Source organism: Mus musculus, chromosome 3, assembly GCF_000001635.26.
Source record: "Mus musculus strain C57BL/6J chromosome 3, GRCm38.p6 C57BL/6J".
NCBI lineage: Eukaryota > Metazoa > Chordata > Mammalia > Rodentia > Muridae > Mus > Mus musculus.
The window spans coordinates 102,025,378-102,147,273 of NC_000069.6; the positions used below are offsets into that span (position 1 = coordinate 102,025,378).

The following is a 121,896-nucleotide window of genomic DNA, read 5'->3' on the forward strand; positions in this document are numbered from 1 at the left end:
GTCCCAGGCTGTCTGTTATCTATGAAATGCAAATCAGGAGGGGAGTGACATCATGTCGGATTATGGCCACAGGGAGTAATTATTTAGACATTAAAGGCTATTGAAGGGAGTGGTTGACAATATTAATGATGTCCAGATGGACAGAGTGTGATGCTAAAATTATTTCCTAGTACAAAGAACAGGGAATTTTTTTTTAAATCAGGTTTATTCTTCTGTTGGACAGCCTATCTCTCAAAGTTTTGCCCCTCAAGAGCTGGTGACAAGGATAATATGATCCCGGGAATCAAGCAGAGAGAGATTTGTAGAAGAGGTTGCATTCTCCAGTTCTAGGGAAGAAAGGCAATTAAAAACTCAAAACATTTACATGTAATTATAGCCATAAAAATAAGAAATTAGCTTAAGAAGACAGTAAGTGACAGGCTGCCACTGGAAACCCTCTGTCCCCATAGTCCCCACCCACTCTGTCTTCACCACCTCACTGCCAGAACAGTGGTAACCTGTCGCCTACACAGCACTTTCCCTTAGCAACGCTGCCTCACACGCCTTCCTTACCCTTCTTACAAAACCAAAACCTGTCTCTGATGTACGTGTACATCCCAAACAAATAAAAAGGACCAGGGCGCAGGTGATGTTTTTGCTTGTAAAACAAAAGAAAGTCATGAAATTGGCAAAAAATGAGGGTCAATTCTAAAAGTGAATAGATGTTTCTAAAGTTGGTTTCAACCCCCGCCCCCTCCTTCCATATTAGTTCTCTTGAGGTTGTGTCTCAGTACAGAGATGCAGCGGTGTGGTTTTCCTAAGCTAGGAGCCTCGTATATGCCCTCATAACCCCTCACACCAGCTTTTAGGGTAATACGGATACGGCCATACACAGTGGTGTATTTATTGCTTTGACTTTTCTTCTATGTTATGAGCTTGATGGAGGCAGGAAATCTGACTTATTAGTGCCTGTGGTGGGCCTGGTAGATGACAAAGCCTCTGTCAATATTTAAATAACGAACTGGAAGAACACAGAGGCAAACTCTACAAACCGTTCAAGATGTTGACCAGGAGGAAGAAAAACGTTGATGATGTCATTAAGCCTGCTGTTACAGGGAATGACAGCTGTGACCTGTGAAGAACAACCACCGTGGGAAAGGCACTTGGTAACACTCGAGAGAAAGTCTTTGTGAAGAGCCTCAAGAATGAAATGTGTTGACTCGCCCATGCACCAACTGAATTCAGTTGAGTTCAGCAGATACGTAGTGACCACCTGTGCCAGTGTGCCTGTATCATAAGTCCCAGGAGTTGTGAAAAAAACGCACATTTTAAGGCATGGCAATACATATTTTATAGAAAGTACTTCAAACCTGTTTGTTTAGAAACCTGAAGAGGAAAATGTCGATAGTTCACATAGAAAACATTGTGCCAGGCGTGGTGGCGCATGCCTTTAATCCCAGCACTCAGGAGGCAGAGGCAGGTGGATTTCTGAGTTTGAGGCCAGCCTGGTCTACAAAGTGAATTCCAGGACAGCCAGGGCTATTCAGAGAAACCCTGTCTCAAAAAACCAAAAAAAAAAAAAAAAAAAAAAAAAAGAACCAAAAGAACCAAAAGAAAAAAAACAAAAAAACAAAAAACCATTGTACACCATGCTGAAGATTAAGGGATATCAATATTCACAATTTGAATTATGTAATGTTCACATTTCAGCAAAGCAAAACCTTGGTGGAGTATAGCCATACCCACCTGGTATGTGTCTTTATTTGTGATTGTCCTTGAACTACAGTGGTGGAGTTCAGAAGTGGCAGCAAAGACTTTATGACTCTCAAAACTTAAAAATCGTTACTCCCTGGCTCCTTGAAGAAAGTACACCAAACCGTAATGCAGAGAATGAACCTCAGCATCAGTGTCTGCTCTCAGACTCCAGGACCACAGCGACCTGCCAGCCCTGAGACCAAAAGGAAGTCACTAACCATGCTTACCTCGATGTCTTCTATTCAAAGGGAGGCAGCAACAGTGCCTTCTTTCGGGGACTTGTGGAAGAAATGAAAGGTTTCTGGATCGTAATTTAGAAAGGACCCAGCATATACTGAATTCCCAGGACCCAGAATATAGAGTTCTCAAAACTCAAGACAACACAAACACAAAGAAAAGCCAGGCAGAAGACTTAAAACATTCATGTCACTAAAGAAGATGAAAACCAAGCCTGGGATGAGATATTCCTGTATAACCATTAGAATTACTAAAGATCCAAAAATTTTTAAATTTGTTATTGATTCTTTGTTTCACACCCCGCACCCCAATCTCAATCATCTCCCTGCCCCTTCGTATCTGCCCTCTGCCCTCGTAACCTGTCCACCAAAAGAGAATAAAACACAGAAATCTAAAAATAAATAAAACAAATCATAAAAATGTCATTGTGAAAGCAGTTGTAGTCTGTCACAGTGTGTCCCACAGTACACCTGCTGTTGTCCATACTTTTTGGCTTCTGCTACACTTGTCAACACTGGATCCTCACCAGGTCTCCTCTCAGTTATCCTGTCGTTGCCCTGTGTCATTGAGGTTCTGTAGCTTTGGATCTGCAGTTCATAGATGAGGCAAATTTGGGGGTGGGCCAATCCAAAGTCCTGGATCTGGGCCTGGGTGGTATCTGAGTTGGTTAGCCCACCAGCATTTCTGTACCTACACCACCAGGGGGAGCTCTCCAGCACTGCCTTGGCTAGCCTTGCAAGGGGCAAGGTCAGCTCTCTCACTACCACGCTCACTCTCATGCCCTCAACCACACCCACACCACCAGCACCAACCCTACCTTGCTGCCCAGGAGAGGCGCAGGGCCCACTCTCCTGAGTGCTAAAGCTGTCGAGGAGCTGTGCCAGCTCTCCCGCTCTTATACCTCTGGCTGGCTCACCTGTGCCCTTGACGCCATGGTCAGCTCTACTGTGCTGCCTATGATAGGCACAGGGCCCCCTCTCCGGAATGCTGCAGTGGGTGAGAAGTGAGGCCAGCTCTGCACAGCCATTGGATGTCAACATGGTCCCTGGAGGCCGCCCAGGCCAGGGATGTCTCCATGGGCTTTCGTGGCAATATGAGCCATGGACACAGGCACAGATTCCTGCTGCTACATGGTTATAGACCCAGACATGGCCCTTAGCAGCAGCATAGGTTATGGCCTCACCGTGGCTTCAGGTGGCAGAGCAGGCTACTCACATCAGGCTATTCCTCCCCACCCCTCACATCTCTAGCTTCATCTCTCTTCACATGCTCAAACCATTCTGCTTTTCTTCCTCTCCCATCTGTCTAACACATACTTGTCCATTGTAGTGCTCCTGCTGCAGGGTCCTTCCCACCATCTTCAATGTGTCTTTCCTTCTGTGATCTTCATGGTGCTGCAATCACTCACCTGGACTCTTCAGGTCACATGAAGGTATTTTAACATGTTGGTAAATATTCAGATTGATATTTTGTGATGAAATGAATGTTTTGGAAAGTCATAGTCTGCCACCTTAATGATGTCACCCTCAAGTAACTCTGACATTAGAGTTAAGAAAGATGGTTGGGTGTGGTGGTGTATGGCTTTAGTCCCAGAGGTGAGAGGTAGAGGCAGGTAGATCTCTAGTTTGTGACCAGCCTGGTCTACAAAGTAAAGTTCCAGGACAACCAGGGCTACACAGAGGAATCCTGTGTTATAAAACTAAAAGAATTAAGAAAGGTAATACAAAAAAAGATTTGTTTATTAGCTTTAAGTAGAATCCTTAAGAGATTTATTATATTAATAAAGACACCTATTAAAAAAATAAAGGAAAAATAGGAAAGAGAAAGGTCAGTGACCAATATAATGGTTTGGAATAAGCACCACACTTAAAAACTAAATGTGGATTGTATGATATTTCTAAAGATATGAAAAATATAAGAGAAAAGAGAAATCATGCATATTGATGTCAGGAGAACAAAACCAATATTTCCAGAAAGATAAAGTATGTGGAAGGGAGAAAATTATAAAGAAATAATTAAAAACTTTTTCATAGGTAAGAAGATTTTATCCATTTTATCTATTATTATTTATTTTATCTATCATTATTCAAAGTGAGAGAATACTGAATAAAAATTCTTTCTACTTCAGTTTTTCCATCTGTAAAATGGGAGAAATAATATTGCAAAATTGTTGTATATTATAATATGTCTCAAGTACTTTGAACAATGCCTGAAAAATAACAAGTGCTTAATAAACTTTGTCTCATATTTGTATTTGAATTATTTAGAAGCAGGATGAATACATACACATTCATACATAAGTCCTATTTTAGGAAAACTTAGATTTTCAAAACTAAAGACAAAATGTAGGAGTTTTCACTATTTGTAGTAACATGGGCAAAATATACCAACATGCAAGAGTAGAATGCTCAAAAGCTTGGTGAAAACTAGTTTTTACCTCATAGTTTCAATACCCAGCCAAACTATCTTTCAAGTTTAAAGATAAAAGGGAATCTTTCTTTAAACATAAAAAGCCTTAGGAAGTTTGCATTTCACTTACCCTTTCTTAGTAAATTATCTGATTATATTCTGAAGGAAAAATGAGGGCTTAAATGAAATACCAGGATAATATGAAAGTAAAAAAAAAAAATCATTCTAGATAGGAAAGGAAAACAAACAAACAAACAAACCCTAAGTCTAGGGTGACAATGTTATAACCAACCAAGTCCAGTGCCTTACCTGCACTACAGGGTGAGTTTAAGGACAGAGTAGGAAACTCAGAGAGAGCCTGTCTCAAAATATGAAAATGAAAACCAGATCCAGAGAGACAGCTCAACATAGTGGAAGAGAGCTTACCTGACATCATGTTCATGCCCAGACACACACACACACACACACACACACACACACACACACACACGGAGACACACACACACACATACATACACATACAGACACAGACACACATACACACACACACATACACATACAGACACACACATACACACACATACATACACACACACATATAGACACACACATACACATACAGACACAGACACACACACACACATACACATACACAGAGAGACACACATATACATATACACATACACACACATACATATACAGACACACACATACACACACATATACACACACACACACACAAATACACACACAGACACACACACAAATACACATACACAGAGAGACACACAATACACATACACATACAGACACACACACATACAGACACACATACACATACAGACACAGACACACACACAAATACACATACACAGAGAGACACACATATACATATACACATACAGACACACATACACATATACACACAGAGACACATACATACACATACATACACAGACACACTCACATATATATATATGGAAACACAGAGAGAGAGACACACATATACACATACAGACACAGACATACACACACACACATACACATACAGACACACACACACATATATATATACACACACTCACACACCAAGTCATCAAAAAATTACAAAGCTTCACCAAAATGTCAAAGTTAAGATATGAAACAGCCAGTACCAATACAAACATGAAATTACAAGAAATTATAGGACTTGAAGAAAATCAAACTTAGAAAAAAACCTCAACTAAAAAAAATAAAACCAAGGACAAACCAAAACAAAATGCCCAAAAGAAATAAAGAAATAAAGCAGTAGTGGTAATAATAATAATAATAATAATAATAATAATAAAATATTTTCTTTAAGAGATCCAGACTAGAACAAATAAATATGTTACTTAACTTTGCTATGAGTAATATTTCCATAGCCATAAAATATTAGTGCTGTTTGTGGTTTGTTTTTCACTTTTATAAAAAACAAAATAAACAAACAAAAAAACCCTTGGGACACGTACAGAAGCATCACACATTACAGTGAACTATCTGCTTGTGTCCTGTCCTCTGGGCTCCATCTCACAATGAGTTGTTCTTTCCACTTCCTGTGGCATTTGGAAATACATCACATTTTTCTATCACTATGCATCCTTAAATAAATTGTCATGAATAATAGTCTCTCAAATAAACTCTACATGTGAGTTGGTACATACTGTAGCTTAGATCGTATGTGTTCCTCAAAGAACCTGTATGAGAGGCAGGGCTCCCCAGCTGTGGCAGTGTAGAGAGACAGTGGGACTCTTAGGGGACTGGGCTGGTGGTGGATTTTAGGTTGTTGGAGGCTTCACTTTCCAGGAGCATCGGAATCCTCCTCTCCCCAATAACAGGGTCAAGAGACTGAAGAGACCTTTAAAAGTTCATAAAACTCAAGATTCAAAGCCACTGATAGTTTCCACTCATTGCTGTTATTATTTCCCTGGTGCTCAATGTTTCCTGTCCTTCACAGGTTGGCTTCAGGGTCCCTTTGACATGACTCTCTAATGTTTCCAACTATTCTTGCTTCTGTTTTGATAAGCTGTTCTCAGACCATCTTGAACAGTCTCTTCCCTGGTTCTAAAATTAGCCATTTCTCCAATTGCTCTAGTTCCTGCCAGTACAGTGGTGTCCGAGGACCATAGCACAGGTAAGGATACACTCTGCTGTTACTGCGTTGGCCATTGCTGCCAAGCAAGTCTCCTGATTCCTGGCTTGGCCCCATAAATACCCACTTTGGATGTGAAGAACTAGGAGACACTTTTGTTTGCTTTTTTGACTCCAGGAAAAGCCATTCCTTCTGATTCAAATTCCAGACTCTGGGCTACTAATCCCTTTTTTATAACTTTATATTTTTGCTCTTTTCTCCCTTGTTAATATTCATTTGCATTCTCCTACACAGAAGCACAATGCAATCTTAAGAATAACAGAACCGAAGTTACTATGAAAATCTGTGATTGCTTCCCCAGAAGCCTGTGTGTCTCAGAGCATGTGACGGTGGGGACACACAGCCATATTTTTTTTTGTTTTGTTTTGTTTTTTTTTTTGTTTTTTTCAAGACAGGGTCTCTCTGTGTAGCCCTGGCTATCCTGGAATTCACTCTGTAGACTAGGCTGGCCTCAAACTCAGAAATCCACCTGCCTCTGCCTCCCAAGTGCTGGGATTAAAGGCGTGGGCCACCATGCCCGGCTATTTATTGCATTTTAAAACTTACTTAAAACAGTTTCTCCCTGCGTAGCAACGCCACCAACTGGATTTATAGTTATAATAATTTCTTTCATTTTGCTTGCAATTTTTCATAATTGCTTTTGTAAATTTGATCTTGCTTTGGAATTATAGAGGTTATTTGCACACTTCAAACACTTTATGCACACAAGAAAAGACTCTGCTTTATGCATTCCCACCCCTCTTTCACCCTATTTCCTGACTTTCCCTAAAGAAATCTGTCAAGACGTTTTCTTCTGTGTGTGTATAAACAAGTCTATAGGAGTATATGTGACCATGCAGAGATACCGTTTTCCTTATTCCATTTCACATGTCTGGAGTTTCCAGGTTAAAGAGTTGTAGGGGCTCTGTGTTGAGCAAGTTTATCTTTGCCATTCCCCACCAGCACCATTGTGCATCAGCAACTATTAGCAATTACAGAAGTGTGAGGGAAGGGTGCACCCTTGTGTGACATTATATACGCACGGCATGCATGCAGATGCCCACAGAGGCCAAAAGAGAATCTCAGACACCTTGGCATTGGAGTAACAGGTGTCTGCAAACCGCCCAATATGGGTGCCTAAATCTGAACTCAGGTCTTCTTCAGGAGCCTTCTCTTCAGCCCTTTAATCAGCTTTCTAAGGTAATAATAATAATTCCTCATTTAGACACAATACCATTGCATGTTGGTAGATGACAGCATAATGTAAACATAATGATTTTTGAGACAGGGTCATACGTAGGAGTCCAGGCAGGCCTGGAACTCATTCTGTAATTTAGGCTGGCTTTAAATCCTCCTGCCTCTACCACTCAAACCCAGGAATTGCATGTGTGAGCCACCACCAGCTTTGTCATTTCTGGTAGGCAGATTCCTAGAAGTCAAGTTTTTTCATACAGGTGTCCTAAAAGATGAGCCGTTGAGGTGGGGCTTGCCAGTGAGCAGCATCCTCCAGGGCAGAGCTGTGTTAGTCAGTTTCATGTTACTACAGTGCAATGTCTAGGATAGGCTACTTATGAAGACAAGAAGGTGTATTGAAAGTTTTGGAGTTTAACACTGGGCAGGCCTCAGTGAGATTTGGCTGGTCCCCTGAGAAGGGTGACATATCACCACAGTGTGTGTGGGGGTGGGTGGGTGTATGGCTTCTGATAAGTTTCAGCTTTCACCCAGTTCTCCTGTTTCTCTTCAGTTTTTCTATTTATACTCTCTCTCTCTCCATATGTATGTATATATATATAGAGAGAGGGGGGGTTGCCTACATACATGCCAGAAGAGGGTCCTGCATGCCTGAGTACTAGTAGCTGTGAGCCACTATGTAAGTGCTTAGAATTGAACCTTGGTCCTCTGGAAGAGCAGCCAGTGCTTTTAACGACTTAGCCATCTTTCCAACCCCATCATTTTTCCCTATCAAATGGAATCCATGGCTAACTTGTCTATATTAGGGATGGGGTATGGTAGAAATCCTGTTATGACTGAAGAGATAATCCTCTATGGCTTCCTTGAGCATCACGCATGCACAAGTCACACAGACATATATGCAGGATAATACTTATACACATAAGCTAAAATAAGATAATTAAAATAAAAATAATTAAAATTCTTGTTGCTATATTTATTATACTATATTAAGTTTATAAAATTGGGAAAAAAGATGTATCTTTCTCGTCACGATTATGTATATTTTTCATTTATCCATGTCTATATTGTTTGTCAAATCTATTTTTAGCTCTTGGCTTATAATCTATAGCCAAATAAAATTATTACTAACAGTTACAAAACATTTTTTTTCAAATTTTGGTAATATAGAAGGAAAACACAGTTAATTATAGGTGAGGGAGGACGGAAGCCTGGAGGTAGGGAGAAGGTTGGGGATTTGATATCCTCACATTAGAGAGGAGTTGACAAATCAAGAAAGGATGGTTTATATGTAAACATTGGTGAAAGTGGGGCTGGAGAGATGGCTCAGCAGCTAAGACTTCCTGCAGAGAATCCAGGTACCGTCCCTTGCACCCACACGATAGCTTACAACCAAGCGTACCTTCAGTACCAAGGGACCCGGTACATACACGATCATATGCTCATATGCTGATCATAATGCTGTGATTTAAAGATGTGCAAGAAAGCTCTGCCAGAACAAAAAGAATAAGGACAGAAAGAATAAAACGTGGTCACCTTTTAGACCGCAGATACATATAAAGAGCTCGTGTATCTCACAAATACCTGTTCAGTTGGATGTCTTAATTACATATTTCACCAACATAGGAACAATTCTAATATATCATAAATTATAAAAACTAGTCTTATTGTATTAGGTGTAGCTCTCTAGAAGAAATCATATACACACATGTAGGACTGTAATGACCCAGGGTTACAAACGAAGGGTCGGGGGAGCTTCAACCCCACTCAAACATGAGGATAGCAGGAGTTGGCTACCTCCCTGCTCCCATCCCAGTACCATAAAGTCAGACCCCCACCATCAACCCTAGTGGGAATTTATTACCCTGACATTAATCAGGATTCACTCATTGTTTGACCTTATCAGGTTTTTTTCCCCAGGACCCTACAGTCCCTTCCTATGTAGATGAATTATCTTCTAACACCCCTGCCCTGGCCAATGTACACAACCACACAAACTTTGCCCCAGAGACCCTGGCTATCTCACCAGAGGCATGAATACCCCTCCCCTCCAGTAAATCGAATCAGTTCTCCAAAGCTATCCCGGGTGAGGTCATTGTCTGTGCACTCATGGCAGACAGAGATCCCGAATTGCACTTACCCACGCCTGGCTAAGTAGCCCTCCCCGTAGTCCAGCTTAGTGTGTAACATGCCTGGCTACCCTGAGGGGGAAGTGGATAAGGAACAGCACACATAGACAGACATAAACATAGACATATGCATACACACCATAGATACCACATTCATCATATACATATGCATCATTACATATACATCATATATATTTGTATGTGTGTATGTCATAAACACATACATATACAGCTTGTTAGATTGGCTCAAACAATAGTGTACTGGCTAGTTTTGTGTCAACTTGACACAGCTGGAGTTACCACAGAGAAAGGAGCTTCAGTTGAGGAAATGTCTCCATGAGATCCAACTGTAAGGCATTTTCTCAATTAGTGATCAAGGGGGAAAGGCCCCTTGTGGATAGGACCATCTCTGGGCTGGTAGTCTTGGGTTCTATAAGAGAGCAGGCTGAGCAAGCCAGTGGAAGCAAGTCAGTAAAGAACATCCCTCCATGACTTCTGTATCAGCTCCTGCTTTCTGACCTGCTTGAGTTCCAGTCCTGACTTCCTTGGTGATGAACAGCAGTATGGAAGTGTAAGCCGAATAAACCCTTTCCTCCCCAACTTGCTTCTTGGTCATGATGTTTGTGCAGGAATAGAATAGGGTAGTCCAATGGTCTTCTGCAATCTGGAGAGGCTGAGGACCTGGATCTGCTCAGTCCGTGAAGCTGGATACCCAGCAATCCCACGCCAGCAATGAAACCCTGAAGGGTCCCTAGAGAACCACTAATGTTGAATCCACCCAGAGAAGCCCCAGAAACTACAGCATGGCCTAAACTGACCTCACATGTGCTTGCTCAGAAGAGACAAGGGCAGACAGATGCACACACATGGCTGTCTCCTTAGGCCCTTTTCATCCGGGCAGCCTGAAGGAAGGCAAAGCTCACACTGAGAGTGGGTCCTTCCTGTTTCGATTAAAGCTCTGGAAAAGCCCCTTACAGACCTGTCAAGAAAGTGTATCTTCTGGGTGATTCTAAATCCAGTCACACTGATAATCAAGACCAATCACTTGGATTGTGTTGTGACTTGGTTAATTTATGGTTTGAGTGTGTGCCCAGCTTGCCCTCTGTGCAGGGATGCAAGAAGCAGTAGAAGAGTTATGGGGTAGAGTCTAGTGAGAGTTGATTGGGCTGCTGGGGGTGTTGCCTCAGAAGGAGTCAAGACAGTCCCCATGAGACCTGGATTTAGTGCTATAGAAAGAACTCTGTCCTCTTCTCTAGCTTCCTGCCCTGCCATGTGATCTTTTCTCTTGCTGTGTGGTACCATGCCTTTGAACCTCCAGAAATGCTAGTTAGATGTGCCTCTTTATAGTCACCTAGCCAGCCTCAGGTATTTCTTTGTAGTGATAGAAAACAGACCAGATAGAAAGTGTATTGCCTTATGAAAGGGAAAGTCATCCAGTCAATCAATAGTCATCAGGACTTGGGGCATAGGTGGTGAGTAGAGAACGTGTCTCATAAAACCAGACATGGTGACACATACCTGAAATTCCAGGAGGACCAACAGTTTGAAGCCATTTTCTGCTACAATGTTATTTTGTGGCCAGCTTGGGCTACATGAAATCCTGTCTCAGAAAGAAAGAAAAAAAAAATTAGGCGTTAGGCCAAGACTTTCCTAATCAAACCTGTTTTGGAGATATTTCTCCTAAACAACAAAGATGGGCAGTTGTAAACCAATTTGTACGGCATGGCTCCTGCCTGGAGGACTATGTGACAGTTGGGAACGATTTTCTCAATTAGATATTGGGAGAGATTTTCTCAATTAGATGTTGGGAGTGATTTACTCAATTAGATGTTGTGTTTCTTTTCCATTTTGTTCTTGAGGCTCAAGAGGAATGTTTAAAACAATTATGGGGACTGGAGAGACAGCCCAGACATTAAGAGCACATACTGCTCTTGGAGTGGACTTGAATTCCCAACCACTTGTAACTCTAGCTCCAGGAGATCTGTCACCTCAGGCTTTTGTGGGTTCCTGTACTCATGTGTGCACGCATGAAAACTGTAAAGTAACATTTTAAAACTATATTCTAAGAATTCATTTGATTACTCATGCATACTAAGAAAAAGAAAGTAAGCCATAAGCTCCCGACTTGAGTTTACAGAATTCAGTCTACAATCCAGTGTTATGGGGAGTGAAAGACAATGCAAGAGGGCCAAGCTACTTGGGTCAGCTTGGGCCTTTTCTTGCTATTTGACAGTGGGGGTGACCACATGCTTTTTTCCAGGAAAATGAATTATGTTTAGAAACATTAGCTTGGAAGAAGGGAGCAATTGATCTGGGTATGAGACACTTATGGAAGATGAGAAGAACTAAGGTGACTCACACATGGGAAGGAAGGGGGAGACAGAGGCGAGGAGGAAAAACATAAATGAGAAAAATTGAGAGAAAGCCCCGGGAGGAGTAAAGGGCAAGCTGCTAGACTTGTGTTAGAGGAGGAGCTGTGTGCTGGCTGGTTTTATGTCAGCTTGACACAAGCTAGAGTTATCTGAAAGTGGGGAACCTTGACTGGGAAAATGCCTCCGCAAGCTCCAGCTGCAGGGCATTTTTTAAAATTAATGATCGATGGGAGACGGCCCAGCCCATCCTGGATGGTGCATCCCTGGGCTGGTGGTCCTGGGTGCTCTGAGAAAGCAGGATGAGCAAGCCATGAGGAACAAGCCAGTAGGCAGCACCCCTCCATGGCCTCAGCATCAGCTCCTGCCTCCCAGTTCCTGCCGTGCTTGAGTTCCTGTCCTGACTTCCTTTGGTGATGAACAGTGCCACGAGAGTGTAAACCAAATGACCTTTCCTCCCCACTTGCTTTTGGTCATGGTGTTTCATTCCAGCAGTAGTGACCGTGACCAAGACAAGCTGTGATTGATGTGAGCTTACTTCTGCCCAAGTCACCATCTCCAGGCTTTCACAGGCATGGGTTAGACTCAGAGCTTCTCATACCAGGAAGATGGTGGGAGTCCAAGGTCCCTGCCTCTAGGCTTTCCTCTCACTGGATTTAGGACTAGTAAGAGATGTGGAGCCTGAGCTACAAGTGAGAACAGGAGGGAGGCACATGCTAAAAAGATTTTCACCTTCGTGTGGTGGTGCCTAAAGCCGCAGAACCAGGGAATCTTGGCTCATCCGCCACTCTATGTAAAGTCTGAAGATCAGCGCCTTTAGAAGTTTCTAAAATCAACTGTGATGAATCTCTGGACTTTAGAAGCCTGACTTGGTCTTGACTCTGGTAACTTTCCTTGCAGCTCCGTCTTACAGTCTTGGTCCAACCCCACCCACAGATGTCTTCCTTTGCTGCTGCCGCCACCTCTCTCCATTTGGCAATCCACTCAGTGTTTGCACTGTGGGGTTGTTTTCTAGTTAGAAGGAGGTGAGATGTCTCTGACAATACCAGTCGCTAACACAAGCATAGGACAGAAGGAGGTAGAATGGATGAATACATTAAACCTCAGGGAAGTGCAAGAGAAAGGTGAATAATTACTGCTAAATGACTCAGGAAATAGTTCATGGGAATTTTGTCTGTGCTGGGCCCCTGTGGACAGGTTTCAACAGGCAAAGGGAGAAAAAGTCACTCTCACTGAAAGGCATGATGTAAGACAGGATTGAACCTGGCAAAGCTCAGGGCAGCTGAAGTCCTGAGCATCCGACCCCTCCACTGCTGCATCTAGGATTCCGACGGCACTCTGTAACAGTGGCAGACTAGCAATAGCCTCCAAGAAGGGAACTGACAGCGTTGACCACGTGATGATGATCCAGGCCTTCACGCTGACCCCCTGAGGATAATGAACAGGCTTGGGAACAAGCCAGAGTACCATGGCCAGGGAAGAGGCAGCGGGGAAGGCAGTGGATGCCAGGGTTTAGGCTCCTGTCCCTACGGCTTGACATCCACTAGAAGTGAGAAGTGAGAAGTGTAGAGGGAATTCTGGGAGATTGACTCAGTAGACATGGTGGCCATTAGTTCCCAGAACCTGGCTTCCATAGTTCCCCACCAGAGCCTCGTCTCACAAGAAGGTGCTTGGCTCTCAGTTGAATATGAAAGTTGGAAGCTCGGGAAGATTATGGCAATGAGGGCGTTTCTGGTTGGGCCAGATGGGAGGCCAGCCAGGATGGATGGCAAAGCTGGTTTGGTGTAACAAAAGCTCTTCACATGTGGCTGCCACTGGGCTGAGCAGTAGTAGGTCTCCCCTCACTTCACGCAGACAAGAGCCCTCTGCTTGGGGTCCCCACTTTACTCTGAGGAATCCAGGGGGGACCAGGAAACTGGCCTGAGCTCATGGTCTCACATACCAGGCCCAAGAAGCACCCTGGAGTCTGTGCCTCTGACTGACTGAATGTGTAAGAAGACAAATTGTCAAGAAGCTGGCAAGACAAGTCCAGTCAAGTCTGGCTCATTCCCGCATCGTGCCACAGGTTTGTTAATTTACATTCTTTTATTCATGGGCTAAGCACATATTAGGTGCCAATTACACGGCAGAAACTGTGCTAGGTATTTGGGAAAGGAAAAGATAACACTTCTTCTGTTATCATCAAGATCATTCTAAAAGTAAAGCCAATAAGAAAGCAGACAGCTAGAATGGGTAAAGAAGGGCCCCAAGCTACCGTTAGGGGTAGGAATGGGGGCTGGAGACCTTTTGAGGTTATGGGCAGACTTTCTGGAAGGAGAAGAGGGTGACTAGGCTAAGGCAAGGAGGGAAGAGGTTGATGTTCTAGACAGGAGAGCCAGGGCAAAGGCAGGGAGGAGACTGAGGAGCAGGGGGAGCTTCAGAAGCAATGCTGGCTGTCAAGTGCAGGAACAGGGCAGGAGAAGGACCCACTACCAGTCAAGCAAGCAACCTGGACTTCATCTTCTAGGCTACCAGGAGCCTTCCAGAGCCACGGCTCAGTCCTTAGGCTGGGAACAGGGGTCTGACTGGACACCTATGGTTATAAAGACACCACTGAGACAAGAACTTTATTGCTAGGACCTCTGACCAGGAAGGGCATCTTTACATTATTCTCCTCCTGAGGAGTTGAGTTTAGGAATACCCAGGGGAGATGAGCTTGGAGCCTCCAGAATATTCTTTTGGTCTGTAGCTTTCCACATACTGGGGTGCTGGGTCTACAAGGTATCTATGCTATCAGGTAGTCAGAATGTTCTTGGGTAGACACGGGCTTTGGCACTTTGGGACTAGACTCTGAATAGCTGAAGCCAGTCACATAACTGTAGTGTTCCTGGTCACCAAGGGCTGTGATTCTCCTTAGGATGTGATTCCATACACCAACACTGAGAGAACCAAATGCACTCCGAGCTCTATTGGGAGGAACACTTGAAGGTCACCTGGTCTCTGGACTTTGTCCCACGTGTCTTTTCCACTTGCCAATGTGCAGTAACCTGGAACCAGACTCTTCTGAGTCTCAGCTAACGAGTCAGAAAGCCTGAGGCAGGTCTCGGATCTCTGAAATAAACCACACTCTACCAGGCAGGAGGAATGGAAGGCTAGGAAAACACGCAGAACCTGGCATTTCATCCCGGGAATAGTTAGGATTTCTACTGCTGTGATGAAACACCGTGGCTAAAAGCAACTTACAGAGGAAAGGGTTTATTTTGTGTTACAGCTTATAGTACAACATCCAGGGAAGTCAGGGCAGGAACTCAGTGCAGGAACTGAGGCAGAGGCTGTGGAGCACCTGCATATTGGGTTGGTTTCCACAGGTGACTCAATTTGTTCCCTCCCTCCCTCCCTCCCTCCCTCCCTCCCTCCCTCTCTCCCTCTCTTCCTTCCTTCCTTCCTTCCTACAGGGTCTCCTCACGTAAATCTGGCAGGCCTAGAACTTGCTGCATAGACTAGGCTGGCCTTGAATTCATAGGTGTCCACTTGCCTCTGCCTCCCACGGGCTGTAATCAAAGGCATGAACCACCCTGCCCATCAGCCTGCTTTCTTATACATCCTGGCTCTGCCTGGCCAGGGATGGCACCACTCACAATGGGCTGGACCCTCCCACATCACTCACTAATTAAGAAAATGCCCCAGACGGTTGTATAAAGGTCAGTCTTTTTCTCTCTGCTGTGGTTCTCAAATGACTCTAGCCTGTGTCACATTGACAAAATCATAGTCAGGTCAAGTAGGTTCGACAGAGCAGGCTGCGATGATCAGTCCTGGAGAGTGCTGACAGATGTCTCCAGGTCATCCAAGGCCACTGTGCCCTTCTCCTAGTGGCCTGGGGCTGGGGGACTCTTGCGTGGTTCTCGCCCTAGAGTCCAACGGAATATTACACTTTCTCACTTTCAGCTTTTCCGTGAACTTTAACTGCCCCCTTTCCATCCCTCCAATTTGTTTCTTTTGCCAGATTGTTATGACAACAGTGTATAATATTTAGGTACTATGAAGCAAAATTTACCCTGAACAACAGATGTGAGCTTTCAGTTGTTTGCTGTCTGTTACTGTGATAAACACTATGACAAAACCAACTTGGAAGAGAAAGAGCTTATTTGGCTCACATATCCCAGCCGCAGGTATCCCATTATCCAGGCATGTCAGAACAGGAACTCCAGCAGGAGCAGAGGCAGCAAGCATTGCTGGTTTATTCCTTAGCTTTCTCTCAGCTACCTTTCGCATACAGCCCAGGGTCCACCTGCCTAGGGAAAGTACTAACCACAGCCTCCCACATCAATTAGCACGCCCACAGGTCAGTCTGATGGAGGCCTTTCTCCAATGTGGCTCTCTCTTCCCAGATGTGTCAAGGTGACAGCCATGGTTAGTTATTGCACCATCAGGCTACGGAAACAAAATATGCTGCATAATAGTTACTCAAATAACTCGCTGTGATACAGTGGGGGAAATTAGCCTTCTCAGCATGGATGTCATCCCTGACAGAAAGCCCAAGAGTCAATTTTGTGTGACTCCAAACTTCTGCACAGCCCTAGCCTTTCTTTCCATCCGTTCCCCTTCTCATTTACAGAATGAGGTAGACACTTAGTAAATGATGCTTACTTCCTGTATCAGGTGCTTTTCTCCTTGCTGTGACAAAGTATCTGACAAAAGAAACTTATGGAAGGCAGGAAGGGGTTGTCTTGGCTCACAGTCTGAAGGTACAGTCAGTCCATGATTCCAGAAAAGGCGTGGCAGACAGCTTGAGGCAGCCAGTCCCACTGCATCTTCAATTGGGAGCAGAGAGAGAGAGATGCATGCTTGCCTTCTCCTTCTAAGGCATGTAAGGACCACAGCCCATGGAATGAGTCCTCCCATGATTAGGGTGGGGTTTTCCCACTTCAATTACCTCATTCCAAACAAACAAACAAACAAACAAAAAACAATTACCTCATTCTAAAAGCTCCTGTAACAAACATGCCCAGAGGTTTGTCTCCTAGGTGATCCTGGATCCTGTCACGTTAATATATTAACAATCACCCTTTCTCATCATATCTATCTAGTAGTCTGAACCCACCCTTGTTTTCAATTCCAATAGTAAGAACTAGGAATTTCTACATTTCATTTCAATATATATATATACTTTAAAGAACACAATCTTATCTTCATAAAGCCTTTCTGAGTTCTCCCCATAATTCAGTCTTAACAGACACCCCTCCCCTGGTCTTGGCACATCTTCTACTTTATCTCTCATCTCTAGTACCATTAGGCTCTCAGGTTCTGCATCTAGATTCAGATAAGGTAGGGTTTCCTCATTGCTTATGACATCATATAAGTCAGGGCTCAATGCATAAAGTGAGTTATTTTAAGAAGACGAGAACTCAATACAGGAGACGAGTTAGCATTTTGTCATTGGAAGATCTCTAGACTGTACCTCCAGACAGACAAAACAGGAACTACTGGGTTCAGGCACACACTGCCATGCCAGCTAAGCAAGGGTCTGCATCTTCAGCTGCCTTTCCCTCTGCTGCCTCCAGGAACCAAGGGACAATACAGCTGCAGGACACACTCTGAGCTCCTGGCTCAGCAACAACAGCCAATAGAGCAAGAAGACAGCCCCTTACCTCACTGCTGACACTAAAATCTTGCTCGTGCATGTAAGTGGCAGAGCCTGAACTGCATGCAAGATCCTAATTGTAAGCAAAGCTTGGGAAATCAAGCAAACTTTATCTTCCCAGTATGGCACTTGCTTTCTAGCATGCTAAGGGGCTATGGTGGTTTGAAGGAGAATGGCCCCCAATGGGAGCAAATGTTTGAATATCCTAGTTGGTGACACTGTTTGGGTAAGCTTAAGAGGTGTGGTTTTGAGAGGGGAAGTGTGTCACTGAGCTTTGAAAATTTAAAGCCACACACCATTCCCAGTTCTCTCTCTCTGCTTCATGCTTGTAGTTTGCAACATGAACTTGCAGCTGGCTGCTGCAGCTACTACATCTGCTTGCTGCTTCCCCACAGTAATAGTGATGAGCACCGACCCCTCTGGAACTATAAGACCTGAGACTTCCTTCCTTCTCAAGTTGCCTTGGTCAGGGTGGGGTTTTTTTTTTAATTTCACAATTTAGTTTAATCAGGTAATTCCAGGGGAGGAGAAATCACTGAAACAAGTAGTCTACCATCTGATACGTCCAATTACATCATATGACAGAACAAAAGCAGTTACAAACTCATATATGCGTATTTACATTTGGTCAGGGTGTTTTATCAGAGCAACAGGAGAGTAACTAATACAAAAGCCTAGATAGAACCTGAGTCTGAAATTCTGCTGAATTCATTGCAGGCTGCCAAGGTTCCTTCAAAATTTGACAGGCCACATTGATCAGGATCCTGAATAGGATCAAGCCTGACATTCCAAGGGACAAACATAGAAGAGGGAAGCATGCCTTCTGCTATCATCTCCTTAGGAAGAAGTCATTTCCAGGTCATGTGCTGAAGTGAAAATCTCAAAGAAACTTGAATCCTGAGTTCAGATTCAAGTTCTGTTCTATTATTCTGGAGGCCGTTAAAACAATTTCCAGGTTGTAAGAAACTCTGTGCCTAAGAAATGAGGAAGGAATACAAACATAAACATAAATAAAAATTATTCTTGGAAATGTCCTAGAATGGATATATAGATTTAAAGAAGGAGGAGGGGGGAGGGGGAAGGAGAGGAGGAAGAGGAGGAGGAAGAAGAGAAAAAGGAGAAAGAGGAGAAGGAGGAGGAGGAGGAGGAGGAGGAGGAGAAGAAGAAGAAGAAGGAGGAGGAGGAGGAGGAGGAGGAGGAGGAAGAGGAGGAGGAGGAAGAGGAAAAGGAGAAAGAGGAGGAAAAGAAGGAAAAGAAGAAGAAGGAGGAGGAGGAGGAGAAGGAGGAGGAGGAAGAGGAGGAGGAGGAAGAGGAGGAGGAAGAGGAAAAGGAGAAAGAGGAGGAGGAGGAAGAGGAAAAGGAGAAAGAGGAGACGGAGGAGGAGGAGGAGGAGGAGGAGGAGAAGAAGAAGAAGAAGGAGGAGGAGGAGGAGGAGGAGGAGGAAGAGGAAAAGGAGAAAGAGGAGGAAAAGAAGGAAAAGAAGAAGAAGGAGGAGGAGGAGGAGAAGGAGGAGGAGGAAGAGGAGGAGGAGGAAGAGGAGGAGGAAGAGGAAAAGGAGAAAGAGGAGGAGGAGGAAGAGGAAAAGGAGAAAGAGAAGGAGGAGAAGGAAAAGAAGAAGAAGAAGAAGAAGAAGAAGAAGAAGAAGAAGAAGAAGAAGAAGGAAGAGGAGGAGGAGGAGGAGGAAGAAGAGGAAGAGGAGCAAAACCTGTCACTTGGAAGTGAGATGCTCAGATAGTTTAACCAAAAGAAGAGAAATGTGAAGAATAGAAAAATGTCATCTGTGTTCGGGATAGCGTTGCACATCTGTTATGTGCACATAAGCATCACTTATGTTAGAAAAATTAAACGCTGTCTTTCCAAAAGAGAGATTTGAACTCTGCAATTATTTGTTTATGTCAGTCTTTCTTTGTGTCTCTAAAGGCAACGCTTTCAAGAGCCACAGAGGTGAGGAAAGATGTCCCTGCTTTGCTGTCAAACTCAGCACAAACTTTAAGGCTACACAGAGCTGAGAGCATTGAGAGATGGCTTTTGGCTGCCTGGAAGCAGGAAGGGGGCGCCATCTACAGTAGCATCACTGCCTCTTCCTGAAGGCTCTGAGACTAACACAGGTAGGCTAGAGGGGAGGAAAAGAAGTGTCAGCAGATGCTATGTGGTGACCAAGAGGGCAGACAGGTTTTTGGACATGTAGAAGATACCTCTGTGGTGACAATCCTGAACAGGAGTGGGGAAAACAAGAACGTGAGAGGGCTAGGAAAGTGGATGGAGACAGGGCTAAAAATGGAAATGTTGGTAAACAAAATAGAGAAGTATTATCCACCAATGGAAGAAGCAGGAGATTTGGACTGCATGTATTTCTAAGCTGTAACATTAATGAGACAGGAAGGTCGGGAATCTACTACGTGTCTGCTGCTATGAGAATTATCTGGCATGGAGGCTGAAGTTGTCATCCCTCTGTAGGTAATGACTTGTCTGTCTCCTCGGACATTCCAGGGCCTAGATTAGCTTTGGTCATTGCAAAGTTCTTGTCTTCCAACATTATTCCCATCCTGGACCCCCTTCCAAGTTCCATACACATGTGCCCATGTCTCTTTTGTTTGACCTTGAAGAAGTTATTTAAATTCTATAGTGATTCAGAAATTACTTCAAAGACTGGGGATGGGGACACTGTGATGCCAACTGCCTATAAGTGATGGTGTAAGAGGTTGTTAAGCCTCAAGGCGAAGGCAGAAAGGGATGCAGCAATTCTTCTGAGTTATCTTCCAATTTGCAACTCAACTGGTCCCCGCAACTATATCCCTGCTAACGTCAACCGCTTCTTCTTCATCTCCTGGTTCCTATCCAGGAGTTGGTGCTGAGTCTGGAGCCACTTCTTTAGTGCCACGCCTTCAGTTTTCAGGAAATAAGCTGTACTTTGAGAAGCCCCATGACTCTCCAGCTCAACCTTGGGCATTGTCCGTGACCATCATCAAAACACTTAAGGGAGTTCAACCAGGCATGGATGCTTAATTTCCCATTTTCAAAATCAGCAAAGATAACTTGTATCCCCATCTCAGCCTCATCTGTCAAGGGTCGGTCTTATAGTTTTGAATTTAAACGGCTCTGGGAGTATCCTGTTTCAGTGGACCTTGGGTAAATGCACCTTGTGTGAACTGCAGGGCATACTGACAGAGAATTCTAACCCATAGGTGTCTCTGCATTTGCTTTATTGGTTGGCCTGCTTCCTTCCTTTTCTCTTCTCATCGTTTGAGACAGGACAGGGTCTCATTCTGTAGTTCAGGCTAGACTCCAACTTGTGACTACTCTCCTGCCTCAGCTTCCTGAGTGCTGGGACTATAGTCATGCTTCACCACTCTCTATGGTCTGAGTCTTTCTGTTCTGCAAAACAAACAACATGGGGTGTGGAGAAAAATCAATTCAGAAAGAACTTGAAGGGGGGAAGAAGGGAGGGGTGGAGGTAAGGAGGGAGGAGTTTGGATTGGAAATAGGATGGGAACTTATTTAGTAAAAGAGCAATGCATTAGAGACATTTGATTCTGGAGGCTATTCCAGAACTATTTCTAGGATAATTCTGAAGGAAGAAGTTGAAGATAGCCAAGAGTGAGCATTTAGGAATTCAGATGAACTTATAAGAAGGGCAGAAGCCTGAAAGCCTGGGAATTTGCACGTTGCAATGTGACCAGAACTGGAAAGGACAGACTGATGTAAGGCATGTTACTTCAAAAGAGCTGCAGACATTTTGCAGCAGATGGTGATGGTGGTGGTGGTGGTGGTTTGGATGTTGCGGCCATTCTATGTGCTGTAAAATATTTGGCTTGTAGCTCTTCCATCCCAGTCTTGATCACCCAAATAAGTCCCCAGGCATCTCTAAGTGTCCCCAACAAACCCAATCATTCCCAGTTGACAATCATTCTTTAAGGATAAGCTTGGGATTCTGTGGGTAGACTCACAATGGCAGGCATGAGTCATGGATGGGGAAGGAAGGGAAATGGGGCTGCTGCCTCTGGACCTGAAAAGTTGTTCATTCCCTTTGGATCTTACATGGTCCTTCTAAGGTGCCCTCAGAAGTACAAAACATCTCTCAGCATCTTCTCTGGTTGCTACATACCACTGTCCTTAATGGCTGTTCCGTTATTAACCCTTCAGCCTTCAAGAGTGTAGCCTTTCCCTTGAGCTGAGCTGTTTGAGCAGTCCTTCATCTCCCTCCATCACCTGTCTTCCCTGTCTGTCCTTAATGCCTTCATGATATTCAGTGGTCACCTACTTACTCCATGAGTGGAACAGCGCCACATGAGGTCTTTCCCAGTCCGCCTAAAAGACGGAAGGAGACCTTCTGTGTAGGCATGGGTGATTCCTTCTGCTCTGAAAATGGCACTTCAGCTTTCTCTTGGCTAACAACCATAGGAAACATTGTTGTTTAGAATGTCTCCTTGCAGGTGGTCCAGAACCTCACAGAGTTGCTGTCTCATAATGCCATGTAACTTGCTGAGTCAAAGATTCTGAGTAGGCCTACAATGGCAGTCCACAGTGCTTATCAATTCCAGCCAGGGCTAAAATATCTTCTCTTTGATGCCTATATGAAGACGAATAGGGGCATATTTCCTAGAAGGATTTTGGTGTTAATTTCCTTCTCATAGCTAGATAAGAGTGTAAAGATACAGGCAAGCAATGGTCTCAGAAGATGTGGGTGGGGGCAGAATTCATCCACTAGGTAACCATTGGCTTCCAACTGGAAGCTCCACTGAGTGGTCAGGTAGAGAGAGAACGATCTTACTGAAGGGAGAGCTTATAGCCAAGCAAAACAAACAAGCAAACATCTGGGGAAAGCATGGTAATGAGAGCACAGTTGTAGTTGAACCCAGGGGCAAGGGAAGCAAGGTTCACAGTGGCCGCTGAAGCCAGTAAGCAAGATGTCGATGAAAAACTGTCTAAGAGATGTTTCGGTTCTGGTCATTTGAACCCAACTCTCAATCCCAACATCTCAAAAAGTCAAACAACCAGGGGTCGTGTGTCTCTGTTCTACTCATGGAGTAAGTCTTCCCTCATGTGATGGGGGCAGAAACCAGAACATTCAGAAAAGCATTACTTCCCAAAGCAAAAAGGATTGGATCTAATTGCATCATAGGAAGGAGGAGACGAAGGAACACGTTAAACGACATCACAAGGAAACAAAGTCAAAAAGAGGGAAATTCTATAGAGCAAAGAACCTGCTTTCAAGAGATGGGACAAAGCACTAAGCTGTACAGTAACTACCGATGATAAGAAGAAGATAGGGGATGTTAAACATTAGTGGGTTTAACTGCCAAGCCAGTTAAGGGTACTGTGTAGATACAGTTTAGATTTGTCTTCAAACAAACCTACTATGAGAAAGATGAATAGGGACAATTACCACACTTCCACACAGACAGAATAGTAAATGTATTATCAACTTTTTGTGAATTAATAATGACTTATTTTAGATAGGAGTAAAAGGTACCATACAGAAAGTGGCACAATGTTTGTTTTACGTAAATTATTCTAGATATATGACTTGTACAATTCAGAACGAAGTGGAAAGGAAAAAAATAGCTACGGGAGGCAGATCTTTCTTATTTATTATTAAATAAATTGGCATGCAGAGAGGTTCCATTTACTCTGAGGGTCTGGCATAGAGGGATGTCTGTAGAAACGTGCTGTGGATAATGTAGATCGTTGCAGATGAGGAGTTCTAGAGGGGAAAAGAAGAACCACATAGCGTCTAAGATCGCGTGTCACAGTGCTCTACAGGCCTGCGACATTGTAATCGCCTGGATTTTATTTTCTTTTTCTTTCTGCATTTTAATAAGTGCAAAATCTTAGCCCCACATCAGACCCACTAAGTCTCAAATGACGTGTTAACAAAATTCCTTGGTAACTCCTGTGCTTGTGAAAGTTTAAGAAACACGATTCTGAGTCACGATGTATGTCTGTTAATAAAGCTGCTTCAATTTCCAGCTCTGAAACCTCCCAGTGATCAAATGTAAGATTTCATGCAGAGTCTCCTGAGAGCAGAGATCCACGCATTAATCTGCCGCAACACCTACACCACTTCCCTTACTAATGGCCGCTCTACCATCCATTCCTGGACCCCAGCCACACAACATCCTCCCTGCCACGCTTCCTAATTGGTAATCTGCCACCCATGACCTTGGCCAGATGGTGTGCTGCCTTGGGACCTCTGGCCTCATCAGCTGATTCCACACTCAGGCAGAACCATATTACAAAGAGAGGCTAGTAGTGCCTGGAGCGTCCATAGAGATGGATGGGCCCCCGAAGATTGTGGCATGCAATTAAAGGGAAAGAACTCTATTAAGAATTTTCACGAGAGGCCAAGGCCCTGTATAGACAGGGGTCACTAGTCCTACCATTAATCTAGTCTTGCTTTGTCTTCCAAATAGAAAATATTTTACATATGAAGACCTACGTGGGGGCCCAGGGGCGGCTGCCGGGCGCTTTAGGTCCATTCAGATGAGTGGAAGTTTCTGCTTTGCTCCATCTTCCTATGGCAGAAAGGAAGGAAGGTGTGTCTCCATGAATGCCATCCTCCCTTTTGAGCAGAACCAATTTGGGAGCAGCCTCTGGGCCCTCCTCATGATTAACTTTTGTTCATGCATGCGGCTGTAATGAATATTGATTTTGGTGATGGCACTGAGCGAGTCTGAGGAATTTCACACTTAATGTCTCAGTCTAGATGAGACAGGTGGTATCCCTTCCATTCTCAGGGAACTGGCAGCCACACCACAGGCTCTTGGGTGGATCGTCCCAGGAGAAAGCCTTTCCATATTCCTCAGTATTTGCCACCAGCTGCTTGAGGATCCAAAGTGGAGGACAAGATGGGGGTGTGGTTTCCAGGATGTGCCCTGGGGTCAAATTGCTTGAGTTCACAATTTTTCTGTTGTGTAGCACTGAAATTTTCCACTGTGTGCCTCAGTTTCTTATACATAGAATGGGCAGTAGTTGTGGCAGTACATCTAGTGCACTCAGTATAGTGGTTGACACAGAGCGGGTGCTCTACTATCATTGACTGTGGCCTGTGCAAAGGTATAATGTGTTCTAGCATTAGTCCTTCAGACAATTGAGAGCCCTGTAATTCAACCCTGAGGTCACACAGGGTAAGGGCAGAGTTCTCTGAGTCTGAGTCTACTCAAAGTGAGCAGTGAAAGCCCACAGCCATAACCCCTAACCATCCTTACTTCCAACACTCTGGTGTTCCCAGGATTTCTGTACTTAAAATCCAGAAGACATTTTGGTCCCATCTTTACCAGAAAAATTCACCGAAAACACTAGGCTAATAAAGTCTTGTGCTAAATAAAAATTAGAGCCAGCCATTGTTTTAGAATAAGTCTCTGCACTAGGCCACCCACAGAGCAGACTAAAAAATCACGATGGAGTCACTCATAATAAAGTTTAACGTTGTTACCATGCTGAAGTTAACCTGTTTAACTGGTCATCAGGGGATAGTAGGGGAAGGTGGCAAACAACCAGTTTTAACTGGTATGATAATGAAGCTCCCCTTGCCTTAGTCCTTAGTACAAAATGTAACCTAGCCAGACCTGGTGATGCTGGCAAGTAATACTAGCACTTACAAGTCAGTCAGGAGGGCTGTGAATACAAGATCACCCTAGGTTGTGTACTAAGAATATATATTCACACACACACACACACACACACACACGTGCACAAGCTTGACATTTCTGCCTCAGTTCCCTTGCTTGTGTGGGAAGTAACTAACAGCTGATGGTTTTCCTAGACTCTCTTTCCCACAGCCCTTCTTTGTGTGTGAAACCAACCTTTTTAATTTGGCCTGGCAAAGTGTTGTTTGGTTCTAGAATTAAAGGTAAAGTCCATTAGATTTCTAAATTGTTGCATGTTGGTCCTTTGACAATGACAAAGAGCTTCAATTCCCAAACAGCCAAATGGAAGAACTCAGCTCCAGAGGACTCATGGTCCCTCTCTCTTCTGGGTGGCGGGGCTGTCAATCTCCCTGCACTCCAATTGTGCCATCCCGAGTTCTTACCCAGGCTTCCATTACAGAGCTGTGATTGACTACATCATTGGCTGTGAGGTTGAACTCCATCTCTGGCACTCCTCAGAGGTGAGGATGCAGGGCTGAGAAGTTTGGTGCCTCTGGCCTGACTCTTCCCTCCCTTGAAGTCATCTAAGATCCTGTCTTGAGCCATCTCATCAGTATAAACTTAGGGGTGATCTTATGATCATGGGCTTCGATGGAGACAAAAAGCGTTCTTAACCACTTAGAAAAGTCCACGGGGTTTTACAGTCTGTGTTGGTGTGGGGATGGGGTACTGGAGAGAGAGTTTAGCAGTTACAGAGGTTCAGAGTTCAGTTCTCAGCACCCACGTGGCACAACTCACAACCCTCTGTGACCTCTGCAGGCACTGCACTCATATGCACAAAGCCACCCCCCCACACACACACATGCTACATCTACAACACATACATACAAAGAGAGATCACACTCCCACAGGCAATACCCCCCCACACACATCTAACACCACCCCCCCCCCCACACACACACACATGTCACATACACTTACAGAGTCTCAGTCAGGGTTTCTATTGCTGTGATAAAACACCATGACCGAAAACAACATGGTATGGAAACAGTTTATTTTGCTTACACTTTCACATAACAGTCTATCATCAAAGAGAGTCAGGGCAGGAACTTAAAGCAGGAATTGAGAGGCAGAGACTGAAGCAGAAACCATGGAGGAATGCTGCTTACTGGCTTGCTCTCCGTGGCTCACTCAGTCTGCTTTTTAATGTACCTCTGGGCCAGGAGCCGGGAGATGGCCCCACTCACAATGGGCTGGGTTGTCCCACATCAATCATTTTAATTAAGAAAATGCCCCCACAGGCCAATCTAGATGGACATTTTCTCAATTGAGGTTCCTTTACTTAAATGACTCTAGCTTGTGTTAAATTGACAGAAAGCTAACACACACACACACACACACACACAGGGGGGCGGGGGGAGTGAGTCATAAAACAAAACAGCCTCTGCCAAGTACCAGGGGCAAAGACGTGTAGCATTATGCCTTTATCCTGAGTCGTCCTGGGTCCTGTCTTAGGCAGCAGAGATGGAAGAGATGAGTGATCTTTTCAGTGGTTTTTTTTAAACTCATTTCAGGAGGAACCCAGCTTTGCTCCCTGGAGAACTGCCACCAGGCATCTCCCACTGGGCTATACCCAATCACAGGTCCCCATGGTTGCCTATTTTTTATAGATCCTAAGATAAAAATAGAGTTTTCCTTGGTCTGTTAGTCTTCAGTTTGAAGTCTCCTCTGTCATGTAAAACTGTGAGCCAACACATTTGCTACACTTTTTGTTGCGCGCGCCCAACAGGCCAGGAAGAACGACGCTGCTACAGGATCCTTCTGCACACGTTTATTCAGTCCTGTTTCTTCTTTCTCTATATTTCCCTTGTTTATATATCTCCCTTGTTTATATCTCCCCTGTTTATATCTCCCTTGTTTATATCTCCCCTGTTTATATCTCCCCTGTTTATATCTCCCTTGTTTTTATATCTCCCTTGTTTATATCCCCCTTGTTTATATCTTCCCTGTTTATATATCTCCCTTGTTTTTATATCTCCCCCCTAATAGTAATCCTCTCTCGAATAATAATCCTCCCTCTAACCCGGGCCTCTCACTCTTATATACTCTCAGTTCCCATCCACGCACAGCAGGCCACGCCACCTCACCAGGCACGCAGCTTCAGCTAATCAGGGCAGCAGGGGCAAATCTCCACCAAATTGGATTCACCTGTATCCTGGTACACCTGCGCAGCACTCAAGATGTTTGTGTCTTGTGTGAGGAAGTCAGGTGCAAGTCATATGACTTAGCTGCAGTCCCTGGCGCCTTTGGGACTGCCGCCACACCCGCTCCCCACAACCTGCCTCTGTGACAGGTGTGTTGGCCCTTCTGGCCTCTTAAGGAGGAGGCATGGAGCCCCTCTGTGTGCCCAATGCTATCTTTAGAGTTCCAGTGTTCTTAAAAGTCTGACTGCCGTCCCCACTTCACCCTCAGCGAGGCAGCCCACGACGTGTGACACTCTTGTTTACCGATAAGGGTTCATGAGAAAGTAGCTCTGTTCGTGCACAAATTTCTTTTGTAGCCAAGAATTCAAGAACGCATCTCTTCTGAAAAACCAGTGAATTCCAATTCTTACTTTGCTTAGGGACAAAAGAGAGACTCGGAGTGGGCAAATGAATTCAGCTCTATTATTATGCTGGGGATCAAACCCCTGTGGACCAGCAGGGCGTGGCTTTCATTCTGGGCCTACACCGACCTGGGTACCTGGGGAATAAGAGCGCATTTTAAAATTAGCCCATGCAAAAATAAATAACGAGGAAAGAAAATGCTGTGTTCAAAATCAAAAGCAACTGGCAATGTCATTTAGTGGTAAAGCTTAACCTGCTCAAGGCCCTGGGCTTGCTTCTCAACACACACACACACACACACACACACATACACAAACACACACACACACACACAAATACACACACACACACAAATACACAAGAGGGAGGCGAGATGAGAGACAGAGAGAGACAAAGACAGAGAGGCAGAAACAGAGACAGACACAGAGAGACAAAGATACGAGATACAGAGACAGAGGCAGAGAGAGAGAGAGACAGAGGGAGAGAGAGACAGAGGGAGAGAGAGACAGAGGCAGAGATAGAGAGACAGAGAGACACAGAGACAGAGGCAGAGAGAGATAGAGACTGAGAGACAGAGAGAGATACACAGAGAGAGAGACAGAGAGAAAGATAAAGACTGAGAGACAGAGAGACAGGGGCAGAGAGAGACAGAGACACAGAGAGAGTGACAGAGAGACAGAGAGACATGATAAAGATTGAGAGACAGAGATGGGGCAGAGAGAGACAGAGACAGAGATAGAGAGACAATGACAGAGAGACAGAGATGGAGAGACACAGAAACAGAGAATGTGGAAGCTGATGAGGATGGCCTTTTGTTAGTCCCCTCTGTGACTGTCCCCTCTGCTTTCCCTTCTGCTTGCATGCATAATTGATTGCTGACAATACAATGAACTTGGCCATTTCTGAAAAAACATTCTACCAAGATGGACAAGCTGTGCTTTCCTGAGCTTCCAAAGTTCCCTCATCAGTTCTGAGTCATCTCCCCTTTTCAGAAACCACACATTCCCAGTTTCCTGAGGTGGCTTGCTGTATTAGCTCCTGATGGCCCTTCTCCCAGTGTCGCCAACGTGTTTCCTTACAAAACTTTGCTGAGTGATGCCAGTTCCTAGGAGATGCTGTAAAAATCTTCCTTAAAAAAAAGTATTTCTTCTAGGTGTCAGAGTGCTTTCCTGCACATATATGTCTGTGTACCACATTTGGGCCTGGTGGCTGCAGAGGGAGAAGAGCAGATCCTCAAGAGTGATAGTCACAGATGTTTGTAAACTGCCACATGGGAGCAGCCAGGGCTCTTAACCTTTGAGTCATCTCTCCAGCCTCATGGTGACATTTCTTCACTCTTTAAAGGCTATCTAGGGGCTGGAGAGATGGCTCAGTGGGTAAGAGCACCCGACTGCTCTTCCGAAGGTCCAGAGTTCAAATCCCAGCAACCACATGGTGGCTCACAACCATCCGTAACAAGATCTGACTCCCTCTTCTGGTGTGTCTGAAGACAGCTACAATGTACTCACATATAATAAATAAATAAATCTTTTAAAAAAAAAAAAAAAAAAAAAAAAAAAAAAAAGGCTATCTAAAACTCTTCCCCAAAATGGGTTCTTCCCTTTCTTAAATATGGAGAAACCCAAACATCTTAACTTCGTAACAGTCTACATTCGTGAGTCTCTCCTCATAAGAGTGCAACCATCAGTGTTAACTCTAGACAGAACAGAATCGGTTAGACACTTTCCAAGAAAGAGAAAAAGACAAGCCTGCAGGCATATGACTACGGCACAGCCGTGGGGACAACCAACTTGAAATGTAAGTTTTGTCAGACAAAAAAACCACCAAGTTACTTTTCCATCTTGGTGAGAGGACCTAATGGCTGTTGCTTAAACGGGATAATCTCAAATCATCAAATCGTTTCCTCTCCTATTTTGATGGAGAGCAGTGTGTAGCAGAGCATTAGCCAGCTCTGTGCCATCATCCCACAAGGCTAGCCTTGGATAGGCTAGGAGCCAGGGAACCTCAGTGAGCTGCTTCAGGAAGTCGGTCTGGCCACCCAGGGTTCCAGTGGCTCTTGTGTGGCACTGACTGGAAGAAGCCCTTTCTTGTCCACTGGACACTGCCGTTCTCCTGGACTCCTCTTGGGAAGTAAAGGGAAGTAAATATGCCTTCTCTCCTCCCTGTTGTGGCAGCATGAACCGGCTCTATTTGAATTTTAGGCAAAGTAAGTGAGAACACTTGTCTTTTAGTAATTTCTTTTAATGAAAGTCTTGCACAGCAGCCCACACAGATGGGTAACTCTGTACATTTCACTAGAATCAAAATGCTTCTTTTTTTCATCCTATTTATATTTTCTATTTTCCAATTTAGACTTATAAATGTAGTCATTGGAGGAAAAAAAAAAAGATAACCTAAGCCTTTGGGCCTAATGTAGGTTTTTTTTTTTCTTAATTTGGTTTTTGAAAAAAAAAATAAAAAATGACATTGGTCTGACTTCTTTTGTCTGAATAAAAGCTTAAGCTCAGTGTAAAAGGGTTGCATGTGCTGAAATGTTGCCCAAGGATATATGTTATTATTCCTCCCCCCTTGACCAGCAGGGTCTCCTTCTCTTTCCCTTTCAGCCTTTTGTTTGAACAGATGGGGTTGGGGAAGCTGGGGGAAGAAAGGCATTCTGTTCTCATTAACTCTCCCCATACACAAACACAACCTGGGCTTCAGGGACTCAGGACAGAGACAGCTCCCACTCCATTGCCATTGAGACCCCAAGTAGGAGATACAAAGGAAGCCGCGCTGAGGACAGACATCACCATATCAATGCGACTGACTGCTAACCAGAGAGATGGCGTTTATGGATGGTTTCAGAAATAGACTCAAGCCAAACTAAAACAAACAAGCAAACAAAAACCCACCCGTGTCTCTGCCTAACATAGGACACAGACAATCACTATTTGAAAAAATTACCCAAATCTGAAACATATACTTTATCTCAATGTATTCCTTTCAGACATTCTTTCATTGCATATAATGATATCTTAAGAGTATGATAATAAATTGTGGAGACTGACAAAGTTATTCTATGAACTATTTGGTTATTTTACTTTATATGTGGTAGAGTTAAAAGCTCAAAGATGAAGACCTAGAGTAGTGAGAGCTCTTTAATTTCAATGTAATGTAATAAAAATTATGATTAAGGTTCTCTGTGTGAGTGATTGTGCCTATTGGAGTATTCCTGACCAAGAAAAGAGTTGCAAAAATTAAAAATATGGTCTGAATGCTGAAATCACCCCCTTTACAATCCTTCTGAAAGTCTAAGAATCCATGGTATTTTGAAGAAAAGAGTAAGGTTTCAGAGAATGAAGTGAGATTGTCTGTCCTGGTGAGTTAATTCATGGGTAAGACTCTCTTCCCTCTGGGTTACAGAGCTGTTGGTCCTCTTATTTTCTGTCTCTGCCTATCCTCACTGCTGGGATAAGGACACTGGGGCGGGCATGTGTGTGTGTGTGTGTGTGTGTGTGTGAGAGAGAGAGAGAGAGAGAGAGAGAGAGAGAGAGGGAGAGGGAGAGAGAGAGAGAGAGAGAGGAGTGTATATGTCTGTGTGCCTGTGTGTCTGTGTGTGTCCGAGCATGTGTGCATGTGCGTGTGCGTGTGTGTGTGAGTGTGCCTGTGTACATATGTGTGTGAGTGTGTGTGTGTGAATTTGCACCCAAGCTCACAGGTTGACATCAGAGCCCAGCTTTCTGGAACAGCGTCTTTCTTTCCTCTAGGGGTTCCAGAGACAGCTCTGCCTGTCAGGCTTGTACAGCAGTCATTTTACCCACTGAGACATCTCTCTGGCCTTGCCTGGCCTCTTTATTGTTGGGTCTCCAAACAGGATTGGGATATTTGTCTCGAATGACAAAGCTTTTCCAGAGGATAATCAATCCTTCAGAGTTGCATCAAGCACATCTTGGCGTTTGTTGTTGGTATTTAGGTCGGGTTACTTTACTGACGTAAGTCCCCAGTTTGAGTCTGTGATCAAAACGAGACAGAGGACAATTGTTATCCTTTATCAGCAATTGTGAAACCATGAACTCAAAGCTCCAAGTGACCTGTTAGAAATGAAACGGTCAGCTTCCCAGATAGCCTCAAGTGGTGTGGATGCTCAGTATGAGCTGCTCAGGCTTCCTGCTGAATGGAAAAACACATAGATTCAGACTTTTGCTAGGCAAGCTGGGAGTAGCTCACAACACTTTCCGATTAGCCAGCGGAGGGCAGACTATAAATTGGACAAACAACTGCACGGAAGAAAGGCTAGAGATGAAGAGGCAGCTCATCTCAAGGGGAGGCGTCAGGCAGAGTACAGCAGGGTCAGAGTGGGACTTGGTCCTGTTGAATACTTTTGTCACATTTCTGAAGGGGGAAGGGAAGATGACTCTGCAGATGGCAACCCACCATAGACGAGCTGCAGATGAGGGGGTGATCAGAAAGGGAATTACAAGGTTCCACAGCTAGGAAGGGTGGTTAGAAAAACGAGAAAGCCCAGGGGTGGAGACTCCCATGGAGATGGATTCCTTCATAGTAGTAGGGTGTAGTTGCTGCAGGGATTTGAAACCAGGACTGTGAAACTGTTTGTGTTGGTTGGGTTTTGTCAACTTGACCAACCCTAGACATCTCTGAGAAGAGGGAATCTTAATTTAGGAAGATGCCTCCATCAGATTGGCCTGTAGGCAAGTCTGTGGAAGCATTTTCTTGATTTGATGGATGTTGGAGTATGCAGTCCATGTGGAAATGCTACTCCTGGGTAGGTGGTCCCGGATGGTGTAAGAAAGCAGTCTGAGCAAGCCAAGGTAAGCACGTCAGCAAGAACTCCTCCAGAGCCTTCACTTTATTCAGTTCCTGCTTCTCGGTTCATTGCCCCTGGAGTCCCTTTCTTGACTCCTCTCAATGGTGGAGTGCGAGCTGAGAGTTGTAAGTTGAAAGAAACCCTCTCCTTCCCAAGTTTCTTTTGGCTTTAACACAGTTATGGAAACCCTAAGACACTGTCATCATTAGACCACTGAATATTGTTGTAAAAATATGGGGGTGGGGTAGGAGGGGAGCTGGAAAGATGATTCAGCAGTTAGAAGCACCTGCTGCTTGTGTAGAGGACCCTAGATCAGTTCCAAGCACCAATGCTATAGTTCACAATCATCTGTAACTCTAGCTCCAGGGCATCTGATGCCATCTTCTGACCTCCTTGTCTACCAGGAGTGAATTTGGGACACATGTATCCATGTAGGCAAAACACTCACACACATAAAAATTTAACTTAAAAAAATAATTTAAAGACAAAGAGAATTCAAGTTATAATCTCTGAGTGAATGGTGGTTGGGATATTAGTGAATATTAGGGTTCAGTGGGCCCCTCTGGGGGATTCCAGGCTCTTATGTCCCCGAAGAACTGGATAGGGACACACGGACATTAGCAGGAGCAGGGGCTGCTTATTAATAGATGGCACACTTGAGTCCAAGGAGGAAGATGTGGACCAGAACAAGGAGGTTAGTAGCACAAATGCAACGCTGTCCAAAGAATGGATCTCATATGTCACACATCTATCTGTCTTTTGAGTTTGTCTGCCAAACATGGGATTTCTTGATCATGCTTTGTCTTCTACATGTAGTTCTACATACAGTTTCATGCATCACGTGTCTCATTAGCACCTTAAATTTTCACCCGGGGGAATGTGCTTTGTTTGTTATGAGTCACAGGTCATCTTCAGACACAGGCATGGCTGCACTGGGCCAACCAGTTCTACTTAGCCTGAGCAAGGAGGGACGGTGAGGCATAGAGACATGGAGGGGCAGGATGGGAGGAAAGTTCCAGCCTTCCTCTTTTCCAACCAGCTTCTTCTCCTCTGTCAGTTCCATGGCCTTTGTGTGATGTCCTCTAGAGCTCACCTGGACCTCTTCTACAGTATTCTCTTGCCTCAGTTGAAAGCCCAAGGAAGACTGGAAGGCCTTGACTCTGGGCCACAGGGACCTCGTGTTGCTTTAGGGGTTAGCTGAAGTGGGCACATCCAAGTGGCATTCAGGATGGCTTGGTTCCTTCCATGTGTAGTTTGCTCAAATTCTCTCCACAGGAATTGTGACTCGCCAACTTGGTCTTTCTAGAACTCCAGATTCCCAATGTCCTATATCTGACTACTACAGCCCTGCTCTCAAAGAGTCTCTCCTTTATCTTTCACCTAAGAGAGGTTTTCAGTAACACGTTAGATGCCCCCTGTGCTCATTGCCCCGTGCAGCTCCCCACTCCTAACTCAGAATCCTGACTCCCAAACAACAGACAGTTCCTTAAACAGTTTGATCTGCTGTAAAGCAGACTACTCACCAAGATCCAGCCATTCACTGTAGACGGTCTCTTTAGTTACCATATGACAATGATAAAAGTCACAGCTGTCACTCATGTTGCTTTAGGGGTTAGATGAAGTTGACACATCCAAGTGGCCATAGCAGGAGACAGCCCAGAACTGCCAGCAGTAACCTAAAGAGGCCCCCTTCATCTTTTAGGGACCTTGGCTTAGGTGAAGCCAGGTTGTTGACTTTGCCAGAGAAGAGTTTTGAGATTAGGAAGCATGAAGAAGGGTCAGACTTATTGAAAGACATTTTACCATGGCTCTGAGCACAGGGGTTAGGAGAAGTGCACAGGGAGGAGAGTAAGTATGAGAATGGCCTTTGGCGTGGCCTTTGCTTGTCACAGTGGTGACTGGATGCAGAGTTTTGGTAGCTTTGGGGGTTTCATTGTCCCGTGGGTTTCTAAAGGACTCTCCTTGCTTCTACCTCCACTGCCATTTGATTGTTGAGATTAAATGGTGGCTCCAAAGGTGCCTTAGATGCCATTGTAACCAGATAATATAAAACCAGGAACCACTAGGGGGCGAGGACATGTGCTGTTACTGTAAATAGGGTTTCCGGTGAGTCTTAGACAATTAAGGTTTACAGACTGAAGGAGAAAAAGAAGCCTGGAGTAGCCTTTAGTTGTGTGTGTTGGAGTTCTTGGTTCTTAACAGGACGTAGGCTTCAGGCAGACTTTGGGGTCCCTATGACTTTCGCTGCCTTCCCACCAGCACTACAAACCCTTCCCCAGTGTCTGGGCACACAGCAAGAGCTTCGTGAGTGTCTGCAGAGCTTTCCTGTTGATACAGGCTCACAGCCACACCCTGATAGCCTTTTCTGAAAGTATTCTCCTTCGGTTTGTTCACAATGTGACCTAAGCTCCAGGAACCATATCTGCCACACAGAAGGGATATTTTCCTATAAAAGCCCCATGACCCTTTACTTTCAGACAGGTGCTGCTGACACATGCAGCCCCATAGCCTCACTGTGAACTGGCTTGTTCCAGAACATTCTTGGCCCTTCAATCTCAACCCAGCCTGTCCTTCCACTGTGCTTACCACAGTCCTTCACAGAGAGCCTTCTGGGTACTAGGATCACCTGCCACTGTCCCAGCATCCAGAGAGGGTTACCTGTCCTTCCCACCTTGAGGCATTGGGCTTTCTGCCTCTTTGGGTTGTCCCTCTGTGCATAATAAAGGCCAGCCATTCTTGGTAAGACAGTGACAGGTAGTTCTTCTGTGAAGCCTTTCAGAGTTACCCCTTCCCACTCCTGGGTCCCCACTGTGAGAACACCTGTTTGTCTGTCTCTATTTTGAGAGCTCCTGATGTGGTACTGTTCTCAGTCTGGTTTGAAGATTTTTATTTATGTGCATTTGTGTGCACCTATGTGTGGGTATGCACAGGAGCATGCACACACACACACACACACACACACACACACACACTCGACGATGCTTTCAAAGGCAGAAGGTTATGGGGCCTCCTGGAGCTAGCGTTACAGGCAGTTGTGAGCTGCCAAATGTGGGTGCTGGGAATCCAACTCAGGTCCTCTGTAGTAGCAGTGGGAGCAGACTGAGTCTGCTCAGTGATGACTCCAGCACCACCTGCTTTTGCATTCTGTTCTGTTTGCTTTCTTTCTTTCTTTCTTTCTTTCTTTCTTTCTTTCTTTCTTTCTTTCTTTCTTTCTTCACAATGTCTCCTGTAACCCAGGTAAACTTCAAGTTCACTATTCAGCTGAGAATGGCCTTGAACTTCTGATCTTCCTGTTTCTGCTTTCCGAATGCTAAGATTACAGGCAATCACCACTATGCCCAGCTTGTTACCAAAAATTGTAATCCAAAAGCTTGGATTCCAGCAACCACCACGGGCTACCGTTGCCTGCCTATCCCTGACTTGTCAATTAAAGAGACTGGTAACAGAAAGAATTAGTGGGGATTTGTTCAATATGGCCACTTAGGAAATATGAATAAATAATAGGATCCAATGTGCCCAAGACTATCTGTCAGGGACAGGGGTTTAGGTTTAAATAGAGGACAAGAGGTATATCTGAGCAGTCCTGGTCAAGGGGTGGCCCCGCCCATCACTGACCCTCATAGCTCAGCTCCGGTATTTTAGGTATTTCAAGGTGGTAGGAAGTTGATTGACAGCTAAGCTATTAATTGCTGGGGCAGCAGACTTGTCTTCATGAAAACTTGGCCACATTTGGTGAAGTGAGAGGTATCCTGAGCAGTTTCACTCTTCAAGGTGACTCAAGAGGAAAGGTGACAAGGTTTGGGGAGTTAGTTCACTGGCGCAGAGTTAGCACAGGAACACACGGAGTCAGCTCTGAAAATAAGTGAGTTCTTGGAAGCCAACAGGAAAGGACAACAGCTTATCTCTGTGACGACAGTCTAAGTACAGGCATGAAAGGAAGGCAGAGATACCAGGTCTGTAGGTCTGAATGGAGCCAGCGCTCTCCCCCCCCCCCCCCCCCCAAAAATAACCAGCATCTTCAGGTGTCTGTTTCAAGACGTCTGGTTTGCCCGAAGTTCCAAACCTAAAGTTTCTCTCATGGAAGCCCCCTCAGAAGTGTTCGCAGAGAGTTCTAGCTAGATTTGTTAAACTCCTGAACAGAGGAGGAGACAGCCTGAGGAAATCCAAGGATCCCCTTAAGGAAAGGGTAGACCTGAGGTCTGGAGACAGGATCGGGTCAGTGCACCCCGCCCCCTGTTGGAGAGAGGAAGAACTGCAAGCGGCTTTGGGCTGGAATCTGGAGGCCTAAGTGAATTAATTGAATGGCAGCTAGCCCAGCCCTGGAGAGGTGCTGGAAGGAGTGGAGTTCGCCCTGGACCTCTCCTCTGCCTCCCGCGCAGCAGTCCACATCTGTCCTGGGACAGGCACACAGACTGTGTAATCAGGCTCAGCTGGTAATCAGGGAAGTGCCGAACAGACGCTAGACGAAATTATCTCCCTGTCCCAGACAAAGTGGCCTTGCAGATGAGGGTTAAAACCAGACATGGTAGAAAAAACAAAGGAAGGAGAGTGGCAGCTGCTAAGGAACACCTGGCCGGTGGCCGGCTCCCAACTGTCTGCATTCACCCACAGAGCCTCCGAAGCCAGGGTGGGTTACCAAGGGAAGGGGGACTTCAGACCAGTGGCGTTTGGTGCCAGAATCATTGTTACAGGAGGAATAGCCTAGACCCACAGTTGCAAGAGAGGAGAGCAGAATCAGTTTCCGGCAAATGGCCAGCTGTGTAAATGAGCATGGAAACGTGCTCCCATTTCACTGAGGGGACTGTGCTCCCACTTTCAACGTGCAGATGGTATTAGCTTTCCCCCACCCTCTTCCCAGGATAAGAGTCCATTTCTATTCCTGTACTTGTGACATTGGGGTCTTCAGAAGGGACTTTGCAAGTGTTACTTGAAGCTTCCGAGTTCACAGGCTGTGGCAGAGGGGGTTTAGGGGGAAATAATCTTAGGAACTATAGAGATTGTGTGGAAGACGGAGAGCTCTAATACTTCGAGGGAGACATGCCTGGCCCATTCCGTAAGGGCTCTGTGTCAGGCACAGTGCTGGGCACATGGTGTTGAGCCAAAGTGAGCTGAGCAAGTTTTTGTCCTCACAAAGCTTCCTGTCATTGGGTACTGGGCGTGGCGGGAGCAAATGCTCACACAATGTAAAACTGCACCTGTTCAGTATTAGGAAGAAGGGATGGGAGTGTCTCTGGAGTAGACTTGATCCTGCTAGGGAAGGCCACAGAGAAGGTGGCAAGTGTGCTGAAGGGGAAGACAGGTGAATTAGCCAGTCCTGGAGAGAGAGGACCAGGAGTGTCCCAGCCGCTGGGCGGGCGGGGTGGGGGTGCAGGGCAGGGGCAGGCACAGCAGCTGCAGGTGGGTGGGGCTTGTTCTCAGGTGTGTGTTAATGTGCGGTTCAGCCTTAGCTGCACTATCTACCCTAGTTTATAACACTCCGGCTTGAGGCCACTGAATACAGGATTGAAAAATTTTTTAAAAAAATAAAATAAAAAAATAAAAATAAAAAAAGCCAGCAGTAAAAGGTTTCAGAACACACAGTGACCAAAAGCAGACTCAAAAGCAGGCACATAGTGAGTCTGAGCTGGGTCTGGTGCTGCTTGCCTCTGTTGCACTGCAACCTTGCTGCAGTTTTGGTTCTAAAGCAGACTTTGCACTGTGCCTGCCATGAAGCCACGTGAGGCTGTGAGTCTGCCTGAACCACCTCTGCTGAGGCTCCAGGCGCCTGTGTGTTACAGACTAAGAACGCTCTGCTTTAAGGGCAATGTTTTCTACCCTTCAGGAAACAACATGATCTAGTTATGCAAGCAGACTTTGGGTATTTTCTTACTGTAGTTCTCCAGCTTGCATAGAATATACAATAAGGTTGTGTTTGGGATGTATTGTGTTCAAGTATTTAATTAAAGAAAACTGTTTCAGTCACTGAGTTTTGGCTTTGGACTAGGACAGAAATTCCAGCACCTTCAGAAATGACCCTAAACATCCTTCTGCCGTTTCGTACTTTGCACTGTGCAAAGCGTTAGCCTTATCATTGAATATTATAAAACAAAAGCACAGGTCAATTCTGACCAACGGTGAAGATGCTCTGTGTCCAGCAGTGTCGAATATTCGTCTAAGATTTACTTCTTTAATTAAAAAAGGCACGCCTCATCAGTATGCAGATATGTGTTTATCTTTATACAGGACAAAATTATATGTATGCCAATTGTTTAAAAGTATGTTTCTTTATAATTTGTTATCAGTAAATGTTTGATTTATACTCTTCTTTTATATATTTGTATATCTTGAGTCATGGAAAATTTTTTCTGAGGCAAAAAAGGATTGAAAGTGGAAAAGCTTAAGGAGCCTGATTGCACCATAATAGTGTTTACAGCACGAAGGTGGGGGCCAGAGGCAGGTAACATCAGTGGAACTGCAGGAAACCACCACAGCCGTGGAGCAAAACTAGCTACAGTGGCTACTGAGTACTGGGCCACTTCTTAGAATTGTGATAGCAGGCGCTGACAGATTCAGTTGGCACGATGGCATGGGACAAGTCCTGCCCACACTGCTCTGGTGCTGATCCAGGCCACGTCTACCTGGTTCTTACTGGCCAGATAGTTCAGCGAAACCCTCTGCTGAAGGAGAAGTTTGCCACCCTACTCAGGAATTAAAAAAAAAACAAAACAAAAAACCCAGAACCCTTGCCATAACAACAAGAGAGCATGGGGCACTCAGGGTTTTAAGCTTTTCCCCACTTGCTATCCCTTTTTCCAACTTTTACTGATAACAGATTGCAAAGACATCTATTTTAAACAATTGATTGCTGACCATGCAATTTTACCCTTTATTAAGGCCACAAGCAAATTTGCATGGTGATGAAACGGGTGAGCTTATTTTCACATAAAAAATTAAGCCGTAGTTAATAGTCTGGAGGACATTGCAGAGGGTGTGCCAGCGGCTGGTGATCCTGGCTCAGCTTAGCCAGGTCTTTTCCATGTATCATACTGAGGTCTGACTGCAGGCAACTGTGACCAAGGCTAGCTAGTTCTTCTCAGGACAGGTCACTGGACACAAAGCCAAGCCTGTTTACATTATGTCCACTAACATTCCATGGTGTGAAAAAAAAGTCACCAATGGGTCAGGAAGTGAAGGTTCCACCCACAGTGGGAAGGGACAGGAGATGAGTGTTTGCTGTACAATAATCCCTGAGACCACACCAGTCACAGGAGCAGCGCAGTCTGGAACAGGCATTTCAACCGCCCACCCTTTCCTTCTTGTTCTCCCTAAACATTAAATTCTTCCTGAGAACATTAGGTTGCCTCAGTTGTGCTGTGAAGGATGAAAGGGAACAAGTCTGTCCACCATTGAACCTGAGCATTAAGTGGAAGTGAACGTGCTTGAGTCCCAAGTGGGAGATGGAACTCAGGGGACCATTTTCTAAGAAATCCTGTCGGAGAGCCACAGTCCTCAGGGCTTTCCTTCCCAGCACTCCTCCCGTTGGGCTCTGGGGTTGCATACAGAGTTCAGTTTCAGAAGAAGTCAGTTTCCTTGAAGTGCGTGCAATGAGTCAGATGACAGTATATGTCAATATAATGTGCAATCTATTCAATGACTCTGGGTGCCTAGCAGCAGCTATGTGAGCATCATCAAAGCAGGGAGCATGGGACATCCCTGCCCACTCTTCACCACTCCTGAGGGACATGTCTGCCAAAGCCAACAGCTCCAAAAACTCAACTTGTGAATCCCAAGGAACCTCTGGCCCAGATGATCTCCCAGATCTCTGTTGTGAGAACCAGCCATCACCTCACCCGAAACCATGTCACCCTCAGAAGAAAGACTGGGGCTGTACTTTCCCCAAAGCAGGACACCTGCATGCAGAAAGCTTGGGTCCATCTCTCTTTGCTAGCTCTTTTTACCCACAAATCCAGATTTGTAGGAGGGGTGGGGGCAGTACAGGTAATATCTGAATATATCTTAAATTCTTGAACATTGAATTTGGTCACAAATCTTTGGTGGCATGGGATAAGAAAAAAATGATCTTGCTTGAGAAGGAAGGAAGGAAGCAAGGAAAGAAGGAAGGAAGGAAGGAAGGAAGGAAGGAAGGAAGGAAGGAAGGGAAAAGAAGAGAGGGGAGGGGGAATGTAAGAACTTATTGGTTCACATATTCAACTTTAGGAAGGAAGGACAGGGCTTGCTGATCTAGAGATGGTTGCAACAAGACTGCAAATTTCCCTTCCTCTCGGTTTCTACTGAGTGTGGGTCCCACAGAGTTCCCTGATGTGGCTAGTGTCACGTGGCTCTGGACTACTTGTCTTTAAGAAGCCGAGGAGAGTTTCCTCTGACCTACCACATCTACTTAAAACATCAAAAAGTTAAATAGTGAGAAAACCATCTTTTATTCTATAAATATCGTTAAGAGCCAAAAACCTTCCTCTCATATCCATTCATCTGCTCATTCATTCATTCATTTTTCAGTTCTGAGCATCAAACCCAAGCCTTCTTCCATGGTGGGCAAGCAGCTTGCCATCAAATTATACCTGCCGAAGTCAATTATTCAAATATTTGTGTGACTCAGCCCTCCAGTTTGTTCCATTGATGGATGTTTCTAGGTGCATGTGAATATAATTCTGTCTTCACAAATAAAACTTTTTATAGTATCTTGAGATCAAGGTGGATAGATAACTCCTTAAGAAAGAATAATTTAAAGTTATTCTTAGCCCTTTATACTCCATACAAATTTTAAAATCAACTTGACAGTTTGTATCAAAATGACTCCTGAAATTTTCATTAGCATTAAATTGAATCTACAGCTCAATTGATCATTTATTCTTTTATATTTTTTTTTCTGCAAGTATGTGTGGGTGGAGTGAGTGAGGTGGGTTCCAATGGAGGTCAGAGAACAACTTGATGAAAGTCAGATCTCTCCTTCTACCATGAGGAAAGGGTGTTTGGGAGCAGAAAGAAAACAGAAACAACCTAAAGTCAATCATGGGTACAAGTGGACAGCCTACGTTCTGCTGAGACAGCTCTTTCTGACAATCTCCAAACAGTTCATTCATATCACTTAGCTCTCTCAGACCAAAGCCCAGGCTTTTATTTACAAATCAATTACTCCAGGTTCCCTTTTGATTATCTCATGAATCAGCATTCCTTGACCCCAGCCCCTTGACTCTTAAAAAGAGATAGCAACCTCATCTTTTTTTTTAACATTTGCAAATGAATTCAGAGATTTGTCTGCCTTTGTAAGCACAGACAATAAGCTAGTTGGGTGGGACATGGCTCTAAGATCACCGTTCCCACCACACCTGGGTCTAAACTAGCTCTGCCCCAGCTGATCTTGAACTCAGGAATCTGTCTTTGTAAGCACCAACAAAAAACTTAGCCAGGTGGGATCTTGCTATCACCACTCCTCAGATCTCTTTATCTCCTTCCTTAATATCTTTCAGACAAGCTGGCTCTTAGGTCATTGCAATACTTTATAGCTTTTAGTAAATGGTACAGCATAATTAGAGTTTCTGGCAAGTAACCTCTGAGGTTCCTTTTTTTCCCTCTATAGTCAATAATGTCATCTACAAATATGGACAATTTTATTGTACCTTTTAAATTCATATATGTTATATTTCTTTTTCTTGCCATATCACACTGGAGAGACCTCCAGTATGATGTTCAATAACAGTAGTGAATGCATCAGATTCCCTTACACTGACTGCCTAAGAATCGCACTGTAAGAAGCAGCAAGTTCTCTTTCTTCTCACCTCTGCCATTGGCTCCAAACCACCACCATGTGGTGCACCATGTTTGTGCATCTGGGAGCTTCTGCCTGGAACATGGCACCTAGCCTGGTGACAAGATGCCAAGTGCCAAAACCATCAGAGGAAGAGATGACTCTTTCGATACCTTTTTCAGTTAGATGAGTGCTGGCTACATGTGCCCAGGGCAGTGTTCACAGGTCAGAAACTCACAGTCATTGGTGAAGTTCACACTGGTACCTGTTTCCAGCTCTCCCACCCTGAACACCTCAGCACAGGCAAGGAAGATGTTGCCAATAATTACCCGTTGGCTCCTACACCATTGGCTTGCAAAGTTTCTAGCTAGAAGCACTCTTAACACATCATCTTCTCTGGCTGTCTTTGCTATTTCTTGTTCTTCCCTCTTTCCAGATGCTTATCATTGGCCTTACCTATTTCCCTCTTCCCCTTTCCCCGGTGAGGTTTGTTAAACTGCTTGGGTCTGTGGATTCATTGTCTCAATCAAACCTGGGAATTGTTTAGCCATTTATTTCCTTAAACATTGTATCTGAGCTTCCTCTTTCTCTACTCCTTCAGAGACTGATTATAATGTCCCAGGCTACTTGGTAAGTGTCTCACAGACTAACAGCTAGATCTATCTGTCTGTCCTTTCCTTCACCTCTCTCCCTCCCTCCCTCCCTCCCTCCCTCCCTCCCTCCCTCCCTCCCTTCTTCTCTCCGTCCCCTTTCTTTCTCCTCCCTTCTTTCTTCCTTTATTCTTTCCTTCTTTCTTCTGTCTTCCTTCCTCCCTTCTTTCCCTCTCCCCCTCCCTCCCTCCCTTCCCTTTTTATCTCCCCCTCCTTTCTCCTTATTCCCTTTCTCCTCCCACCCGTCCTTTCTTTCCTATTTTAGACCTGCTTTTCATTGTTCCTTCTTGTGTTTTGCTGTTCTCCAGCAATGTCAATCTGCCTTTATTTCCAGGTATTTTATTTGTTGTGTTTAGAAGTCCATTTTGCCTTGCTAGTGAGGACACATTACTCGCCACGTCGACACTTAATTTGAGCCACTCCAATAGCACCTCCGCCAACCCCCCTTCTTAGTTAAGACGATCATCAGTGTTTACAGACATTGCCGTGCGTAACAAGGTCAATGCATTTCTTGAAATGAATTCAGCCAAGACTGGGATATTTTCAATGTGTAGACACGGGTCACCCAGCTTAGTTCTGTCACCTTAGGAAAATCATTTAACTTCTGAGTTTATAGACTCCCATCTAGAAATGGTTGTGTAAGAATAAGATTAGCTAGCTGGGTAGGAATTTGCTGAATTCACAAACAGGTGGAGGAGGTATGTGGGATCTACTGTCTCTTCTCCAATCTCTCCAACCTCACCGCTGTGGAAGCTGGCTTTAGTTGTGAGTCAGAGGGAAGATTAGCAGTCCCTTTGCCCTCAGAAGGAGGGCTGAGGAATGTTTCTGGATACCGTGAACACTGGCCACACATTGCAAGATACAGTGGCTATTCTTGGAACCTTGCTGAGATGATGAAGTGGGGATATTAAGAGCCCACAGGTGTCAGAGGCCATGTCCCATGTCCCAGAACACCAGAAAGGCTTGCCTCACGCCTCACTGGATTATGTGCCCACACGTCCCTATGTAGATGGAAACTAAATCTCAGAACAACCTCTCCAAGAAGCTTGATCACCTTCGCTCCATCAGCCTGGTTGTCTTCCCTAACTCTGAGACAGTGTTGAGGGTTTGCTAGCACGGGAAAGCAGAAATAGGAGTCAAGGACCACGTTAGAATATAACTCAGGAAAGATGAATGGAGTAGGCATACCCCCAGATACTTCTCTGGGAACAACTAAGGACAGTGTTCTCCCCAGTCTATACTTAACCCACAGTCTGTCAGACAAGAAGACAGAGCTATAAAGAGCAACTGACTACACAACTGGGGTAGAGATGCAGGTTCTTGCACAAGAGTGAAGTGTGCCGCTTATCCAGGCAGTGTTGTGAGCAGCAGTGAGAGTCCTGCTACTCAAGTATTTACCAGAACCCAGAGTAGTGTCCACAGAGAGCGAACCTCAGTGGGCAGGCCGTGAGCTGCTTCTGTCTTGCCTGGGATGTCTCCAGTGACACTTTCGGACTGGATGATTTCTTCCTGTGTCCTATAAAACATTTACGGCACCCCCTAGATTGACCCACTCCAGTAGCACCTCCACCAACTTCCCTCCAGAGTTAAGACAATCAACCCTGTTTACAGACATTGCCAAAGGCCTCCAAGGGAAGCACGGGCAAAATTGTTCTTGAATGAGAGGCACCGATGGAGCCTTCTGGTTTTAAATCCAAAAGTGGTAACATTTGTAATGATTCCCAGGGCTGGAGCTTGGTGTGAAATGCAGAGATATCTCCAGTAAAATAACAAATTAATAATAGTAGTAGTAGTAATAACATGTATAGCTAACACGTACACTAATTTGTTTATGTCTGTGAAGCCACAAGGCATTATTTATATGTGCCCACCCCACACACTTAGCAGAGGCATACGGTGTGGCTCATCACACATGCTTGAGTCAGAGTCCCAGCTGCTGAGGTCCCAGCTCCATCTGTTACTGTGCGTGATGTCGGACAAAGAAATCCTGTCTCTGCACCTCACAGTCTTGGTCCATAATGTAGATGATGGCAGTGGCCACCTCACTGTGCATCTGTCACGCAGGCATCCCATTCATACATGGATATAGAGGGCTCAGCACCACCCTGGATGACGTCTCCGAAATATCTCATTAGAGTTAAGAAATAGTACCATCATCATATGAAGTTGGCTTTTGTGTTTTAGGAGTGAAGAGACAGTTCATATCTGTGTGTCGCTACTTTTCTGAAGTGTTTACAACTAGCGTAAAGCTTACCAAATCCAGCATTGAGACTGCTGAGCATGACGGGATTCAGAATCAACCAGAAGACATAGCGGTAGATGTGTCTATAAAGGACTTTCCAAGGAAGTTTAACTGAGGAGGAAAGGCCTACCCTGAAGTTGGGGGTAGCTATCTTATGAGCTTAGCATAGTTCTAAGCTTTTGGAACTATGAAAAACAAATCTCTGCGGCTTATGAGAATCTCAGGGAGTCAATAAAGAGGAGAAAGTGAGTAGAGAGCCCAGCATCTATCTCTCTCTCTGGTTCCTGACTGAAGATGACATGTTAGCTGTTGCCCAAGCTTCTGCCTCCATGTCTTCTTCCCTGCCATAAGGCACCCTCACACTGTTAGCGAAAATACCGCACCAGCTGGGAAACCCCATCTGCTCAAGCTTATGGAGAAAACTTCTGGCTGACACATCACACACACAGAGAGAGAGAGAGAGAGTGAGACAGACAGACAGACAGAGACAGCAACAGAGAGACAGACAGACAGACAGACAGACAGAGACAGAGACAGCAACAGAGAGACAGACAGAGACAGACAGACAGACAGACAGACAGACAGAGACAGAGACAGCAACAGAGAGACAGACAGAGACAGACAGACGGACAGACAGACAGAGAGAGAGACTATACACACCTTTCCTCCGCGAGTTGTTTCCCGTCAAGCATGTCGAGGTAGCAGTGAGACCAGTAACTGATACACTTTCCTATGATCTTTTAGCAATGATGAGTAGTTCAAGCTTTGGGAGGATTCACCCCACCCGTATCTGAAGGATTCAGGATGAGTCTATTGCCTGGGCTGGAGCTTTTAGAGATGACTGGAGAAGATGTTGCTGTAGTCTCTAGGAAGAAAATCACTACAGTTTCTTTTTTTTTTTCTTTTTCTTTTTTTTTTTGGTTTTTCGAGACAGGGTTTCTTTGTATAGCCCTGGCTGTCCTGGAACTCACTTTGTAGACCAGGCTGGCCTCAAACTCAGAAATCTGCCTGCCTCTGCCTCCCAAGTGCTGGGATTAAAGGCGTGTGCCACCACGCCCGGCTAATTGAGTGAAGAGCCCAGAAATTATGCAATCGCTATTCAACAACCAGATAGTCAATATTATGAGTTTAAGACAGGAGAAGGTAGAGCAGAGGGGACAAGGTTGTTGTTGGTGGTGAGAAGATTCATAGCATAGTGATTTGCGTGAGCAATGCCCCCATAGGCTCAGATGTTAGAACAGGTTGGTGGCACTGTTTGGTGAGGCTTAGGAGGGGCAGCCTTGCTGTAGGAAGTGTATCAGTTTTGATGGGCTTTGAATGCTGTCTTTTTCTTCTTGTTCACTTCTTCTGCTTCCTGCTCACCATTGTGGTTGAGAAGTGACCTCTCTTTGCTTCCTGTTCCTGCCGTCATGCCCGCTGCTTGCTGCCTCCGCTCTGTCATGATGGACTCTTATCCTGCTAGAACCATAGCCAAAGAAGCCCTTCCTCCTGTAAGGTGCCTTGGTCTTGGTGTTTAACATAGCAACAGAAAAGTAACCAAGACACAGCAACTCACAGCTGCTATCTCCAGGTTTTGCTGTCACATAATCTTATTTAAATATCTCTAGTTTTTCCCATTGCTTAAGAGTAGCCCAAAATACAAACAAACAAATAACACTCCTAAACTAAACTACTTGAAATAACTTTGACCAGCCAGAACGACAGTATGCTACTACACTCCTGACCCTCAGTGCTGTGGGGTTAGTGGTAAGGTTTTGAGGAATCAATTAGGTCTTGAAGGTATCAAGGTATTAATTACGTGTAGCCTTCATGAATTAGATTATTGTTCTTATAAAAGAGGCTGCAGGAAGCTCCTTCGGCCTTTCTATCATGTGCATGCAGTTAGAAGCCATCTTCTATGAAGCATGATGTAGGACCTCAGCGGCTGGCACCTTGATCTGGGACCTCTAAGCTTTTGGAACTATGAAAAATAAATTTCTGCTGCTTATAAACCATATTTTTTATAGTACTCTGTTATCGTAGTCACACTGACTGAGACTGAATTCCTATTTTCTAACACTCCTGCTTTTAGCCCAAAGAGAACAACAGGAACAAATGTATCTTTCTATTCTTCCCACCCCCACCAAGAAACACAAACAAAGCAAATACCTGCTACAACAATGCTTAAAGCACCATCCATCTAGGACCAGGAGGTGACCTCGAGGGAAAGGGTGTAACTGGGGGGCGTTCCACCTGTGACAAAGTTCCGGAAATAAGGACTCTGAGACTTAATATTTCATGAATAAATGCCTAGACCAAAAGCTCTGGCGTGTTTCCCGACAGACTCATAACTTAATTACTGTTTATCCTAAGTCCTGCCGTGTGGTTAGTAGCCTCTCTTCAGGTTCATGCATCTGTCTCCATCAGTGTTTGGGTGAATCTCTCATGCCTGACTATTTCCCAGAATCCTCTCTCTCTCTCTGCTGGATGTCCCAGCTTCTAATCTTGCCTCAGCTCATTGGCCATGTGGTTTTGTTTTTTTTTGGTTTTGTTTTTTTTGGTGGTTGTTGTTGTTTGTTTGTTTGTTTGATTGATGGGCATTGCTTCCATTCAGTACAAGAGATTCTACATGACGGCACTTGCTGCTAAACCCAAGGACATGAGTTCTACCCCCAGGATCCACATGTGGAAGGAGAGAACCAACTCCATTAAGTTGGTCTCTGACCTCCACATTTTCCTGAAGAGAGCGTCTGGGAATCAGATGACAGGGTAGAGTCTCTATATTATGATAGATCAGAGGGTCCAAGAAGATGAGAAGGCTTAAGTTCCTAAGTACAGAGTATCACAAAGACTGCTACCAGGGCTGGAGAGATGGCTCCGCAGTGAAGAGCACTTGATGCTCTTGCAGAGGACCTGGATTCGGTTCCTAGCGCTTGTACATCTCACAAGCATCTGTAACTCCAGTTCCAGGGGATCCAAGGCCTTTAGACTTCTGCAGGGAATCCAGCAGGCATATGGTAGCATAGACACACATGTAGGCAAAATACTCACACAAATAAAATAAAATAAGTCTAAAAATAATAACCCCCCCATAAGATTGCTACCTGAGACATTCTTGAAGACATGCTGAGGCTCACCCTCAAACATGGAGCCAAGCCCTTGAGCCCCGTGCTTATTTTAAAGGAGATTACTTGAGATGAAGAAAGAATGATCTGAAGGGCTAGACAGGCCATCATACAGAGCTCACACAGAACCAGCCAGGGGCTTAGACTTTAGAGATGACAGCCAAATGCCCAGGGTGAAAAACTGCACTAGCCGGTGATAACAACAGATTCGGTGAAGGGAAAAGATTAGTAAGCAACTTCGAGACTCAGAAAGAACACAGCAGTACAGCGAAAACGTCAGCTTCACCATTCCCTGGCTCACCCAGGGGAAAAAATGTTTTTCAGAGACAACAGCAAAATAAAAGCACCATTAATCGATAATAATGGGCATAGTGGAGTGCTCAGTGGTTAAGAGTACACTCTGCTCTTGTGGTGGTCTAGAGTCTAGTTTCCGGCACTCATGCTGGTTGGCTCCCAAGCACCACCTCGAACTCAGCTCTAAAGGATCCGATGCTTCTGGCATTGCCAGACACCCGCACTCCCACACACGTTCCCCACCACATAATTAAAATACTGAGAGTAATAAAAAAAGTAATAAATGACACCCGGACAAAAAATTCTAAAAGTAAAGAAGCAGCAGAGTGGACATTCGAACATGTAGCTGGGGCATACCAGATGTTTGTCATCTGATGCTAGAAAGTGGGACATCTGTGACAAACACAGCAAAGAAGGATTAAATGGCAGTGGAGGAGGAGGAGGTGGAAGTCACTTTGACAGTCCGTCTGAGGTTGGCTTCACATTCCAGAGCCCAGATGATGTCTTCAGGGAAATTTTGGGTGGAAGGGACCCATTTTCATTTGAGTACTTTGAAGATCCACTCACTTTTTTTGGAAACCGCAGAGGTCCCCGAGGAAGTAGAAGCCGAGGTGCCGCTCCCTCGTTTGGAGGTGAGTTTCCTGCTTTTGATACAGGCTTCACTCCATTCAGGTCTCTAGGTCTTGGGGCTCTCACTTCCTTCTCTTCAGCATCATTTGGCAACAGTGGAATGGGCAACTTCAAATCAATATCAACTTCAACTAAGATAGTTAGCAAAAAATCACGATGAAGAGAATTGTGGAGAACCGTTAAGAAAGAGTAGAAGTTGAAGACAGACTGTTAAAGTCCTTGGCGATAAATGGTAAGGAGCACCTGCTACGCTTGGATAACAAGCAATTCAACGCACACATTTAACAGAAATGGTAAACCTTAGCAAGCACCATTTGAGGAACAAGAACTTTTTTTCTTTTGAAGATTTCAAACGAACTCGACTTTCTGTATAACTGTACCAAATCCAAAGGATTTACAAAACAGCTCATGAGAGCCCCTATTTGTCATAGACGTTTGAGTTTGTTGTTGGGACCACAAAATAGGACTTTTTTTTTCTTTAAAATCGTTGTAATGTCTGTATGCACCTTGCTTTAAGCCACACATAACTGAGGTGAGCCCTGTGACTCTGGAGTAGTGCCAGGGCGACACTGTCTTTAACCCCAGTGTGGATTTGCTTCCATTGTGGTGAAGTGTGGGTGAGTAGTGTCAGCCTGCGGTGACATTAATACTGCCAGATGAATCTTCTTCAGAAATATTTCAATTTTATTTTCAGCATTTAGTGATGAAAGCCATTACTCCATGAATGGTTTAGTGTATAGTAAGCATGCTTTCTAGCTGTGCATGAATGATGGCAACTTCGTCAGTCTGACTGTTGTTTAAAATGTAATGGTAAATTTGGATTTTAAAAAGCTGGTAATTTGGGCTTTTGTCATTTGCTTTTTAAAAAAAAAAAGAAAGAAAATACACTTAAGTGTGTTTGGCACAACCAGGTGTGGTGGCACATGCCTTTAATCCCAGCACTCGGGAGGCAGAGGCAGAGGCAGGCAGATTTCTGAGTTTGAGGCCAGCCTGGTCTCCAAAGTGAGTTCCAGAACAGCCAGGGCTACACAGAGAAACCCTGTCTCAGAAAAAGAAAAAAAAAAGTGTGTTTGGTGCATTCTTTCATGGAAAAAAGGTAAAAGAATTGTCACCAATGAGCCCGTACTACACGAATGCGAAGGTCACGATCCTGCTGCGGGAGGATACTGATACCCACGGCCACTCAAAATGTTACAGACCCGTGTTCTTCAAGGACAAATGGGAAAAAGTTTAGTGAATGGGAAAAAAATCTATAGAGATGGAGAGACCCAAGGTTTATCTACCTTCTAAAAATCAATCAGTTTGGTAACCAAGCAAATCAACAAGGTAGAGAAAAAAATATCTGGAATACCTCAGTAGATAAAAAAAAATTATCATTTAGTTAATTTTGAAGTTCACATGGAAATACAAAACAACAAACAAAGAAAAAACGGAAAACAAACACAAAACAAAATACCCTGACACAAAAGTCAGGGGCAATTGTATCTGCACTGAAGGCTTTCAAAGCTACAGATTTTGAAGCCTCACTATTAACATTTAAAGAGACATATTGATCCAAGCAACAAATAGAGAACCAGGCTTGCACACGCAGAGAAAACTGACTTTTGACAAAGGAGCAAACCATTGCAGTGGAGATAAACTGTCATGCCCAGAGGTGGTACAAACCTGATAGAATATCCATAAGCAAGTAATAGTAAAACTGTGTTGCCACCATTCTGCACCGACTTTAACAGGGACTGCAGATGTGAGTGGAATCCTCTTAGTAGCTCTGTGTAAGAAAAAAAAAAACCCTCAAATATCTACTTCAGGCACCAGATTAAAAAAAAAAAAAGATTATGTTGACATCACTCAACTTTAGTTAGCAATAGAAAAAATGAATAATTAAGGTATGCAGCCACCTAACTGAATCTCAACATAATTACAGTGAGAGAAAAAAATACCAACCAGAAAAATAAAGAAGACCAAAGTATGTCCTCATTTACAGGAAACTGTACCAATGTGCGCTAACTTATAGTCACATCAACAAAAAGACAAGGAGAGGGAAATGGTGGTGGAGTAGAGACTAGAAGACCCAGTCTGTGGGTGGACACCCATAGCCACTGTCTTGACTGTGATGGTGGCTTTGTGGATGTACACAGGTCACCATGCCTCAAATTCCTTATTTCATTACATTTATTTACTTATGTGTGTGTTTATGTGTGTGGGTTCATGTGCACCACAGCACCAATGTGGAGGTCAGAGGTCAGCTTATGGAAGTCAGTTCTCTTTTTAAACCAAATAGGCTACAAAGATTGAACTCTGGTCATCAGCCTTGGTGGCAGGTGCTTTCATCTGCTGAGCCATCTCCCTTGCCTGTCAAATTTTAGACTTTAGTTACTTGCAATTTTCTGTGGTGTCTTAGTTACTGTTCTGTTGCTGTGAGGAGGCATCATGATCAAAGCAACTTATAAAAGAAAGAATTTTATTTGGGGCTTGCTTACAGGTTCAGAGGGTGAGTCCATGACCATCATGGGGAGAGAGTGGCAGTGGGTAGGCAGGTAGGCAGGCAGGCAGGCATGCTGCTGGAGTAGTAGCTAAGAGCTCAAGGCTTCTCCATGAGCACCAGGTTGGGGGGCGGGGGGAGACAGAGACAGACAGACAGACAGACAGACAGACAGACAGAGATGGAAATCAGAGAGAGAGAGAGATACAGACACAGAGAGGGAGACAAAGATGGGCAGACAGAGACAGAAATTGGAGAGAGAGAGAGAGACTGAGACTGAGACTGATGTAGGCTTTTGAAACCTCAAAACCCACCCCCAGGGATACTCCTCCTCCAACAAGGCCACACCTCCTAATCCTTCTTAAAACAGTTCCACCAACAAGGGACCAAGCATTCAAACAGTGAGGGTCATTCTAATCCAAAAGCCACATACAGGATATTTTTAAAAAAAAAAAACAATCTTTATATCTAATGTGTGTTTGTGTGTTTGCTTAGCCAATGTGCTATGTAAGCATTTGTTGACAGAGTCACCTTTCTCTTGCATAATTATTTTAATAAATACAAACAGAATTAATGATTTGTAAACCAGCAAATTGAAACTCATCTGTAATCTGTTTGCAGTGATTATGAATGATGTGAAAATAAACATTTAATAGGGCTGGACTGGTGAGCACTCAGTGGAAAGGCTCTTGCCGCCAAGCCTGTGACCTTATTTCAACCCAGAGTGCTCATGGTAGAAGGAGGAAACCTGACTCTCAAGGGTTCCCTTGACTTCCACATGTGTGCTGTGGCACACACATCCACTCAAAAGTATACACACACTGACAGAATACATAAAAACTAAAACAACAACAACAACAACAACATAACAGAGTCGGAATAATGAATTCATCCAAAACAATTTGAGACTCCTTCTTTTTAAATGTGTTATGCAAGAAGAGAAGCTTGCTAGACATGGTGGCTCAAACCTTTACTCCCAGCACTCAGGAGGCAGAGGCTGGAGGATCCCTTTGAGTCCCAGGCTGTGGAGCAGTGGACTAGACAGAAAACTTGGTAAGGTCGAAGAGATTCAGGAACCCTGGCAATTCTTATAATTGAGAATGGTAGGCATTTTAATCTGCTCCTGACCAGGTTCCTGTCCTGGAACTATGACACCCAATTGAGAGGAGTGTGACAATCGGTCACGCAGGGACAGCACCTGAAGTCCTTCCACGTGCAGATGAGGCATCCCTAACATCTCAGACCAAGCCAATAGAAACCATCTGCCTCTAGATTCCAGCCTACCTCCAAATGTTTATAAGGCCCTACCCACAAGGAATAGAGGAATAAAGAACATGAGTTATTTCACCAAAGATCACCTACCTGAGAGTGCCTGTCTTTTTTTTTTTTTTTTGGTTTTTTGAGACAGGGTTTCTCTGTACAGCCCTGGCTGTCCTGGAACTCACTCTGTAGACCAGGCTGGCCTCGAACTCAGAAATCCTCCTGCCTCTGCCTGTCTTATCAAGCTGTAACACTCCAGAGGAAAGCTTTCTCTTCCGAAATGTAGCTGGACCTCAACTCAGCCCAACCAGCCAGGTCAGGTGTGTGAGCTTGACCGCAGCTACTTCCTGCTTGGTGGCCCTGACCTTGGTCCCTAGCTGTCCAGGACATTTAGGGGCCTGCCACTGACTCTGGGGCAGAGGCGGCTGTGGAAGAGGCCCAGCAGCCCTCCTTGTTCCTGCTTCCTCTTGGAGAACTGTAACACTTTGGTCATTCTGGCCATGTCTGAAATCCCGGGGAGACCTTTCACTCCTGCCACGCAAAGGATTCCCCCACTGGCTGCGCCCTGGCACGCAGACCTATGTAGATCAGACCAGGTCAACCTGATCTAAATATCCAGGACAGCTAGGACTACATAGAGAGATGTAGCCTCAAAAAGAAGAAAGAGAGCAACTTTTCTCTTCCATTCCTGAGGGGAGACGTAGAGAGTGTGTATTACTATACATAAGAAAAGTCTTAAAGTCAAGCTGATGAGGCAATAAGGTGGGAAGTATCTAGCCCAGAGAAACATGTATCTTACCTCCATCAGGAATGGAGAAAAGGATGATCATGAATGAACAAGAGCCTGCTCAGCTACTCTGTGCTTGATTAAACTGGCCTCTTGTGCTTGGAGCAGGCAGTGGGGCTGGGTAAAGATCCCTTTTTTCTTACAAACAGCTGAGCCTTGGATATGCCACCCCTCCTCACTGGAGGAGCAGGGCTTCACTGTCCTGCCCTCTGCATCTGTTCCCCATGACAACTGCAACACATGCCCACATACGTAATGATTAAGACAGCACACATACATAATCTTACAGTTACATTACTAAAAGTCCAAAATGGCTCGCCAGGGTGGCATTCCTCCTGGAGACTGGAAGAGCCTTAGAGAGGTCTCAGTCCTGTGGTCCTTCACCATCCCAACTCTGGCCCTGTCCCTCACATCTCTCTGTCATAAAAACCCCTCCTGGGGACATGGGCCACCAGGGATCTCCAGGCTGGGTTTGATCTCCTTATCTCAACACTAACTGGACCATACCTGCAAAGTCTCTTTGGCCCTGGAAGAAACAGTTCTCGGGTCTGAGTACTGAAACCTTGGTGTCTCGTGGGAGGGAGCCCCACTGAACTCCCTAGATCTGGACATGTCCACATCACCTCTGACACCGTTTTGTCCTCTCTGCTGCCCCTCTGACTCCATGACAAACTAACACTAATCTTTCCACTCCTTGTCTACAGCTTCTTCTTCTTCTTCTTTTTTTTTTTTTTTTTTTTTTTTTTTTTGAGATAGGGTTTCTCTGTATAGCCCTGGCTATCCTGGAACTCACTCTGTAGACCAGGCTGGCCTCGAACTCAGAAATCCGCCTGCCTGCCTCTGCCTCCCGAGTGCTGGGATTAAAGGCGTGAGCCACCACGCCCGGCTTGTCTACAGCTTCTTAAGAACTAAGTTTGTTCCTTCTGTTCTTCTGACCTCCCTCTCTCTGTCCCTCCTTCCGCTCTCCTTCCTCCTTTGCTTTGCTTCTTATTTTTCCTATTAAAGCCCCTGTTTTCTCTTTTTCTCCTGCCTTGTAAATTCTATGTTGTTTGAACTACTCCCTCTTTAGGAGACCAGGCAGGCTGCTCTCCTTATGCAGACCATTCAGAAGCCATCACAAGCCAGATAGAGACAGTAGAGCCTGCTCCTAGTGTCTGAGCCTCACAGCTGCATGGCAACAGGTGATTAACTGAACTTACTCAGCCTCAGTTTCTTCACCTGTGAAATGGAAGACTTGATACTCAGTTCAATGTATTTGAAATAAAACAGTGTAGAAATGTAATGAGCCCAGTGGCTGCCCCACAGCAAGCACTGAAAGCATTATCCTCGTGGCTGGATTGGTTTATATCAACTTGGCAGAAGCTATACTCATCTGAGAAGAGGGAACCTCAGTTGAGAAAATGCCTACAGAATATCAGGCTGTAAGCAAATATTTAGGGCATTTTCTTAGTTCCTTATGTGGGATCCCCCATCCGACCTGCAACCTATTGTGGGTGGTGCCATTTCTGGCCTGTTAGTCCAGGGTTCTATAAGAAGCCTGGCTGAGCAAGCCGTGAGGAGCAAGCAAGTAAGCAGCACCCCTCCATGGCCTCTGCATCAGCTCCCCCTCTCGGTTCCTGTCCTGTTTGAGTTTCTGCCCTGACTGACATCAGTGATGAACTACACTAAGGAAGAATAACTGATATAAACACTTTCCTCTCTAAACTGCTTTTGGTCTTGATGTTTCATCAGAGCCATAACTCTAAGTGTAACAGCGTCTTCCTCCTTCCTGAACTCTCAACGAAGAGAGTTTATTTGGTTGAGTATAAAAAGCCAGAGTCATGGATCAATCTCCATGTGGGCAGCCAGTTGTAGCTTTGTAGCAATTCTAGGCTTGTGTGAGGGACACAAGACCTCAGAGAAAGATGGTGGAGGACAGGGATAAGAGTTCCTCAGCTGGGTTCAAATCTGGGCTCTGCCAGTACTAGCTACACGGCCTCAAAAATATACTAAATCTCTCTGTCCCTCAGCTTGCCCATCTGTTAACTGGGAGGAGTAAAATGACCAGCTTCATAGAGATGCTAAAAGGAATACATTTGCAGTGCTTTTGAACAGGCCAGGCACAAAGTAACTCCACAATGCTACTTAATATATTGTTACCGAGCTCTGCTCTGGAACCATGCTCATGAATGCTGGTAACAGATGGTTCCCTGATCCAGTAACCTCAGGCCTATCTAAGAGGCTAGGAACCCCGGTGGGAGGGATGTTTCCAAGGAGAAGTGCCGCGTATCAGGAAGCGAATGGGAGGCCCAGTCTAGACCAACACCCTCCCCAAGGAAGTAACATTTGTTAAAAGCTGCATTGGGATCATGCTAGTGGAGCCTTAGGGCTTGTTGTCAGACTAACGTGGCTCTCTCTGTATTTGATTCCATTCGGAAGTTTCCAGATGCTGGGGAGGTCGAAAGGCTGCTAAGGGGCACCTGACATTCAGCGCTCTGAGGAAACATAGCCTCCGGGCAGCTACCACACCTGTGCTGGGTAAGCCATGCTGTGTGGGGATCTGCAGCTCTCCCCTAGGACAGCAGCTACCACAGCAAAGCCAGGGCAGGACAGGGGGTTCAAAGGCTTACACAGAGAAAGATGCCATATTCGGCTTGTCCACTGGGTGGAGTATTTTAGTCAAAGAAGAGTGCTGTGGAGGCAGTCAGTGTAGGAGAGAGGCAGGCTTGGGCCTGTCCTGAGTCTGGCCCCCTCAAAGAACCTCCTCTGAAGGGAATGCAGGCCTCTCTTCCTAAAGCCCAGTCCAGCCCAGGAGAGGCCCCAGGCCTGTCATCCTGGTGGAACTCAGAACCAAGGAGAAAATTTGAAAACCAGGAAAGGGCTCAAATCTGACTCTGTTTGTCACATGGAAATCTGAGTGCTAAGGACGAGTAAAAAGAGAGGGGACCTTCGCCTTTGCATGTAGGTATGACCTTTAAAAGTAGATGAGAATGTGTGTGTGTACAGGACAAATGTCTGTTCTCAGTATGTAACTGTCCTTGCAGGAAGGAAGTCTAGGGAGACACCCATGTCCCTTCCATCGTTTGGCTACCAAGAAACTGGAATTTCCACGGCAATCGAGTGCTGGGGGTTGGAGGGACAAGGTTAAGGTTGTCTGAGGGGAGACTTATCTCTCAGGAGTTCACACCATTCTGAGACTGGAGACAGACCATGGTGGTTCAGTGTCAGCCGGGACCTCTCTACCTTGACTAGGACTGCTTAGTCACACACAGCTCTTGGCCTCCCTTTAAACCTACATCTCAGGCCAGAGCCCCAGGGATGCACGAGACAGTGCCTGGACCCACTTACTAGCTTCTCTTCTGGTGTGGCCATATAGAGTAAATCTCCTTTCTCCGCTTTTCACTATTGTCTCCTTAATTGGCCTGTTGAGGACAAGTGACCATAGGCCTCTTCTTCTTCCTCTTCTCCTCCTCCTTCTTCTTTTGAGAACAGGTCTCACGTCTCGATCAATGGCATAGAGTTCATCATATAGACCAGGTTGCTCTTGAAGCTGCGATGATCCCCCTGCCTCTCCTCCCTCAACTTCTTTCTTGCATCAACTAGCCCATGGCCATCATGATTCTTCTGTCTTTCTTGACTGTTCTTGGGGGCATATTTCCTTGTGACATAGTGTATGATGTGAGTGCTCTCCTCATCAAGATATAAATTCATGAATCCAGGTCTACAGTGTGTCTATTCCCTATACCCAAAAGGAGGCCGATAGAAGATGTTTCAGAAAAATCTGTGTAATTGACCAGTAAAGAAAACACCCTGGCTTTGAGTCCCAGTTTACCCGTGAGGTGGATTATAGGGAAGATCAACCAGAATCATGTTCCTGGAATCATCTAGCCACCTTTCAAGACAGAACAAGTGGGAAGGGATGAGGTTGGGGGACTCTAGGTGTCCCATTCACAGAGGTAAGAAATAGAGGCTGTTAGAGAGCCACAGGCTTGTATTACAGTGTGACGGCGAACATTCTCTCTGTATTTGCTTGTTTATTTATCTATTCTTTCTTGCTCAAAATCAAAGGCAACAAAACTGAAAGCGCCTGTCATTCCTTGCACACATAACCAACCTCACAGGCTTCAGCAGACTTACACAGACCTATAGTGTGCTACATACCAGTTTGGGCAGCGTTGATGGGGACTGAAAGCTGATGTGAGGCATGAAGGTTGCTCTAGACGTGGCTGCAACATCCATGTTTATAAACCCCGTAAGGCTGGTGAATGGAACAAGAAGAGACACCAGGAAAACACGGAGGGAAGGCCGCTACCGTGTAGTGTCAGCCAGAAAAATGTGCTGCTCCCTACAGGGTGGACACGGGTTCATCCTCCCCACTTCCACCCACTCGAGGGTACCCACAGACCCTCCACTCTGCAGGGGTGTCAGAGACTGTGCATCCACCCTCCAGTGCGCCTGCAGGCCCCTCCCAGAGTTCCCCACCTACAGGCACTTCTCACTGGAGCTGTCAATCGAAGCCAGACCTGAAAGACAATTAAAAACAAACAGCTCTCCCTCAAACCTTTCCAGTCGGTAGTAAGCCTGGCAGAAGTGAAAGCATTCCAGAGACTCCTTTATCTCTTAGTCTGTGAAACAATGGGCTCCAAAGACATGGAAATTTCACCGGAAATCTCAGACTAGAAGAAAGGAAGGACAACAGCCAGAGAGGGAACTTATCTCCCAAGAAGTCGCCACAGGATTCTAACAACTTGTTAGACCACCCTACAGGACGAGCTGGGAGCCCAGACAACAAAGTGCCAGTGATGGGTGGGATCACACAGGTAGGGCTTCAGTACCCATCCCCACATGACTTTTCTCATTCTTTTTATCTTTTCAAATATGCACTGTCACCTACATTTAAAGGGTACCCAGAGAATACTTAGGTGGCATATCCCTGGGCCCCTATTTAAGTTTCAGTCTCACTTCAAACCCTGAACGTGGACTTGAAGAGGTCACTGTATCTCTTTGTCCCTCTTCCCAGTGTGCACACATCGACTAAGCTCCCCACTATCAATTTGACTCTTTTAATTGGTTTACTGAGAACAGATGCTGGATCCAACTTGGGGCACAGATTATGATGCCCAAGTTTGATAGCAGGTGAATAAGAAATGCAAAGACCCTGGCGTTAAAGGTTTCAAAGAGGTAGGGTGGTGGGGGTGGGGAGAAATGAAGCAGCAAGGGAAAAGGAGACAGTTACATATTGAGGAAAGTAGAGCGACTTCTAAATAAAGGTAACCCCGTGAGACAACGGGGGACAGTTTGCAAAGCTGACCTCAAAAAGACAAAACATCCATGCCCACCCCACCCACCTCACCCCCTCCGCACTCCACCTCACCTATCCCACCCACCCCACCACACCCACACCCACCTCCACCTCACACCGATATTTTCTAAAGAGGAATCTTGCAGGCTTGGCAAAGACTATCACTCAAGACTCTCCATTTAGACAGCCCAGAGACTGCATTCCTGGGAGAACGGTGACCCTGGGAGGACAAGAGAGCAGTCAGGGTCATCAATGCTGGACTCGCCAGGGCCCTGCTTACCTGCACATGGCAAGTTTACAGAGCTTTCATGGCAGCAGAGGGCCTCAAGTCAGACAGGACACTGGGATTAGCTTTTCCTTCTGGCCCCTGGGAAAGGTGCTGGTGGGATTTCTAGCACAAAGAAGATAAACCTTGGCCAGGCTCCCAAGCACCACTATCTCCTCTGAAGAGCACGCAGACAGAACCATCATCTGACCAGAAGAAAGTACCAAAGAGTCACCCGAGGGGTACTGGCAGGGGATCTGCTGAACAAGAAGCCACACAGCGCAGAACCCTAGCTTCTGCAGTGTGGCGGCTTTGAGAACGATGATTCCCAGACACACCCATGGTACAGGGTCCGCCTAAGTCAACTCATCTGCACACTGCACGGGAATCAGGTCTACACAGTTGGCTGGCTGAGCTCGTGGAGAGAGTGGGCAGGCCAAGCTTCACACATGATATTAGAAATGGACGAATTATTATAACGCCCGTTCCATCCTCTCTAGTGAGAGGGAGCCACATAGAATGGCTACTGTTTTCAAGGGCTTGCTAAGTGCTAGGCTCTTCTCTCTGTGTGGTCTAAACACCAGGGTTACAATCTCCCCCACTCTAAATAATGGGGATCTGGGGCTCAGAGAAGCTGCAAGGTCCTCCAGAGTCAGCCAGCCACCAAAAAGGCAGAGTGGAGATTGCAGCTCTGGTCTGTCCCAGCTTGGATAAACTGCCTATCTCTCTCTGTTGCTAATGAAGAAAGGAACAAAACAGTGTCTTGTCTTAAGAGCTAATGAGGGTGGGGGTGGGGTGGGGACAGGACCTTGGCAGAGACCCCAAGGATGTTCCTGCGGTGACCGGTAAACTTCTCTAAAAATTGACTTTAAAATAGATCACCGGCTTCCCTGCCTCCCACAGCTGCTGGAAAAGGAAGTGGGCTGGATCCGCTACCCGTCCTCTGTATGCTGGGTCAGTAGGAAAGCATGTCTCTGTGTCCCTGGCCGGCAAGGACATGTGGACGTGGTGCTGCCAGCACCGGGCTTCCAAGAAGACCTAGAAAGGCATGTGGAGAGTGTGCCTGTCCTCGGGGGGAACAGAGCAGCCGGGGAAAGGCTGCAAGGCTGTCCTGGAACCGACCAACACAATGTCTAAGTGGGATTTTTGATGCTCTAAGCGTTCGTGTTCTTACTGGCACCATCACCCCTTCTTGCTTTCCGTTCTCATCCATCCCCACGAGTTTCCTTCTTTTCTTTGACTTTTGGTGCCCCTTTATTTCACTTGCATACGGTCCCTCCAGTCTCCTCCTGTCTGCTGTCCTTCTGCCGCTGACACGCTGCATGGACAAATCCCTCAACAGTGTCATATCTGACTTTTTTTTTAAAAAAAATTATTATTCATTGCATGATTTATTTTTAGCTCGAAACAACTGCATCCTAAAAATGGAGTTCTTAATGAGACAGAGGCTGGGAGAGCTATGTAAGGTATCTAGGGCTTGGCCTCCCAGCCCGTGCCTGGCTCTTGCTCTGTGCGCATGTGTGCATTTGAGCCTCCACAGTTTGTTCTGAGCCCACGACTACACAGCTGCAGGACCAAGGAGGTGAAAGCAGCCTCTTTGTTCCCTCACCAACATCTCTAAGAACCTTCCATCCTGTCTTCCATGATCTCTATTCTGGAGACTGAGAAGCAAGACTTTTCCCAAATGAAGAGGATTTACCTGCTCATGGTGGGGGTTTATCTGCTGTCCCTGAGCGGGGCAGAAGAGGGGCTGAACTTCCCCACGTACGATGGGAAAGACCGAGTGGTCAGCCTTTCTGAGAAGAACCTCAAGCAGATGTTGAAGAGATATGATTTGCTCTGTCTCTATTACCACGAACCTGTGTCTTCAGACAAGGTCTCACAAAAACAGTTCCAGCTGAAGGAGATTGTACTGGAGGTAAGTTGGGGGGGGGGGCAGCAGCCTCCTGTATGAGAGAGCATTAGTGACAGTATGGCATTTAACAGGAATATGGGAACAAGGGCATGGAGAATTTGTGCAGAGCTCTCCTGTGTTACTGTAGTCTCACATCAATGGAACTTTTTTTTTCTGCAGAAGTGGACTCTGTGGGCAAACTCTTAAGGTGGAAGGGAGTGAGGGGGTTGCACACTGACCCTTCTTTATCCAGGGAGCAGGGCAATCATTGCTCAGGACAAACAGCTGATGCTCACCCATGCAGAAGCAGTGCAGGGCAGAATGAGAGGCCTGGCAGCCAGGCTCCAGACAATCTATCTAAAGCTCTTCCCTTAGAGGTCCTGATTCGTCAGGGGTTCTTTTCCCACCTGCCCCTTTTCTAGAACTTTCCAGCTATTGTTAAAAGCCACTGGTTTAAAGGAAACCGAGGGATTTCCTATGAGTCCCTTCAGGGCCGATTCCCCATGCTCTTCTCAATCCTCTCCCTTGGATCTGGAAAAGCCAGGGTCCTTTGACCTTGCCTCTGCTCTTGGTCACAGGGAGAGCGACCATGTCATTTTCCCAGGCAACTTTAGAGTGTGGGTGTGTGCTCTTCTGGACTGTGTATTCATTAACAGACAGGTGTGGTTTTTTTTTTTTTCCTCAGAAAGTTCTTGATGTGAGTTTTGAGCCTACACTGAAGTAATTTCTTATTTTATCTGTATTACATGACCTGTTGGTCATCTGGCACTGGGGGTGGGGATATTTCTAATCCTTTGCAAGTGCCACAGAAAGACTCTGCATCTCCTCCTGGACAGCTAAAGGCCACTGACACTTCAAGAATACCCATGCTGCCAAGATTCCTTCCCAGTCCCCATGGCTGGCTCAGCACACAACTACAGGGCTGTGCGAGAATTAACCAGACAGTACTTCCAGGATATTCAGGCTAATCAAATAACACAATTAGCAAACTCACCATACAAAGACCAGGGAGATTTAGAGTCTCAAAAAACGACTATAATAAAATCCAGCAAACCACCTGAATATATCAAAGTCACATTGAAAGAGGGAAAAGAGCATTTCATAATTCAAAATGTCCCCTAATCAGCCGGGTGCTAGTGTTTAAAAATATCTCCAGAGCCATCCTGTTCTTCGCAGGCTCTATCTGCCCTGGGGCGAGGGCAGTGATTTTGCCCCTTCTGTGGGAGGCAGATGGAGGGGAAGTGGGCCCTAAGGCTGTAGAGGCAAGAAAAGCAACAGGCTGGGAGAAGAACAGAGCTGGAGCACACTGGCTGCACAGCTCATGAAATGGACACATCATCACTGTGGCAACTGCCATTCTCAGGCACTGAGATCCTGTCTTATGAAACATGTCGCTGAAAGCATAGAAATTCTATTTGGTAATTTCATCACTGACTCGTTAAGCTAGACTCAAAGGAACTCCTCCATGGCCAGGGCACGGTGACAGCCATGCCTTATTAAAGCGCACATGCACACACATCACTGCAAGTATGTCCCTTGTGAATACTTAGTTCTGGGACCCCAAACAAAACCATAAAAAGGGACCACCTTGGGCTCTACGTCCTTCCAGGCACCCTCCTGTGAGAGTTCTGGGCTAGCAGAGATTGGTGAATGGAAGTTGAACATCTACTCTGATGTCCCTCTGGGAAAATGTAAGGGAAAGGGAATCTAGGAATGGTTACCAGGAACTCCGAATGTAAGTTCTGGCTTTGCCCTACTACACCACACATGTGCCAGAGCTGGCAACTGTTTCTTGGAGCTGCAGTTTCTTATCCATACATATGTGAAGGTAAGGAAAACCCTACAGGTTCTGAGTTAATAAGGTTGATGGTTTATGGAACGCTCGCTGGGCAGAGACTGTCGAAAGTACTTTGTGTGTCTCTGTCAATCACGGTGTGAAGTGAGTAAGTGGACTCTCTCCACGTTACAGACTGGGGGAAAGACAGGTTTGGGGTCCAGTGTTTTAATTATCTGACAGTCAAAGGGAAGAACATCGCAGGATCTTTTCAGGGTCTTTTCAGGGTCTTCTCTCCCACGAGAATGGTTAGATGTCCTTCACTTAAATAGTTAGATGATAAGCTCGTTTCTGGGCTGGGTCTCTTATTAACCATGTAGCACAAGCTTCTTCAGAAATTTGAAAAAGAAATTGAAGAAAATTCTTCAGAAATTATATATATATATATATTAATATATATATATTTCTTTATATATATAAAGAATGTCATAAAACCCCTCATGGCCAAGTGGGCATGGTCAGTATTCTGACAGCTGTTCCCATTGCTTTTGCTGTGCCTTAACGTGCAACTCTGGTCAGAATTACAGCCTCTACACAGCTTTGTTTCCTGCCTTATTCTATATCACTAAAAAGTTTCATGTTTGTAAACATAATGTCAGCACCAGCATAGTATTCTGTTGTATGGCTGTGCACATTTCAAAAGATCATTTTCCTATTTTTTTATAGAGTCTGGTACAATTTTCAAAGCCTTTTAAAAATTAGTCTGTTTAAACTTCCAAAGTTTTAATGAGCATTTTGGGGTTTTGTTGTTCGTTTTTTTTTTGTTTTGTTTTGTTTTTGTTTTTGTTTTTATTTGAGACAGGGTCTCACTTTACTGCTCTGGCTGACCTGGAACTAACTATGTAGACCAGGCTGGCCCTGAAACTAACAGAGATCTGCCTGCCTCTGCCTCCTTCGTTCTGGCATTAAAGGCATGTGCCGCCACACCTGGCTTGGAAATTGTTTGCAATTCACGTATTTTTTTCCATAAATGATTTATCTATGCCATTTCCCTATTTTTCTATTGACATAATTAAGGAGAGAGTTGCAGCTTTGTGTGTTGTGTCCTGTTGAGGGAGGACTGGAAGGTAAGAAGAAACAATAGACCAATCTACAACTCAGTTGCTAGGTGATGGTCTCAGACATTTCATGGGCAAATTGATGCTTTAGACGATGAAAGTGAGCATTGTGGATCCCTGGTTAGATATATTCATCCATCCATCCTTAGTGCTCTCAGAAGACACAGTAATCTTAGTGTATCAAAGTGAACATGGGGGTGGAGGATGGGTGATGAAGGGCCAATGTTTTCCTTATCACGAACAGCTAGAACCGGTCCATTTGTTTGGGGTGAACAGGGCTCGTTGGGCTGACAAGCAACCTTGGGTTTTGGCACGGAGTTGCTTTGTAGCTTCTTAACAGGCTATATCTGGGTCCAGAGATTTGGGACTGCTCTTCAGTGTCCCTTCTGAGAGCACACCTGTACTTACTGCTTATGATGGTCACCCTGTAAGAAGCTGTGTTTGCCATCAGATAGCATCTGCATAGCATCTCTCCTAACAGTAAATGGACATTAAATGGTTTACAACCTATATTTTTGGGAAATGGCCTATTGTAGAGCACGAAAAACTATTCCGATGACCAATTTTCCAGCACTACAACAGGTAATGCCTGTCTACTATAGTTTTTATGTGGTGACTCTAGCACAACTTCCCACAAGACCTCATGGGGAAGTGGGAGTCTGGTTCTATGATTCATGGGTAAAACGGAATGGCTATGTTAAACGGTGCATCCCAGGGTTCTGCAGCTCTTAGATGAGTCTCCAAGGCCATTTTGCTTTGTCTTCAGTATCCCTTACAGTTGAGGTCCCCCCTCATAGGTATGTGTGTCAGTCCCTGTGGTGGTTTGAATATGCTTAGCTCAGGGAGTGGCACTATTTGCAGATGTGGCCTTGTTGGAGTAGGTGTGGCCTTGTTGGAGGAAGTGTGTCATTGTGGGCATGGCTTTTAAGACCCTCATCCTAGCTGCTTAGAAGCCAGTCTTCTCCTAGCTGCCTTTGCAACAAGAAGTGGGACTCCCAACTCCTCCACTCCCATCTCTGCCAGGATGCTGCCATGCTCCTGCCTTGATGATAATGGGCTGAACCTCTGAACCTATAAGACAGCAGAAATTAAATGTTGTCTAAGAGCTGCCTTCATCATGGCGTCTGTTCACAGCAATAAAACCCCAACAAACAGTCCCCATTTGATCTGTGTGCCAGTGGAAAGTCTCTAGCTTAGTGTTATCATAGCCTCCTCAGACAGCAATGCGTCTAACATCATTGATAGCTCTCACATGGTTTTGGTGGCTTGAATAACGATACTCTCCTCCCTCCTCTCCCATGTCTCCTATGTTAGAATGGTTGGCTCCCAGTGGGTGGAACTGTTTGGGAGGATTAGAAGTGTGACCTTTTTGGAGGAGGTCCAATGTCACTGGGAGTGAGCTTTGAGGTTCAAAAGCCTGTGCCGTTCTAGTTGTCTCTTTCTGCGTCATGGTTGTTGTCTAGGTATGTAAGCTCCCAATTACTGCTCCAGCACCATGTCTGCCTGTCTGCTGCCATGCTCACCAAGTGATGGCCATATACTTTACTCCTCTGGAGCCACAAGCCTTAAGTTAAATGCTTTCCTTTGTAAGTTTCTTTGGCCCTGTGTTTTGTCACAGCAATAGAAATGCATCCAAAACATATGAATGTGTTCAAAGAACACCATCACACTTATATGCCCATCCTTGTATGCAACAAGGAAGCCAAAGAGCTTGAATTCTCTGTCATGTACTCATTACTTGATCAGAGCAAACCACAAAGATTCATCCCCTCACACCACATCTGCAAGATCAACCATATAGCTTTAAACACATTGAATTAAAAGTACCAAGTGAAAGCAAATGAGTAAGAATTCTGTGTACTATAGATGCTATACAAAAAATGATGTCTTATTTTGTTATGCCATTTGCAGAGGGGGGAATTCATCCCTGAGGAATACAGACAGCTGTTTGCACCCAAAATGGACACTTCATCTTCCTCTGGAATTTTCCAACATCGTCTTAGCCTGTTTCAGTAGTTCTCAGCTAACACCTAAGGAGCTTTTATTAAAATGGCACAGTTCATGCCCTAGGTTCTGTTTTAATTGGAATAGGTAAGGGAGGATGTCTAGACACTACATATTTTTCACGTGTATTTATTTACCTGTGTCTGCGCACACCATGATGTGTTTGAAGAAGTCAGAACACAACATCTGGTAGTCAGTTCTCTCCTTGGTGGTGGGTGCCTTTACATGTTGAGCCATCTCGGCAGCTTCCTGAGTTTATTTTTTATATTTAAAATTTCTCACTCTGAACAAAGTACATTCTTTCAAATATTGTTTTTTAAGTTTAGAGGTTTATTATATTTATGTGTGTGTGTGTGTGTGCCCAGAGGCCAAAAGACAGTTTCTGTTCTCTAAGAGCTAGAGTTGTAGTTGATTTTGAACCACACAACATGGGTACCGGGAGCTTAACTTTGTTTCTCTGGAAGAATAGCAAGATCCCTTAAATGCTCAGTCATTCTCAATTCCCAATTCCCTTAGTATTTGTTTGTTTGTTTGCTTGCTTGCTTTCTTGCTTATTTATTGTGTGGGCATGACCCATGTTAGACAGTGAGCATGTGGAAGTCATTGGACAAAGTGTGTGAGTTCGCTCTTATTATTATATGGATTCCAGGGATGGAACTCAGGTCCTCAGGCTTGGTAGTAAAGGTTTAACACTGTGCTAGCTATCTGCCCAGACAGACCCTGCAATTTTTGAGCATGGTTATTCTTATATGTCCAACTGCAAGTGAGGTAGAGCATTCTCTGGGTGATGCTAATGTACAGCCAAGTTTAAGGACCACCTAAGCCTTGATACTAAACACACAAACCCCATGGCACTGAACTCCTTAAGAGTCTGTTGGAAATAGAGGCTTTCAGGGCCCATTCTAGAATCAGAATGTACATTTAAATGGGATTCCAGAATATTTGTAGGCACACTAAGGTTTGCAAAGCACTGAGTGGGTCTGTTGGACTCCAGAAATTATCTATATAACCACACATCATGCTGCGTCTGTTTGACTTCTGCTCTTTGACTACTTTGGATGATGTTGATCTGCTGGCATACCTCTGGTTTTGTATGTTAAGCTAGGTCTTGGGGGAACAGTAATTTAACACTGCTGTGGAACTCAGCCAAGTCTCTCAGATTTCTCCCATTGATCCCTACCTCATGATTGGGAGAGTTTTCTCAGAAGAGAATAATATGGGTATTTATGGAGTCTTGCCCTCTTTGAAATGTTTTTTATTTAATTGCTTCTATTTCTGGGACCAAATCAGAAGGTGACCATCAAAGTACCCTTAGGGAGGACTCAGAAGTTAGCTGAAAGAGAACAGAACATGTCTGTTTGGCTACTGTACCTTCATTTTCCTTTCCCAAGAGAGCTGAAGCATCTGAGGACAGTGGGAGCATGTGCATGTAGGACATGAAGATGCCATGATGACCAATGGTGGGCACATGAAGATGCCATGATGACTGATGATGGGGACATGAAGATGCCATGATGACCAATGATGGGCATATGAAGATGCCATGATGACCAATGGTGGGCACATGAAGATGCCATGATGACCGATGATGGGCACATGAAGATGCCATGATGACCAATGTTGGGGACATGAAGATGTCATGATGACTGATGTTGGGGACATGAAGATGCCATGATGACCAATGATGGGCATATGAAGATGCCATGATGACCAATGATGCGGACATGAAGATGCCATGATGAACAATGATGGGGACATGAAGATGCCATGATGACCAATGATGGGCACATGAAGATGCCATGATGACTGATGGGGACATGAAGATGCCATGATGACTGATGGAGACATGAAGATGCCATGATGACTGATGGGGATCATGGGGAGTGGCTCGGGCAGACTAGAAAGTGTTCTGTAGTGTGAAGCTAAGTTGTCCTTTCATCTCTGCATCAAGTACTCATCTTACTTGCAGAGGCAGGTGACATGGCCTCTGATGTCTATGAAGTTCCTCTTTTGCAAATGATAAAAAGCAGTGTCCCTTAGATCTATGTTTAAGTGTCACTGTCTTAGTCAGTGTTTCTTTGCTGTGAAGAGACACCATGGCCACGGCAATGCTTATAAATGACAACATTTAGTTGGGGTTGGCTTACAGAGGTTTAGTCCATGATCATCATGGCAGGGAGCACAAGAGCGTGTAGGCAGACACGGTGCTGGAGCAGTAGCTGAGAGTTCTACATCCATATCTGCAGGCAGCAGGAAGAGAGAGACTGGGCTTGGAATAGGCTTTTTGGAACTCAAAGGCCACTCCAGTGACACACTTCCTCCAACAAGGCCAAACTCCCTAATCCCTCTCAAGTAATGCCACTCCCTGAAGCATTCAAATATATGAACCTATGGGGGCCATTCTTATTCAAACCACCTACAGTACCTTAATCAAAGATGTCACCTCCTATGTTCATGTACATAAACCACTCTTCAAGATGCTCCCTCCTCCTCCTCCTTCCTCCTTCTCCTCTTCCTCCTCCAGTTCTTCATCCTTTTCTTCCTCTTTCTCCTCCTCTTCCTCCTTTTCCTCTTATTCCTTCTCCTCCCCTTCATCTTCCTCCTCTTCATCTTCCTCCTCCTCCTCCCCTTTCTCCTCCTCTACTCTTCTTATTTTTTTCCTAGTACTTGGGTGACACATTGTGCTCAGTGTGATACTTTCTATAGAAAGTGAAATCTACAAAGTTCAGGACTTTTTCCTAGTCACCAGTCCCAGCATCTGGATCATGGACTGATACAGTGAGTATTCTGCAATATTTTAAAAACAAATATTGAAGGAAAGGAGGAGAAGAGAAATAGACAATATTGAATGTGGTTTTGAGTCAGGCCCATGGCAGAGGTCTTTGCATATAGTAGCTTATATAATTCTTGTATTGTCACATTACAGAGAAATCAGAAAGTAAAGGGAAAAAAATGCCCAAATCACAAAACTATGAAATGGCAATATAGCATGAAGCAGGATTTAAACCCAGACCTATTTGGTTCCAATGGCATGGAACAAACAAACAAAAGACTCAGGCTGGAGAGACAGCTCAGTTTGTAAAGAGATTTGCCACTAAACCTGATGACCTGAGTTTGATCCCCATGACACACATGACGGAAAGGAAAGCAGCCCTCCAAAAGTTGCCCAAATGTGAAGGCGTGTTCCTTCCACTACCCCACAGAACAGCTGAATGGGATAGTTTCAGGTTTGTAAGTAGTACCAAGTTATGAAAATGCATGTCCAATACTTTGGACTTTCACCCACACTTAGCAATACTGAATTGAACCCTGGACTCTGTGTGACTCTTAAGTGGTTACTTAGTGTAAATGGGCAAAAGCTTAACCCACAGCTAGACTTTAATGAATGAATGACCATGGATGAATGGATGGATATGTGGAGGAGAGATTGGGAAAAGAAGTATTTATACACATGTGTGTACATCGGAAATACATTTTTTCTCTTGACTTCTTTTAAAAATTAAATTATTGGTCTGGTGAGTGTATACCATGGTGCACAGGTCAGAGGACAACTTTACAATCTGAGCTGTCTCTCCAGCCTGAGTTTTTTGTTTGTTTGTTCATTTGTCTGTTTGTTTGTTTGGAACAGAATAGAAAAGGAGGTTGAATATGTAAGGTCCCAGGATCTGTGTGTTCTCCTTTGCTTCCTCCCACTAACATATGGGTAAAATGTGGTTTTGTTTGCTTAGTTGTTTGCTTTCCCAAACCTTGGGACTCTCAGTCCAGCACGTACAGACACTGTGCACACGGGCAGAAAGTCCCAAGCTTTTTAAGGCAAACCCTGCATCCCGAGCCTATTTAGCACTGGCAAATGTCCCAGCAGTTGCTCTTCCAAACCAAGGCAGGATGAAGTTGCTGGAGTCAAGTAGATCAACAGATGGGATGATGTGGGAATGCTGGACAGAGAAGAGCACCACACTCAGGACTCGGGGATGCTTTCCAAGTGCTCCCCGCCCAGAGACAGCCCTCTTCAGTCTCACACCTGCTCCACTCTGGACAAAATCAGATGAACTCAGGCCTATTTTGGCTTGGCTTTGAGAACGAGTCCTCACAGAGAGCCTGAGCTATCCCAGGAGAATTGTAAGAGTGGAAGGAGAGGAAGCTGTCCTCTGACCTCCACATGCATACTGTGACACGTGTGTCTCCACATGCATTGTGCACATGCATACACTAATAAAAACAGTTATTTACAAAAGGGAAACACTCTGAACTGATCCGCTGCTTAGATATTTGGAACCTTAACACTACTCCCATCCCGCAAGGCCCTCAGTGACACTCGGACCTAAGCAGGACACATTAATCCTGCTCTGTTTATCAGAACCATAGTTCATCTTGAAGCTTCTCCATTTAGAAACACAGTCTTATGTTCTCAGGGTAGACTCCCTCCCACAGTCACATAACTTTAAATGGGGCCATTTCCAGCATCATGAAAATATGGTAAGAACTCTTATACTACAAAGCAGTTAAAGAAGGCACAGGGTCTGCTGGAGAAATCGGAAAACCTTCATCCTCGCCGCCAGCCCTGCTATCTTGCGACTTGTGCTTTGCAGGTTGGCGTGGGCTATGTTATGTGACCATCGGTCCCAGCTTACACCTAAGATCACTCACTTGCTCTCCCTAGACAGCCCGTCTAGCTTGAAGTGCTAGCATGCTTGAAGAAGCCTCAAAAGCTCCCATGGTTTCTAAGCTACAGGCAGCAGGCCTGAATTATCCATGCGAGCTGTCGCTGCTTGGACAGCCACTCAGGAAGGCATCCAGCACGCCATCTTGCGATGTAGTGGGCTGGCAAGACATCGGAGTGTCCAAGGAGCCTGGTTCCAGGAGCTCCCTCCTGCTGCCAGGTACCCAAGCCAGGCAGCCTTTCCTCCCCATCTGCTGTGTGCTGGACCACCCCATCAGGCTCATCTGCCTCGGCTTCACCCCTTCCCTACAGCTATCCTAGCTTCAAATACCAAACTATTTGATGGCCACACACCCCGATTTACTTATGAAGCAAGTGAGTTTGAGTCTGTGTGTTAGCATTGTGGCTGTAAGCAAGACAGGATTCTCCAAGGCTGAGTGCTTGTTTTGTAAAATATTTCAGCGGCCACAATATAATGGTCACTTATAACAGCAGCCATTGGTAAAACAAACACAAGATACATGTGAAGTAACTCACACAAGTTTGGGCACAGTTAAAGACTGCTTTTGAATTGGCCATGGATGTTACATCCCATTAAATCCCCCTCTCTCCACACAAGCTAGATTTCTATGATATCTGCAATCATTAGTAGATGCTATCAGAATATTCGAGTCAGAATTTATTGTTGCTGTTGTTGTTGTTTTGTCATTCTGAGTTTGGAGATAGGGTTTGCATATGTCACCCAGACTGGCCTTGAACTTGTGACCCAGATCCTTGTGACTCAGCCTCCTGAGTTCAGGGATCCAGTTAAACTCAGCATTTCATAAATTCAGCCAAGCAGGAATAGACTTCTGCTTTTCAATGTCCACCGTAGACAGAGAAGTTTTAGTCCTTCATTTATGTATAGGAGGTTTCTCTGCTGGTGGGGCACCTGCTCCTCTGCTTTCTCATGAAGGATGATATATACCAAGAGAAAGTGAATTTAGAAAGAAGTCTTCTCTTTCTACTTCCATAAAGGTTCTGAGCACTGTGTCTGAGTCTCTCTCTCTCTCTCTCTCTCTCTCTCTCTCTCTCTCTCTCTCTGTGTGTGTGTGTGTGTGTGTATAGCCTGCAGGGATACCCTCCTGCCAGACTGCTTTTCCATAAGCACTCAAGAACAGAGCTCTGCTGAGAGCATTAGTAAAAGACATGGCCTAGTCCCATATTATTAAATAATTAATTAATCAATTTATTTATTTATATGGAGATTGAGCCGGAGCCTTACTCACACTAGGCAAATGTTATACCACTGTGTTCCCAGCCCAAATATTACCTTAGGATTAATTTTGTTGTTAGCTTTGTGTGTGTGTGTGTGTGTGTGTGTGTATGCATTTTACTGAGAATCAAACCCATTTTTTCTTATTCTGTGAAAGGCTCTTGTTAGTATAAAATGGATAAACAAAGGCTCTAACCTCCAGCGACAGCATCCCTCGTTCTATCATATTGGATATCACCCAAGGCTGTGCAGCCAGAGGCTATGTTCATATGTTAGAAGCTGTTCATGGAGCAAAGGTTCTCACCATATGTGGGCCCAGGGCTCTGCATGGGATCTGATCAGAAATGTTTGTTCTCGGGTTCCATCCCAGACATGCTGAGTGAGAAGCTCTGGGTGGGCTCCCTGAGTTGTGTTAGCATCAGTTTTCCCTGTAAGGGATGCTGATTTGTGCTTGCGGTCAGGGTAGGGCTTAGAATAGAGCTTTCCCTGAAACAGTTTACAGGGAGCAAGCACTTGCATACAGGTTATGCTAGCAACAGTTGGCTCTTGTTTCTTTTTAGAATAGAAACTCAAAGACCAAGGAAGCTATAACTTGTTCAGCTCACAGCTGGTCATCAGTAGAGCCAGGGCATGCGCTCGGGTCCCTCTGGTCCCCTCTGCAGAAGTAGGCTGCAGTGGAGGAGTGTCTAAGTTAAGTCTGGTTCTCTATGCTCCCAGAAAGAAGACTCAGACTCAAACTACATTTAAAAATACCTTGGCCATATAGCTAGGTTCTTCTCTGACTAGATCATAAGTTGAAATAATCCATTTATTCTAATCTACAATTTGTCTTGTGGCTGGTTACCTGTGCTCAGGCACCATGCATCTATCTGGTCATATCTTTGCAGGAGAATCCCCTGCCTGGAATAATCCCAGAATCCTTTCTGCCTGCCAGATATCCCACCTCTTATTTCCTGCCTAAGCTATAGGCCATCGAATTTATTATTGACAGGTGCCACATCCATACAGACACAAGGTATTTTCTTTACAGAGGAAAGCTGGGTCTCTGGAAGAGTGTCAGGTCTGGGCTCTCAGTGAGGTTGCTTAAAAACTCTAGACCAGTTGGTTAGCTTCTCTGTCTTTCCATTTCCTCATCCGCAAAGTGCTATCTTGGGAGACTTTCATGAAGCTTCCAAAGGATAATTCACATGAGTAGTTGGTGCTGTAGTTGGCGTAGTGAACACTCATTGAATGCTATGTATCTTTTAAAAATATTATTTGTGTGTGTGTGTGTGTGTGTGTGTGTGTGAGAGAGAGAGAGAGAGAGAGAGAGAGAGAGAGAGAGAGAGAGAGAGAGAATGTGTGCGTTCATGTCACAGTACATGTATGGAGGTCAGGGGACAGCTCTGTGGAGTCAGTTGTCCCCTTTTACCATGTGAGTACTGAGGGTCAAATTCAGGTTGTACAGTTTAGTGACAAATGCCTTTGCCACTGAGCCACTCCACTGTTCCCCTAATTGGTGTTTTACTGTAGTTGTTTTATAGACTCTGAGCCTGGAGGGGGACATCAAACACACCTCAAAGTGCTAGTAGAGCAAACCAGTAGCCCCCTCCCCCCCCCCCCCCCCGCCACCTCAGCACTTTCTCGAGTGACCCAACACCAGCTTCAAAAGGCTTCAGCGCACGCTTGGTTCTCATAAATAGCTGTCCCCTTCCCCAGCCATCCTCCTCGGTGGATGTAATGTGTGCCAGCTGCCAGGCTAAACATAGCCCGGCCTTGCTTGAGAGTGGCCAAAAGAGAGAAGAGATTACCGGAGATAAACGTGGGCTCTCATGTTTCAGGGGACACACGGTTTGGAATAGTGTGGCCTGTTGCCAGATGGTGCCAGGGAGCATGGCCCTCTCCAGCTTGGGGCTTGCTTGGAAGGGACAGCAGTGCAGCCAGCATGCTTTTAATGGCTGGCCGGAGGGACATTCACTTTGAGCAGAGAGCTGCAGAAGCCTCAGTTCCTTCTTTTGATGTCTGAGGATTCTTGAGACTGCAGAAAAGCACCGCCACCTCCCTCTGAGTCACCCTCTCCAGTGTCCACCCCAACTAGGAAGAGCATTCCTGCTTCTACCCATGAAGACAGTTCTTGGGGAGTGTCATCATCTCTGCCCCCATGTTAGAGCTGATAAATTCTATAAAGGGACTTGGGATGCCCCACAGACCTATAGGATGCTCTGCCCTCTGAGGCCCAGGGTCAGGCAGCAGGGGGGACCTGTCCTATCTCACAGCACTGAGCACTGACTTCCTTTCATGGACAAACTTCTGGAACAAGCAAGCCACACCTGCTCCAGCCTGTCCTCGCCACCAACTCAACTGTCCAGTTCCCCACACTGGCTTCTGTCCCAGCTTTTCTTTACAAGGTCAACCATGACCTTCCAGTCCAGAAGGAAGACCTGACGGGAGTCCTTCCCCTCCTGGGCTCCTGAATATGTCATGCCTTAGTGACATTGGAGTCAGGGTGCCACAGTGATTCTGTCATGCCTTTCGCCTTCTGAACAGCTCCTCCTTGCACAGGGTAGGTGCTTCTTCAGGCACGTGTCTCTAACACGGCCAGCTCCGGCCTACGGCTTCCTCATGCATCAGCCCCAAGAATGCCTCCTCCTCTCACATCTCTAGATCCTTTGGGTAGCTTGAGTGTCTTCTGTGATCATGGATTCACTGCGGTCCTATCTGTTCTGAGAAGCTGGCCGTAGTTCTGGAACATTGTCCTGCTGTTAACCTTCGTGGTTTATTCTGTTTTCCGGGTGGAGAGCCTGACTCTCCTGATGGCCCCTCTCCTTTGTTCTCTCTCTCAAGTGCCAATGAAGGGCTTCTGCGTGGGTCCCAGGTCACATGATCCACCACACAGGCAGTTGCTTCTCCATGGTTCCAGTCCTTTGTCTGAAACCAGAACCACCTCTGTGTGAGACCACAGCACCTGCCAGTCACCCGGATGTCCTTCTTTAGTCTGGTCTTGGCCCTCAGATCTATCTTCTCTGAACTCAAATCAGTCTCACTCTTCTAAGCTTCAAATTATAACTTCCAACCACAGTATCCAAAGTCTTCTCTCTCTCTCTCTCTCTCTCTCTCTCTCTCTCTCTCACACACACACACACACACACACACACACACACACACACACCACACCTTAAACACAGGATTTTATTTTATTTTTTTTTTTTGAGACAGTGTTTTTCTGTGTAGCTTTAACTGTCCTGGAATCCACTCTGTAGATCAGTCTGACTTCAAACTCCGAGAACCACCTGCTTCTGCCTTCCAAGTGCTAGGATTAAAGACATGCGCCACCATGCCTGGCATAACACATGACTCCTTTTTGCTTCCTCAAACACAATCTGCTTCACTTAAGTTAGCTTGTTCTGGGCCAATCCTTGTCACGTGCACCTTCAAACCTAAGCTGATACCGTTTCTACCCCCTGGATGTACACACTCCATCTGCCTGCCTGTCCTGCCCTCTGACACTGTTTCTAGCCTCTGGATGTACACACTTCATCTGTCTGCCTGTCCTGCCCAATGTCTCGCTGGCCTCTGCTCTTACAGGCAATCTCCCTTTTCATTTACTTGGGGATCAACCCAGCTACTCTCCTGGGTGCTAGAGATAGCACTAGAAGGAAGGCACACACAGACACAGCCTACAGGAGCAAACACCAACAACAGTAGAGAGACAGTAATCATAGACAAACCAAGGGATGGTTGCAGAGGAAAGGCTTGGGGTACCCGAATAAGCACTGAATTGGGAGTGTGGGGGGGGGATCAGGAGACACTTTCTGGGGAACTAACATGTTCAAATATACTACAAAGGTAACAGAGTTGGTGAAGAACGGTGGGAGGAGTCTTCCAGATGGAGCAAAGGGCAAACACAGATGCAGGGAATGTTTTTGTGTCCTTGTAGTGTATTACACAAGATACAGAGTATGGCCAGTGAGGCCGAAGGGGCAGAAGGCCACACCATGCAGGGCTTGTGGCTATGTAGGGATGTTCAGACACACCCAAAGTGCATGGAAGCCAAACCCACAGCACGCATCACGGCCTGCCAGGCTCTGTATGGCTTGCCACCCCCACCCCTGCCACAAGCTCTCTCTTCTGAGACTTCATAGCCTTTAACTGTGCCCTGCTGTTCTGGCAATGACTCTCCCCCCTTCCAGTTCTGATCATCTAGGCTCTGGCATTTTGGGGATCAGTAATGATCCAGAACCCTATTCAGCTATCATACTACCAAGGAGGAAGTTTAGCATTTATCAAGTACCTACTGTGTGTGAAGAACCATGTCGAGCACTTCATATGCATTATCTCAGTTAATCTTCAAAAGAATCCTGTGGCGTAGATTAATGTTACTGCCTCTGCTGGGCAGTGAAGTCACAGCATAGGCTGGTAACAAAGTCAGCAATCCAGGAGTTGACACTAAGTCCCATGCTCTTCATCACTAGGGTCTAGCAAGCATAGGTCACCTACTTATTTAAAGATGACACACACGTGGACCTCATCATCCAAGCAGCGAGAAGATTATCATAGCTTTCTATCAAATATAACTCCAGAAAGAGAAAGACATGCCAGAAACACTTATCAGTTTTGAATTATTTATTTATCATCTCAGCTATGATATTGCTTATATGGAACTTTGTTAGAAGTCCATTTGTGTTCAAAGGATCAGCAAAAGTCTAGCCAAATCCCGGTGTTTCAGAGGGAGTGAGCAATGTTTCCATTCTGGAAGCTATACATAACCAGCCAACAGATAGGGCTAGTCCCAAGGATGGACTCTCAATTGAGGCTCTGAAATCACCCATCAATCAGCCCACCAGGACAAGGCAGCTCAGGAATGGCTGTAAGGTAACAGGAGAAAAATCACAGGCACGTATAAAGAATATTCCAGGTTTTTTGAACATTTAGGAAACGTGGAGGAGACCTTATTTCTCACATAGGACTCACAGTATTTGGTGATAACTGCTTCTTGCCTCTCTGGCTCACAAGCCCTTTGAACTCTTGAAGTATTTGCACCAATCCCTTCATGGACCCACAAAGGTACTGACTGTCTCCAAGGAACTGCACAGCATGCAGAAGGTGCTTTGCCTTTCTCCTTAGTGAGGGAAAGGTCACAGAACAGAATCAGGACACTGGTGATTACACACCGGGTGCCCAAGTTCACTCCTGGGGAGGGACCACTGGGATTCTAGAAAGGAGAATGGAGTGAAAGACAAGCTGGGGCTGCTGTCCTCATCCCAGGTTGGCTCACGGGAGAGAAGACAAGGAGGGGGTTGGGATAGATGGAGAAGTGCGGGATGGAGGAAACCAAGCCACAGACAAGAAGTAACAGTGGCCCGTTTGTCTACTCCAGCGTCCCCAGATACGATTGGTCCTCAGGGACCCAGTCACATAAAAAGTTAGCCCAGAGGCCCCAAATCTCCACCACAGCCACCCACCCTATTCAGTCCCACAGTACCCTTAGGTGTCTGCTAGCTCTGGCTACTGTGATCTAAGCTTGTTATGGGTGCGTGCTAGAGCTGATGGTGGTGATAACGAAGCCTAGATGGGCAGGCTTTGGGTCCAGTGAGAGTGGGTGTTGGTAGTAATTCAGGTGCTGCAGGGATTTCGAGCCAGGATGCTGAGGAAGAAGACGGGGAGGAGGAGGGTACATATCAGATAATGGGCTTTATGGCCCATCTGACAGTCTGTTCTGTGTATACATCTAGGGCACAGGGTAGTGATTGGTACTTACCACTGAAGTATGCAGAAGTTCCATGTAGATATCAAGACTGAAAAGAGTATGCTTTATGTGCCCAGGAGAGGAACGCATTTGTTTTTACCTAAAGTTGTCATTCTTTCCTTCTCTCTCTCTCTCTCTCTCTCTCTCTCTCTCTCTCTCTCTCTCTGTGTGTGTGTGTGTGTGTGTGTGTGTGTGTGTGTGTGTGTGTGTGTAAGAGAGGGAAGGTGATGTGATACTTATATGTCATCAGGGTACACTTGGTTTGGCATGCCAATGGAGGTCAGAAGTCAACCTTGTGGAATCAATTCTCTTCTTCCACCATTACATGGATTGCAGGTATAGAACTCAGGATGTGAGACTTGCCAGCAAGAGCTTTCAGTGGTCGATGGGCCATTTCAAAGGTCTCTCTCTCTCTCTCAAATTATTGTTAATACTCACCCCTTCACTAAATGGAGTGCACAGTTGGAATGGTGCTATGTGGCTTTCAGAATCGGCAGCCACGAATAGTTGTGCTTTCCAGAGCCTGATGTGAGAGTTGAGGCACCACAACCACGGGTGTGGCTGTGCAGTGTAAGAGAATGTGCATTCCTGAGCCTCACCTCAGCTCTATTGTCTATGCTCTGGCGAGAAGGACCAAGAAGCCCCATTTTAACAGAGCCCCAGGTCATTCTTGTGCATATTGAAATTGAAGAGCTGCTGTCAGAGAGGCTCACGCTGGAGAAGAGGGAGTTTACTGTACTGCCAAGTCTTGTGACTTTGAATAATTGACAGGGGAACATTTGTTTAAGATTTTTACTTCAGTAAATAGGACAGTGTGGCTGGCAATAAAAACAGGGGGAGTGTTTATTAGGAAAATAAAACACAACGTGGTCTGATGGTTTGCATGCAATAACTTATATACCCATGAGGTTTTGCAGAAACACTGGCTTGGGGGACCTCAGGAAAGCTCACAGTGAGTCACAGTGCGGTACTAATGGTGATGACTCAGCCTTCCCAGCTTCAGACAAACCCAAGGAAAGAGAAAACTGGAGGGCAAGCAGGATGATGTAGTTGCCAGCTCCTGGGGTCCACCCCATCACCTGAGCACTCCTGGAGCAGCGTGCGCTCAGGTGACATTCTGTTCAGAATTCTTAGTCTTAAGAGGAAGGGGAGTGGTTTGGAGTGAGAAAAAGAGAGAAAAGAACAGATGACCAGGAAGCATGGATAGGCCAAAACCGACCTTAGGAAGTCTAAGTGGCAAGGGAGTAGAAGGAAGGAGAAGGTACAATCAGAGAAGACACAGGAATGGAGAAGGGCAGAACCTAACAAGTAGCCACAGAACAGAGGGTAGCGGGACTTAGGGAGCCCTCACAGAGCCAAATAGTGCCCAGGTTACTCGGTGGAGATAAGACACCCAAGAGGGTTGCAGAATGCACAGAATCAAACTGCAAATGTAACTGGATTGGAAGGACAGAAAGGGAAAATAGATGTATCAGTAAGGCAGATGCAAATAAATAAAATGGAACAAGAATAAACAAAAACACCAGGTAAGAAGCAAAGTACTGTCATCAAAACAGGAGAGCTCTCATTGGTCGAGTAAGGAAGCCTAAGGAAATGAAAGGAGATTTTTTTTTAATTGGTCGAGTAGGAAGCATAAAGAAATGCAAGATCAGATGGATGGGAAAGGGATAAAGTTTTAGCATGGTTATCTACACAGAAAGTTTCCAAGAATTCCAAAAAAAGCAAAGATATCTTAGAAAGAATCAATGAGTTCAAGGTGAGAAAGCTACAAGATAAACATAAAAATGCAATGATATATTTGTACTAGAAAGAGTACAGATTCAAAACTAAAAAATACACCACTATAGTGCATACGACTCCCAATAGATGTACATTTAACAAAACTTGCACTAGATTTGCACGCTAAAGTGAGTGTGGCAGTGCATGTCAGTAGCCCCAGCACTTGGGAGGTGAGGGTGGGAAGATCAGAAGTTCAAGGCCAGCCTGGGCTGCATGAGACACTTTGTCAAAACAAAACAAAACAAAACAAAACAAAACAAAACAAAACCAAAGGCTTATGTGCTCAGAGCTGCGATGCGAATGGAAAAGTCATAAAGTAATGGAGAGATACAGCATCTTCCCACATCGACAGACAACACCCTGGATGCACCACTCTCTCCAACTTGATAGGAGTTGTACTGGCTAGTTTTGTGTCAACTTGACACAGCTGGAGTTGTCACAGAGAAAGGAGCTTCAGTTGAGGAAATGCCTCCATGAGATCCAACTGTAAGGCATTTTCTCAATTAGTGATCAAGGGGGCAAGGCCAAATAAACCCTTTCCTCCCCAACTTGCTTCTTGATCATGGTGTTTGTGCAGGAATAAAAACCCTGACTAAGACAAATTGGTACCAGCAGAGTGGGGTATTCCTGTGACAACCTGACCATGTTTTGGGGAGGACTGTGGAAGGACTTTGGAACTTTGGGCTTGAAGATCCATCCGTTGTTAAGAGCTCTGTCGGATGTTGTGTAGGAGCTTGGAAGATAATATTGAGAACACTGCAGAAGATGGAGGTCTGGTTTGTGAAATCTCAGAGAGAAAATTAAAGACTCTTTTTAGGGCCATTGCTATTTTGATTGTGAAGATTCTGTAGTTCTGGTTAGCTGGGGCTGAAGAATCAGCTGTGATTAATAAGATACCAGAACTACTAAAGCAAAAACTTGGCATTACTGGGACTATTGATGCTGGTTAGCTGGAGCTAAGAAATTAGCGGTGATTAAGAAGAGACCAGCATCATTGAGGTCACATCTTCTGGGAAGTGTTTTCTGAAAGCACAAAGAGGCTGTGTTCCAGAGATAGCCAAGGTTGTACTCCTGCTACAGTGGGACTTGGTAATATGTAAGGGTCACCCAGATGGTACTGGTTTTGAAGGCATGAAGGGGTCACGCAGAGCAGCTGAGGCTTGGCACTGTGAGAGGCCATGGAAGGCCACTGGTGAAGGTGCAGCCTCAGTTGCAATTGACGGCCCAGGACTGAAGGGGTCATGCAGTGTTTTGGAGATGCCAGTACCATGAGATGACTACCGAGAGCAGCAGCACAGTGGAGTCCAGGCATCTGGAGCATAGAGGACGATGTGTGTACTACAAAGGGCATGGCTGGAGAAGTGACCCAAGCCCTTGGAGGAGCCCAGAAGATTGTGAGTTGGATCCCAGACATTGGATGGTTAGAGATTGACTTTTGCTTTTGATTGTGACTGTGCTCTGATATTTTCCCTCTTGAAGGAAGAAACTATTTTAGTGGAGATTTTTAATTGTAAAAAGACTTTGGATTTTAGAAGATATTGGACATTTTAAAGGGATTGACTTTTAATATGTAAAGACTGTGGGACTTTTAAAGTTGTTTAGATCTTGGGGATGAATAAGAAATTAAGGGTTCAGGCTTACTAGTGATGTGTTTGTGTGTCAAGTTGACAAGGGGTCAATTGTACTGGCTAGTTTTGTGTCAACTTGACACAGCTGGAGTTATCACAGAGAAAGGAGCTTCAGTTGAAGAAATGCCTCTATGAGATCCAACTGTAAGGCATTTTCTCAATTAGTGATCAAGGGGGAAAGGCCCCTTGTGGGTGGGACCATCTCTGGGCTGGTAGTCTTGGTTTTATAAGAGAGCAGGCTGAGCAAGCCAGAGGAGGCAAGCCAGTAAAGAACATCCCTCCATGGCCTCTGCATCAGCTCCTGCTTCCTGACCTGCTTGAGTTCCAGTCCTGACTTCCTTTGGTGATGAACAGCAGCATGGAAGTGTAAGCCGAATAAACCCTTTCCTCCCCAACTGCTTCTTGATCATGGTGTTTGTGCAGGAATAAAAACCCTAAACAGGAGTTAACACAGTTACATCTTACTTTGTGTATATATATATATACTTATATATATGCATACATGCATATAATTACATACATACAATAAAACACAACACAATGTGATATAATACCATAATTGTCCAGATCCTAGGGGATTCCTTCTTGTGTATAAATAAGATTATTCTGAAGCTGCTGTGTAAGAGAAAAATTACTAGTTAAAGCAACCCACACAAAAAAAGAAAATTGATTGGAAACCCAACTCCTATGTGTTTTCAGGACTCACCTCATAGAGGCTACAGCCTGGGCTGTGTGGTGCAGACAGAAGGACAGACAGAATGGAGACAGCAGAGTTAGACCCCCTGCACCCCACTCCCCACACACAGATGTGTCAACTGAGTCTTGATAAAGGCATGGGCTAGGTGCAGAGGAAGGAAGGCTATCTACAAATGGTGCTGGGGTCAACTAGCACAAAGCAGAAAAAGCCCCCAAACTGTTGCATGGCTTCTTCAGGACTTCATCCAAATAACCCGTGTCCCATAGAACGAAGAGTAAAGCTGTAAGACTTTTAGAGAAAAGATGGTACCGTTCAGAATTTAGCACTTGGCCTTAACATTAAAAATCCCGTTTATAGCCAGGCACAGTGACACATACCTTTAATCCCAGCAAACCGGAGGCAGAGTCAGATAGACCTCCATGAGTTCAAGGACAGCCTGATCCACATACTGAGTTCAGCCAAAGCTACATACATAGTGAGACCCTGTCCAAGAAAAAAAAAGCAACAACAACAAAATCCCATTTATAAATGAAAAACTGCTAAATTAGACTGCATGGAAATTAAATTCCCCATTTATGTGTTGGCATGTATGTTTTCATATGTGCACAACTGCTTCAACTGCTCTCTGGCCCTAGTGTGTGTGTGTGTGTGTGTGTGTGTGTGTGTGTGTGAGAGAGAGAGAGAGAGAGAGAGAGAGAGAGAGAGAGAGAGAGAGAGAAATGAAAAGTTAATGTACTCTATAAAAAAAACAGGGAAACAACAGCACGGGGAGACATTTCACAGAAGCAGCCATACATAAACGCAGCACATGTTGAAGTAAATGGTCACAAAGCACACATTCAAACCACAAGGAAACATTGCTGCATCCCTAGGAGAAATGACTAAAATGTAACTGATGATAACACTCATGGCTGCCAAGGTTGTCAGGGAACTCATACATTATTCATGAGGATGTGCAACAGTTCCAAGGGGCCAGAGAACAGTTTGGTGGTTTCAGTGAGAACTAAGCCTGAAACTCCCATGTGAGTCACAATTTACTCTCCTAGTCATTTATTCCTGTGATTAGGACTAACGTTTAACTCAAAATCCCACAGAGCAACTCTGTTCATCAGAGCCAACGGCTGGAAACAACTCAGATACCATTTGGTAGGAGAATGGTTAAGCAAACTGTGGTATGTCCACACCATGAACGTTGACTTAGCAGTGAAAAGGGACATACCTGGTGATACGATACAGGCAGCAAAACATCAGATGCTCCAGATAGATCATTATGCCAAGTGTAAAGAGTTATCTCAACTCTTGTGAGGCTACACCAGTGCCTGGCAAATGCAGAAGTGGATGCTCACAGTCATCTATTGGATGGAACACAGGGCCCCTAAAGAAGGAGCTAGAGAAAGTACCCAAGGAGCTAAAGGGGTCGGCAACCCTATAGGAGGATCAACAAATGAACTAACCAGTACCTTCCAGAACTTTGTCTCTAGTTGCATATGTAGCAGAGGATGGCCTAGTCGGCCATCAGTGGGAGGAGAGGCCCTTGGTCTTGAGAAGATCATATGCCCAAGTACAGGGGAATGCCAGGGCCAGGAAGCGGGAGTGAGTGGGTTGGGGAGCAGGGTGGGGGCAGGGTATAGGGGACTTTTGGGCTAGCATTTGAAATGTAAATGAAGAAAATAGCTAATTAAAAAAAAAGTTATCTCAAAAAGGTACCCGATACTTGATTCAGTGTCTAGACATCATATGATTGACAGCAGATGGCGGAATTCCTGGTTTCAGGATCCAAGGCAGGGGAGGGGATGGGACAGCGCAGAATGGCTGTGACTATGAAGGACAACAGCGGGCCCCTTGTGGTGATGGACAGTGCTCTGTACTTTAACTGTTGTTGCTACTGTCTGGTTTGTGACATTGTACCTCAGTTTCACAAGATCTTGCTTCTGTAGAAAACCAGAAATGTGTGTGTTTAAGGGATCTCACTTTTGTAGTTCTTACAACTGCATATGAACCCAGACACTTTGAAAAGTAGTATTAGGGTTCGAAGTGTAGCACAATGTTTCAGTTAGAAATGGACCAGCATTTGTAAGGTTGCAGGTTCAATCCCCCGACAGCTCATTTTTTATGATCTCCCCATTTCTGTCCAGACCCCTTTTGAGATGGCGAGATGACAGAGAGATGACACTCTATTAATTTAGAGTCCTTATTTGTTCATAGCTGAGTTTCAGGAAGCTTGGCTGGATGCAGCGCCATCTCCTGTATTGCTGTCTGCTAAGAGTGCTTTTTAGCTAACTCTCCATCCAAGGCTTTGCTGCATCCTCCTGGACATTAGGGTCAGTGGTACCTTCTTCCTCAGACACTCCTTGCAGTTCTTCTTCACTATGGGCTGGATACCAACGGGCACCTGCATCACGACAGTGCAGGGGCAGGAAGCCTTCAGGACTCTTTTCCTTAAAGGGGTGTTCTTCATTTGTCAACTACAAAAGATCTCAGAGCTCCACGCCGGGTCCCTGCTGGGTGTCTGAGCACCCTTGGTTCCTTTCAGATTCTCTGTGCCCCAATTTTATCTTCTCAAAGGCAGAAAGGGCTGGTCCCCATGGATGCGTTTTTCCAGGGCTCTCTTCTTAGCCTCTCAGATTCTCATCACTCTCCTGGCTCATCTGTGGTCAGAGTGGCAGGGAGTATAACTGGTACTGACACTTGTGATGATGTCTGCCATCTCTCGTCCCTTAACTCATTTCCCCTACCTATTTGTCTTTTCAGCTTGTGGCCCAGGTCCTGGAACATAAAAACATAGGCTTTGTGATGGTGGATTCGAGGAAAGAGGCCAAGCTTGCTAAGAGGCTGGGTAAGTTTGAAATTTAAAATCTGCTAGGAAGAAACAAATATATCTCATAAAAAATGAAGTTGTACTTATCTTGCATGGCAACTGGATTATTTTTAAACACATATTAAAAGATAGTAGGGCTGGTGAGATGGCTCAGTGGGTAAGAGCACCCGACTGCTCTTCCGAAGGTCAGGAGTTCAAATCCCAGCAACCACATGGTGGCTCACAGCCATCCGTAACAAGATCTGACTCCCTCTTCTGGAATGTCTGAAGACAGCTACAGTGTACTTACATATAATAAATAAATAAATCTTTAAAAAAAAAAAAAAAAAAAAGATAGTATATACACCATTCTGGGTCAGAGTAGAGTTCATTATAAGAAAACCTAGACCTCAACCTAATGGTTTGGCGGGAATAGTTTATCTTTGCAGTAGTCTCAGGCAGAGAGAACTTCTAGGAGAAACTAATGTGGGCACTTGAGCCCTATTGACAGCTCTCACAGCAGCTAGAAGCCCAGTCTGTCCATCTTCGTGCCTCAATGACTTCAATGGGCCTCTCTGGGAACATTGTAGCAGCCAGTGCATGCTGCGTTTACAGCAGGGTCTGCAGAGGTCCCAGAGTTCAGGCTGGCCCCCAGTTGGGAAACTTCAGTCTGGATGGATTTCGGTGAGGGGTGGTGGAGAGACAATATGCTGGGAGCATAATCTCTCGTGTCAATATGTCACAACCAGGTGCCCTTTCCGATTTCTACTCCATAATCCCAAGGAGAAAGGGCACAGGGAACCCCTCTGCTTTCCAAATGCCACCCCCCAATGGTGTCCATTTAGGTTTTTCCGCATGACCAGTGGAGAATGGCTATTAAAAATAGCAGGAGGTTTTGAAACAGTACCTTTGAAGAAAGGTTAATTGAGTTTGGAGTAGTAAACACAGAAAAAGAAAAAAGAAAGCTTAGTGGTGGCTCGGTGGATATCTTTGGGTACGTACAGGTGCACTCTCCCAGGTACATGCTGTGCGTTATCCCAGGTGCATGCAGGTGCACTATCCCAGATGCATGCTGGTGCATTATTATCTCAGTTCCATGCAAGTGCATTGTCCTAGCAAATTAAAAACAACTCTCTCCTATTTTATTTCTTAGAACACCAGACATTTTTAAAGACAAAATTTATATTATAGGAAGCTACTTAAATTAGACACAGAGAAGAACTGGCGCCTATAAAATGGTGACTTGCTGAGACTGGCTGGCATTCCTCTTTCCCTGGAGACATAAGAATACCTTCTCTGCCCAGAGCGTGGAAGTAAAATACATTCAACTCTTCCTAGAGTCAAAAACAATGTAATGAGTTCTGCTTTTTTTTCCCCTAGCAGTTCATTGATTCTTAGCCTTGACCCCAGCCCACTACTGTTTTAATGATTAGGTGGTATATGGGAACATTTTTTAGTAAACTCTAAACAAAAATGGTAGTGTTTTAGAAATATTCATATTTAGGCAGCACGGACTGAGCAAAAATTCACAAGAGCAGACTGGCCGAGGACATGGTGGGGCTTGGTATATCTAACTACATTCTTCTCTGAGCTTGAGGGATGAAGCAGTTGCCCTCTTGATATTAGCTCTTAGGTGTGTGGTTGTGCTCTGCATACCCGCCCCTTTATACTTAGGCCCTCTCCTGTCTGTCTTACTTTGGTTATGGCTAAAGCTGAAGGTGGAGCTCTGACCTTGTCTCATTGGAGACACACTCCCAAGCAGGACCCTGACTGATGCTCCCCGGGTCTTATTTTAAGATCAGATGTCACCAGAGTCAAGAATACTCTATGTGTCCAGTGCTGGGACGTGCCGGGGTCTCCTTAGGCGGACCACAGACCATGGGGCAGCAGGCAGTGTCCAGCCCTCTTGCTCTTGAGTGTCTTTTGTGATTCATTAGGAGAAAGCATTTCCTAGGTGACAGAGTCTGAAAACTGAAGAATTAAAGATACTGTGGAGTTGCCACATCAACCTTAGCTACTTAATATTCACCCCAAAGGATACTGTGCCCCAGCAAGGGTTGGTTAAAGTATACAGCTCTGTGCCAAGGGTGCTGGGGCTGTTGTCTGCCCTCCCAGAATCTGCCAGTGACCTCAGTGAAGAGGCATGTGACTCAGAGCGGCTGTCTATCGGCATGTCCAGGCTCTGTACAAGAGGCTGGGATCTGGAGAAGACAGCACTCCTATTGTTCGAGATTGTCCTGTTAGAGCAAGCAGCAGCAAGCAATGGAGGCAGGATGGAGGACATTAGATGAAAACAGGCCTGAAGCCAGAAGGAGTCACCAAGATGTAGTCAGGGATAGAGGCCACTCTGAGTTTAGAGGAAAGAGAAAGAGGAGTAAAGCCCATCTCTGTGCCTCTTGCTGGGCACACCCTTTCATAAAAGCATGCAGCCCAGAAGCAAGGAGACTGTCTCAGAGATGAGCAGCCCTCATCCGGCCAATCAGAGATGAGCAGCCCTCATCCGGCCAAGGTGGGTGGAGAGGTAGGGCTGGCATTCGCTGATTGAGGGCCTTGAAGCCCAGGTAAGGTGACAGATAGACAGTGATATTACAGGTTCTAAGAAGAATGGCAAGGTTCTGCAGTATTTGTGGGAACTCAAGCAGTAGTGGAATGAAGAGCAGCTTTTGAATTCAATGCCAGCTCTGACAGACTGACCTGTCTGTGTGAGTTCTACTGATCCTGGATCCCAAAGTTAAGGATTTTCTGCACCTGACTCACTTTGGCCTCTCGTTCCTTTCAGGATTCAGTGAAGAAGGAAGCCTGTATGTTCTGAAGGGTGACCGCACGATTGAGTTTGACGGGGAGTTCGCAGCAGATGTCTTAGTGGAATTTCTCTTGGATGTAAGTATTTAGCAAGTGGCTTTGTGTGCAGCTGTCCCATATAGGAGAGGCCACAGCTCTGACGCAAAAAGAGAGGAGCCAGAGAGCCTGGCATGGCCTCAGGCATTGATCAGGCTGCCCAAACAATGAGCAGATAGAAACAGTACTTGTGTTAGAGTAGAGTCTTTTCTAAAAAACAGACCCTTAAGTCACCATAGAAATTGTTATAAGTGACCCAAGGGTAGTGTGGGTGTTTATATGGGTGTTAGAAGTTACATGGTATTCTCTTACCAGTTATACCCTGATACCCACTGGCATTCCCTTGACATTGGTACAGTGACATTGAGAGAAGGCCAGGGAAAGGCAGGAAAGAGGGGCAAAACAGTCACCAGAGATGGCAGTTGGGACCCATAGGCTCAGTCTCCCTGAGCCATCTGAGCTGACAGTGACCTGAGAGACCTTGGTGGCTCAGAAGGCAAAGGCACCTACTGTGCCTGGTGACCTGGGTTCAATTCCTTGGCTCCACAGGGTGGAAGGAGAGAACCAACTCTCACAAGTTGTTTTCTGACACTCTCCACTCTTCATCAACGCTCCCAGCCCCCAACGTGCCCCTCCCTGGTCACTGCTGCACATGTGTGCTTACACACAATGGCATGTGCACATCCTTTTACACACATAAGCAAATGCTAAAACAAACAAACCAACAAAGACAGAGCTAAGGAACACCCAGGGGCCACCCTCCTCCACCACAAAAAAAGTCACTTTTAGCCATGGAGATGTCACATCCTCAAATTTATAAGTTTTAACAGAAGAAAAAACATTAAAATATTTCTGCCATGCATAAAGTCATACTCCTGGTCATAGCTGTGAGGATAAAGGCTTCAGAACCCATGCTCTGCACAGATAAAGAACCCAACTTTGCCAAGATTGGTGATCCACCTGTTACCCTGGCACTGGGGAGGCTGAGGCAGGAGGATTGTGGATGAGATGCCAGCATGGGCTCTGTGGGGTAGCCAAGGCTCTGTGGGGTGACTCTGTCCATAAAATAAACAGAACCAATAACACAAAGAACTCACAGCTGACCACTAACACTGGCAATTCTCCGGCAGACACCAAACAAGTCTATCAATTTCTCTCTATACCCTCAAAAGCCAGAGAGGGCAGAAAAAGACTGCCAAATATAGTGTCCATAGTGTCTGCTTGGCTATCTCATTGACCCCCACCTAGAAGTCCTAGGAAATGTTCAAAAGAAACAACATTGTAGTTGAGGCCAGCCTGGCACTGTTCCAAGCTAACCAGATGAGAGACAGCTCCTGGGAGCAAGACTCTACTTGCTTTAAATAATAAATTGTGTGATTGACCCATAGAAGTAGCAAACCAGAGTTAGGGGCAGTGTTTAGACTTAACTAATCGGGTTCCATCCTCTGCAAACTACAGATAGTTCTGTTCTCAGTATGTAGTCTGTTTTAGGGTTTTCTCTGCTGCCATGACACATCATGACCAAAAGCAACTTGGGGAGGAGAGAGTTTATTTGGTTTACATCACAGTTCACGGGAAACCAAGGCAGGAACTGAAGCGGGGTAGGAACCTGGAAGCAAGAACTAATACAGATGCTATGGAGGGGTGCTGCTGACTGGCTTGCTCCTCATGGCTTGCTCAGCCTGCCTTCTTATAGAACCCAGGACCACCAGCTCAGAGATGGTACCACCCGTGATGGGCGGGGCCCTTACCTATTAATCACTAATTAAGAAACTGCTCTATAGGCTTGCCTGTAGCCTGATCTTATGGAGGCACATGCTTCCCTCCTCTCAGATAATTATAGCTTGGTCAAGCTGACACAAAACTAGGTAGAACATGGCCTTTGTCTCCAAGGTGGGTGCTGCGAGGTTGGTGATGAGATGAACCATATCAGAACCATATCAGGATAAGTGGGGACTTATCACACATCCTTTTTCATATTCACAGAGAGAAGAAAACCTCCCCCACCATTTTCTTAAGAGTAAAGAATCATTTTCTCACGGCCTTTAGCAAACTGAGCCAGAAGAGGGACACTTTCCCATTCTTGACTCTAATGTCAAGAGATGCTATAAAATTAACAACTCAACTGATGAAAAACAAACAAACAAACAAACAAACAAACAAAAAACGTTGTTTCCAAAATACAAGGGAAGAAATTGGAGAGCATTAGGCTCATGAGTTTGGGCAGAAATGGCACATAGCATACACTGATCACTGTGACAAACACCTGGGGGAAACAATTAAAAATAAAAGGATTTGCCTTGGCTCTCAGTTTTGGAGGTTTCAGCCCAAAGTTTGCTGAATTCATTGCATTGGGCCTAAGAAAGGGCAGAAATCAGGTTGGCAGGGAAGGAGAGTGGGGGCAGGTTCTGGGGACCAGATTCAGCCTTCAGGGCACGTCCTCCATGACCTACTTTCTTCCCTCCTGACTCTCATCATGGCCCCACAGCATCAGCCTCATCAGAGTTTAACTCCATCAGTCATCAGAGGCTTCACGCTCTAACCACAGCTCAGTAAGGGAAGCCTGAGATGTGGACCAAACCTTCAACACTTGAGCTTTGTGAGAGACACTTCACATTCAAAACACAGGTCATCTTTTTACTTACATGCAGAATCTAAGAACATTGAATGTCTTTTAAAAAGAAACAGAAGCAGAGAGCCTATTTAATGCTGGTTTCCAGGGTCGGTCGGGCATGGGGTTGAACATGAGAAGAGTGTGATCTGAGAGGTAGAGTCTCAGCAGGCAGGAAGAGTAAGTATAGAGTTCACAGCGTGTTCAGCATGGCAAATAAAAACCTCCATTCAGAATTGCTAAAAGGCTACACAAATATTCTAACCACATGAATGGTAAGTATTTGAGGTAATGGATGTTAATTGGCTTCATCTAATTATTTCACAATTTATTCATAATTCCTAGCACTTTATGTTCCAGGAATACAAACAGTTACAGGCTGGGGAGATGACCTGAGCTTGAATCTCCAAAACCCGTGTGAAAAGGCTGTCGTGTCTTCTTGTACCTGAAACCCAGCACTAGAAAAAGTGGACAGGCAGTCCTGAGAGATGCCTGGCCAGTAGCCTAGCCAGAGAAGCCATCTCCCAGTTCAGTGAGATAGCTGTCTCTAGGCAAGAGAATGAATGAGGAAGACACTGATTTGTGCTCTCCACATCTGAGTCCACGGGCCTCACATACTCATACACACACATTACACAATCTCTCAGATTCTATCTATCTCTCTTGTACACACATTTTATGTGTATGTGTATGTATGTCTATATAGTTGTAATTGTCAATTTATAACTTAAGATACAATCTTTTAAAAATGTAACTAGCAAGAGGAATCAAATCACCCCCAGGACAACCATCCCAAGTTAGGACCAAGTCTTCCTGGGGCAACTGTGGCGGCCATGCACACTGGTGTAGGCTGGAATAGATGTGCTCAAGACCTTTGTGTCTGCATACACAGTCACATACACACAATCACACATACAATGACATATACAATCACACACACACACAGTCACACACACACACACCTTCAAGGCAAGATGGAGAACATGGCCTGACTTCAATGTTCTGTCTCATTGTCTATCTTTCACAATTTCTGTACATGTGTCCCTTCCCTCCAAAGTGCTCTATGTCCCCACTCTTGTTTAAACACCTTTGTCTCTCTGTGTGTGTCTCTCTCGGCATGTGATTTCAGCTCATTGAAGACCCAGTGGAGATCGTGAATAACAAGCTGGAGGTCCAGGCCTTTGAGCGCATCGAGGACCAGACCAAGCTCCTTGGCTTCTTCAAGAATGAGGACTCAGAATGTAAGCTGTCTGTCAACACAGGCCTGTGGGTCTGAAGGCTGGCTCTTAACAAGGTGTGCTAGGCTGTCCCGACAGAGGCTGAGGCTTTAAGATCTCTTTGGCTGGGGGCAGTAGAAGCTGGATTTCTTCCTGGTGCCTGTACAAAGGGACACATGTGCAGAAATCATGCAAAATAGGCAGGGGGAAGGAAAGACCATTACAGTTAGGCCGAGTTTTCTAGCCCCGAAACTGTGCGTGCGCGTGTGTGTGTGTGTGTGTGTGTGTGTGTGTGCGTGTGTGTGTGTGATTTATGTAGATTGTGTATGTGAATGTGTGTTATTGTGTGTCATTATGTGTGTATGTGAGTGTATGTGTGTTATTGCATGTGCTATTGTGTGTAAGCATGTGTGTCGTGTGTATATATTCTACTAAATAAGTAAATGCCTCCTGCTGCCCCCCACGCTCCCTCCTGTGTCTCCTCATGAGGCTTTCCTGTAAAATGGACACATAGTGGCCATCTCCCTGATGTTGGCAGTTCCTGTGGTCACCAGCTGGAGAACTTCCCTATTAGCTGGAGAGGATTAAAGTAATTTTGGTTGGGAATGGGTCCAGTAGTTGCTAGAGAATATGGAAAATAGCTGGCCAAGCTCAGAGCTGGCCATTGATCTATGCTTATGGTACCATATGTATTGTGGTTCTCTCTCTCTCTCTCTCTCTCTCTCTCTCTCTCTCTCTCTCTCTCTCTTTCTCTGTGTGTGTGTGTGTTTCCATGCATGTGTGTGCACATATGTGTGCATGTGAAGATGTGTATGTGTGTGTGTTCATTTAGGTATGGGTGTTTGTATGCCTTGTATGTGCATGTGTGTATGGATATGTGCATGTGTGTGCTTATGTGAGTGTGGGTGCAGCAGAGAACAGATTTTATTATTAATAATAAATTTTTAAAGAAACGTTGTCTCTCACCAGCCTGGGACTTTCCAAGTCAGGGCCAGCAACCTCAGGGCTCCACTTGTCTCTGCCTCCCCTGCACCATTAAGGCAAATATCCGCCACCCTGCCTGGTCTTATTATGTGGGTTTTGGGGACTGAACCCCAGACTCAAGTCCTGGAGTTTATCAGGCAGATACTTATCCAACTGAGATATTTGCCCAAACCTTTGACTCTTAAAAGAAAGGCCCCTTCCCAGGCTGAGGCTCTTGACACTAGTGCGTTTGTCTTTTTAACCTGGGCATCCCCTACCCAACATTATCATAGAAAAATATACAGTCGAATCTTATACAAGTCTGCCTAATTCCGGAAAAGGGGATACGAAATTCAATGAAATTGAAGAAGTCAATGCACTGAGACGTAAACATAGGCTCAGGGTTGCAGGGTCACAGAACTTATACCAAGTCCCACCGCTCTCTTCCTGGAGTGGAAGGCTGAAGCCAGACACTTCATGTGGAATAGTGAGCACAACACTCTCACATGGGTGTGGTTCCTTTCCTTCCATGACAAATTTGGATACATGTTTGAAACCAGAGTCAAGTATAGGCTTGGTTTAATTAAAATAATCTCAGAAGATCAGAATTTAAAAGTAGCCCCCTTATTTTAGTCTCTGAAAATGTTATACATGTAGACAATGTGCTTTGACTCTATTCATCCCTCACTGCCCCCCTGAATTCCTGACATGACCCCCACATTATATCTCATGTTATCAAACTGCCTTCTAGATATTTATATTTTCAGAGTATTTAATCTCATCACTTGAGATGCAGAGGCAGGTTGGATCTCTGAGTTTGGGGCCAGCCTGGTCTACATAGTGAGTTCCAGGACAAGTCTGGTCAAACAGCTTCTTACTGCAGTAGGTAAGAGCAGAGAATAAGACTGTGAGTGTTCAGTGTGGACAGGGCATGAGTTTTCAGTGTAGAGTGGACATCTCTATCAACCCCTGTCCCCTAGTGCTGGTCTGGGTAGGTCTGTGTGCTGGGGTACAGCTGGAAGCTAGGAGCCAAAGTCGGGGCCACAAAGCAGGAAGTGGCTGCAGTCAAGTGCAAGCACCCTGGCTGGTTGGGCTGGGTTGAGGTCCAGCTTAGGAAAGGACCCCCCACTCCCCCTGGAGTGTTACAGCTCAATAAGACAGGCGCTCTCAGATGATCGTTGGTGAAATAACTCGCCCACTTTATTCCTTGTGGATAGGACCTTATTAAACACTTGGAGGTGGGTTGAAATCTAGAGGCAGGCACTTTCTATTGGCTTGTTCTGAGATGCTAGGGATGCCTCATCTGCATGTGGAAGGACTTCAGGTGCAGTGTCTACATTACTGATTGACACAGTCCTCTCAGTGGGGTGTCACGGTCACGTCCTGGATAGGAACCTGGTCAGGAGTATATTTAAATGCCTATCATTTTCAATTATGAGAATTACCAGGGTCCTGGATCTTCTGGACCTTACCGGTTTTCTGTCTGGTGGCAACAGTCCGCCGCCCCATACCCCAGGGCTTGGGAACATGGAAAGGGGGCAGACATGGAGGGTGGAGAGGAGGGCTATGAAACTAAACTGCTTTTAAAAAGGGAAAGCAAACATAAGAAAACTAGGAGCCCACCTTTGGAGAAGCTTAAAGTACTTTACGGGACAGTGTTTTTCTCTTAATTGTAAACCCGGGGCGGTGAGTTTCCTTCCTACTTGGGGCTCATCTATGTGGAAACTGTGACTTCAGCAGGTACAATTTTAATTCTACGCACTTGGTTGAAAGGAGGTTTTTTTTGGGGGGGGGGTCCAATTTTTTCTTCTTTTTCTTCAATTTCCTATATGTCCTGCTTTCTGTCCACAAACCTGTGGTGGAAGGAGGCTCTTCTTGGGTCACTGAACACCAGTCAATTTAAACTTCAACTATTTTTTAAATGGTATTAAATAGCTGTCTAACACCATTCTCTCCAAGTGAGCAGTTTGCCTCTTGCAAACATTTCTCTCTTTTCTCCTAGATTACAAAGCATTCCAAGAGGCAGCTGAACACTTCCAGCCTTACATCAAGTTCTTTGCCACCTTTGACAAGGCGGTAAGTACCCATGAAAACCCCATTTAAACACGTTCGGCAATGAGGACAATCAAGGTTTGAACTCTTCCACTATCCTTCTTAGCCTCTTTGTCAGGAAGTGTTAGAGGACGCTGGGAAACCACTTCTGAGAATACAGTCCCTGTCTTCCAGTCCGAAAACCAAAAGGAAGGGCTAACTAATGATTCCAATGCAATGTAAAGTCAAAGAACACTTGCCCCGATTGGTTGAGGTTTAGAATTGATAGCAAGATAGTGATAATGATCATACCTTAAGTGCTTATTACGGGCAAGGACCAATCCTATCCTCTCAAAGGCCCATAACGGGGGGGGGGGGTGGGGGGGTGGTGGGGGGGCAGTATTCTCAGTGTGTAGAGGGAATAATCAAAGTAGGGAGTGACAGATGCATTCAACTGAAGTCACATAGTCAGCGACTGGTAAGACTGGATGTACCTGAGTCCTGACTGACATGAAAGACTATTCTGGATAGCTGTGCTCAGAGACGGAAGCTTCAGGTAGCGTGTGTGTGTGTGTGTGTGTGTGTGTGTGTGTGTGTGGCTAGAGTTTGCTTATGCAGTAGATGTTAGCTAGCTATAGGAACCGCTGTCAGTAAAAAGACATCTAGACACAGGAGGAGAGGCCCAGACAGGTTATTAGGCAAAGGTGAGTGCAGAAGCCCAAATTGGATTCATCATGGCTGCTGGTTTGCTGATGCAGGCAGGGGTGACTAAGAGATTGTAGGTTAAGAGCTTTGAGGGCTGGGGATATAGCTCAGTTGTTATAGCACTTGCCCAACATGAACCAAGCCCTAGGTTTGATCTCCAACACTGCATAAACAGTATGCTGGAGGCCATCCTCGGCTACATAGGGAGTTCAAGGCCAGCCTGGACACTTGAGACCCTGGTGAAAAGAAAAGAACTAATCTAATAGAATCAGCCCAGGTGTTCATAAACAGAGATGCAGTTAAAGGAAATGTGGGGCTTGAGAGGTGGCCCAGCAGTTAAAAGCATTGACTGATTTGCCAAAGGACCCAGGTTCAAGTCCTAGCACCCATAAAGTGGATCATAATTATTTGTAACTCCAGTTCCAGGAGCTTTGATGCCCTCTTCTGGCCTCTCCAGGAACCACACTCAGAAGTGCTGTACAGACCATCTGTACACATGTGATGGTGTGTATATGCTCTGCCCAGGGAGTGGCACTATTAGAAGGTGTGGCCCTGTTGGAGTAGGTGTGTCACTGTGGGTGTGAGCTATAAGATTCCCTAGCTGCCTGGAAGTCAGTCTTAAACTAGCAGACTTCAGATGAAGATGTAGACCTCTCAGCTCCTCCTGCACCATGCCTGCCTGGATGTTGCCATGTTCCCACCTTGATGATAATGGGCTGAACCTCAGAACCTGTAAGCCAGCCCCAATTAAATGTCATCCTTATAAGAGCTGCCTTGGTCATGATGTCTGTTCACAGCAGTAAAACCCTAACTAAGACAACACGTAAAAATCAATAAAATGATATATACACATAATGAACTTTTTTTCAGTCATAAAGAAAAGTGAAGTTAACTGTGTTGCAGGAAAATGGGATGGAGTTGGCGATCGTTACGTGGAGTGAATGGAGTCAGTCTAAAGAACATGGTTATCACGTTTTCTCTAATGCATGAGTTCTATATTTTATGTAGATTCATAAAAATCCTATAGTACACGTGACATAAAATAGAGGCTGCAAACAGAAGGGAATGTAGGGGAGGGGGCATTGAAAGATGGCAGGAGAGGGCATTAAAGTATGGAGGATTATACAGTTGCATAACAAAGGCCTGATACAGCCCAGTGTAATTTTTTTTTTAATGTAAAAAGAAAGTTCATCTGAAGGGAAGAAAGGCAAGCGGGCTGGGCAGGTGGGCTTAGCTAATCGCCAGGGCCCTAGTCTTCTGAGTGACATGCTGTTCCGGGTTCAGGGTAGTATTTGTAGAACTAGCTTCCAATCTACCCAGAGTGTGATTCCGTGTCTGTGGCTATGAAGAAGGGGAAGCCAGGGAATTTCCAAAGCTGCTGTACTAACAAGGAAACCAGCATCGTAAGCATGGCTGCGCATGTGGCCTTGTGTGGCTCACACCTTTTAAAAACAGAAAGGCCATCTCTGCACCTCCCTATAGAACACAGAATGGGGACCAGCCTAATGCCACCTGGGACTCACACCCATCCTGCAGAAGGTGGTGCCCAGTGGGAGGTGGTGGGATTCAGAAGGCACGGTCGCAGCCTCAACAATGTCCAGCAGGAGGCGAAAGAGCTGAAGACCAGAAAAAGTAATACAACTGGGGAAGTGGAAGACAGTCTTGTTTGCAACAAGGACATTTGGCCACCAGTCAAGGAGAGAAAATCCCCAAATAATTGGAGACGGCAAATCCAAGCTGAAAAAAAAAAAAAAAAAAAAAAAGACGTGAAGCAGACATTAAAAGGCCTGGGAAGAAACCACTGTTAGGAACACAGTTTGGGTCCAGGTTTTCACACACTGAGAAAACTATTCAACACAGTGGTCTTTCTTTCATGGATTCAACGAATTCATCTATTCATTTAGGAAGTATTTATTGAGTGACTTCTTGGCTCCCAAAACACAACAGTTTCAAGCAAGACATGCAATTGGCCCTGTAAAATTTAGAATTTAATATGAGAGAGAAATTGAAGGAGCAGAAAATTAGTAAAAACCCAAAAATAAATAACAAATCAAGAAGTGAATTATAAAGAGGGCGGGAGGACACGGCTACTGGTGTAGATGTGAAAATCAGTAGTTCCCAACTGAAGTCAGTTGATCTTGGTTCCTCTGATGAACTTTTGTTTTGTTTTGTTTTGTTGTTTTTTGTTTTTGTCTTTTTTCTGTGTTTGTTTGTTTTTCGAGACAGGGTTTCCCTGTATAGCCCTGGCTGTCCTGGAACTCACTTTGTAGACCAGGCTGGCCTCAAACTCAGAAATCCGCCTGCCTCTGCCTCCCAAGTGCTGGGATTAAAGGCGTGTGCCACCATGCCTGGCTTCTAATGAACTTTTAAAAGTCTTGGTGTGGGCCAACGAGATGGCTCAGCTGTAAAGGTGATTGCTATCAAGCCTGAGAATCTGGGATCAATTCTGGAGACTCACACAGTGGACAGAAGGACTAATTCTCATAAGTTGTCCTTTGACCTCCATATCTACCCATTTGACACATGCATGTACATACACATACACACATAAGCATGCACACACACAAATAAATATGATAAAGAAATTAAAAGGAAAAAAAAACCCTTAATCTATGGGATTAGTCCAGGAAATTTGTTTTTTGTTTTTTGTTTTAGATTTGTGACAAGATACAGGAATCTGAAATAGTTTTTGGATTTTTTAATTATGTGACTTTATGTGTGTGTGTGAGTGAGAGAGAGGAGAGAGAGAGAGAGAGAGAGAGAGAGAGAACAGGAACCCACAGACATCAGAGGCATCAGATCCCCTTGGACCTGGAGTTACGGGCGGCTGTGAGTCTGTTAACATGGGCGCCCGGAACAGATATAGTCCTCGGCAGGAGCAGCGTATGCTCTTAACTGCTGAGCAATCTTTTTAAAGCTCTAGAAAGGGAAAGTTTAAAACAAAAACAAACTCTTCCCAGGAAACTTTGCAGGACACACAGTTGGTATCAGACTCTCCTCAAGTTCAGCCCCTGTGAGGAGGTGGTGGAAGCAAAAGGCTGAAGTCCACCTTTGCAACCGGTGGCAGCCTGAGACTTGTGGCTCTAACCATTGAGAACCACTCTGGCCTGCACTTCTCCTTCTGCCTGGGGAGCAGTGAAGTGAAAACTTAATCAGTTCTGAATCACACCAGAGCCCAAAGGAGCTGACGGAGAGGACGGATGTAGAGAAAGTCCCCAAGTTCCTGCTCAGCTGATTCTTCGTCGCAGACCACAGGCCTGGCCTGTTCAACTGCAGCGATGTCATGACTCAAAATCCCTGTATATGCAAATGCCAGGAAAACTCTCTTTGTCCTTGCTAGCTTTCTTGAAAGCTCCAAAATTTTATTCCAACTAAAAGAAAAAAAAACTAAAAAGAAAAAAGGAAAGTCTGGGTAGTTTTCTATTTTGTGGAACTGTTTGGTATCTGAGAGCACAACGAGTTGTCATGTAATTGCAAGACTCACGAGCCAGGTTTTGCTAGAGTCTTGCCATGGACACAGAAGACCTAACTAAACAAACAAACAAACAAACAAACAAACAAAAAACGTCAACAAACTGAACTAACAAATTCCTCAGCCTGTCCACTCTCCTCAGTCCTTGCTATCCAAGATGCAATTATGCACACACAGCTGGAAGCAAATGAAGTACAAGGAAAGGGTGCTCCATGGAGAGTGAGGGAGAGAAGATCCAAGAGATTGTTGGAGATCTTTAAGTAGGTTCTTTCAGACTACAACGTAAGGCCTCAACCATCCAATTTTACATGCATAGACTTAGCATTGCAGACCCAGGCAGTGGCATCCGAGGACACAGGCACATGTGCACACATATGCATGCACGCGCCGCTTGACATGTGGTTCTGAACAGCTCTTGCTTTTAGGAGGTCATATTTACTTTCCGGGATGTGGGATGGATTATTGAGAGCAAGTGATAGAAAGACATAGAAACATCTCGTTAGAATGTCTGCTGCTGGTGCAGTGTTTACAGAATATCTGCAGACTTTTTTCTTTGCATGGTCACGGAGAAGGGAATTCTCAAAAGAAAAGGGATGTTGGGACATGAGAAAATAGAGAGCGCAGCCCTGCCCATCTCTCTGTATATGATCCTGATGAATCGCTCACCCAAGTTGTTCTTTGTATGTAAAACAGAGCAGAGATAGCTCTGACCACATCCAATCAGAGTGAGCATCACACAGCAGAAGCAACCTAATCACTTTACAGCTGTGGCCAGCACATAGCAAGAAGGCCATGTGCTTGACAGTATTACAGTTTCTGTTCATAAAAATCATTTCTCATCCCCCAGAAGCCTGTTCTTAGAACAGAGAGTGTGTAAGTGAACTCAGAGAAGAGTCTGTCATTTTCAAGCTTGTTGTACCAGAGGTGGCTGTACAAAAGATTGGGTCAATACTGGTCCTGGCCTGTATCTGTGTCATTTGTCTCCCTGACACTCCCTCTCCATCTCCCTCTCCCTCTCCCTCTCTCTCTTCTCTCTCGCTCTCACTCTCGCTCTCGCTCTCGCTGGGGACTGAACCCCATGCATGCCAGACGAAGCAGGTCTTTACTACCAAACTTCATCCCACTTCAGCCCACTTTTAAATTTTTTATCTTGAGACAAGATCTTCATAAATGAAGCTAGCCTTGGACTATTTCTAGTTTAATCTGATGTCAAATTTGTGATCTTCCTGCCTCAGCCCCTCCTCGTGCTGGGGTTATTGGGCTTCCACAGGCCCAGCCTGACTGGAGCTCTGTTTGCATGAACTCCACATAGGATGTTGGAATGAAAACGCTTGTTTTGGAATAGATTGACCTGGGATTAATAACAAGCAATGGTCCTTGCAAATGTGAGTGGACCTCCTTGTGTAAGAGCTTATGTAACACTCATGCCTCCCCTACTAGTCCCAACCCCTGGGTTACTGGATCACCACACTGTGGTTGCCACCAGAAGGTGTCAGCTCCAAGGCAATGCTGTGCAGTTTACAGGGAGCTATTGTTCCATCCTGTGCTTTCTTGAGCCATGGGCAAGCTAGAGAAGAGCAGTTGGCTTCCCATTGAGCCCTGCACATTCCAGGCCTCTCAAAGCATGTCACAGCGAGAGGTCCTGAGCTCAGCAACTTAGCAGCCAAACACAGCAACCATTCTTCCCTGACAACACATTGGTGTGTGGCCTCTTTAACCAAAAGAGACAATCTGTCAGGCTATAGGCACTTTGTTTGAGGTTAGTTATAGAGTGAGCCATTCATCCTGGCTTCCTGGGAACAACCCAGAGTTTAGCACTGAAAGTCCTATGCCCCTGGAAGCCTTTCTCTCCTATGCAAAAGCTAGTTATCTTTCAGCTGGACAGCCATTAGGCCCCAACAAAACACCTAGCAAGCTTGGTACAGAGACTGAACCCTAATAGGTTCCACCCTTCAGCTTAACTAGCAATCAGAAGACAGGTGAATGGATTGGCTTTTGATTCTGTGAGCCTATGTGCTCTAATGGTTTTCATCAATTGCCTTTTCCATCCAAATTAGCTCTGTTAAGGCCACCCAGTGAGCATGTTCTCTTACCATCTGCTCGCTCCTCCAGCCTTAGCAAACACAGCAGAGGGAAGATAACCATGCACTGACCTTCCCCACTTTTTATTCCAACCACTCCATGACACATGTAGGCCCTCACTCTCCAGATGAGTCTTTTTCTATTGAGCTTTCTTTGATCAAAGATAAGTCCAGCCCAGACCACAAGGAATACAAGTCCCTGCTACTTCAACATTTAAGTTAAAATTGCCCAGAATCTTGCATGTTGTTACCAAAGCACACAAGCACCAACTCTTGGGTAGGTAGGCCACTGCTACTCTAAGCTAGCATTTGAATGAACGATAATCCGATTTCTGCTTATTACAGGTGGCAAAGAAGTTATCCTTGAAGATGAACGAAGTTGGCTTCTATGAGCCATTTATGGATGAGCCCAACGTCATCCCTAACAAACCGTACACAGAAGAGGAGCTTGTGGAGTTTGTGAAGGAACATCAAAGGTACCTGAGATAACATGTAGAGGATGGGGTGGGAGGATGTCAGTGTTGACAGGCCAGAGCCACGAAGAGCAACAACCTAGAGTAAGACCCAGGAGAACAAAACTGGCCAGTGTGGCTTTGTCAATCATTGACCAGTATCAAGGATGTTACCACTTCTGAATAAGGTTCTACACTTGCAGGTAGGGTTAAACTACCTCCTTCGAGTGCAGACCCCTACCCCACCCCAAGCCAGAGTAAGATACAGATGAAACTCTATACTTTCAGCGACAACCTCCTGTGGGTAGAACAACATTCCAGGTGCTTTATGGGAGCAACTTTGGCTATTCTCCAACCTATGGAGCTGGTATTCTCCCAACGTCACAGCCATGAGATAAGTCTCAATAATTAAATAATATAACCCGGGACAATTCCACACGTTCTACAGATAGCTCCCAGGATAGGGATATTTGCTAAGACTCAGAGCATCTCCAGCAGGGGATCCACAAACTTTTTCACTGAAGAACCACATAGTAAATATTTACACAGTTCTGGGGGCAAATGGCCTTTGTTGCAGCTGTTCTGCTCTGGGATCCTATCGTATAAGCATCCTTGCTCAATGTGTAAACAGATGGGTGTGGTGAGGTCTAGTTACACAAACAAGAGGTCTTGGCCTGGGCTGGCCCACCAGCTGGAGCCCTCTGCCTCTGCTCTGGAGGGAAGAGCTATCTGGGAATATGGAACATGGTAGTGGGTCCACTGTGTCACCTCTCCTCCCTCCATATCATAGACAAATGTATTCACTGAGCCTGAAGCACCCCATCCCTACGCCTGGACAGTCTTTGTCCCTGAAGAGAGTCAGTGCTGGGAGGGTAAACATGACATCTATTGTGTTTCTGATGGATGATCCTGATGACAAAAACTGGCATTCTATATTTCAATAATTGTTGTCTGTCCCATTTCCTTGTTCTTGGTTGGCTCTGGACTTTCAGGAGTGGTCTCTATCTATGATGAGAGGTCACTAGGAAGGTGCTATCTCTTTTCCCTCTGACCATCCCCATACCCTTGGTGGGCCTTGGATCTAAGAAGGCTGTGACTGGGCTGAGTGGGTTTGGGCCTAGCTCTCTCCTGACAGGGCTGGTGGAAAAGCTCTGCTTCCTTGTGGGCAGAGATGAAATCAGGGCTCCTTGGGCTTAGGCGGAGAAGCCAAAGCCATCTTTGCATGGGCTGAGGCTTAGTTTCTTCAGTGGTGAACCTTACTCAAGGGCACTCCTTTGTTTTTCAGACCCACCCTACGTCGCTTGCGCCCAGAGGACATGTTTGAAACATGGGTAAGAAAATGGCAAAGTCTTGTGGTGTGTGTCACTTAAAAAGGGTGTCCTCTGACTACGAAGTCTTTCTGAGTGGGGTGGATATATAGGGAGTGTGGTATTGGGAACACGGACTGCTTCATGTTCATATAAAGCTTAGGTTTTCCTGGATCCAGTATAATCCTCCTGAGTACTATTTTCTAGGTAGTATTACTCAGATTTATTTCCCTTACTCCCTGCCTTCCACTCATGTGCCACCAGCGACTTAGGGCAGTTTAGTGGAAGAAGCCCAAGTCTACAAGGTCATAGAGACGTAGGTTCAAGTCCAACATTTGCCTTTGAGCAGCCTTGTGTCTTTATCTTGCATGTGGCCTTTTGAATTTTATCTACTCAATTAAAACTGGGGCTTTTCATAATAACAAGTGGGGTGGTATGTCCAGGATATGAGAAGTGCTTGGTTAGTGAATGATAACGTTTTAAAGTGTATCACCAGAAGACAGTAGAAGGTGGTGACATCAGCCCCTCTGCTAAGTCTGTGTCCTAGACTGTCATAGACTCCAAAGCTAGAGACTCACCCCACTCCCATTGTAGCTTCAAGTAGTGTCTATGAACAAAAACAACCAGAGTCTGTGGGACACTTTCTAGGCCATTGCTGGTGTCCTTTCACTTAGACTGGCCAGCTCTCCAAAGTGATGTAGGACAAATACTATTTTAGCCCATTTTACACATAGAAAAACTATGACCACCTTAGGTTAACTACTCAAGAACACATGACTAATAAGCATGGATTCTTGGGGTGCAAAGCTATCTGGACCCAAGTCTCATGTCTTCTTTAGTATCTCTTCCTAAAGTGGCTGTGTACCACAGGCTGACACTGTGGTATTGGTGCCTATGTGTGATGATATAACAGTCAAATGACAACTTGTAGGAGTTCTTGTCTTCCACCATATGGGGACTGTCTTAGTCAGGGTTTCTATTCCTGCACAAACATCATGACCAAGAAGCAAGTTGGGGAGGAAAGGGTTTATTCGGCTTACACTTCCATACTGCTGTTCATCACCAAAGGATGCAGGACTGGAACTCAAGCAGGTCAGAAAGCAGGAGCCGATGCAGAGGCCATGGAAGGATATTCTTTACTGGCTTGCTTCCACTGGCTTGCTCAGCCTGCTCTCTTATAGAACTCAAGACTACCAGCCCAGAGATGGTCCCACCCACAAGGAGCCTTTCCCCCTTGATCACTAATTGAGAAAATGCCTTACAGCTGGATCTCGTGGAGGCATCTCCCCAACTTAAGCTCCTTTCTCTGTGATAACTCCAGCCTGTGTCAAGTTGACACCCAAAACCAGCCAGTACAGGTACCAAAGACTAAATCAAGTCATCCGTTAAGTGGCAAGTGCCTTTACCTGCTGAGCCATCACACCTGCCCCAGCAGTTTCTTCTGAAGAAAGAATTATTGTATTGCAGAATAATTTATAAGACAGGACTAAAGAGCCTTCCATTAGTAGCCCCAAGGCAACGCCATTGCATAAGGGGGCTATAACTTGTTTTCTTTCCATCTGTTCATTTGGTCTGAGGAATTTCAATAGAGATGAAGGAGATAGAATAAAATAGTGGTAACCAAGCTGGTCAGTAGTTGGTGACACTCATTTCTTCTTGGTATGGCTATGTTTTCCATCTTTTACTGAGTTTTCAAGAGGTTTATAGACTTGGGCTCTTTTGAGTTGGTAGAAGTTATATTAGTAAGAATTTGTTGCACTGTGTTAAGAAGGGAGTTGGTAAAGTGAAGGTTGCTTTCCCAGATTAAATACTAAGGGTTGAAAGGAGAAACGGTCTCAAAGTATAATACCTTGGGGCAGGAGGAGCGGCTAGGCTTGTTAAGGCAATCGTTGCACAGGCCTGGGAAGCTGGGAACCCCAAGAACTCACATAAAATTGGAAGGAAAGGACTGATTCCACAAGGTTCTCTGACTTCCACATGCATGCTGTAGCATGCTCCTTTCCCCTCATCAGAATCACACAATAATAACAACAACAACAATAACAATATAAAAATTCACAACGCCAAGCCAGGACATTCATTGTAAGGCAGGAACATATAAACAGCTGAGGAATCTGCAGGGGAGCATGGTGGATCCCGCAGCCCCTGCTCCTTGGAGTCTGGTGCATGGCCACTACATACCTAGGCTCGTTTTAACCTCTTTATGCACATTCACCGCACGCAGCAGCATTGAGCTTGTTCAAACAGTGCCACTCACTGTTGATGCTATGGACTATATCTGTATCTCACCCAAATTCATGGTTTGAAAGCATGATGTCAAGTGTGGGGACTTTGGAAGTTCAATGGTCACCATGTCAGAGCCATTGTAGTTAGAGTTGCCCAGATGAAAGAAGCCCCAAGTTGTGCATGGTGAATCATGCATGCCCAAGTTGTGCATGGTGAATCATGCATGCACTTGCAGCAGGAGGCTAGTAAGTTGGAGGCCAGCTTGTGCTACATAGTGAATTTGGAGCCAGCTGGGGTTACTTAGAGAGTTGCTATCCAACAAACAGAGAGAGAGAGAGAGAGAGAGAGAGAGGCTCAAAAAGACCGAAGACACTGAGGAGGGTGCCTTTGGCTTCCCACCCCCCAGAACAGTAAGACATAATCCTCCTGGATTCCTGCTATTACTAAGCTACCCTGTGTACGACCCTTATGACTCACAGGATGGACCAGCAGAGGGCGTTGGGCTAGACAGAAGCAGCCAATTGCACTTGGGTCTCCGCTTGCTCTATGGCTTTGATAAGTCACTAGGATTCTTTAAAGTACCGAATAGGAACACGATGTGCATTTGCAATTCAGAGTCCAGGGATTCACAAAGAACTTACCAGTTCTGCTTGCACTCATTTGGTGCATAGACATACATTCAGATCTCACCAGTTCTTTTGTGGCCAGTGGTAGATATTGTTGCCATTTTGGTGACTATTTTAAGGCAGAGTGCCTTCTGCCAGGGAGCTTATCATACAGCTGTGGAGGGAAGATTTCTCCAACTCAAAAGAGAATGTCCAGCTGGGAGGTGACATATCCCAGCAATCAGAAGTAGGGGGGTGGGGGGGAATCTGTTGTGAGTTTGAAGCCAGCCAGGTCTACATAGGGAGCTCTAGGTCAGCCAGAGAAACATGGTGAGATCCTGTCTCAAATAAAATAAAATGTAATGAACAAAAGAGAATTCCCATGACACATTGAATCTCACTGCTTTGTAAGCTAACTTTAATAGGAAGAAAGAAAAAAGAAAGGAAAGGAAAGAAAGAGAAGAAAACAGAAAAGAAAGGAAAAAAAAAATAGATTCAAGACACCACTGTCTCCAGGCCAGCTGGGTGATCTACAGAGCCCAGGCTCTAGGCTCAGAGAACACTGTCACCCTGGCCCATGGCACTCGTTTTCCCTGTGTACACTGATACTCACCAAGCAACTGGATAACTCATGGGCTTGCGTGGATAACTGCATTGTGGGTTTATTGAGGAAAACTCCCAGCATGTAGCACAGGCCCTGCATCGCCACAGGTGCCCAATACCGGCTCATGCCCCCATTGCTGAGATGCTTGCAGAGAGCGTCTCTGTAACTCTGTTACCTAGGGCCCATCTCAGCTGAGAGTAGTGACAGGCATACTTGGAATAGCCTGTCAGAAAATGAATATGGATTCTTAATTCTAAAACCAATTTCCAAGTGCACTCTGGAAGGGCAGGCAGAAATGAAGCCTGCTTCACAGAGTTATGGGTGCTCAATTCCAGCTGATGGCAGGCGACAGAGACATGGGACCGCCTAATGAGACCTGATCGGGATAGTCTGTGTGGCGGTAATAGCAAATGTACAGCCGTGAACCTCAGCCTCTCTCTCTGGTCACTGCTGGGTTTTCCTAATAACCCGGTGCACACACATATATGTCTGTAACATTCAACTCCCCAGGGGATCGGGCCAACGCAGAGCCCACTCTTGTTTTTAATAATAATATTTTCTATTTAATCTATCTTGGAATTTTGGGAGGTTTTGTTCATCCCAAACTCAAAGGGAGAAAATTAGCATTTAGATAGGATTGCAGGAGCATTAAAATCAATCGAAATGGAAATGGTTGGAGGGGGTTGGGTCCCCACCCCCATAGGAAGACTCTGTTATGACACTAGGCTTCCCAGTGAATACCTCTCTCTTGGCAGCTGCCATCAGTATGCACTTGGCTTTGTTTCTCCCTCTCATAGCATGGAGTCTCCAGAGGGTCACATTTCCTATACAAGAGGCTGCTCCAAACTCTCACTCTTTCTTCCCTGGTCATAATCAACACACAGGCAGCCTTCCTGCCCTAGATGTAAATATGAAATTCTCTGTGCTATCTGACAAGCTCCCTAGTTTGCTTTCCTTTCTCTGGCAATCCCTCCTAGGGCACATCCTCAAACAACCATAGTCCCAAATTCCAACCCCTCCTTGGAGCTCCCCACATTCATAGAGATGTTCCCGTTGAGGGCTGAGGAGATGGCTCAGGGGCTAAGAACATACTGTTCTTGTAGAAGACCTGGCTTCTGATCCCAACACTCATAATCCAGCCACACACAGCTGCCTGGGGAGCTAACACCCTTTTCTGGCCTCTTTGGATATCATGAACTCACATGGTGCACAAACATGTGCACTCATACACATTTTAAAAAAATCTTAACAAAACATTTTTAAAGGATTCCTATTGATCTGGAATTGAAATTTGAAAGGGCTCCAGGGAAACGACCCAAATCTCAGTGTAGGCAAATCAGGAGGTGTTATTGATTTGTTCTGAGGGAGGGCTCTGCTTCTCCAGAGTCATTGGTTGCATCTTCATCTCTTGTGTGGATACCAGTGACCCAAATCCCGGGTGAGCTGAGGACTTTTTACTGCCCTCAGAGGGTTTAGGATCTGCCAGCCACGCTTAGAAGTCCCTGTACCCTGGTCCACCCCTGATGATAACTCCTGGTGGGGAACCTCAAAATTCACATTTGCAGAAGTATCTTGAAACTGTCACATTCGATAGAGCTCTTTCCAGAGTTTTTGTTGCCCCTGGAGCCTCTGATAACCCAAACTCATGCTCTTACCAATTTTCCCTTTGCCGCTGCTCTCGGGACTCACCAGACTACAGGAGTGAGACACATTCATTGTTAACTCTTGTGTCTATTGTCCTGTACCACTCATCAGCATCTATTTCCTTTATGTGTGCCTGACTCATCTGTGCCTGGGTGTCCATCCCCTGCCAATTCCTGTCTCCTGGGTGTCCATCCCCTGCCAATCCATGTCTCCTGGGTGTCTATCCCCTGTCCATCCCCTGTCTCCTTTCTTCTGCCAGCTTCTGTGTTGCTGCCCCTGACACATATTGTGTCTCTCTTCTCCTAAGAGGAAACGCTCATTCTTTTCTCTTTCAGGAAGACGACTTGAATGGGATCCACATCGTGGCCTTTGCGGAGAAGAGTGACCCAGGTAGGATACCTCCCCCGCCCCCACCCCAGCCTGTTTCCACCCTGCACCAAATCTGCTTAACCATTGGCAGGAACTTCTCACCCTTCCAAGCCCTCACCATTCCAGTTCAATTGCAAGAGAGTGGTCACCTGGTAGGTAGGAGTGTGTCTTCAGTGGCAAACTCAGCTAAGGGAACTGTAGAACTTCAAGGAAAGTCACACAGCTGGGTGTGCAGTCCCAACTTTGGGGAGGGGACAGGAACATCAGCAGTTCAAGGCTATCGTGGGCAACTTGAGACCATTGTGTTCTGATACTCAACTTGGGAATGAGCATATTCAAGCACACAGTCTTACAGAGGGTATGTGTGTGAGTATGTGTGTGTGTATGTGTGTATGTATGTATGTGTATATGTATTGTTTCTGTTCACATTAAATGTTTGTCAGTTTATTATCAAACCTATACAAACCAATCCTATTTTAACATAGTGATAAATGTTATGTGTTCCTCTGTAAAACACCATCTGTGCACAGGAATGGCCTAGAGACATCTGCCAAAAAGTGAGGCCAGGGTAGAGCAAGCAGCCTGCTTTCAGAGTGCTAATGACTCCCTACCAGTGGAAGGGAAACATTGCTATTCTTGCACTGTAGACAACTTTCCCTGGTTTCCCTCTTATGAACACCATGGAGGGAGAAGGGAGAGAATGATGAGCCTTGAAAGAGGCAAAATGCTGGTTCCTGTGGCAGTGATCCCCAAGCCAGGCCTCCTGGGGGAAGGTGAGAGCGCACATGGGAGGGATGTATGGAAGGCCTGGAACCATCCAGAGCAAAGTCAGGGTAATCCAGCTGCCAGGCTTTGGTTATGAAGGTTTGGAGCAGGGTTCCAGAACCTGACCGGTGTGCAGCTATGACAGCAAAGCCACTTTAGCCTGGCTCAGACAACACTTCAGAAACCGTGGTTTCATGGATCACAGTGGAGCATCAAGCTTGGGGACCACTGTTCCGGGGAATGTGGTATCACAAGGTGTTCTTCAGGAACCTCAGCCATTGCTGTAGGGTAATATCAAGAGAAGGGCTCCAACAGAGATTCGGACCAGGGCTGGCAGGGCTGGCCTAGCAAGCACGAAGCACTGGGCTCTATTCCCAGCAGTACAAACCCTGCGTGTGATAGTGCAGACCTGTAACCTCAGTAGAGATGGGAGGATCAGAAATGTATGGTCATCCTCACCTATGCCTTAAACCCAAGGCTAGCCTGGGGTACATGAAGCCCTGTCTCAAAACAAACAAGCAAACAAAAAATAAAACAAAAACAAACAACCTCAAACCTCAAACCAGGCAGCCAAGCAATAGCAATAACAACAACAACAACAAAAGATCTTAGTCTGAGTCTAAGAAACTAAGAGCTGGAGAGGTTCAACTCAATCCAAAAGAATACCATCCCGGGAGACTGTGATGAAGGGACCTATTGTCTCATCCATCCGTATTAGCCTGATTGCTCGCAGCGGCTTAACAGGGCAGGTGCCCGGGGAATGGTTGTGGAGCAAGTACTTAGATCTTTCTTATTTATGTGATTTTGTTTTTAAATCAAGACAATCCACACACCATTATAGCCATTCTTTAAACGTAACGTCTGAGTGGGTTTTAAACTCACAAGGCTGTGCAGATGTCGGCACCACCTCACCCTAGACCTTTACCAACAACACCCACCGAGTCACTTCCGTTGATGACAACCACTAATTGTTTATTATCGATCTGTCTGTTCCAGATATTTCATATAAATGGAGTCTTTTGTATCCGGCATCTTTTCTTTAGCATAATGACATATATAGTATATATCTCACATATATGTATTATTATATATACACTTACTATATAATATCTATTATAATATCTATCAGTATATGGCTGTTTATAAGATTGAGTAATATTCTATTGCATCAAAACCAAATGATCTGCAGGCTAGTTTTTCAAATGTCCACGATTTGCCAGGTTTCCCATCATACACTTGGCGGAGCTGGGAATGTTCCTCAGGGGGGTCTAGGTTTTGGGGGTTTGTTTTTACTGTAGTGTCAGATGCTTTTTACAGATCTGGCACCCTCGGCTCCCCAGGTTTCCAGGCTTTAGTCAGACTGAATCGGATCCTTGGTGTTGTGTGATCCGGAGTTGCTGCTGGCAGGACTCCAGGGGGCTTCCTTCCCACCCCACTGCCCCCTTCCAGGGTTGCAGAGAGGTCTGTCTGGCTGTCTGGAACAATAGAACAAAGAGGTCTCCCTGAACTGCAGAAACCTGTTTGACAGAGATTGCTGCAGTCATGAATCAAGCTGCTGAAACTACTTCCACCTCCTCCCTGTGCAAACACCCCTGGGCCCTGGAGCCCGGCCTTTTCTCCAAATCCCAAGCCGAGGCTTGTCCCTGGGGAATGGAGCAATGTTGGGAGCAGAGGTCAGGAACATGGTCTTTCAGCGGCAGGGGTGCCTTCACACTCAGGGCTCCAACTGAAAGTTGCTTTGATGAAAGTCCCTCCCCTCGACTTTGTGGTCAGGCAACATTTACCTGCTGGGCAGCGCAGTGGTGTGCACACTGGGGGCCCCCAGGCCAGGCCGGGTTGTAGTTCTGGAGAGTGCATTCCAGCAAAGAGTTAGTCAGATTCCTTTCCTCTTGCTAATAGGTCATCCACAACCTTATGCCTAACCAGACTGCACCCTTTCTGAAAGAGGAAGGTGGTAAGTCCCGGATAGCAGATGCTTCTTAGAGAGCTTCCGTGTTGAGGAGCTGTGAGGAGATGGCCATGTTAATCCTGAGGCCACTCTGTGATGTGTGTGTGGCGATTGTTATTATTCTGGTGGTGGATGAGAAAAGCTAGTCTTAAAGACTAACTAATTGAACCACACTGCCCAGCTTCTCTAAGCCAAGGTTGACATTGTAACCAGCCCTTGTGACATCCATATGCACCAGGAGTAGTGACAAAGGTGGTGTTGTGACCATCACTATCACAACAATTAAACAAGGCGGAGGGAGGATGCCGAAGCTGAGGGAGCACTGGAATGGACAGTGGGCTGTCTGACTTTCTAGCCTACACCCTTAACCACAAGGCAGGCAGACTTCTGCACCTCTCAGACAACATCTGACAGCCAGGTGATCATTCAATGTGTCTCCCTCCTCCCATGCTGCCCTTCTCTGCCTTCAACATTTGAACCACAGATGATGGTTCGGTGGTGTGCATAGGCTTACAGGGTTAGGGGCACGGTAGAAAACTGAGTTGATGTTTGCTGAGGGCTCCCCTTGGGTGTGGTCCTCTCTCTGATACCACTTCCCAAGCTTGTGTGGTGTTGCAGCAGGGCTGAGGGGAAGAGGCAAGGGCTGGTAGATCAGAAGAGCAAGCCGAGAGAGTGAGACTGGAGCTGAGCCACTTGGCAGTGGAGGGTCCCATGCCTGGCCAGTCATCCTCCTCAGGCCCACTGATGTTCCTCGATGCGGACTGTGACATTACAGCACAACAGCAGCACCTGTCTGACCAGTGACCTGGCCCCCAAGAATTCTCCTTACAGTTCTGACCTTTCCATCCAGAGTTCGTGTTCTCCCTTGACAGAATCTTTTCTCTGACAAGAATCCACTTCCGCTCTCTGGGCCCTGTAGGCCTCTCTTGCTGTGAGGTTTCATCTCTGTGCCTTAAGGCAGGCTTGGCTGGGAAGGACATGAGGGCATTCCCAGGCCTTCTAGACTTGCTGGCTAGCTGTTGCTCCCCACCCGCCTCTGCATGCACCTTCTCTTAGGCTGCTTGTGCTCAGAGCAGAGCTCTGTGACAGGTTTGAAAATGAAAGACTCTTCCTGGCTGCTCCCAGATGCGTTTGCATCTGCATCGGGCTGACATCTTCTTTATGATATCTGATGAAAGGTTTGCCACGCGGCGTTTCTACATGAGCGCGTGCTGGATGGAAACCCTCCAAGGGCACTGGGAATATTCACACTAACAAGCTAGGCACACGAGGATGGCTGCTGTCTGCAAGCACAGAACAGATTTAGCAACAGGCCCTGGAAGGATGCTTCAAGCCCTGCTGCACCTGAGCTTTTCCTGCCCTGGGATTCTTGCAAAAAAAAAAAAAAAAAAAAAACGGACTGAAGATCGAGTGTCTCCAATAGGAGCACTAAGTGCTTCCTGGAGCTTTATAAATTTAAATTTGATATACTAACCTCGCTATTTGATTATTGCTGGGTGTTGAATGGTACTTACACACCTAGCAAATACCAACCGTGCAGATCCAGGCAGTTATTCTGTGTTCCTCCATATACAGAGGAGGGAGCATGCGCACGATGAAGGTATAAATATCAGCCCCAGCTCTCATCAACAGGCAGAGGAAGAACTGGAACTCCAGCCCAGAAGTCCATCCCTCTATCCCCATGTGCCTCTGTATTGTGAAAATGGTTCATTTGATTTTTTTTTCCCCACACCAATTCTGGGATCCAAAGGTGAGATGCTGGGTAAGGAGTAGCAGGACTTTCCTGCTACAGCACATCTTCAAAGCCACCGCATCCCACTGTGGCTTTTATTCTGAGTGGCCACATCGCTGCAGCAGACGCTCTTTGAAATGTCGAGTTCCTGACCTTGTGGCTTCCTCCCACTCCCTAAAGGTCCAAGTGTACAGAACTGCATACAAGTAAAGACCACTGGGGCTTTTGGAGAGAGAGCTCCAGGGTCCTCTGCTTCAGTCACCTCTGACTCAGCCTGGCTCTGGGTCTGTAGCACAGAGAAAGTCACACCCAAGGAAAAGAGCAGATTCTTCAAGGCATCCTCCAAGCTGGGTAAAACTGGCCTCTAGCCTGCCTAGCTGCCCACCAGCCACATGGACGACGATAGGATTCCACAGTAGGCGCGCAGACAGAGACCCTTCAGTTCACGGCTGCCTGTAATGTGGAGTCAGGAAGGGCATCCTCCAATCTGTGTGGATTGAACATAAGTAGCAACAAAGAGGAGGTTGGGAAGAAGGGGCAGAGTGGGTAGCATAATAGGCCTGTTTGCTCCTGGGCCATGGCTTGGTCTGAGACACAATCACCTCTGCAAAAGGGCCCTTTCCCTAGATGGCCGTGAGTGACCTAGAGCTGGTCCCCTAGGGCTTGGTGCAGGCTCATTCCCACCATCCTCTGCCAGGGAAGCAGGAAAGGATAATGACCGGGTTCTCTTCCCACAAAGATGCTATTCCCAGGGGCCACTTGTTTGCCGTGGGAAACCTGGCCAGCGCCTCAGCCCTAGGTCCTGAACTCACAGACCTGGTGTCTAGGGCCTGGGAGGGAACTGCAGTTCTCACAGGCTTCTGTATTTAGGCCATCTCCATCTCGGAGACTCCAGATTTCCTTAAAGCATCACTGCATTGAGCAATCTCCACCCCCACCCTCCCACCCCCCCAGTAGGACACAGCTCAGGAGCCTGTTCAGAATCAGGGCTGGGACTTTGCTCTGATTTCTCTGTCAGAAGAGCAGAGGCAGCCCTCAATCCGCTCTACCCCACCCACATCCCAGCATCAAGGCCACACTGGACATCTCCTCCCTCACCTAGCCTGGGCCTCCCTGAGAACTAAGTTTCACAGAGGGCTTGGGAGTCTCAGGTACAGAATGGAGGAAGGAAGCTGGCAGCAATGTGGTAGGAATGCTGAGGCTGAGACCGAGACCGCAGAGGGAGGACGGGTAGCGAATGGCTGTGGGCATAGCTTGAAGACCAGAGTTGTTCTGCTCTGTTGCTTACCCATGAATGACAGCAGCCAGCCCCCTCCTTCCAGCTCTCTGGAAAGTGAAGGCAGTAAAATCTTCCATGCACACAAATGCAAAGATGAAACACAAGCATCCTACTCCAGAAGAGCTCGGTATAAGAGGGGGGCCGAGTGGCATGTGGCTGTCCATCAAAGAAGGTAGTGTAGAAAAGGAGATTTTGTGCGTATTAGGATTAACAGCTCTGGGGTCAGACTTTGAGAGGGGAAGAGGGACCTACTCTTAGAAATAAGAGGGGGAGATTCCAGCAGGGGCTTTTTACAAGCTTGGAGCTCTTTGTCAGCTTGGGGCTTTACTGCCATGAAGTAGCTATTACTGGGATAGGCAAGATGGCTCAGTGGGCAAAGGCACATGCTGTTAAGGCTGATGACCCAAGTTCAAACGTTGGGACCCATGTTATGGAAGCAGAGAACAGCAGAGAAGAGAGACAGCAGGTTAGCCTCTGGTGTCCACACACACAATGACAAGGTAGCATGTGTACAACCCTCTCCCTCGTGAGCCACAGAAATGTACATGCACAGAAGATAGGTAAGTGGATGTAAAAGCAAACTTTAAGACAAGTAGCTATTATTATTACGAACCCATTAATTCACAAGGAAAGGTGACATCTTAGATATTGCCTTAAGTGACAATCTAAGGGATTGGGACTGAGGTCACTTGGTCCCAAGAGCCATGTGGATAAGTGTGGCACAAAAGTGAATGAAAATCCCTAGAGCTGCAGGCAGGTGCATATAGAGTTTCTTAGCCTTGGCATCCCAAGGCTGTCCTTGGATCTTGATTTAGTTTCTGTGCCGTTCCTGTCAACTGTATTCATTTTGTTCTGGGAATAGATAGTATTTGAGTTTGCCTTGCTCTCCCTAGAACATGAAAAACATTCTTTACACACAACACACACACACACCCCTATATACAATCTTAAACATGGAAATTAAGCCTTATGAATTCTTTTGTTTAACACAGATTTGAATGCACTGTTTTGCAGATCCCAAATTTTGCTTCCTTTTGCTCCGTGTCTGAACCTGCTCTAGGATGAAGGCTGGAGCCGCAGTGTACTCTTGTATGTAATATTCCTTTAAAGAAATCTCAGCATCACATGAGCTGAACAGAACATGGGAGTGCCATGGTGCGTGCTCAGCTGTAGGCCTGGTCACAGGCCGGGCCCCTCTGTAACCGTGGCATGAGGCATCTCTGCTCTCTGCAGTGGACCCAGCCTCACACTAACTCAAGTCTACTTGAACATCATCTGTGTTGTTGAACCTTGCTGTCTTTGTGACTTACGAACCTATCCAGGTCCCTTTCACATTTGCATCCCATCTTCCAGGGAACTGGCCATGTCACCTCAGTTATTGTCCCTTTCTTCTCCGAGGAGTGGAGTCACAGCTGCAGGTGTCTGGGAGGAATGCCTTCTTCTGGTCTATGCATCTGAAACCATAAATCCACAGAATACTCTCCATTAAGTTCCATATTACCCCCTCCTTGGACATTACCACAAGGCCAGAAGAGGAGTTACAGCGTAACTCAAACAGCAGCAAGGACAACTGGGGTTGGAGAAGGGAGTCTGGGCTTTTGCAGTCACACCTGCATGCAGCCAATACAGACTGTTTTCCCCTTCCCCCTCCGCTTAGCAGCAAGCATGTGAATTCTAAAGCACAGCTCTATGTTTGTCCAGAGGGCGTGACGTGACTCTCAGGCCACAACTCAGCTAGCACGTAACCATTATTTAGAACTGAACTTAAAATTTCTATCTTGAACGATGCACTACTGAATGGTGGAAGCTGGTCTGACAATTGGTCCTCTAGCCCCACCAGACACCTTGGTACCCAGATATGGATGGATGGGATCTTTGTCATCTGCACATACTGGCATCTGTTGAGAAGTCTGTTCGGCTGGCTCTGTGGTCCTTGTTCCAAGCAGGTCACCCCAGCCTCCTCCTCCCACCTGCAAGACATTGTCATATTTGCCACCTTGATCACATCTCTGCTCATGTTTCTAAGACACACTGGCTGTTGGTGGCTCATGCACAACTTTCTTGCATGAGTAGTAGGGGCCTTTGCTAAGGGCTTCCTTGATTTTTTTCCATTTTCCTTAATTTAATTGCTTAGCAAAGTATGAGTTCTCTTCTGGATCCCCTGAACTTCCAGAGATTCTTCATGTAGATATATAAATACAGGACTTTGTTCTTCACGTGTAGGCAAACACATACACATATACACATACATATACACCTAAATAAACACACATACACACACACACACACACACACACACACACACATTTACTGCCAGGGACCTACCAGGATCAAACCACTTGTCTCTGCTCTGTTGGGTGTGGGGGGGGGGGACGGGGGGTGTTCAGGGTTTATAGTATCACTTACTGAATGTTCTTTCAAACATTTTGCTTATGGAAAAAAACTGTATGCTGTAGGGCTTAGGCTCCAAGTGTGGAAGACTTGTCTCTGCTTTTCCTATGACTCAGCTCTCCTCTCTGGGGCAGAGAGAGCTGCTGACAGAGGGCAGGGAAAGCTGTGTGTACCAAAGCTTGTGCTGGAGCAATGGGAAGAAGGAAGGATGCTGACCCCATTTGAAGGTGTTGGGGACTCCAGGTTGCTCTTAGTCTGTAGAGCAGATGTTGTAGGAAATCCAGGAACGGCACAGGCTTGGAAATACAGGATTATTGGGGACAGGCAGACAGCTTCCACTGCCCTGGGACTGGCCATGATCACCAAAGCTACTCAGTTTTCATCTCCTGGTGAACAGATGAAGGTGACCCTTCGTTTAGAATGGGGCCTTTCCCTGTGACCTTTCAGATTTCTTTGTTCAAAGTGGCCATTGTTTTCTGTGTCGAAGCTCCTTTGTGTCTGCGGCTCTTCATCTGACTCATTTTATAGACTCACTCTGTAATTGAGGGTATGTACCAGATGGCCAAGAAAGCCTGTGGAAAAACCGTGCTCTCGAGATCCTCATGAGGAGCAGTGTGCATGCTGGCTGACTCAACTTTCTTGAACCCTATTCAGATGGCTATGAGTTCCTAGAGATCCTGAAACAGGTTGCCCGGGACAACACTGACAATCCTGACTTGAGCATCTTGTGGATTGACCCAGATGACTTTCCACTGGTGAGTGGCCCAGGCCAACCTCCCCCCGTCCCCCACCCATCAGGGCCTTTACCACCCATATTTGTGTTTAGCATAAAACATTCAAGCGTGAGGGACAAACTAAAATAGTTGAATGTGTTTGAAGAAGCCCAGAGGCTAATGCGTATGGAGTGTGTTCATATACTTTTAATACAGCCTATAGCCTCGTGTGGTTATGGTAGTGACCAGACTAACCATTTTCCTTACTTCTGGGACACCAAGAGGTGACTACTCTTGGAGAGGCCAAGCCAGGGGGGCCAGAAACATTCCTTCTTTAAGCAATAATATGACCCCTTTGTGTCTCTACCCACCACTCCCTGAGATTCTAGAAGCAACCTAAATTATTAGGGAATAATTGCAGAATTAAGACCCTGATGAAGCAAAGGAGAATCCAGTCTGAGGACAGAATCCATGCCTAGCTTGTTTGTCACAGCTCCTTAGAAGGCAGGAGAAATTTGCCACCATGGTGCTAGCCTGTGTTGATGAGCAATAGCAAGAAAGCGTTGTTAATTCTTAATTTTGGACACAGTACATGGAATTCACACCATGCATGGACACAGTGATGATAGTGGAGGAAGCCACATCCTCTGCTATTGTTCCTTATTGGCCAAGTTCCTTATTGGCCAAGTTCAATGCGGCACCAAGAGCCAGGATCCCCAGCACTGCATGACATAGAACCTGGGTCTTTTCAAATGCTTTGAAGACTAACACATAGGTCTTAGATTACAGTTATTTGTTTAACGATGTCCTCATAGCTCATTCCCTCAACAGCCCTAAAACCAGGTACTATTATAATTCTTATCTCACGAAGAAAGGGCGATGTTAAACTGAGCAGATGTTAAACCCTACTGTGACTCATAGTGAAGTCATAGCTTGCTCTATTGAGTGTTTCTGGTAAGGTTAACTACTAGTGATGATACAAGTTTGGTTGCTCTCTGGCTGTGAGATACATAGGTCATGACTTGTGAAACTGATTGGACAGCAAGAGCTGGCATCGAATCCTACACACATTGAGATTGGGTGAACCAAAGGCAGAGACTTCCATGGTAATTGAAGCCAATGGCATAATTCTGGGTCAACATAAGAAAGCCATGGCCACAGAAGCATACAGGATTAATCTGTTGATTTAATGCTGGGTATGTTCAGTTTCCCTGGACTGCTTCATCATGTCAACTTTTAAGTGATCGGCCATTCTTTTGGGCAGTTCTACATCGACCTTGGTTCTTGCCAAGCAATCTCCAGACAGTTCTAATTTCCAAACCCACCAACATCCCAGTCTGTTCTAGGCCATGTGTTTACCAGGGAGACCCCTGCCCCTGAACACCTCTATTTTCTTAGCTTTATGGACCCCTTTAGCTCAGTTAGCCTGCCCCAGCCAGAGATTTGTCCAGATGGAGCCCTGCTGGGCTGAAGACATTTGACTCGTGTCTGCAGTTTATGCCAAGTTAGAGCCTATCAGAGTTCTCCCAGCCATCTCATGTGGCTGGGAGGCACCAGATAAGGGCTTTTAAGAATGGAACATTGAAGCGGAGGTGGAAAGAAATGGCTCTTTCATTACACACATAATATCAGTGAACGAGTCAAATTTGGGAATAGCCATCTTTGTGATAGTCTCCCTGAGAGCTGTGGAAGCATTTATGGTCTACGTTGTCACAGTTAATGCTATAGTATCTTTTACTCAATGCTTTAAAGAGCTCTAATGCTGGAGGCAGCCTTCAATTTCCTAAGTGTCCACAGCTGTTTTCAAAGGCATTTAACCAGTCCCTATCCGGCTACTATGGAAGGCTGGCAGGTGGGTCTAGCCACAGGGAGAGCCCTCCACCCACTGTCTAACTTGGCCTTTTTGTTGCTGCAGCTTGTTGCTTACTGGGAGAAGACTTTCAAGATTGACCTGTTCAAGCCACAGATTGGGGTGGTGAATGTAACCGATGTGAGTATTCTTACCGAGGGCTGGTCAGACACCCTGTTGGCAGCTATGCAAGCCCAAGCACAAAATCACTCAGGAGTCTACAACAGTGAGGAACCCTTGGGTCTTTTCCAAACTCTTGCAGTATGGCCCAAGACTGGGCTCTAGCCAGTCCCAACCCTCTCTAGGAGTACATTTCCTTGCTTATGGAGCTAGCCCAACCCGACTCATTGACTTAGGACTTTCCGCCCAAGAACATTCTCTTGTGTCCTCTTCCTGAACTAAAGAACAAGGCCTTCTTACACAGGCTACTCATGCCCAGAGCAACCATTACCTAAGGTGGATAAGAGATTGACACCCAGAATCCCATGCTAGCGGCCACCCACCCTGCAGTCAGGCGACACTGATAACAGAAGAGAAACCTCCTGACAGAAGTTTGAGCACTGATGAACTGAGGGTGAGAAGGGCTAGTGGGATGATGTGACAGAGTGGGAAGAAATTTTGACTCAGTCCAGACATCTGATATGCAACAAGACAGAAGTGGGGCAGATTCAATGAGGTTAACAGTGGGAAGAAGGAGCTATAATGAGGGCCCACCTCAGCTAGTACAGGAATATTCTTTTGTGAATAGGGCCAATTAGCAATGTCTTTTTGCCCCATAGAAAGTACCCTAGCAGTCTATACATTTCCTGACTTTTGTGAACCAGTTTGAAATCTGAATGTAAATTAATTACTTAATAATTAATTCTGTGTGTGTGCATGTGTGCACATATGTATTCTCTTGGGTAGTAGAATACAGATTTCTTTTACTGTTATTGAAACAGAATACTGTGCAAGACCATTTCTGCAACTTGGCATTTGCATTTGTCTATCTGTATGTATTCCTGCTAGGTATTAGAGACTTGGAGGCCCATTCAACACAGCTTGGAAAATGCTGCCCTGCCTCGGCCTCCACCCATTTGCTCATGGGCTCATTCTGTTCCTCATTGCAGGCTGACAGTATCTGGATGGAGATCCCAGATGATGACGACCTGCCCACAGCTGAGGAGCTGGAAGACTGGATTGAAGATGTGCTTTCTGGAAAGATCAACACTGAAGATGATGACAATGAAGATGAAGATGATGATGGTGATGACAACGATGACGATGATGATGACGACGATGATAATGATAATTCTGATGAGGATAATGAAGACAGTGATGATGACGATGATGACGATGAATAGCTCCAGCCCTGGGTGATTCTGATGAGTGACATTACAACCACCATGTACCATACAGACAGCCCAAGGGGGCAGCAAGCAGTGGTGCCCACACCTAGTCAGCTCTTTTCCTTTCTCCAGCATCTTTTTCTAGTCTGTTCTTGGCAGGAGTGGTACATTTCAGTGAATGCCTTTCCAAACCCAGCAGGCTCACACTGCAGGGACAGAAGGGGAGTGATTCCCATGCTGACTACTTCTAACCATTGAGGAACAATCAGCCCTTGTTCTTTGCTAGACAATCAGGGGTCATGGAATTCTGGGAGTCTGGGGACTGTATCTCCTGACACCTCTACTCAAGTTTACTTACTGTCTTTGATCCAGATGGTGACAGAACTGACAGCTTGCTATTAGTTCACAAGCAGGGAGTGGCCTTCTAATCAGAGTCCAGGAAGGGCACATGATTATCCAATCTCCCGCCAAACCCAGAGCATCTGTGAACTCAGACCCAAGCCTTTGGATGTCAATTAGAAATGCCTTGAAATGTGTGGGCATTGCCATCATTTCTGGAATATTAGGATGATGAGTGGGGGTCATCTAGCTCTATGAACATCCCATTAATTGCCAAGCCTCATATATTCACCAGTGGTAAGAGAGGCTGAAGGATAAAAGGCTTTTCATTTTTCTGATGGAGACCGTTTAGGTCTCTGAATGGGTCTGCTGGCTGCCCAGAGTGAGCTGGGAACTGAATGCACCCTCTCTGTCCCCGCTAGTGAGCTGTCCCATTCTGAGTTAAAATCGCTTTATCCACTGGTCAATTAACTCTCCCCATTCATCAGCACTCCCACAGTTGACCAGGGCAGCGACCATTAAGAGTTCACGATGCCCTGAGGCACCAAGGAAAAAAAAAGAAAAGAAAAGAATCCCCAAGTGCCTTTTGAATTGTCTGAAAGTAACAGTGTGCTTGGTAGTGTTAGTTGCTAAGTGTCCTAACTTATTTTTGAAATCTGTTAACATGGAGAAGACTCTGTGTGGTGTTGTTTTTGAAACTGGGGCAGTCCTTTTATGGAATAGTAATAAACTAATGGACATTAGACTCATGTTTTGAAAAGATCGAGGCTATCTTGATGATCCTACCCCGGTCTTTGGGGGTTTGTTCAGTTTTGCCTGGCTGGATCCAGTTCTACCTCTCTGCACCTCTGGCTGCCCTTCTAGGTTTAGTATTTCACTGTGTCTCTCCCCACTATCCATGTCTCCAGGCATGAGCATCCACACCCATCAACCACTACCCGAGTGTTAACGACCTCCACTGTGGGTCTCTACCCTTCATCTTTGACCTTGGTGTTTGATCCACTTGGATTCAAGCTGCAAACTTCAAATTCAACACAACAAAGCCTTTATCCATTCTCCTTCCCCTCGACGCTTGTCCTTTCCATGAAGCCCCAGCCTGGATGATTGCTATTACTGTCTATGCCATTGTCTAGGTGCCTGGAAGTGCCTTGCTCACTTCTGCTCCCACGGCACTGGGTGCACACTCGTGGTCACAGCACTCATCATTGAATTGATAAAACTCACTGCATGGCCATCCTTTCACTAAATACAGGCTTTAAGGGACAAGGCGTTTACTTATCTTTGTATTCCAAGCACTTCGCTCATCACAAAGCAGAGCTTAGTTATTGAATCAATCGGTGAACAACGGGTCAGCCAAAGCAGCTGCCATTGCCTCGCTGTGCTGGGCAGTGGAGTTTACAGGGCACATAAGGTGCCTCACGCTGTGTTAGGTAACAAAATAATTGAGAGAAACAACTGAAAAGAGGGGATTTTACTTCAGCTTACAATATCATTGGTTTTAGCTTAAGGTCTGATGCCT

The 121,896-nt window shown here is 45.5% G+C and overlaps 1 protein-coding gene and 1 pseudogene across 2 annotated transcripts; both read left to right on the plus strand.

The window, feature by feature from the left end:
• Gm18894 (predicted gene, 18894) lies at positions 49,142-49,766 on the plus strand (annotated as a pseudogene).
• Positions 61,038-121,137, plus strand: Casq2 (calsequestrin 2). Of its 2 annotated transcripts, NM_001355663.1 has the most exons (12): positions 61,038-61,495; positions 84,863-84,947; positions 87,688-87,788; positions 91,487-91,598; positions 94,540-94,613; positions 101,172-101,302; positions 102,564-102,609; positions 107,713-107,721; positions 108,000-108,054; positions 116,803-116,903; positions 118,777-118,851; positions 119,820-121,137. In NM_001355663.1, exons 1-12 carry the CDS (start codon positions 61,262-61,264, stop codon positions 120,051-120,053), a joined length of 1,257 nt encoding a protein of 418 aa, NP_001342592.1. In that variant the 5' UTR covers positions 61,038-61,261; the 3' UTR covers positions 120,054-121,137. The 2 variants fall into 2 exon arrangements, with proteins under 2 accessions (NP_001342592.1, NP_033944.2); NM_009814.4 differs by lacking the exon at positions 107,713-107,721.
• Positions 121,138-121,896: the final 759 nt, after the last annotated feature.

Excerpts from the sequence above, each read along its gene's own strand:
- Casq2 (NM_001355663.1), top strand. The coding sequence starts at position 61,262 with ATGAAGAGGATTTACCTGCTCATGGTGGGGGTTTATCTGCTGTCCCTG. Across the intron at positions 87,789-91,486 it reads TAGTGGAATTTCTCTTGGAT|CTCATTGAAGACCCAGTGGA; the intron begins GTAAGTATTTAG and ends ATGTGATTTCAG. Across the intron at positions 116,904-118,776 it reads ACCCAGATGACTTTCCACTG|CTTGTTGCTTACTGGGAGAA; the intron begins GTGAGTGGCCCA and ends TTGTTGCTGCAG.